The sequence below is a fragment of the Aristolochia californica genome, unplaced genomic scaffold (assembly GCF_029961685.1).
Source record: "Aristolochia californica isolate CCGP_79_NKW_82.1479 unplaced genomic scaffold, dmAriCali1.0.hap1 SCAF_3, whole genome shotgun sequence".
In the NCBI taxonomy this organism is placed as follows: Eukaryota; Viridiplantae; Streptophyta; class Magnoliopsida; order Piperales; family Aristolochiaceae; genus Aristolochia; species Aristolochia californica.
This window is the reverse complement of record NW_027181992.1, coordinates 5,910,978-6,049,081: the sequence shown is the minus strand read 5'-3', so window position 1 is coordinate 6,049,081 and position 138,104 is coordinate 5,910,978. Positions and strand designations below refer to the sequence as shown.

Below are 138,104 nucleotides of genomic sequence, written 5' to 3'. Positions count from 1 at the left end.
AAATTTGGATCAGATTGTCTCTCCTTCTCCACGGCAGTCACCTACTCAAAGCCTGTTTCAACATCTATAAAATGATTATCATCCATCAACATTTCTGAATTATCAAACCCACTGACAACTTTCCTGCCTGCTTTCTTCGTTGACCTTTTCTTCAAAAGACCATTGTTACAGTCAATAAAGTCATCCTCTTCCAAATTGGAGCCTGTTTTGCTAGTGGAATTTCTCCTCCTTTTTATAGTATCAGTATTTTCATTGCTAATGCTGTCATTCATACCACTCTGTAGGTAGTACTCCCTTAGTGTGGACTCAATGGTCTCCAGTACCCGATCTCCATATTTGGTTATCTTTGCTCTGAAATTATGAGAAAAATGAGAACTAACAGAACAGCGTTTCAAACAAAATGAATATGCAATAGACTGCTAATGCATTTGGGGAAAAGAGTGAATTATATATAGTTGGTGAGAAAACGGAAGGGAGATGGCTCGAGCCCAAAAAATGACAAAACAACCATGATGAATTTGTCCAAATGAAACAGCAGCAAATGATCTTACTTGCCGATGCCATTGATCTCAAGGAGCTCATCTTTTGTTCTGGGAATTTTCTTGCTAATCTGCTGCAAGGTTGCATTTCTAAAGTAAAGAAAGCCAAACATCAATATAAAACTAGACTTAGGTCAAGGATAGAAAATCAAGCAGAGAAATACAAATAGAATAAATTTTCATAATCTTGTAGGTCCTACAGCCCCACAAGCACGTCTAATTTACACAGAAAATACAAACTAGTCACTAGACAATCTTTATGTCATATAAGACTGAAGATGTCTTAAAAAAAAACTGGTGATCTGTTTCTTTATCAAAATAAAGTGTCTGATGGTTTTCCTTCCATAATGACATCTGTACATTGGATCACTGAAATTTGGTTACTTTACTCATTCCCACATCCGATGCAAGAGCATTCTTGGCCAACCACAGAACTAGATCACCACATGCATTTGCATGTTCAAGAAGCTAAAGACTGTAGGACCTAAGATCGAGATAAAAAGCACCTTGATTTTTCTGTATAAGAGAAAGACTGACCCAAAGATGTGATATGCCATCACCCCTTCACCAGCTTCTTTAACAAGCAATGTTCTCAGCATACGTAGAGCAGTATAGAGTTTTGCCGACAAATTCTAACACAATTGAAAATGCAAATAAGAGAATAATCTAAACAAACACATTATTAGAAAGAGAAACAGATAACATTATGAACCCAAACTTTACCAAGTCTACTTCGTATTGAGGTTGTGCAGAATTTTCATTTGGTGGGGGGCTTATCTTTCCATTGATCTGTTGATTCTTTGCAGGTATTGCTGTAGATGTGCTAAGTTTAGCTTTTGTAGCAGGGAACCTGCAACAAAGTAACAACACACAATAAGCAAGGTCGCCAGATATTGGCCTTTTGTTAATTTTATCTTCAAAGAGCAAAGTGAGACATTGCACCTCAGACTAATTCTCTTTTGACCAAAGAAAAGTTCACTTGCTTTAGATTCATTCAACTGCAGAATAACATTTCAGACAAAGGGACACAAGCATTAGACAATTCATAGGATCATAAAGAATAACAAGGCAAGCTTTCATACCTTTAATACTGATGAAACTGATCCATAAAGGTCACTTTTCTTAACATCCTCAACAAGAATATCCTCAACAACTAAATGATGCAATATTCGAGAAGCTTCAATCTTCGCTAGATGTTTTCCAGCTCCATGAAGGCTCAAAGTATCATGTTTGTATTTCTTAACCTACATATTGAAAAGTATTATGAGTTTACACAATACATGTGCTTATGTACCGACATACACACATACATACATACATACATATATATCTATATATACATACATACATACATATATATCTATATATACATACATACATACACATATATATATATATATATATATATATATATTATATTTTTAGAGAGAGAAGACGAGAAGATATACCCCAAGAACATACATTTTGGCTCATGGAGCCCCTGAAGACTTCCAAGATATGTACTGATGAATGTTTCTGCCATGTGGATTTCACTAATTCAACCTAAAAAAGAAAATAGTGAAGAAACTCAACCAAGGAATCAAAAGCTTAAGTCTAGAAAAATAAAAACATAAACATATACAGAGATTTGTTTCAAACCAGTTGTTTTGCAATTTCAGTGACATCCTTTTGAACTGTGCTGAATGATTTACAGCAGTTATCACAGGTTTTTCCACAGTTTGCAGGATCAAACTTTTCACCAAAATGATCAAGCTGTAAGAGCCTACGGCAATCTACATCATTTTCACAGTAGCCAACCTGCACTGAATCATACATCAGATATTTTTGTATTCATAAAGATCTATTAAAAAACATATGTATTAAAAAAAAAACAGTACCATGCACAAGAGATTTTCGATGTTTGTGTGCAACACCCTCTCCGAATTCCCTGTAGTAGCAATCCTTGATCCAGATGCAAAGGGGCTTTGTTCTGTAACTCCTTGGGTAAGCATATGCTTGACCCTAATCTGCACAAACCAGGGACAGAAATTCTGAAAGTAGTCCAACAGCCAGTTCAACAAAAAAGCACAGCCATGATTTAATAAGGATAAGTCTCCTTTGAGTTGTAACTCACATAATCACCATAACTGTAATATAAAACACAAGATGAACGCAATCCATCTCTACCAGCACGCCCACACTCCTACACAATTCAGAATGAAACATAGTCAATTGCTTGACCAATTAAAAGGATGTTTCGAAGGAAATTAGCAGAAGTAGATATCGACTTAAACCTGATGGTAACCTTCAATTGATTTTGGAAGAGAATGATGGATGACAAACCTCACATCGGGCTTATTAATACCTGGAAAAATGCATCAGTAGTGATAAATTTTAAAACTATTCAAACTTATGTAAACAGATACAGTTGATGGCCTCTCCAAATCAATCATGCCAGACAAGTTGAAAAAGGTCTGTTTTCAGACAAGGTTTAGATTTCATGTCACCAAATGGGATTTGCAAGTTTAATCACCAAGTTAAAACAATAAAACAAGGCTTAACTTTAGATGTTAAGAATAAGAAGTTTAAAAAATGAAGTACCCATTCCAAACGCCACAGTAGCACATATTATATTGAGTTCATCTTTGCTCCACTGCCTCTGCACAAACGCCCTCTGCTGGGGGTCCATGCTGCCATGATAGAATGCTGCTTTATGACCACATTGCTGAAGAACAGAAAGCAAATTTCTGCAAGTTGTCACCATCTTATTGTTTAAAGCAAAAAGGAACAACATCCAATTTCTTAACCACATAGCTTTGAGCAAGCAAAATATACCAAACACAGATAATAGTGGCCACCCTTTGTTTTGTTCATCAAATTGATGCCACAAACTAATAAGAATAAAGGAAACAGAATGAGAGAGAAAAGATGGACCTGTAACTTTTCAGCTACTTTCTCACAGTCCATTCGTGAGAGACAATAAATTATGCCGCACTCATCAAAATGGTTCTCTCTTATAAATTTGTCAATATCTTCCAAACAACTTTTGGTCTTGGGCATTATGGAATACCTGGAGAGAGTGAATGGTGTAAGCCATTTTTCTATCCTTATCAGAAGAATGCTTTGTTTACAGCAGTTACCATAAATTTTGGCGGTTGAAACTCTGCCGGAAAACAATGCAATTTACAAGACCAAGAGCTCGTACAACATCTTCCTTTACACTTGCTGTCGCAGTAGCAGTTAACGCCAGAACTGGAACACTTGGGAATTTTTGCTTCAATATTCCAAGGCCCTAAAAGAACAAAGGATAAAGACGGCTACATGAAAAAAGAAGTGCTTCTAATAAGAAAATTTAAACAAGTTACATCAAGTTGGAAAATATTCAAAAAACTCAGGATATAACGTTTTGGAAATCAAACCTGATAGTCTGGGCGAAAATCATGGCCCCATTGGCTTACACAGTGAGCTTCATCAATTACAAGCCTAGCAAGTGAATGACGTGCATGCAATCTCTCCAGGTTTCTCAATAAAACGTCACTTCTACACTCAAAAGTACATCAAATCATCAAATATATATCTTTTGCACCAAACAGTAAATTTAATATTTTCTTTCATACATTTTCCTAGACAAATAATCTTTTGTCAACATATTCAAAAGTATCTTTTACCTCAAGCAACAAAGAGAAAATTTAGCAAAAAAGATATTGAACACCAACAGGATTGAAAGTTTTTCTAGGTTCCAAAAGATATTTTCACCCACTCAAAATTTTTGTTGACGGTTGCAAACAAAAAATAAATAAATTATTCAGGCACGCATACAAACATAGAAACTAAAGAACCTTCCACCCTTGAAAGTTAGTTTAGGCTAGGGAGAGATCAGAAGAAAATAGAGAGTGACAATGTTGAGACAAAGAGTAGAAAGCAAAAGCAAAGAAATTGTTAAAGAATATAAAAGAAGTAGACAACTGCTACAACCAGAAGTGTTGACCCACTTCATTATAAACTTATAATAGGAATAAATAGTATCAGACACCATTTTTATTATAATAAGAAAAACTGAACTAGGAAAAGCAGTTAGTACCCTGTCACGCATGCTAGAATTACCTAGAAGCATAAAAAGGTAAAGTTCCAGTAGACTTGTTGGTGACCTCGTGCCAAAAGGATCAATTTTCCTGTTCCTAACTTTTCTTGATTGTGAAATCTATCAAAAGGCCAATAAAACTGCTCCTAAGTGGAAATGAAAAGAAAAACTTTGTTTTTCATTCTTTCTGGAATGGCCAATAGAGATAAAATTACGATAGCAGCTGAACATTAGCTGAACATAGAAATTGTTAGGACAATTCTCAATACTCTGTTCCATCTCAAAGAAAATTAATTTTTGGCTTATATGGCAAAAACCAAACAAATTGTGAAACCGACAACTAATTACTGCTATGAAATATGATTGCTCCAAAAGTCCTGAATCGAATGACAAACACTCACTTGGCAACCTTCTCTGGAGTTACATATAATAACTTGTATCTGCAATCATCTGATGTCAGCTCTCTAAAAATCTCCTGTTGCTCACTCCACTCCAAGTTGGCACTTAAGTAAGTTGCAGCAATATTAGCCTGCATAAACATTCAAGCAGAAGGATAAATTGTGTTAGTTAGCATCAAATAACAAGTTCTAGACAGTGTGACACTATGAACATAATTTAATTCTTTTGGTGGTACAACTGGTGATGTTCAGAATCCATTCAAATGATGCTAAGACTCTAGGGCAAATAAAGTGTGCTCACGATTTAAGGTAAAGTCAATTGTGCTTCTTGAATCAATACACAGACACATGTATGCATGTCCATAGGCCTGCATTCATGGATACTTATATGCATACATGGACACTATATATGCATACATATGCACTAAGGGCAAAAAGTACCTGAGATAAATGCATAATCTGGTCTTGGATAAGCGAGACAAGAGGGGAAACCACCAAAGTTATTCCTTGACAAATATAAGCAGGAAGCTGGGACAGAAAAAAAAAAAGGAAAAGGGTAGGTTATTGCAGAGAAGTATAAGAGTAAATTAATAATAATTTTCTATAAGAATCAAAACTGGTTTCCACAATTGGAGGTAAGTACATTAAAATACCAATCAAAGTAAGAATCATAACGTGTCCAGAGTATTTACTGATATTTAGGACAGCCAACCAAAGAAGAGAGGATCACATTGATTTTGTATAGGGGAAATGGTGAGAATTTTATTATAAAGACAATTCTTACAGAATAGGAGGAGAATCTGCATAGGCTCAGAGTTTGTTGAGCCCTCTTTAATGTTTAAATTAAATAAGTACTAATCTTTCATTTTTATTGATAAAGAAGTCCAAAGAAACAAATAAATAAATGATTACGAGTTGTACCTGGTATGTCAAGCTCTTACCCCCACCAGTAGGCATCAATACAAAAACATCATTCCCACTCATAGTCGCATTGATGATTTCTCTTTGATTTGGACGAAAGGAATGGTTTCCAAAGATCTTTTTGTTATTAGCCTGAAAAAACAATGCCTATTTTTTAAGTAAGAGTTGAAGAGAAATGTCATGTTGTTAAGATGGCATCAAGCAATCAATGTTAGTAGAGCACCTCCAGTTCTCTTGTCCATGGAAAATCCCTACTGCTCCACTTCTTATCTTTAGATCCTTCGACATAAGTTATTTCATCAAAACTCGGAGTAAATATTTCTCTTTCCACAGGACATGATGAAGTACCCGATCTATCAACTGGGGAGAATGATACTGATGAAGAGAACCACTTCTCAGAGCTGAGCAAGTTATTAGGTACATAGCTCTGAGCATCAGATTCATGCAGATCTCTCCTAATTGTCCTGACAGAGGGATTATCCGATTGGAAATAGTTAGCAGTGGGTGTGGAAGCCATATAATGTGATCTCTGCCTTTCTTCATCTCTAGTGGGACTTCGAAGGTATTTATCAAGCTGCTGAATCTGCTTATTAAGCTCCAACCTGGCTATCAAGACAATCACCACATAAGAATGGATTGATATGTATTCCAAAAACTTATTCCCAGTATAATGACATGCATACAACTCACTCATTCAAAGTAGAATGACAAACAACTAAGTCACTCAATATTTTAATATTCAACCCAGTGATCAACCCGGTCAAGACAGTGGATCCAGTTTAACAGGTTCAATTAGTTGACCTACTATGTCACCAGGTCACAATGTTATAAGTATGTATTATTTAATTAAATATTTAGAAATAAAACTTTGAAGTTAGCATTATCATAATAAACACAAATAAAATAAACAATTCAACTAAAAAACATAAAAATATATCATAGTTATACGAATAAAAAAGTACATTTTGAATAAGTTCAATATAAAAAGTGTTAAAAGCATAAAGTGTAATTAGAAATTACATAAGACAAAAACGTAAAGGTATAAAAACCTCTGTAGAAAAATGGAGAGAATCACATTCATGTTAAGAACAAACCTTGGCTTTTACTATTTTTATCTTGGGCTTTATATCAAATGCTTGGAATTTGACAAGGTGGCTGGGATCACTTCTTTTCTTAGTTTGGTCATAGTATTAAACCGCCATGTCTATATTGGTTGTCCACTGAAATGCCCATTTTAGTTTTGGAAACCTTGGTCCAGTTGGGTCAGTCAGGTCTCACTCCAACCAATTGACCTGGTCGGGTTTTCCAAAAATTGTGTCCAAATTAACCAGGGATTTCTAACCCAGTCAAGCTCCTAGGTTCCAGTTCAGCCAGCAGGCTTGACAAGGTTTTAAAACACTGATATCATTCACAAAGAGTAGGTTGAATCAAACATTATGCATGGCCCACCCATTCCTTTTTCTACTCTCTCCTTTTTTAATCATGGTTGTCAGCATCATGGGAGATCTGATGTAATTCTTTAGTTTGTTTAACAAACCACTCAGAGAAAGAAAAAGAAAAAAAAAAGAAGAAAGAAGAAGGGAACATGGAGAGAGAGAAAGAGCAACCAACCTCTCCTGGTGAAGCTTCTGCAACTTTTCCACACTAAGTTCGGAAGCATTGTCAAGAAGCTCATTTGACACAGTGATCAATCTCTCTTTCATATCCTGCAAATGAATCATTGCCTCAGGGCAAAGGGCCACCTGAATAATTTCAAAAATCAGTTTTTGATGATTACTGAAGATGATTAGTGCCACCACCCACATCAAAGTAAGGTTCAACATGGAAGTAAATGACCTTGAAGCCATGATTGCACATTAATGAAAGTTCCACAGGCAAGCTATCATCGGCATATCTTTTGATATTACCATTATTCACAACTGGAGTGAAAGGTGAAGACTTCTGATCAGAAGATTGAGGTGTACCAGTTGCTCGGTAGTGATCCATAACTATCTGGTCCACATCAATATCCTGGAAAGAATAAAGGAAATAAACATATAATGGCTGGGTTTAACTGAAAGTGGTATAATTGAAGCGAAAAGAAGGGCAAGAGTTAACCTTCAATATTTCATCATCATCCAAAGCATCAGCAAACTCTTCTTCAAGGCATCGTCCTCCAGCATTTAGAGTCCCAGATTTGGTACCAATAGTAAATTTCGAAGGAGCTACTGTGCTACTATACAAAGAAGTGTTTGCATCATGTGAAGATTCATGATCAGTCAGATGTGATTTATAACTTTTGGTTTGTAAATGGATATTCATCGGGCCACCAACATATTTCTTAGTTTGGTCAGATGAAGCCCAGATTACTTTCCCAACTTCTTTAGAAGTAGGTAAGTTACTTGAAGAACTGTAGTTTGTAGCATTCAGAGCTACTGGTGCAGTTATCCCAGGCCTTAAATACTCCTTCTGCATCAGAGAAAAACTAGAAAGTGCTTTCCATGCCTGCCAAAAAAATCAGTGCCAAAGATTAAGTGAATCTCCAAAAGAAAACGAAAACAAAAACAAAAACAAAAACAAAAACAAAATATGACAATGAGTGCATTGTATAAATGAGAAAAATGGCTGACATATTAAATACACATACAGAAAATCTCAGCAATTGCAATTATGGCACGTTTTAAAGCTTACCAGTTTCACTGAGCATGTCATGCTTTCTAAAGCGAGAAAGTGATAGAGCATCAAATTCTAATTTCATTTTTTCTTCTGATAACAAACTACTAAATGAATTTAGCAACTATATTATCAATATTTATTTTTTTAAATAATACTGAATTTAATTAAGAGAAAGCTCAAATGAGTAGATTACAAGGAGGGGAAGCCTTCCCAAACAATGAACTATATTATCAATATTACTGTTAGGCGAATAATCCCACAAGGAATAATATCCATAAAAGGTAGTCATCAATCGGGAAGAAAGGCCTCCTAATTCAGCTAGTCCTTTTGGGATGGAGCAAGACATCCGTCTTGTTGGACTTAATTTGTGCCTTGGTTAGTTTGAAGCCATTTGTGTTCTTCAGGTCTCAAACTCACTATTTATCGATTAAACCTAAACTTGAGGGGGAGTGCTAGTGGGAATAATTCTACATGGTTTAATATCAAGAAAAGTCTTATGGCTATTAGTTGGAAAAAGACCTAATTAGCTAGTCATTTCAGGATGCACCTAGACCAACTTAGTTGTTTTAATTCTAGGAAAGACTTTGTTGAAGATCAAGTACGGAAGAGTCTTACATGACTTTTACAGCAAAAAGTCTCATTGAAGAGTCTCAGTAAAAGTTGTTTTATTTATATTAGTCTTCTATTTATGTTCAGTTGTTTAATTAAGTTAAGGCTTATCTTTAAGTGTTAGACTTTGGGTGTAATTGGGACAAGGGTAGTTTAATGGTAAGCAGATTCTACTTATGTCCTTTATTATAGATAGAAGCTCATTGTACTCAAATTATAATCAAGTCAATGAAGTATTTCTCTTTTCCATAAATTCAACAGACTTCATTGATGTTATCCACTCTTGCATCACCCACCAAAAGAGTAAAACCCTTGTAGGTCTATGATTGTACTCCAGTTTTCAACAAGTCCTTATACAAGTAGGTTATCTTCTCATTGTTGATGAGGTTCTCATTGCTTCACATTTGTTAGTTTGCACCTTGTTTATGTTGTTAATGTCTCAAGCCCATTATTTGTTTGGGTAAGCATGAATGTAAGGGAGAGTGTTAGTGGAAATAATCCCACAAGGATTAATATCATGAAAAGTCTTTTTTTTTTTTTTATAAAAGTGACAATATATTAACCGACAAAAGATTACAAAACAAGAGGGCCTCCCATAACAACCATCACGGGGGGGGGGGGGGGGGGGGGGGGGGAGGTCCCTTGTTTAGCAAGCCCGTCGGCCAAAGAATTAGCGGAGCAGGGAACATAAGACCATGCACAAGTAAGGTTGGCAGCAAGGTCAGACACACAGTGGTAAATATGCCAATGTCTCCAAGGAGTAGTAGTAACAGCAGAGCACCGGTGTATGATCACTCTAGAATATTCTTTAGCAATGAGGGAGCTGTGAAGATGATCTATGAAGGTGGATAGCCCATGGTATAAGGCCAGGAGTAGTAGAATCTAAATCACTCATCGGGTCAACATATGAGAGAAGAATATTACCAGAGGCATCCATGATAACCCCACCAAACCCAAGTTACCACGGACAGTACCATTAAAATTCAGTTTATAAACTCCGGGGGGAGGGGGGGAGGGGGAGGGATCGTACCACCCAAATTGGGCATGGGAAGGTGCTAGAGGAACAGACAGACTTCCGATAAATGTTGAGGCATACAAAATGTGATGCCAATCTGATGAAGGATCCTGGTCCAGATTTGCCATGAGAAGTGGCACTGACCCTCTTCTTCTAAGAATGTTTGCCTTGAATATCCTACCATGGAGGGCACTCCACAAGAAGAATTGAATCTTTGGAGGAGCCAAAGTCTTCCAGGCGATAGAACTGATGTGAGGAAGTCAGGGTTCAAGTCTGCCGGTGATGAACAAATAGGCAGAGGAGATAGGGAAAATTTCATTGGGATTGGGCGCCTAGATAAGCTTATCCAGAGTAGTGGGCTGAATGTCAATATCTTCCAGGACCAATAAAAGCTAAGAGGCAAGTATAGCCTCCGAATCAGTAAGGGCCTGTCGGAAAAGGAAATTCTAGCACCTAGGAGAGGTCCATAATTAGCAACCATGACATTCTGGGAGAAAGCGGGTCCCCCTCATTTGGCTACTCATTTAGGATAGACCTCAACCCAAATTGAGTATGGGTTTTTGGAGTTAGCTTACCCTCGCAGGATCACAACCATTTGTCCCAACCATTGTAACACATGTGTCACCTAGGGCATAAGGGGCATGATGACTTGACATCACCCTCACCTTCTTTCGGCTTATCACAAGCAATTTGTTCAAGGTTTCAAACCCAATGGTGGCAACCAAACGCAAGAGTTGCACTTGTTGCAGGACTTAACCCAACACCTTAGGCACGAGCTGACGACAACCATGCACCACCTGTGTTCATGTTCCCAAAGGCACCCCTCACTTTCAAGAGGATTCGCGGCACATCAAGCCCTAGTAATGTTCTTTGCTTGTGCGGACCCCCATCAATTCCTTTGAGTTTCATTCTTGCCAACGTACTCCCCAAGCGGGATACTTAACGCATTAGCTAAAGTACCATAAGGGTCGATACGCACAACGCCTAATATCCATCGTTTACGACTAGGACTATTGGGATATCTAATCCCATTCGCTACCTTGGCTTTCGTCTCTCAATGTCAGTATCGACCCATCAAAGTGCTTTCATTGTTGGTATTCTTTCCAATCTCTACACATTTCACCGCTCCACCGGAAATTCCTTCAACCCTTACCGTACTTCAACTTGTTAGTTTCCATTGCCTGCCCAGGGTTGAGCCTTGGGTTTGACAACAGACTTGAAAAACCACCTACAAACACTTTACGCCCAATCATTTCGGATAAGACTCGATTAGATCTATGCTAGCAATCGCGGTAAGACAAAGGATGCAAGTGTTATCCGGAATGATTAGGTGTAAAGCATTTGTAGATGGTTTTTCAAGTCCATCGACAAATCCCAAGGCTCAACCTTGGCCAAGCAATGGAAACTACCTAGCTGAAGTAAGGTAGGGGCAGAAGGAATTTCCGATGGAGTGGTGAAATATGTAGAGATCGAAAAGAATGCCAACGGCAAAAGCACTTTGTTGGGTCGATACTGATGCTAAGAGATAAAAGCTAGGGGAGCGAATGGGGTAAGATACTCCATAATCCTAGCTAAAAACGATGGATATTAGGCGTTGTGCCTATTGACCCGTGTAGTGTTGTAGCTAACGCAGTTCGTAAAAATGAAATTCAAAGGAATTGACAGGGGCCCACACAAGCGGTGGAGCATGTGGTTTAATTCAATGCAAATCAAAGAACCTTACCAAGGCTTGACATGCCACAAATCCTCTTGAAAGAGAGGGCTGCCTTCGATGCATGGTTGTCGTCAGCTCATGCCCAAGGTGTTAGGTTAAGTCCCGTAATAAGAGCAACCCTCATGTTTTTTTTTTTTTTTAATGAAACTGTGTATATTGATAAACAGGGGGGGGGATACAAACCTAGCTTTGGGCGCCCGACTCTACAACAAAGTGTTGGAGAGACATACCCGCCTTAGCCTGAGAGTCTGCTAAGTGATTAGCAGAGCGTGGAATGTGGTTTCAAATACAATTTAAACCATAAAGTAAATTACAAATTTCATTGAACATATCCCAATGACGCCATGGGGGTGACCATGGTTAGCACACCAATTGATGATTACTTTTGAATCGCCTTTAATAAAAATGGGGCCAGAGAGATGGCTAGTGAAGACCTTGAGCCCGTGCAGAAGGCCAGAGAGTTCTGCAGTAGTAGAATCTGAGTTGCTAAGGGGACCTGCATATGAGAAGAGGAGATCGCTATTTCCATTGTGGATAACACCACCGAATCTTGCAGGACCTGGATAGCCTAGAGCACTGCCATCAAAGTTGAGTTTTGTGTACCCAAGTGGAAGGGGGGTCCATGTAGCCATAGTAGGGGGCCGAGAGGACAGGGACATCCCAGCAATAGATTGCCAGTTTCCTCTAAAGTTGGAGTCATTGAATTTTTTGAATTATTTTTTGTTTAAGAGCTAAACAAAGACTTGACTAGATATTTGCTCAGTCAAAATCTCAATAGGACAAAATTTGAGTTTGAATTTCCTTCTGTTTCGCTCTTTCCAAAGAGCCCAAATGATATGGCCAATACACCAAGACACGATCATTTTTCCTAGTTTTGGGAGATTTGTACTGACTAGGGAAAGGATAGTGTCAGCAATATTTCCTGAGGCACAAAATTGAAGACCAATTTTGTTTAAAAGGGATGTCCAGACTTGATAGGCAAACTGACATGAGAGGAGGACATGTGATGTTGTTTCTGGGGTATTTGTACAAAAGGGGCAGTGGGGGTCCAAGATAGAGGTGCCCCGACGAATTAAAGCATCAGAGGTTAAAATTTTGTTTCTATAGGCAGACCAAATGAAAAGTTTAGCACGTGGGGGGGCGAGCAAATCCCAGGCATATGCAGCAAGGTGCTTTGGGTGGGCTGAAATATTATTTAAGTACGTATTGGCAGAAGATGTGGAGAAAGTTCCCTTTGAACAAGGAGTCCAGATCAGAGTATCATTGGAGGGATTTGGCTGTCTGGGTGGGAGAGTGAGAAGGAGTTGGGATGCAAGGAGGGCTTCAGTATCAGTGAGATGTCTTCTAAGGTTTAGATTCCAATCCCCATTTTTTGACTAGCTATCCGAGATAGTGATCTTTGAGTTACTTGAGAAGCCAAAGACTTCCGGAAAGCTATTTCTGAGGGGTGATTGGCCAACCCACCAATCATTCCAGAACTTTGAAGTATTTTCATTTCCTATGTAACATTTTGTAGCCAATTTGAATTTGAGGAGGAGCAGAGCTATTTTTCTCCAGGCGAGTGAGAGAGAGCGAATTCGCCCTCCTTCTGTCCACCAGCCAGAGGGGAGATTTACCTTCTCACTAACAAAAGCTCTCCAAATCAAATGATGATTCATATTAAATTTCCAAATCCATTTACGCAACAAAGCAGAGTTTGTTATGGATGTGTCTCAGATTCCCAATCCACCTAATACTTTTGGCTTGCAAACCTCCTCCCATTTAACCAGATGATATTTTTTTTTCACCGTTTAGACCTCCCCATAGGAAACGTCTCTTAAGGAGCTCAATTCTGTTTTTGATTGATGTTGGGCAATGGAACATAGACAAATAATAGTTAGGGATTCCTTCCAAACATGATTTGATGAGAGTTCACTTGCCTGCTTTAGAAAGAAATTTTCCCCGCCAGGTGGCAAGTCTCCCTTCCAAACGCTCAATGACAGGGTGCCAGGAACCCTTAGAGGGAAGACGTGGGTCAGAGGAAGCCCCAAATAAGTTCCAGATGATGATTCAATGCAGCAACCAAGATAACAGGCCATAGAGTTGAGAAGGCCTAGCTCAATATTGTAACCAGATACAAAGGATTTCTCCCAACTGATTTTTTGTCTAAACGAGATTTCAAATAAGCTCAGCAACCTTCGTGTTTAGTTGCCGCCATTGAGTTTGGAACCCTCAACAGACTGCCGATGATAAGCCTAGGAAGGTGAAGATGACATTAAGTCATCATGCCCCTTATGCCATGGGCAAGACATGTGCTACAATGGCCTGGACAAGGGGTTGCAATCTTGTGAGGGTGAGCTAACTCTGAAAATCCATCCTCAGTTCTGATTGCAAGCTGCAGCTCGCATGCATAAAGCCAAAATCGCTAGTAATCATCAATCAGCCATACATCGATGAATTCGTTCTCGGGCCTTGTACACATTGCCCATCACATATGGGAGTTAGCCGTGCCCAAAGTCATTACCTTAACCTCAAGGAGGGAAATGCATAAGGCAAGGCTAGTGACTAGAGTGAAGTTGTTCCAAAGTAGCCATATTGGAAGGTGCAATAGGATCACCTCCTTTGAGGAAGAGCTAATGCTTGTTGGTTTAGCACTGCTTCACACCTAAAAAGAAGCAAGTTATGCTTGATCTGAGCTTAGAGATGAAAATCTCCTTTTGTTTCCTGACGATGAAGTAAGACCAAGCTAATGAGCTTATTATCCTAGGTCAGAACAAGTTGATAGGATCCCCTTTTTTACGTCCCCATGCCCAATCTACTTTGTTTTTAGTTCTAGAAAAATGTTTTGATGAAATACAAACTTAAAAGGAACATCTGCAAACTCCAACATCAGGGACTCAATTACCAACAAGCAGTATCATAATAGTATAAAAAAACAGAAACTTCTTAAGTAGATTCTTATTTATATGAGTTTCAAAAATACCTTCTCCATCACTGGACTCTGCATCCTGTGAGCACTTGGAACTATGGAAGCCATTGACCTGATATAAACAATATCAGAGAGTGCTGATTAAGTATTACCTCGATGCATGTCATTAGTAGACATCGTGTTCTTATCAACGTAAACCACATATCACCTTGCATTCACCGATCCTTCAGCAGACGGTTTTTGGGTTGACAAAGAGAAGAGGAAATTTGAGCTCAGAAACTTATCTTGAGAAGAGAAGTTCTCAAGTGCATCGGCATGAGCAGACCAGTTGACTTTGGGTAAATTGTCCTTGCATTTAATCTTCTCGGTGAAACTATTTTTGCTGTACACACAAGTTCAATACCACATGAGTACATAATTGAGAAAGAAGTGGAAAAGAGGAACTAAAGAAAAATAAAATGCAGCATTATATGGTCCAAGATAAGTAAAAGTGGTGCAAACGTTATTCTTACGGAGCAACTTCTCTCGTAGTCATCTAGCAACATATTGAGACGTTCACTTCGTGGATGCCTATCTTAACCTGAAACAAGGAAGTTTTCTCCGAACAAACAAAAACATGATTAAAACGAAAAGCTTCAAACACCACCTGTGAAAAAATGTGATGGAAATATGACAATAAATTAGGGAAAGTAATGATTCTTTAAAATACATAACGATCGAGGAACTAGTATGCAAGAGCCTATGAATGTCAAAGCCCCAGTGATTAAAGGGCGAATACTTCACAGATCGAGCTGAATACAAAAATCGTTAAAAAAAAAAAAAAAAGACAAATCAGTCATGGGAGATCCAACACCTGCCGCGCGTGGAAAATACAATCAAAATCCAAAATTTTCAGGACAGGGATAGGAAGAAGGGAAAAAAGTAGCAACTAAACTAAAAAATGCGGTACCCTATAAACAGGCAAGAAATATTTGCATGCACTTTCGACTTTCGAACAACTTGATTTGAATGAGATTGGCAGCGGAAGAGAACCTGATAGACGTTTGATTTTGACCGGTAAATGCATTTGGAAGGAAACCGATTAGAGTTCGTTCTGATAAGGGATAATGAAGGATGGCCAGGCGCGAACTCGGGGATTATTTAAATGGTGAGCGGAGTCGAAATTCTTCAAATTCGCGCGGGATGAAAATCACAACCTCGCGGTCTTGCGTAACCCGCGAAATGAGGCAGCGAAATCCATCAACTAGCAACCCGTTTAGCCCAGTGGCTTGGCCAAAGAAGGCACTCCGGTAGCGGAAGCTGTGGTTATCAGTTTGAATACATAATTTTCAATAATTATATAAATATATATTTATATAAGTTATTTTTTTAATTGTACTACATATACATAATATCAATAAAATAATAAAAATATATTTTAGCAATAATTTATTTAAATTTGAATTAAAAGGGGCAAATGTTCCCTCTCCCTCTTGAAGTTTTAAGACTAGAGATGGCACTGGATGGGTTTTAGAAAACTCAGCCTCACTCGAAACCTTTGTTTGAAGGGGTGTAAAGTAGTCAAAACTTCAGTTTTTTTTTGCTAGAAATAAAAGAAAAAACATCGTAATCAAATAGAAGAGACCCCGCAAGATTTGCCGCCATTATTTGGGACTTCGACGTTCCCACTGCGAGCTTGAGAGGGGAAGGACGAGCTCTCTCTTTCTTGTCCCACTTCATTTGCTGCATCAACAGAGTAAATTACCTTTACATACAAAACATTTCTGCGTCATCTCTTTCGATTCGCCAGTTGAATCCACGTCGTCTGTTTACTTTGCAATGCCAACATCTGGCCCTCTAGACGACGATGTAAGTACCCCTATTCTTTGCACTTGACTCAAAACCAATCAAATCTCGGAACAACCAAACATTCCTATAAAACCCTATCATTTTTATTTACTGTTTTTCTTTCCATGTTTATTTTAAATTTTCATAGGAATTTGACTGGGACGCAGCCGTCAGAGAGATCGACGTCGCGTGTGGAGGCATTGCGTTAAACTCCAATCAAGTAGAACCCAGTGGTGTGATTCCTGGTAACGCCACAAAAACTGATGTCGTTTGCCCTAAGACAAAAAATGGTGTGGGTGGTCGGCAAACGACTCTTGATAAGTTTATTGGGTCTAAGGCATTAAGAGAAAAATTCCATTCGAACGAGTCTAATGCATGTAAAGGGGATGCCAATCTTGAACCAAACGATGGTCCATATGCTAAAATTGATCTCGAGGCAGCAAAAACGTGGATATATCCTGGTAATTTTTTGCGAACTTATAATATTTGTAATCTATTTTCAAAATCCCCCAAATACGAAGTATGAGTGATTTTTATAGTTCTTTTATCTTGCAGTTAACGTTCCACTCAGAGACTATCAATTTAATATAGCTAAGACGGCTTTATTTTCAAACACTTTGGTTGCGTTGCCAACAGGACTTGGGAAGACATTGATTGCTGCCGTTGTAATGTACAATTTCTTTAGATGGTTTCCAGAAGGTAATTACGTTGACACGTTTATGAGTTATCTGTAATTTATTAGTTGAGAAACGTTTTTTTTACAGGCTGGAATTGCCACTGCGCCATAGAAAGTAGTATGTGAACATTTTTTTTTTTTTTATGTTTTATTTTTTTTTCTAGCCACAGGAGAATTGCTTAGATGTTTGCTATGCATACTTCGATGTGGCCGTAATAGTCTAGCATTGGTACCTTCCAAAGAGGATTTGGAGACACTGCAAAAGCGACAGATACTGTAAAAAAAAGTGTTTGTAGAAGTGATATTTAATTTACCAAAGAATGTTTTTTCTTGAAAAAACCAAAAGGAAGGAAATAATGTAACAGACACAATCTTTCTAAAGTTTTAAACAAATGTGATAGTCAGCTGTATCATATTATTTCTTTATGACACTAAGTTTATGTTAAATTTAAGCTTTGTTACATCCCAAAATGACTCGATAATTAAGAGGCCTATTGTCTAACCTTATAAATTGAAAGAATCCCAAGCTATTTTCAGACGTGGGACTTTTTACCCATGCTAACACCCCTTCACATCCTGTTCTAATAAAAAAGTCAGACAGATGGGCTCGGTGGGGCACAAAATAGATAAATTAACTGTAATGCCGATTTGTCTGAAAATGACTAGCTACTTAGGAGAATTCTTGCCTAAGAAAATCCCAAACTATTTTCAGATGTGGTACTTTCTGTCCATGCTAACTTATCGATATTGAACTAATTGAAGTACCATTTAAAGAGAGTGAGAAATAAATATTATTTAACTTATTTTTTTTTCACTAGAGAGTATATTTATTACTTGTTTTTTCTTTAGTGAGTGTTTTATCTCATATGCATTTTTCAATAGTTTAATTGATTGGTTGTTGGGGTGAAATGTTAGGAAAAATTGTGTTTGCAGCTCCTTCACGACCTCTTGTTCTACAGCAAATTGAGGCATGCCATAATATTGTGGGGATACCTCAAGTAAGGGGATTTTTTTATTTAATCTTTGTTCTTCCTCACTCTGTTATTTAGTTGATATTGGATGATTAACAACGAATCTTCTACATCTTTTGAAATATTGGAGTCAAACTGATTGCAGGAATGGACAATGGATATGACAGGTCAGATGAGTCCTTCAAAACGCTCAAAGTTTTGGATAGTCAAAAGAGTATTTTTTGTAACTCCGCAAGTACTTGAAAAGGATATCCAGGCTGGTGAGTTTTATTTACTACAGAAAATGGCTTATGTTTTCTCATGTATTTTGCTAAGGATTAATCATGTAAAAGTGAGCATATTTTAAATTGGGTGAAGACTTCCAATGTGATTCCTCTTTCTAAAAATTTATTTCTGATCAAAGAGTTTTAATTTTAACAAACAATCTCAAATCTATGCCAGGTGTTTGCATACGGGGGGGGCTCTTGTGTTTATAATTGCATTACTGGAGTATATTCTTGGGACTCTGTTGATAGATTATAGTTTTTTAGAATAAATAGATTTAGAATTTTCAGAGCTAGTGTAATCCTTGGAATAATTGCTCATTTGTTCCACTTAAGAAAATTCCACTGTTAGCTGGTTAATTGGAATTGCTGATGCAATAGAGGATGTAAATGTGGTCTAGTTGGAACCAGTTGATATTGAATTTAATGATATAAAGTTTTGAAAAAGAGTATTTTTATCGTTATCTTTGAGCACTCATTTGACAGAATTTGTACTTCCATCTTGTGACATGACAAGATAGAAATGAAGCTAGAAATGAAATTTTTGCCATTTTATCTGACAAGACTGAAAAATTAGCTTAGAAGGATACTGTTGTGAGTGCATATCATCGATATTGAAAAGCTACGGTGTTTTACAGGGAAACAACGAAAGATACCTAAGAGAATATTTTTTTGTTTTCTATGAAGACATGTAAAAAGTGGGTTGAAGGGGTATTTTTAACTATTTATCCTTTTACATTAATATATGTTTGAAAAAGGGATAAAACGGCATTTAGTAAATTTATAACAAGAATGAAGTAGGTCAAAAGGGTTTTTTCCGTTATTGTTAATAAAAAAAATGACGAGGATATTTTTATTTATTTTCCATGATGTGTATGAGAAAACAGGTGATGCAGTATTTCAATTATTTGCTATGATAAGTGTAAAATTGGTGAAAAGATTTATGTTTTTCATTTTTAGTAAGTATAAAAAGGAACATAACAAGGATATCTACGTTATTTTTATAATAAGATGAAATAGGTCTGTACAACTTGTTAACAATAAATGTTTTTTCGGTATTTTTTGTTTCAAAGTGCTTCTGCTATCTATATCGCTTTGCACTTTTTTGTTCTTTGGTGGACGCTGCACTTTTGTTGTACTAGTTGAAAAAAGTATCAAAAGAATTAGCTTTGTCAGATTATGTTTTTGTTGGTGCCTAGTCCTACATTTACATGTCTAAGTCACATGAAAGTTAAGTTAAACATCTCAGTCAACTTGTAATGTGTTAAAATACAAGTTCGGGGGTATTTTGGTCATTTCTTATATTTTCAATATTACATTTTTCTCTTATAGCATGACTATTAGATAGAGAAGGCCCTATCCCTGAATGACTAGCCAATTTAGGAAACCTCTTTCCCAACTAATAAACTCAAGATCTTTATACGCACTAATCCATGTGGGACTATTCCTTAATACTCCCCCCAAACTTTTCCCATTATCGAAAAAATGATTAGTTTTCCCACAGTAGGAGTATCAAACTTTGCCAGATCTGTTTTTGCCTTTTCTTCCCCCTGAATCTCTAGCTCTTCCTCTCATATTACTCCTTTGGCGCATAGAAGTAATGATTCTATTGTTTTTGGCAGCTAGAGTAGAATTCTCCCCCTTGATCCCAAAACTTGGGAACTGCAGGTTCAACCCTCATAGGACTAGCTACTACGTCTTTAAACGTGGGTTTATCAGTCCTGGCTAAAATCTGAATTCTGATGGCTTCATAATGAGGTTGTATATAGCATCTAACAATCTTGTCACTTTTTATCTCTTCTAATTTTCTTTCAAGCACCTCCCAACTTAATTCAATGGGATGGAACTTACTAATTTGCTACCAAACTCCTGGTTCACCAATGAACTGCATGAGAGGTATGTCTCCCCTCTCCATGGTATAAAATTTTGTGTACAAGTCATAGATCCTTGAGAGATTTTTCTCCTAAGAAAACCACTTCTTTAGGGCTATTGCAAGAAAATAACTTGATTATTGGTATGTGATTCCATGTAACCATGACATTACCTTTAAGTTCACGACTCTTCACTCTGAGGATCTAATAGCATAACATTACCTTTAAGTTTACGACTCTTCACTCTGAGGATGTAATAGCTGGAGGATCTTCATATATAAATCTGTTCTTGTTCCAAGCACCTTAAAATTTTCAGCTGTTCTATCCCATAAAATGTAATTGTCCCCATTTTGTTTCTCTGTGGTAATCTTTCCAAAGTGTTACTCCTTTTAGAAAGAACTCTCAGAAGCAGTCCATGATTTGATAACATCCTCCTCTTCTGCCATAATTTACAGCTTGTTTCCAACTAAATGCAACATTCAAAAACTCAAAATAAAACAATACTTCATGTAACGTAAGTTACCTGGATTGCTAAATTCTTGCATGTACACCAGAAGTAATAAATTCTCATGTAAGGGTGGCAAAGAGTTTTTAAGTCAAAATAACTCCTATACGCATGCACTCTCTTTGCAAATAGAATCCTCCATTCAGATTACACCTTATTTCAGTACTCCAAAGACTACAACTCCAACTAATCTCAATCACAATTCATCATTCGATCAAACACCAGAAATGCTGCTTTCGAGAACCAGAGATAAGCATAGCAGAACTACATCCATACATTTAAGAACTCACACTTCTTCTAGCTTGCTACCTGCAGCAAGCTTCTAAACCAGATTAAGTAATTCCAAGTTTCTCTCCACGAGAACTCCAAACTCATATGGAATTGTAGAGCCACGAATAGTAGTGCTTTACACCTTATCTAAGTCATGAACTCTGCGAGTCACAATGAAGGAAAGGAAAAAGAAAACCGAAGAGTTCTTCCTATTCAATTTCCTGAGTTCTCTTCTTAACTTCTCATTCTTCTACACTGCTCCTCTTCTGATACCCTTTGGCGCCACTCAGATGTTTTTTATGTGATTATTGATATTGTATTTTTATTTTTATGTAGTTGGTCTCATGTTCATAGATCAATAAATTCCTTTGCTGACATGTGTGCTAAGCAAGGAGCCTCCCTCCAATCTCTTGTTGTAAAGGGATTGTTCTCTTGATTGTGCTTTGTCTTGTTTGCTGAAATAAAATCACATCCTTTTTTTTGAAAAAAACTTGTCACTTTTCTCTGATCAAGATTTGATTCGATTTTAAGCTTGAGAATAGATCTAAGTGCGTCTTCTAAGCCACCTGCTTTGATACCAACATATCTGGATTAGTTTCAAATAGATTAAGTTTGTGATGAGTTAAACAAAGAAGAGAATTGAGAAGAAGCAAGTGAGCAAGAATGAGAGAAGAAAAAGATAAAAAAGGAAGAAAGAATTTTTTAAGAGAAAAGGATCCCTTTAAATTAGGTCTCATGTCTCATGTGCTCGTCTCTATCACTTATAGAAAGTTTGGTATACAAATTACAAAAATGCCATTGAGGCTATAAAAAAAACTCTCCTCAAGTATGAGGATACAAACTAAGTAGAATAAAGACATAATCTTAAATGTTCTAACATTGCTCAATTAGAAACCTGGTGATTTTACTGCAGGCACATGCTTGATGAGACAACTTGTCCTTTTGGTGATTGATGAAGCTCATCGAGCAATGGGAAATTATGCCTATTGTGTTGCTGTTCGTGAGGTGGGTTCTGCCATTTTTCTCTCTTGTCTAGTTGGTTCAATCTTGTGGTCTTGTTTTACTATGCTTGACAGTAGCTGTGTTCTTCATTAGTTGATGGCTGTACCAGTGCATTTGAGGATATTAGCTTTAACAGCCACACCTGGATGTGAGTTTGTCTTTCTGAAACATATCTATATCCTTTATTTACTTACCACCTGGTTTTGGTTTCTATTTCCATTGATAAGAGGATTGCATTTGCTTTTTCAGCGAAGCAGAGTACAATACAGAATGTCATTGATAACTTATATATTTCTACTCTTGAGTACCGGAATGAAGATGACCATGATGTTAGCCCATATGTACATAACAGGAAACTCGAGTTAATGGAGGTATTCCTCTTTCAGAACTACTGTTTTACTGTCTATAGATTTGTGTCTTTATTTTAATTATGCTATGGGCAAATTCTCCAGGTTCCTATGGGTAATGATGCTGTGAAAATAAGTATTATGCTGTTGGAAATTGTACAGCCATTTGCATCTAGGCTTTGTGCACTTGGCGTGCTTGGTAAAAGAGACTATGCCACAGTAAGACTATCTTTCTACAACTAAATGCCATTTATGGCACAATTAGATTTTATTATTTATATGGTAATAAAAAATGATCTCAATATTCATCTAGTTATTTATAGATTCATTTGTGTTTAGTGAAATTTTGATACTGCCAGTTGAGCCCATGCGAATTACTTAACTCAAGGGATAAGTTCCGTCAAGCTCCTCCAATGAGCCTTCCCCATGCAAAACATGGAGAAATAGAAGCATATTTTGGAGTTCTCATAACCCTTTATCATATCCGTAAATTACTCTCAAGCCATGGCATAAGGCCAGCATACGAGATGCTTGAAGAAAAGATGCAACAGGGGTAAATTCTCTTTCATTAAATCTCCATTAATGTCAAAAATATTTTTTAATATTTCATTATCATGTTTATATGCATTTTGATGTACCTTAAGTTTCCGTCTTTTTTTTTTCTGGAAATATGGAGATTTATTGATAGAAGAGAGAATGCAATGATGGCACCCCACTAATGCTTACAATGAGGAAGATCTAACTGAGGAATATCTAAGGACGAGAGATCTCCTCAAAGTAATTCTTGTTTATAGGTGAAGAAGGAAGAAAAAAGATTCAATTAAACAGGCCTGGATTTCCTATTTTTAGCTCAAGTTTCAAGAATAAAAAGCCTTTCTAAATTGCACTTTCCTATTTCAAGCTTGCTGAGATTAGAAGTTTTATTGGATAAACAACTAGTGGATTTAATGGGAAGCATCACTTAATAGCGACTTGCTATTTTGGTAAGTGCTTCAATTAGCTTTCCTGTCTGAAGTTATAAACTCTTTTCCTAACTAATAACCATAAGATTTTTCGTGATCAACCATATGTGGGATTATTCCCACTAACACTTTCCTTGCCGTATAGATCTAAACAAACAGAAAATGGTCCTGGGATGTGGAAAACATAAGTAAGAGACAAACTAAATGAGGCATGGATTAAGCCCCAAGTAGCAAAGTCCTTGCTTTGATAGTATGCCATAGTTGGTTCAGGTCTATGTCAGATGACTAGCTGAAGCTAAGAGGCCTTTTTGCAAGTAATAGTCTCAGTTTCACCATTAGAAATGTGAAGTTGGGTCCAAGGCCCATCCCAAAATGACTAGCTAACTTAGGAAGCCTCTTTCCCAACTAATAAACTCAAGATCTTTGTACTCACTAATCCATGTGGGATTATTCCTTAGCAAGAAAGCCTAAAGTTTTGTGTCAAATATTCTTTCTCCTTCAATTGAGTTGTTTAAAATTAACCATGAAATTAGTTTGTGAGTCTTATTTGAATTTTTCTCACCTATTCATTGATAAGTTTAACATCTTTCTAAAAATTCAATGGGTTCATAAAGTTATTTTATTCCTTATATTACATACTTTTAGCTGGGTATAATTTTGGTATTTTGGGAAATAATGTAATTTTTTGTGCTCTGCTGGTTTTTCTTAGACCAGGGTGGATTGATGGTAGGCTGTTTCTTAAGGACTGCTCTGTGTTTCAGGTCTTTTGCAAGAGTCATGGCTAGAAATGAGAGAATTTGGAAAGCCAAACTTCTAATGCAGCAAAGCCTGTCTCATGGTGCTCCAAATCCTAAACTGTTGAAAATGATAGATGTACTACTTGATCATTTCAGTATGTGACTTACATTTTTAGTTTCTTGTTATTTGGTATGCATTACACTTGGAAAAATCATGATCAATGTTATCTTCATTATTGTGATCAGAGCCTTGTCATAAGTATGTTGTATCTACTGCATCATTTGTATATCCTTCTTTGATCTACTCTATTATTTGCTTAAAAATCAAATCAAGGGAAGCCATTCAAGAAATGAAAAAAAAAAAAACCACATCAGGGAGAAAGCTCTATTAAGTACGCAGGTATTAGTGGTGAATGATTGGGTAGATGGTTAATGTTTGTTTACTCTGTTTTCTGTTTTTTTTTTCCCGAAATTAATTTGTTAATGTTTAGCTGCCTCTTGCAATGGTGTTACTTTTACATGGATTTGGTGTATAACTTATTTCATGAACATGCAAAACCATACCCTGATCCACAAGCTCATTCCTTCTTGGTGTTTGTCTTCGAACTTGAAGATAACAGATAAATTGATATACAAATCCTTAACCTGTAGTTGATCTAGTATTTAACCTGTCCAGCCAAACTATGGACAGTAGGGAAAAATCAGTGGCTAAATGGTGCTGGGAGGGTCTATTCTCACTAGGATCTTGTTCGGTGAACTCCGAATTGGGACTTGTTGATCTCAAGTGGTAGCTGGGAGAAGGCTTGAGTTGTCAGTTCTCTCCCCTGTGGAGATCCATTTTCCGTCTCTTTCCTAAGTTTGCATGGGAGTTTGGCTTTATGTGGGAATGGTGAGTTAACCAGGTTTTGGTATGATTGATAGCTTAGCTTCGAACCCCTTAAGAATCAGTACCCAAGCATGTTTACCCCTGGGAGAAGACTGAAGTGCTGGTTGCTGATGCCATGGTCCTTGAGGAAGAGAATATCTTTGGCTGGAATCTTGACTTAAGAAGTGGTTTGAATGATCCAGAAGCTGTTGAGGTTGGGGCTTTGCTAGAGCAGCTTGTTCTGCTGGAGAAGATCCTCTTGTTACAAGTGTGGAAGAACTCTTGTTGTGAGGCTTTACTGTGGCTTCCGTTAGTGAGGTTCTCAAACATCTGGGTACTGGTAGCAGTCACGTTGCCTCTTCAGCTTGGCCTCTTTAATCCCATGTAAAGTCAGATTTTTCATTTGGAGTGCGCTGCATGGTAAGATCCTCAACTTGACAACATAAGAAGAGAGGCATGATTGTTGCTTGCTCCGTTTGCAAACTTTGTTGCCTTGCTGATGAGGTGGTCAACCACTTGGTTGTTCGTTGCCCTTTCACTTGGAAAATTTGGACCATACTCTTTAAGGAAATTTGGCTTCAGCTTTTGTGTTCCAGCCAGTTTCAGCAATCTGGTTTCTCAAGGTTTAGGTCTGGCATTATCTAAGTTGGAAGATTTTGCTTCAGGTCTTGTCTTGCCTACTTTCCTTGGCATATTTGGCTAGACTGAAATCAAAGGCACTTCAATGGGAAGCACAATGCGGTTGAAGTTACTGCTGAACTCTGAGGAATACGATCACCTGGGTCAGTGCACTCAATGACCTCATTGAGCTGACTGGAGGAGCAATCGTAGACAATTGGAGGTTACTTGCTGTCCTTTCAGTTACAAAGAGGTGTCTGATTCAATAATTGGATCTTCCTCCCCATGGTTGCATCAAGTTAAACTTCGATGGGTGCTCCTTGTTTGTGGAGGAATTTTCAAATTGACTGGTGGGGATGTCCTAGCCTCTTGGGGTTGTTGATTCAAGTTTGGTGGAATTACAGGCACTGAAGCACAGGCTCAAAATCTTCAAGGATGCTTCAGTGGCCCTCTTCATGTTGAAGGAAATCTCATGTTGTGATTAGCTGATGCAAGAAGAAAAAAGGCACCGTGGAAACAGTTGTTCACTTTTTCTGAAATTGTTGATTTGCTAATAATTGTGCTTGTAGCTGGAATCTAGTTGCATGATTAGTTAATGGCTTAGCTAACTCTCTTGCTAAGAGGGGGTTTCCCTCCAATCCCTCATTGTAGGGGAACACCCCATTAATTGTTTTGTTTCTGCCTTTGAGTTTGAAATAAAATAGGGTATAAATAACTGGAGCACCAAATTATTATGATTTTTTTGTTCATTCGTTAGGAAAAGAATGATAAAAACCATGCTAAGATGCAATGAAGAAAGCAGAGTCAGGTACCGATCTTATGAACTTTTCATTTTGATCCTGCATCAATTTTGACATAGCAGCTCCAGTGTGACATAATGAATGTATTTCTCTCTGGAACTGCACCAAATTTGATATAAAAAATGATGTTGGTTCAAGGCACTTATCTATAGGCCAGATATGACTTGAAAAGGCTACATTCTACATGGTGGAACAACAGAGAGCTTGACAATTTGAATACTGCAGTTTAAAAGCCTTGTTTTCTTTGCCCTATAGATAACATGCATTCTAGGCCTTCTTTAGTTTTGATGATCTCCACACCATGGAAATGACGACATTCAGTATCCTCTAAACAACCTCCATCTGGAGTTTCCAGGTTTAGGGCAGATGTCAAACATGCTACTGCTCTCACTCTTTTTTTAGTCTTTTGGACTTCCTAAACTTTTTTGGTGAAAGTAAATTTTGATGGCAGTTCTGGAGGAGCTCAAGGCTCCAGAAATGGAGGAGGCGTCTTTCGAGATCATTCTGGTATGGTTCGTGTAGTTTCTTCGTTACCTTTGGAGTGTGTGACTCTATAAAAGCGGAGTTTCGGGTTCTTCTCCTTGGTTTACTGCTTTATGGTGCTGTACATCATAATATGGAAGAGCTAGCTGAAAAAGTACTCAAGGGAATGAGATCACCCCAAAGTCACTCATATTTATAAAAAAAGGAATTGGATTCAGCAGTGGTGATTAGTTGGCTTACATCTTCAGCAAGGCTTCCTTGGTGATTACTTCATTATTATGATCAAATTTGTTATCTTTCCTGGGGGGTTTCTTTTGTTGGAAATCATATTGTTTCGAAGTGCTAATTGTATTGTTGATTCATTTAGTGTGGTTGGGATTTCTTTGCCCTGTATGGTTGCCATTAATATGGGTTGAGTTTAGTATTTTAATGATGCTTATTTTTTTGTATTTTATTCCTTGTTTATTCTTTCTCTTAATGAGTTTCTCACTTTACTCAAAAAGGTTGTTACGACACCCCATAGAGCTTCCAAACTTCACATGCAAAACATCCATTAGGTCCCTAGGCCTTTTACCTAGCTTCCGGATCCTTTGCATGTAAGTGGAGTGGTAACAAAAGAATAGTTCCATACCAGTAGTCAAGAGATTCACAATCTTGTATAAGACATATGATTGACCTTTTCCACTCTAAGCTTGCATTTTTGAGTTGGATACCTTTCTTCTTAGTATCAGAACTTCAGGTGTGATTTAACGTTTTGCTTTCTGTTTTTCCTTCTTTGTCCCTAGAGACGGGAAGAAAGAAAGAAAAACAGGGCATTAGAGGAAGAGCCCCGTAGAAAAAGTGTAGCTTTCTGTTTTTCCTTCTGTCTCTAGAGGCAGGAAGAAAGAAAGAAAGAAAAAAAAGGCATTAGAGGAAGAGCCCCATAGAAAAAGTGTGTGACCCGTACGCTTCCATTCTCAATTTCTTTCCTTCCCTCTTCCTCTTCATTTCCTGTTGTCTTTCTTTTCTTCTCCAGGTATTTTTTTTCTATTACAGACGATGAAAGGAGAATAGTAGGAGCCTTGTATGGCAACAGAGTCTCTCTTTAATTTCTTGCATTTCTCATCTTCTCCCTCTTCCTGTCTTCCTCTTATTTTTTCATTGCTGTTCAGTAGATGTATGTCAGAAAGGTTTTAAATCTGCATTAGTAAAGAAGTAATTACTGTGTCATCCTTATTCCTTTGATCATTATATACACCATGTGACAAATAACAAAGCAAAAGAAACATAAGAAACAACAAAGACTAACCTCTAAAATCAACTGTACTCAAAACACTCTGCTAGTGAGATTATGCTCGGCAACAAGCGTTTGCCAGGAAACTCCACTCATAGCTAATGAGTCAGCCAAGCTGTTGACACTTCTCAAAGCATGGATCCTGGTGATGCTGAGCGATTTACATGTCCTGTTTTTGACACTCCATACTGTACTGAAACTTCTTCTAGATAGTGGTGTATTTAAGGAGGTGTGCTGGTATCTAAGAGTCAATCACACAACATTTTCCTTTTTCTCACTTTCTCCTTTCTCTCTTAATGTTCTTTTTCTTTGCACTGTATTTTTTTCTTTTTTTTGAAATAGCACTGTAATTGTTTCTTAGAAACTGAAAACTTCAATGAGAAGATTAATCCAAAAAACTGAGTTTTCAGTGACTAATGGTATCTTAACTATAGTCTATGGGATCTATACTGATGCAGAAACAAATGACCCGAAGGACTCGAGAGTAATCATCTTCTCAAATTTTAGGGGAAGTGTGAAGTAAGTTATCTTTCAATTAACCCATGAACATGCATGATTCATTATCCTTGAAAAATCTTAATTTGTGGTACTATCTAGTCTCCCTATGTTTCATGAAGGTCTCTTCTGTAATGTGCTGATAATTTCATAATTTTTTGTTCCCCTTTCATGAAGGTCTCCTCTGAAATGTTCTGATACAGTTTCAACGATTTTGTTTTACTATCATATGACATGAAAGTGTTATTCTAGTTTCTATATTGGTTTTGAAGAACTTTTTTTTTGAAATGTGGCTTTGAAGAAATTGTAAACATCTGAGAACAAATTTCCATACTGGATGCCAAAGTGAACCTGCGCATAGTGAACCATAGTATAAAGAGTTAAGAAAGAATTAGGTGTTCAACTATAGAGATGGACATGAAAAATAGGATTAGCCAAACAAAATAATTTTTTTTCATAATTTTTTGTTCCCTTTCATGTAGGTCTCTGGAATTTTCTGATACAGTTTTGATGATTTTGTTTTACTATCATACTGACATGAATAAGGCTAGTGTCATTCTAGTTTCTATATTGGCTTTGAAGAACTTTTTTTTGAAATGTGACTTTGAAGAACTTGTAAACATCTGAGAAAGAATTTCCATACTGGATGCCAAAGTGAACCTGCGCATAGTGAACCATAGTATAAAGAGTTAAGAAAGAATTAGGTGTTCAACAATAGAGATGGACATGAAAAATAGGATTAGCCAAACAATAGAGATGGTCATTTATTTCTATTTGAAAGATTTTGATAAGCAAAGTACTGATGAATTCTTAAATTCAGGGATATAATGGATTCTTTAGCGAATATTGGAGAGCTAGTTAAGGCTACACAATTTATCGGACAGAGCTCAGGTTGATTGCATGCTCTGCTTGTTTATAAATCATTTCTTAAAGATTGCTAAAATAAAATAAAAAAGTTTGGAATTTACCTTGGCAGGGAAGACTTTAAAAGGGCAGAGCCAGAAGATGCAACAGGAAGTTTTGCAGGTTTGTAGTCTCTTGCTATTGAGACTTTTTGTTTTTTTGGTTATTTCTTCTAAATAGTGCAAAGCTCTTGATAAGAAAGATTTTCCAAGGTATGGTTAACTTCTTAGGAAAGACATTCCAAGATATTGGTTGGTTTAACCACTTTTTTTTTTGAATGAGATGATGAATTAGTTAAAGAAACAGATTACAAGCTATAGGAGAACTCCCCTTACAACAAGAGATCGAAGGGAGACTCCTTATTTAGCCAAAGAATCAAAAACATCATTTGCTGATCTAGGCACATGAGAAAGTATAATTAAAATAATAAACATTTTTAAGAATCTGTCCAATGTTGCCAAGGAGGATCGGTAGCATTTGAACACCAACTAATGCCAATCGTTGAATCTCCTTCAATAATAAGAGAAACATTCATTTCAAAAAAAAAAAAAGAGAAATATTAAAATGATCCCAAAAACGAGTAAACCTTGAAAAAGTGCAAACAACTCAGTTGAAGTAGAGTCCCAATTCCAGCTTGACCAGGATTCCCAATAGCACTACCAACAAAATTGGGGGGTGTGTCCAAATATTCATGATAGGAGGGCGAGAGGGAATTGTCATATGGACAAGGATTTTCTAGTTTTGGCATAGGGAAGTATCCCTCTTACTAGCAAATTCAGCTTGAGCATGAATCCATGAAGAGATGTGACCAATGATAATAGAAGCAACTTCATTGCAGATCTGAACTTACAATTAAACCTTCTATCATTCCTTTCATTCCTTTACAATGTGTCCTCGGTTACTTACTGGAAAGGACTTTCATCACCTTCAGGACACGATCCTCCACCACAATTGGTGTCTTGTGGTTCAGATGTTGCAGGCACTGTCAAATTAAATTTTGATGCTAGTGCCATCGGTAACCTGGATCTGGTTGGATTTGCAGGCATCATCCGCAATTCCTAGGGAACTCCACTTATAACCTATGCTAGTCCATTGTGGATTTCTGACTCCACTTCTTTCGAGCTATTCGCCAATCTTCAAGGACTCATCATATTTTGAGACTACTTCTCAAGACCAAAGGTGGTGATTAATTGGTGTGCAAAGCTCAAGGAGCTGCCTTGGAGGTATTGGATTGTTTATTATGACATTGTAACTTTATTTCCAACTTAATTTGTACTTGGACTCATATTTCCCGTTCAACAAACTCGTTTGTTGATTCCCGAGCCAAATGGGAACCTCCCTTCAGCCCCTTGTTGTCTCAGGAGAGTCTCCCTTTTTTTTTTTTTTATAAAGATGTATTTATGTTAACAAAAGAAAAATTACAAAAGAGGAGGGAGCAGATCCTTGACAACAAGCGATTGTAGGGTAGCTCCCCGCTTAGCAAGCACATTTGTTGCCTAATTTGCGGATATCAGAATGTGAGACCAAATACAAGATAAAATTGAGGTAATTTCTAGAATCTCCCGAAAGATGTCCCAATGGTGCCACAGGGGAGGGGATGCACACTCACACCAACCAATGACCACCTTCGAGTCCCCTTCAATGTTAAAGGGACCGCTGCACTTGTCTTTGAAAATACGGAGCCCGTTAAGGAGGCCATGAAGTTCAGTTGACGTAGAATCGGATCTGTCTAAAGGGCCGGCATATGAGAAAATATTATCGGAAGGATCCGAAATAATACCTCCGAAGCCAAAAATCCCGGGATTACCAAGAGAAGAGCCATCAAACTTCATCTTAAGGTAACTGGGTTCGGGAGGGGTCCATTCCTGCATGACTTAGACCTTTGTCCCAGAGTGCATCATTGCCAAATTGCTCCAGTTTTCACGGATAGGGGTACCTACAAAGGAGGAAAAAGACTTCTTAGTCAGAAGCCAAGAAGTAATATGTCCCACCACTCGGTCCATGACACGAACCATTGACTCACTTTTTGCATTGAACCGCCTTCGGTTGCGTTCATTCCAAAGCCCCCACAGAATGAAACTAGCACCAGCGGAGAGCATCACTTTTTCAAGACCAAGAAGGGGAGTACCAATGAGCGATTTGCTGAAAGAGATCAGATCAGCCGTCATGCAGAATTGTAACCCCAACATACTAAGAATGGAAGTCCACACCTTCCACGAGAAGATGCATTGTAGCAGAATGTGACTTGTGGTTTCAGCTTCAGTGTTGCAAAAAGGGCACAGGGGGTCGATTGAGGGGTATCCTCTTCTTCTAAACACAACTGAGAGAATCTTGCTTTGACAGGCGCTCCACATGAAGAATTTTATCTTAGGAGGTGTAGAGAGACGCCATGCAAAGTAGACCTCATGCTCCCTTTGAGACGGATTCCAGCCATTAATGTATCCAAATGCAGATGAAAGAGTCTCCCTAATATGTTGTTGCTTTTTTCCTTAATAATATTCACACCATCTTAAAAAAAAAAAACTGAAAAGACCAAAATTCCCCTTTAATAGTGACATTATGACTAGTATGTCTATAAGACTTTTTATGAAGGTCCACATAAATGATATGGAACTGACCTGAAAACCTAATTTAAGATGGTTCTAAGTGTTCTAATACATTGCTTTTTAGGTGGATTCCACAGCTTTAGAGTGGGGGACATTGAACGAGTAATGTTCAGATCTACAAGTAATAATATCATTATTCTAGGAGTATGTAGGTATTAATCTGAAACCTAAGGGAATATGTGATACTTCAGGGATTTATAGTTGACTAATTTTAAAATAAAGAGAACTGCTATGTTGATGTCGAGATGGAAAGCTGATAAAAATCAAGAAAATAGAGAAATTTAGAGTAAGAAGAGAAGTAAAAGGGGGAAAGAAGTTTGAGAGAAGCAGAAAAGGGAGGCTACGTGATTAGTCTCAGAAATTGAGACTATTCCCAAATGAAAACATAACAAAAGGACTAAAATGCCCCTCGAGTACAATCCTCCATATCTCTCTCTGTACAACTCAGATTTTCACACAAATTGAAATATAGGCATATCACATGAAAGACTACCCATCTGATACATTATGACACTTATCAGATATAAGGAAATGACCAAAATACCCTTGCTTATGTAATTTTAACAAAAGCAAGGTACTGTATTATAACAATAAAAATGGTCTAGTCTGGGTGCAATTGGAAAACCTATCAGGTGAAATAAGAGAGCTATTTGGTGCTGCTTTAAGGCTTAGAGAAGATGATTAGAAAGCTGAAAAGGACATGGTAAGGAGTGAGAAAGAATTTGTGGATGCACATTCTAAAGGTGTAAAAAGCTTAAATTAGATTGAAAGAATATTTCAAGATTCTTGCTTAATCCTGCTAGTTTACTGAATGTATTTTAAGTTTGCAATTATATTACTGCTATTCTTTCTTTTCCTCACAGAAATTCCGTTCTGGTGGATATAATGTGATTGTTGCCACTTCAATTGGAGAAGAGGGCCTTGATATAATGGAGGTTGACCTTGTAATTTGTTTTGATGCCAATATCTCACCCTTGAGAATGATCCAAAGAATGGGAAGAACTGGAAGGAAACATGATGGACGAGTTGATATCCTTTTACAAGTTTTTCTATATTCTTTTTGTAGTTCTTCTCTTCAACTTCTCCCTTTCTGTGTTCCTTGAGTTCTTATTTATTTCCTTGACAAAACCCACTTGTTTTAGCTTGTGAAGGGTCTGAAATGAAGGGTTACTTGCGAAAGCAAGCTAATAGTAAAGCAGTGCGGAAACACATGCATAATGGTGGAACCAACAGTTTCAATTTCCATCTTAGTCCAAGGATGGTAATGACATGACTATATATTTAAGTTTCTTGAGTGAATTGTGTAAGATCTGATAAACAATGATAATGTTAGTCTTCTGGAATCTTTTGTCCATCAATACTATCAATGGGGGCGCCTCTAGATGGGTAGTGCCATCTAATTGTTTTGACGAAGCATCTGAACCATCTCATCCATAATCAAGAACATGAAGCACAATCTTATAGCTCTTTAAGTTCATAGATATGTTCATAGTTTGGCTGAACTTGTCTACATACATGTCTTTTATGAAGTTTTGTTCTGCTGTGTAGATGATGATATCATCGGTAGGTTGTTCCTACTTTTAAAACACCTTGTTTGGAAAAAACATTATCTACCCAGTTCCATTTGGATCATTTGATTCCCTTTTAGTTCAATTGAAATTCTTTTATTGTTTCTCGGACAGGTCCCACATGTTTGCAAACCGGAAGTTCAGATTGTTGAGCTGTCAATTGAGCAATTTGTTCCGCGTGGGAAAAAAATGAAGGATGATTTCAGCAGCACACCAGCATTAGTGAAGAAAATATCAGAAGTGGAGGCAGATACTATTTCAAAATATTTTGGTCATTCTCAAGAAGAAGACATATGGAGACCATCTCTTATTGCATTCCCCCATTTTCAGGCTTTCCCTTCAAAAGTACACTCAGTACGGCATTCCCATAGAACTACAGGAATGCTGATTGATACCATGGAGCGACTTCAAGGGTTGTCTTCTTGTCAAGCGAATTTGCATGTTAAGGTTTCTTACTGTTTCACTTTTTCCAATACTTGGGAACTACTAAAATTTCAATTATACATTGCCTGGTTTGTTTGGTGGAATAATGTGGCCTGCCAATCTTCTTGATTTAGGTTAATACTTCTTCTGATCAGTGTTTGCAAGTGATAATTAGAGCACCAGTTGACGGCAATGAGGGAGGTAATATAATGACTTCTACATGGTTAAGATCATCTGAATATAATGACTTTTGGCTGCTTCATCTATGTCATCTGCCATGGAGTATATACTTTCTGTTAGAATGCTAAATCAGGGTGAAAATAGGAACATATGGGAGAGAAGAGAATGGTTGAAGGTGATTCGTTCGGCCTTTAACACTTTGTTTGTAGTTGCATATTTCCCAATTTGAATAGAACTATTGTTGTAGGCAAAAGTTTCAGCGCTCTATGGTTGTACATGTGCTTCTTATCTCATACTAGTTGTCTAAAAGTGAGAGTAGTTGTGTGGGAGAGAATAGTTCCATATTAGTTTGAGTTTGAAAAGATCTTATGCTTATTTGTTGGGAAGGGACTTCATAAATTTGGCTAGTCATTGTGGGGAAAGGACCCAACTTCAACATGGTACTAGTGCCAAATCCAAGCGTTTTTTTAGTTCTATATAGCCTTCATGTGTGTTGTTGATGGACTGAGTGTGTATGTTTTCCATGTCTTCAGCCCAATTGTTTGCTGAGACCTACAAATGGGGTTGGTGGGTAAAAAAATCCAACAATCTGCACTTGTGCATGTGTTTTCGATGGTATGGTTATGTATTTCTTTGGCATCTTCTGCCCGGTTGTTTATTTTTTTGGGCCTAGACATGAGGGTGAGTGTTGGTGGGTAAAAAAATTCTATACTATATTGTTGTGCATGTGCTCTATGTCTCAAACTAGTTGCTACAGAGTGATACTTGTTGATTATAGAAGAGTAGACTCACATTGGAAATGAAAAGACCCTATCCTTATTAGTTGGGAAGAAACCTCCTTACTTCGGCTATTAATTTTGGGGGGATTGACCCAACTTTGACAACTCTAATTGAGAAACAAATTAGGACTCCTAAATGGAGTCTTTCCTTGCTATACTTGAACACTATGATGATATTCCTTTTTTATTTTTTATAATATTGGAAAGTTAAAGATTGAAAAAGAAAAGAGTGCAAAAAGAAGAGATAAGAAGAGGATAGAAGAAGAGGTCTGTAATGCGCAGTCTGGTCACCAGGGTTAGAATTCGACCCCTGATTCACTATTAAACTCACATAAGTGAAATGATATGAAAGGACAAAACTGCCCTCCATAAGTGAACTCATAAATCAACTTATAAAAGGGCATAAAACAAATGAAAAGTTACAACTTTGATCACTCCAAACATAAACTAATCTCTGGATAACCTTAACTTCATACTTACGGAATTAACCACCTGTTAAATGACTGACATCCCCCTAACTTTTAATAAATATACTCTCTCCCACTCTAGCTGGCATGTAGGTATAGATGCCCAGCTTGTCGTAGACACATGACTGTTCATGCTGAAGCTTTTCTTCTCCCCTCTTTCACTCTTTTCTCTCTCCAAATCATATCAAGTTGGATTCCTACATAAACCCAAACAACTTTTCAGAGTTTCCTAGGTTGCTGGTCATGAGTTTTTTCTGCAATTTCTGAAAATTTTATTTATTTTTGAAATTTCAGGGAATTTTCTGGGACATTCTAGAAATTCTATGAAACTTTAAATTTTTTAAAAATTTCCCCAATTTGGTTTTTCTTTTTTTTCAGAGTTTTTGTTTTTTTTTAATTTTTTTAGAATTTCAGGAATTTTTATGAATTTTCTAGAAACTTTATGATAAAGAAAAATTCTAGAAATTGAGTTAATTTTTCCCCTTTTTCAAAATACATAGTGGCCAAAGTTTTCTCATAAACTAACTTAAAGGCATTCATAAGAAGTAGATTCTGGGAAAAATTGTAGTGAACTGGACCTAGAAAACACAATTAGAAAATAGTCCCCAATCTGGTTCGAATGGGAAAAGTCCTGTAATATGCAGATTTACAAAGATGTCTCTTTTAATATTTAGAAAACAATCCCTAAATTCTTCAGAATGGGAATAATGATTTTTTAAAAAATGATTAAAAAATGCTCCTCATTTATGTGAAATTTATTAAAAAGTTCCTTTCTTCAGCCCCGGGTCTTGAGAAAGAAATTTTCAGAATGAGCTTGGATGGTTTTGCATTAGTGTTGAAAAGAATAACCTGGTGTTTCCAACTATTTTAACTAAAAAGCAGAGCCTAAAAATTGATCCATTCAAGTTTGAACTTCCTGAAACATATTGAAATTAGATGAAAAAGTAGGTAAAAAAAAGTTGATCTGCAGCAACTATGAAGGATGACTTTCAACTATTTAAAGACACATACCAACAAGATAAGATTTGAGATCAACCTGGTGGAGGAAAAACAGAAATAGACAAAAACTCACCTTGACTGATGTAGAAAGGCATGGGAAGGAGCTGAACCCTTCTTCCTTTTGATACTCAAACACTAAAATGAGATTCACTCTGAGAAGTTTCATGAACTTACAAGAAAAAAGACAGACAACGTGGGAGAAGAGAGCTGGAAAAAGAAGTGATTCACTTTGAATTGGAAGAGAGTTAATTAAGGTTCCCTCTTCTCTTCTATTTATAACATAAAACAATGATAAAAGGACATTAATGTCCTTGTTCCCTTTACACCGTTAGGAATAAGATTCTATTAGAAAATACTTTTCTAGAAACCTAAGTAAATAGAAATTACATCTTCTAACATTCTCCCTTAAACTGGAGTTTCTGATTTCAGCTTGTTACATAGCATATCAAAATAAAAAATCATAAATTTTTCTATACTTATCAATGTCTTCAACGAAGCAATGATCTCTCAAATTTTCAACTTCAACTTGACCCCTTCAGCTTGCACTTGGCCACTTCTCAAAATCTGCATCTTCCATTCTCCAACTTACTTGGATGTCTTGAAAACATTTGACTCTGGTCACCAACTTTGATCAAAACTTCACCACCTGTTGGAGTACTTCATTATAGACTCCTTTGAAGACCTCCTTTGGACAGCATCAAAATTTATCTTGTATTGGATAGCAGCACCTCTTCTTGCTCAAAGACCAGAAGGAAAAACACTTTTGACACAAAATCTAAGTAAATAGATGTTAAGGAATAGTCCCACATTGATTAGTGAGATCAAAGATCTTGAGTTTATTAGTTGGAAAAGAGGTTTCCTAAGGTAGCTAGTCATTTTGGGATAGGCCTTGGATCTAATTTAACATGGTACTAGAGCAAGTACTCGTATGTAGGCCTCCACCTAAATTATCCATGTGCTTACACGTGAGGGGGAGTGTCAAGGAATAGTCCCACATGGATTAGTGAGATCAAAGATCTTGAGTTTATTAGTTGGAAAAGAGGTTTCCTAAGGTGGCTAGTCATTTTAGAATAGGCCTTGGACCCAATTTAACAATAGAATTACATCTCCTAAAATACTCTTTTTATGTAATATACTTTAACACTTCTTATGACTTTGCTTAGAATGTGAGGATTATAGTAACTGAATCCATTTGGACTTCTATCATTTAAAATATCTATTTGGACTACTCTTTTAACATTGGGGACTATGGTTTTTGATGTTTCTATTCGGTTTAACTTTAAACAAATCATGAGAGCAACTAACTAAGGCTAATTAAAAGAATTAACTGTGATTTTGTTCGGTTGGGTCAGAAGTATAATTTTGAAAAACCTCCATTTCCTGTATGATCTGCTCATAAAGTTCTCGAACTTTGCTTGCATGTTTCACTAACCTTCTTACTAATGAGTTTTGCAGCTTGTTTCCAATTTGTTACTTGTTACTTATCATGCTCATATGTTTTATTCTCAATATATAACCATTATTTAAGTTGGTCATAGCAATCATGCTGAAAAGGGCTATAAACCATTTGTAGATGCAAGGTCTGGTGTTGTAGAAGCATTCTCCCCCAGTAAAATGGAATTCAAAGAGCCATCTACACCTAGCTCGAAGGATGACAATGAACCTTTTATACCAGATATCTCAAACCATAATCTACCATTCCATTGCTTCCTGTTTGGGACAAATTTTGTTTCTGTGGAGCCCTATGGGAGGGTCTTAATTTCATCTGTTCCAAACCTTCCTACACGAGACACTCATGACCATAGATGTATAGCAGCGAACAGTTTAATATTGACTTCTCACGTTAGCAACTCCGGACCTCCTGCAGAGAAGGTACTGCATACAGATGAAAAAACTGCCTACCAAGTGCTGGTTTCTGATTGGGTGCCAACAAAAATGAAGCTTACTTTTCCTGACTCTCCTGTTGATGTGGAGATGGAAGCAAAAGATCCAGCAGAGCATGAGCCAATACGTGATTTGGAGGACTTGGAACTCAGTCCTCGGCTAACAAACTTTATTGAGAAAGGCGTTGTACCTGAGTCTCCCATTGTTCAGTGTCAAGAAGGTAATGAAGGGTCCGGTGATTTGTCCCACTCTTTGCTTGACAGTCACGTTGTCAAGAACTTGAATTTTGAGATGAACGAGAAGGTTGAGGTAGGAAAAAATTGGCATGAGAAGATTATAGAAAATGATGGGTATTTGGAATCTCCTGTTGTTAAGGAGGCCATTCCATTGGTTCATAACACTATTGATAGCTCGGGTGAAAACTGGCGTATGAGTTCTGGGGAAGCATCAACATCTGTTAAGCAAGAACAGAAGTTCAAGAGGCTGCGTAAGTATGGAGAAATCATGAAGAGACTGCCTTGCAAGGTTTTGAATGAAGAATTTTGCACTGTGAGGTCAAAACTTGGCAGATCCTTGACCAGAACTAGTTTTGGTTTGAACGTGCCTGTCAAAGGTATTCTGGCTATTGTTTCTTCATAAGTGGTTCCTAATATAGAGCTTCAGACTGTTAAATTTTCATTTTCACTTATTTCTTGTTTTCCCTGTGAATCTTCAGAAATGCAGAAGGCAAAGGTTGACATCAAAGACTTTATTGAAGAGGAAGCTGAGTAAGTTTGTTTGGAGGATCTTTTCAGCATGTGTGCTGTCAACATGTTTTCTTAAGTTGCTTTTTAGGACTGAATTCATTAGTTCAGGAAAAAGAAAAATTTAAAGGTATTTCAATAGAAATTGGTGAAAAGATAAAGGGTGACTGAAACATTTACACCATTGGTTCCGCTCAGGGTGTCTGCAGATGCAGAGGTGTCAGGCGATGAGCAAGAAGACAAGCCAGAAGACCAAGAGGATAGTTTCATTGATGATAGAGTAGATCCAAGTGCAGTAAATGGGGCAGCAGAAGTAGAGGAAGTTGACATGATGGCTATTTACAGGTCAGAATCACTCTTTTAACCTGTATTGGTGGTGTCTGTGGAACTAGGATTAGACCTAAGACACTGGTCTTTTTCGATAGAAACTGAGGGTAGGATGGGTGCATTGAGATGGCTTGCTGTTCAGTAGTCTGCATGAGATTGTAGGTTGATGATTTGATCCGACGTAGATATGGTTATTGTAAGAATCAATTGGATGCTCTTGCTATGTGATGGATAGTCTCCTTATGGTCGAAAAAGTGAGATTAGTTTTTAAGTCTGATAATCCATTGATTAGATGCTTGGATTGACCCTTTTTTTTCAATATTTTTATTCTTAAAGCTTGATCTATCCCCTTTGAATGGTTAAGCAAAGTTACTTTGTCATTGATTCTGATTTCACTCAATTGCACATTTATTTTTCCAGGCGTTCTTTGCTCACTCAGTCTCCTGTAGAGTGTCTTGCAAGCACGAGTGATTCCCAAAAGGCTGCTGAATGTGGAAGTTGTTCATCAGAAGGGACAAATAAATGTCCAACTCCCACTGCCTCATATTCTACCAAGATACCTTCTGCTAGGAACTCGGTGTCCTATCAAGTAAATGTGATGAGGGCATCATCATTGGCCAGTGTGGGTGAAACTAGAGGATCTCCATGTGAAGAAGAGAGCAAGATTAGGAAGAGGAAAAGAAAACTTTTTGTTGAATTGGGCTCTGTCCATGCATCAACCTGCCGAGAAGAGCATTTGATTCAGTCAGAAGGCACAGGAGAAGCACCTTTGCACTTACAACGTGAGACTGAGCTAACACACAATGAATTTTTTGATGATCAATTTTACGAGGGCCTTGATCTTGATGCGGTGGAGGAACAAGCTTCTAAGATTCTGAGGTCCAAGGTGTCAGTGACAGAAAAACGGGGGGAATCTTCAACATTTTCTCTTGAAACTGAGGAAGCGGTAGGGCAAATTCGTGTGGGTTCTCCTTCATTTGATCTTGGAATTTGAAAAGTTACTGACTTCCTGGGCAATCTTAACAACATAGCTGAACGGGAAAGAAGGGTAAATGTTGTTGACAGGCCAACTGGAAGTGAAGCAGGTTCTATTATAGGAACAAGCTACGGCGCTTCCGAGGTCAATGCTCAAAATGCAGGGGCAAATTTCAGAGGGTTCTTCATTTGATTTTCAGGACAATACAATGGCATTTAAGAGTTAAATCTGGGCCTTGAACACTAATTTGGTTGCACCGCGGTGAGATTTTGTTGACTGGCAAGTCACTACAGGAGCAAAGTGGTGGCGTATTTATGAAGTTAAAAGTCAATTACTAGGGAAACCTGTAATCCTGGAGCCCAATTATGGTTTATACTTTTTTACTGTATAGTATGCATGAGATAAAAAGCATGTTGTAATTAGCATTCTTTTCGTCTAAAAACCCAATAAAATACAGTCTCTCTCTCTCTCTCTCTCTAGACATTTTAACTTTATTCTATTCTACTGTTTTTAGTACCTAGGTAGCAATCAATCCTATGCTTTATCCAAGGGGTGCTATGTGGTTGTAAATATTGTTAATTGTTTCTTGATAGATTATTGTTTTTTAACATCAAATAAATTTGATAGGGTTTGACAAACATGGACATATCATTACAATCTGATAACAAAAATTACTTTGAAGGTGAATTTTCAGATGATATAGACGAGAATTTATGCTCGAATAAGAGGCAAACACCAACATGCTTACTAGGCTTCAACATTATACTTCATAATGGCTATCAAGAAATATGACAAAAGGCAAAAATAATATATGAAAAAAGTTGTAGAGGAGACCCAAATGCATGTTTTAGATGAAACTCAGGACATTAAAAATGAAGAGCCAAAACTTGGAATAAAGTTCAATTCTGAAGAAAGAAGAAAAGGATATAGTATTCAAAAGGGTCACTAATAAGGTCTTAAGCTTTTGAAAAATGGATTAAAAGTTGAAATAATCAGTAATAAGACTTCAACAAATGTTAGCCAATTTTTGTTATTCCTAAACAAAGAATTTTTGTTATTTTATCAAGAAAAATGCATCTTAGCCATCATCCATAAACGAGAGATTCCCACATACTTCCCTTGCATTTTGGGAGTGCTTGCTGGGAACAGAAGCCTCAGGCCCCTAGCCTCGTTCATAGAAAAATGGGGTAAAAAACTTACATCAGCAATGAAAGATCTGACAAAAACAAGAAACAGCTATACATTTGAAGGGAAACAAAATAATTACACCGAAGTAAAATAACAATAACAACATCGAATATCTTGAGGAAACTCAATAGTGGCTAGTGGGTAGCAACGCAAGTAACATCAAGATCATTTTAAAGTAGAGGCATCATATTCGATTAACACCTTGAAAGTGGCACCAACTAGCCGAGGCTTAACACAAATGACCCGATGAACAAAACACCTGCGCTACACAGCTATAAAATTTGTACATACTAAATCAGTCGCAAACCGAAGTATGTGATACTTAGCATACAGAACCCACCGCCTGCAACTAAAGACTTGGGCTGGGGTTAACCTGGCAGGTACGACATGGCGCGCGTAAATTCCAGAGATTTCAGAGCTGATTCAGGGAAATGATTCTTGTCAGGTACCCACAAACCACTTCTACTGGGCATCACTATCTGTTGGTTTCCATTTTTCTTTCCATCATCAGTCAAATCAGTAGAATCTTTCTTTTTCTTCACAAACTCGAAGAACTTTGCAACTTGACGAGCATACCTTCAATTGAAAGCAACAAATGAATGTTATTCCCTTCGACCAAAAAACAAAAAAAAAGGCAACAAATAACCACTAGTTTAAACACATTTCAGCAAGAAGAACACTAAAAAGATTGGAGATTGAAAGTAACCAATCTCAAATCCTGGTTGAGGTGACTGCTGCTTTAGACATGATTTATCTGGTAACTCTTTGTTAAAGATTTACTTTGACAAATTTTATACTGAAGGTCTTCAGTTGGTTTTGTACAAAGTGGATATCTGAAACTGAAAGATTTACATTTGACAGTTAGTTTCTGATCTTGCAGATTCAAGTAATTTACAAATGTAACATACATGGTATTAACAGACATTTCACAGGGCAGTCCACCTGGAACTAATGCCAAACTTTGTCAATCAGAAGACACAGAGCTCTAACAGTTGTAATTAGAAACTGATGATATTAACTGACTGCTTAAAACAAACTACTTTGGTTATCTTTGAACCACAAACTCCTCCAATGTAAGCACTAAATATATTTGAAAACTTGTACACATTCTTTTTTTTTTTAAATGATGCAAAACTTGTACACATTCTTAGAAGCATGAGATTTGCACGCAACAAACACATCCCTAAAGTGGCATAATGTCATATAACACATGGCAATTTGATGTTTCCTGAAATCACATCTTCACATAATTGTCAAAAGATGTACAAAAAAAAATAGTACAAAGATACATCTTACGATAAAAAAAATTTCACAAACAAGAGAAATAATATATATCTTGATTAAGTGTTATCCAAAGAGAGTTAATCTTACTGTCGCTTGGCTTCCACATCTTTGCTGAAATCAATGTTAGGCTCACAGTCCAAAACTAAGGCAGGAACCTGGTGACAAGCAAAATCAATCACATCAGCTGAGGAAACCAGACTCATTAATAGGAAGACGACCTAAAGTTTTGAAATACAAGTCACAGGCAAAGTATTGGCGGACATCCTACAGCCACTGAGGATCAATTGTGGATTATTGGAAGACCAAAGAACCAAAAGTAGCATTCCATCTACTTACAATGTAATGTCACTTTTCTCTCAAATTGTCCACTGCAGAATTAGGATGATCCATTGTGAAGATCAAGCCCACGCAAAGCTACTAAAACCCTGCTGTCTATGACACAATCCCTTGTGCACAGCAGGCTTCATGCTAGGACAATCAGACACTACGCAATCGTTGTGTGTGAAAAAGAACAAAGAACATTGAAGAACAATAACAAAAAATAACTAGTGGAAAGGGGGAACCTTTTGAATGCTTGAATGCAAATGGTTGCCTTCCAAATAGAATACACGGTCTCTTATATCCGGGTGCAAAGAACTATCCATATCAAGGGGCAACTGACTGACAGATAATACACCATGACTTCCTTGCTCAAAGGGAAACAACCAATTCTCATGTTTTTCATGTAAATCACGCAAATAATCCAAGCTAACTCCACCTTCCTCAGCTCTTTTACGAAGCTTCAATCTTTGGTGACAAGTGTCAGGAGTAGCTCTCAGATAAATGAATCCATCAGGGACAAGCCCTGGGAGAACTGAAACAACTGGATCAAACCATGAGTCATATATGCTGATCTCCATCTCATTCATCCATTTAGCTTCATGAACAGCTCTCACAAATACCTGTACCACAAGTAACAAGATAAGGAGATTCAAAAATTTGGTAAGTCCAAAACTATGTACTGATTTAGTCACTTATGCATGCGCAGAGGTATCAAGGTTTGAGGTTGTTGATTGAAAGGATTTTTCACAACAGACAGATCAAATTTCTGCAACTACAGATATTCAAGTTTTTAGAAATCAAATAGCAAATCAAAAACCAAGAACAGATTGTAAGGCACTCTTTTAGTTAAACAAGTAAACTGTAAAAACAAACTCACCATTCTATCACTGAAGACACTTCTCTCCATGAGCCTGAGAGGCTTAACTCCACCAGCAGATTCTCTTTCCTGCATGACCCGTGTCACAAACACATAGTTTTGGAAGGTATAAGCATACCTCTGGGGCTCAGCATAGAAAGCATCCAATATGTTGAAGTGGTCGGGTCCCACATCCTGCCACTTGGCAATAGGCTCTGGGACAATCTCAACAAGATCACATAACTCAAGAGTTTCATTAGCTATTCTTTGAAGGAAAGTGGTTTTCCCTACACTAATATTCCCCTCAACACAGAAAGTCAGCCTTTTCTTTGGAGTTGGCTTCCCATCAGACTTAGAGCTCTCCTCTTTTAGTTCCTCATGGACACTTTCTTTAATAAAAGAAGTTATACTCTCAGCATGATTTCTGTGAATGATTCCAACTTTACTTTGTAAGAACTCGACCATCTTCAGGCTACCCTCTCCCAAAAACTGCAGAAGATCAAGTGAATAACTTGTTAGGAAAGAATCACATACAGCAGAAATACCACCCTAGCATGTAAACAGTATTAAATAATAATGTTGCCTAATGGTCACGTTTTAGATTAACAACAGAAAAAGGCAGGATCAACACAGAGGGGCCATCTGGTGCCTGAATGTATTTCCTTTCAAAAATCAAATTCACAGCTTGGGGCTGACCAGTTTCCATACAATGCCTGCAATTGGAGGCAAAGAGTACTAAGCAATAAGAAACTAATATTGGTCATTGATCAAATCGATGATCAAATCGAGTTCAGAGAACTAAATGCATTTCAATGTAATTATGTTTGTTATGCTTTCCACAGATGCACATAATACAGTTTAAGCATTTCCATGTATACGAGAGACACAAGACAAACAAAGAAACAACAGCCAGTAAAAAGTCCTTGCCCTACAAGATACCAAGGGAAACTCATTGGTCAAATCAAGATATTATTGTCCTGGACAAGTAATGTTCTTCCTGAGACCATAAGGTCTGTCATTGATCATCTGCAACCTCCAATGAGCATCTGTGGCAGACGATTACCAAGAATGTAGTCTAATGGCCACAACGACTATTAGCAACTCGAGAAACATAGTTGAGTGTAACCATCCCATCATATACACTTATACAGCAGAAAGCTTCAGACAAATAAAAAAAAACAGCTAATAAAAATGAAGAGTCTTTTCGGGCAAATAGCCTAGACTACGAGTCAAAAAATACTCGCCTTATCTTTGTACAATTGTTTGAGCTGCGCGACTTCTTCGATTCCCTTATCCACCAGCTTCCTCAAATTCCTCGGACCTACTCCCGGTATCGTCAACAGATCCGGATTCCCTGACAAGGGCGCCGGTGTTACCGCTCCATTTGGACTTCTCTGCCTCCTGCTCAACCGATGCCTTACTTCGGAACCACCAGAAACCACAGACCCCTCCTTACTCGGAGCACCCGGTCCTCCACAACCCCCATTATCCGAATTCTTCACCCCCTCCACAACAAAAGAGTCCCCATCCGCTCGGCCGTGCAACCAAGCAGACCGCAGACTCAAAGACCCGGGGGAGGAGTCCTTAAAAAGAGCCCAGGCGCGAGAGGGCCGCGCCTCAAGCGAGCAGCGGCAGGAGTCGGAGTACAAGAACTGGCCTCTACGCGGCAAGGACGGAACTTGGGTCGTGGGCGGCGGGAGACGGAAAGCCGGCATAGGAATAGACAGTGAAGAAGAGCTGTTCTGCTTAGACCAAGGCGAGCCGGCCTGGTGAAGAACAGTCCCTGGAGTACGGCGCCAAAATTTTTGCATCCCTTAGCATCTCAGTACCTATTCTACTCTACCATAAAGAGCCGCATCACCACTATCTTACCCTCATTTTTCTCTGCCAAAAAACACACAAACAAGCAAAGCAATCCAAGAAAAGAGTTACGTGTTAGAGGAGCTTCGCCTTCCTGCTCAGTTTGAGAACGAAACCAGAGCAGAGGTGTTTTTTGAAAGCGGGAGAAGAGGGAAGAGAAAAGATAAAAAGGGTTTTTGCTTCAATTGCGGCTTTAGGGTTTTTGGGGCCTTGAGTGGGGGAAACCCAAAAATCCGGCATGTCATTTTCTAAACCTGGCAAAGCAAAACTATGGTCGCAACGCGTAAATATCCACCACTGCCTGCCTCCTCATCTGCTTCCGTTACTGTTCTTCTTTCTTTTCTTATTAGAATAAAACACAAATATTGCAGAGAATGTGACAAAGATAATTAATGATATTCGAAACCCACATCCCTGCCGTCAGAACAATCCATTTCTGCGTTAATTACGCCTCTCAGGAACTTTAAAATGGCAGCATGTACAAGAAAAATTAAGATAATGGAAAAGATGAAGGGATTAGATAAACAAACTCATATAAATTAAAAAAAAAAAGGTGCAAAGTGAACGAATTAGATAAACAAACTCGATAACCAAACATCACTTACAGCTTCTAATTTCTTGAGCATTTTCAGAAAGTCGAAAAGAAAAGATACAAAGTCAAACAAATGAAAATAGGATTAAGAGAACCTCTCCTAAATGTAGGAGCACTAAGCTTCGAGTTAAACCCCTGAAATCACTATATTATCATGGGATCCTAAATTCAACATGATATCTGGATTTAAAATCCTAACGTCAAGATGATGATTAAGAGTTTTTATTTATCAAGTTTCACATGGAGCTTTCTTTGTTGATGAAAAAGACTTGAGTTGCACCAAGATAAGTTATTTTTGTTGCTCTTTTCTTTAATGAGATTGTTGTTGATGTTTTTTTTTTTTTAATCTCTGAAAGATGATTAATGGATGAGTTTTTCGTCCAATCTAGATAATTAAGGACCCGAAAACTTCGGGTTTGGATTTTACCCGTGTAAAGCCAGAGAAAAAAAAACTTTGGAATAAAACAGAAGGAAGAAGAGGTAATGGATTTGTTGTCCTAAAGCTTCCAAAGATCAATTTATAAATTAAGGATCATAAAATTTTACAATAATGTCCCTACAACTTTAACCTAATTACATCAATATCATCTCTATGAAATGACTATTTATTTATTATCCTACCATCATTGGGCCTTGAGCCCATTTTTACATTTATTGGATGTATGGGTCTTCCTTACGGACTATTTGTGCTGCCATAGAAAAATAAAACAAAGATAAAATCATATCCATTTGACTAATTTTCTCATTGAAAAATTTTGTATTGAAAAAAATATATTTGACCGGTTTTCGTGTTTTTGTACCGTCATAGGAAATAATAGGAAAATTAGTGTAGTGTTTGTATTTACACTAGAAATAAATTAATTTTGATACATAAAAATGATTAAAAGTAAGAGGTAAATCATTAAAAACCACTTGATTTATTTTTCCTATAGTTTCCTATTTAAGCAATAAGAAACTCATTTTCCTATCTTTTTTAACATTTCTTAGGCCCTGTAGTGCCGCTAGTTAGAAATTTATATATCAGAAAAATCTAGAAATGTTTTTCCTAGAATACACATTTCCAAGAAACTTTTAGATAAAATTCTCTTTATGCCTAACTAGGAAATTACATGGAAAATTTTAAAAAATTCCAAGAAAAATAAAACAAACCTATTAGCCTTTTTGTAGGAAAATAAATAAAAATTAATATTTTTAGTAAAATAAAATATTTTTTTAGTAAAAATTTTGAGGAAACATGAAACACTAATGATCCATAGAAACATATTTCTACTAGAAATATATTTTCAACGTCATCCAAGCCCCCGACAGTGGACCCATCCTATTGGTAGGTTTTGATCCTTTGACGGTCTCTCTTTTTATCCGTTTTGGTCAAAAGATCCGTATGAGTGATGCCTATCCCCAAGTAGGCCCCACAGGTGTGGGCCATGACCTAAAAAAGGCCCTTACCAAGTGGCATTCATTATCTCATGTAAGGGGTTAACAAAATCATGTCAAGAGGTTTGAGGGGGGGGGACGAGAATGAAGAGTGGTTGAGCCACCAAAGAGGAGACACTTAGTACCCTATTAGGGTGATAATTCGCCTAATTAGATTAGTGTTAAATGTGGTTTTAGTGGTCAAAGGAATCTGCCATTTCCATGGACTTTCAATGGAAGAGCCAAAAGAGAATGAGAATCGTCCGGAGGAAAAGAACCTGAAAAAGAAAGGCGGCCCACTTGCTCCACGGGAAGAGGGGGTGGCTCACCAAACAGGTAATATTGATTCTCTCTCTCTCTCTCTCTCTCTCTCTAACCCTTCTAGAAACCTGAAAAGGATTGGAGTTAGTGCGGCGTGGAAAGTGTCGGTCGTGAAACAAATTTAAGTTAACCGTGGGCCCTCACCTTTAGGTGATCTCCGCCGTCGGTCTTTGCCGAACCCGCTATAGTCGCTTTTTCAGTGCCACATGTGTTTATGGTTTATTTAAAATTTAAAATAACAAAAAAGAATATAATTGTTTTTTGGAAAGTAATTAAAAAAAAGTGGAAAAGGGCTGAAATGTAAAAGCAGAGCTAACTACCCTATCCAGGTAAAGGCTTCACGGTGTTTGTAACAACTCGCGCTCACCAACTCGGTCAAACCCCCATACGGATCGAGTCAATCGCAACCCCATTTTCTCTCTCCCTCTCTCCCTCTCTTTACGTATAAATCTTCTTCTTCTGTCCACTCTTTCAATTTTAACTCCGCATAGCCATACAACCACAACCCACCTTTCTCTGCTTCTCTCTCTCTCTCTCTTTCTGAATCTCTCAGCCACGCCATGGGTCGTTCTCCTTGCTGCGAAAAAGCCCACACCAACAAGGGTGCATGGACCAAGGAGGAAGACGAGCGCCTCATCTCCTACATCAGAACTCATGGGGAAGGTTGCTGGAGATCTCTCCCTAAGGCTGCAGGTTGGAGTTCTTGCCTCTTTCAAATCTTTCTTCCCGTTTTTTTCTTCTTCTTTTTGCTCTGTGTTTTCGGATTCGTCTTCGATGTGGAGTTCAGTCAATCTGAAGGTTTTCTTTCTTGGGTGTTTTTGTTTTTGAAGGACTGCTTCGGTGTGGGAAGAGTTGCAGACTGAGATGGATAAATTACCTCAGACCTGATCTTAAGCGAGGCAACTTCACCGAAGAAGAAGATGAGGTTATAATCAAACTTCATAGCTTGTTAGGAAACAAGTACGCCCTTCAACCCGAAGTCTTCATTGTACAACTCCTCCTTTTTTAATTGTTGGCCGGGCCTAATTCTTCTACTGATTCTCTCAGATGGTCTCTCATTGCCGGAAGATTGCCGGGAAGAACCGATAACGAGATCAAGAACTACTGGAACACCCACATCAAACGGAAGCTTTTTAACCGAGGATTAGACCCTCAAACGCATCGTCCCATTGGGGAAACTTACTCTGACACATCGAATTCTCCGCAGAGAATCCCCAAGCTGCCAGCGGAACTTGTTTTCTCGTTTTCTGATACTAACAAGACCACCATCAAACCTGTTGATTCTGCGGAGGAGCCTAATACTAGTGGTACTACTGAAGAAGAAAATCTTTACCCAGATATCAATCTGGAGCTATCTATTAGTCTCCCGGTACAGTCGCGGAAAACTTCAGCCAACGCTGCAGATTTCGGCCAACAATTGTCGTGTGGTGCAACTGTGAGAGCAACCACAAGCACCTCCACCACAGCCTCCACCCCTCTCTTCACTAGGGCTATCTGTTTGTGTTGCCAATTGGGGTTTCGAAGCAGCGAAGCTTGTACGTGCCAGAGGATCCCCAATCCGGATGCTTTAAGATATTACACTCCTGTCGATTCTTCTTCCCTCTCTTTGTAGTTCAAAGATATGGGAAAAATTCCCCATCAAATACAAATCAATATAATTGAGTTAAACAAGAGCTTTTCGTCTACCTTTAGATGAGTTTCGTCCCTCTTTTAATTCCTTTTTCTTTCCCCCTCGTAATCTCATAAGATTCAAAAACAGCTTTCAAGAACAGCAGCTTGAACAAATGGGTAGAGAACCAGTTGTTCTTTTGAGAAAGTCAAATGGGTGAGGATAAGATTCTCCAAATCATGGGTTTTAAGCACCTCTCTGATTCTCAATGTACAGAATGAAACTCTCAACCATATTTTTTACCAACACTTTTGCAATGTCATTAGAATGTACGAAACTACAACCATTAAGACAAGGGAGCATCAGATCATGAACTTTTATATATTTTATCTGATAAGATTACCAGAGAGGTCACTCCCTCTTTCTCCCTCCATTTGCGTAATCGATACAGAAAGAGTTAAAGAAAGAGAGTTTACATTAGCAGAGCTCCGGTGTCTTTTACTATGGAATTCTGAACAGTTAAACCCAAGTTCTCATTCTACTAAAGTAGATATCGACCCAGATCTCATATGATAGCAGTCATAAACAATTAGATATGAACAGAAACATATTCCAGGTGTTGGGTAGAGAAACAAGCAATCGACAGTAACATTCTTTTAAAGATTTAAAAGTTGTAAACCTGGAAGGTAACAGTAAACCGGATACTACCGATCGAGGAAAAGACCAGCTTGTTTCTGATACGTAATGGGTACGATAATGTGTAGACTAAAAATCCATGTTTTGCTGCATCTGAATTTCCTATATGATTATTGGGGTATTTTATATTGTTTCGTGGAACTTGGGCAACTTAGTTCAATGTTGGATGATTGTGACGAACATGTGAGATGTTTGGGTAGGTAACCAAATTTTGAGTAAAATAAGAGATAAGAAGAGTTCGTTAGGTCCAAGTAACGACAGTCGGAGACTCCATGTGCCTCCGACGTACATATTTGAGTCCTGTGAAATCGATTCAAGATTTCAAATGAGAGAGAGAGAGAGAGAGAGAGAGGACGGAAGGGAAGGAAATATAAAGAAAGAAGAAGAAGAAAAGAAATAATTGCAGAAAAGAAGGAAAGCTATCCTTACCTACCTCTTTCATTCTCTCTCTCTCTCTTCACTAAAATCCCATGCTAGTTAGTTAGTACATGTGAGTGTAGCTGGACGAAAGGAGGAAGAGGTGTGCGTATTACGCACCACTCACGTGTTCAAGGACCCACCAGAGTTATCCTACACCACCGGCCTTACCAAACCTTTCCTTCCCCTTTCTATCGCATCTCAAATCGATGCTCCCTTTGTTTTTTGGGTTTTTTCCCCTGTTTCGCCTTTCATTCCGTTTCTCGTTGACACCATGAGAAGTAAAAGCTCTTTCTTCTTATCCACGTCGTTGTTGTTGTTGGAAGACATCTCGAAGTGGCATCAAAGTAAATACCTTCCCTACGTCAAGGAGGTGGCAACTAAAATTTTTTTTAATAAGGATGACATCATAGTGTAATTAAATAAGATGATGTATATCTACTAATTTTTATTGTTTTTTACAAAGCTTTTGTTGTCTTTGTTGTCTTCTCCTTGGTTAAATTAATCAAGGCCATTAAAGATTAAAACCCTCTTGTCCAAGTCGAGCATATTACCAAAAGGGAAGTTTCTTTTTTTATCTTTGGAAATGGCTGATTTAAAAGAAGATCTTCCATAATTTGATTGATAGATGTCCCTTCTTGTTTAAGAACGATATGTGGTGTATGTAATTAATAATTGACAGCATAAGAAATTCTTATTTGAAGCATTATTGAATGATTTATGCCAAGAGTATGCCTGAGTTGGTTTTTCTCAATTTTGCCAAGATTATGTTCGGGTTGATATTTTTGTTCATCTTGATGATTTAAGGTAGAACTAATTCATCCTTTGGTTCGGATTGTTGCCTTGGCTTAGATTGACTTAATCAATTGAGTGTTAGGAATTAGATACCCTAATTCCAAACTAAAGAGAACAATAATAGAATCACGGATTAAAAGGAAAAACAAGAACGAAAAAACACACAAGATTTATACAGGTTCGCCAAAAGGTGAGACTTCGTCCTGACTTCCGTCGTTGTAGTAATCTACTATGAAGATGAAATAACTTACAAGAGAAATCGTACACATTCACAAATGTTTTTCACTACCTCTCTCGGGCCATAACAGATGATTCTCATCAATGATGATAAAACCCTAATAGCGGAGAAAACTATAAAGGAAAAACTAGGGCAACCGCAATACAAAAGTGAAATCCCCAAACTGCCATTAATGAAACAACAATCAATATACCGTGCACCTTTCTGCGTCCTCAAACCTTTGGGATGGGGGCTCCCCGTCCCCTTCCAACCTCCACGGTGACCTTACCACGAAGGTCGATCTGTGTACCGACTTAGTGTAAGTCGTTGATTAGGCTCTTCAACTTAACATTAAAAAGTGAATTAATATATGGCTAAGAATTACTAAGGCTCAATCTCCCATCTTAAGACTCAATTATTAAGCCTTGATTGAGCTTCCTGCTCTATGTTGCATAAGGGTATTGCTAGTTCAATATTTGATGGAAGAAGACAATATGAGAAGTAAAAGTGACATCCTCAAGATTACTACTATACCCTTGATAGGGTTGTCCAATTACTTCAGTTAGTCACAATCGGTTAGGAGGTTTTTCGTTACTAGAGACCTCTTAGGTCACCTGACCAAAACAACTCCACCTATTGATGAAGAAGATAGTTCTTATGTGAAATGGCCCAAGAATGATATTGGCTAATTAATAGCATGGAGGAGTATGTGGTCAACAATGTTGTTGACCTTGAAACTACAAAACAAATTTGGGACACGTGTTAGTTGTACTCTAGTACGGAAAACTTATAAAAATTATATGATATGTTCCAAAACATGTTCAATACAAAGTAAGGAGACAATCTATATGACTACTTGGCTTAGTTTAGAAAACTGATTCAAGAATGGAAGTTTGCTCAACCCTACTCCACTGACATCTCAGTTCAAAAAAAGTAGTGGGAGGCTTTAGTAGTTGTTATTTGTCTGTCAAACATCAAGCCATATCTTGAAGTGGCTAAAACTCAACTTCTTAGCTCCTCCGCACTTCCATCATTCCATGACATAAGTGTAACATTACTTAGGATACCAAATCCGTCCTCCACCTCTCATACTGAAGTGTCACTCAGGTAATAGGGGTACTTCTACCACTCGAGGGCTTGATAGAAATTATAGAGGAAGCAAAGCAAGAGGTGGTAGAACTAGCTCTGGTTCTTCAAGGTCAGATAATCGGGTCTGCACACATTGTGGTGGATTAAACCATCTGGTGGATACTTGTTGGAAGCTTCATGGTAAACCAGACTAGGTCACTACCAATCAAACCTCGATTAATGATGAGAAAAAATTAAGACAAATCTGAGTCACTAAAAGGCAAGAAGACTATAATAGATGATGATTATGAATTATTGTAGAGGATGAAATTCTTATGGTATCCTCTCCATCTTCTCTTGGATCTTCAACCACTGTTGCAGCTACCATCGATTTAGGTATGATTTCTACCTACTTCATCCTCTTCATCCTGGATTATCAACTTAGAGGTCTTCAAGCATCTTACATGTAATAAGAGTCAGTTACATTCCATGTCTCCATGTTTAGTAGACAAATTTGTTACATAGCCTACTGATCACAAACCAAAGTTCTAGAGTGTTAAAATGTGGGACTCACCATGGTGCTCGAGCTGGGTGAGACCCACCATGAGGACGTGGGACACCAAGAAGAGTCCTCACCCAAGCAAGCACGAGTTAAGGAATTAAGAAGCACAAGCTAAAATGAGCTAGAAGCCTTGAAGATCAAGTGGGACCCACTTGGCAACCTTATCTAGATGAGCTGGCTTCCTCCCTTATATTCATGTGAATAAAGAAAGAGTTCTAGTTCAACTCATATTAGTCTTCTAGTAGATTGGTTTGAATAGACTTATCTTAGAGAGTTAGAGTTGGAATGCAATTAAGATTGAAAGGCTAATTGAATAAGGGCTCTACCTCTTCCTCTACTATAAATAGAGGTATTGTAATTCAGAATTAATCAAGTTATACATCTCCTTCTTGAGTTAATTTCTCTCTCTCTCTTTGCTCGGCGCCACCTCTCTTTTATCTTTTATTTTTTCTTCTCTCTACCCGAGAGCTCTTCTTCCATTTTCTTGTTTTTCCTTTCTTCTTTCTCTTGTTCAAAATTATGGAAAAGGGATCCTAAATTCAGCATTGGGAAGAAATCCTCCTCTATTACACCATTACTTCCGCTTAATAATATCTTATTTGTCCCTCAATTCCCCTTAAATTTGTTGTCTGTTAGCCAATTAACAAAACAGTTTAATTTCTCCATCACCTTATCATCTTCTTCTTGTGTTTTCCAGAATCTAACAACGAAGTTGGTGATTGGTGGAGGCCATGAACATGGGGGGCTTTATTACTTAGACTTGCCTCCTGTGGTTTCCACTTCTCAAACAAAGGCAAGATTAAAGCTCAATCGGTTTAGACATCCATTAGCAACATCACTTCAGCACTTATTTTCATCTTTAGAAACTTTATCAATTTTAAATTGTGCAGTCTGTTCATTGAGCAAACACCAAAGAACAACATATTCTCCTTAAGCTAAACTTAAAGGTGTTGCTCAATTTTCATTAATTTATTCAAATGTATGGGGACCCATAAGTGTTTCAAACATATCCCAAGTTAAATATTTTGTTATTGTTGTTGATGACTTCACTCAAGTCACATGGCTATTTCTGTTCAAAGAATGGTCTGAAATTTTTTCCATATTTAAGTCCTTTCTTGCCATGGTGTTCCCAGTTTGAAAAAAAAAATACAAATGCTTCGGCAAATAATGCCAAAGAGTACCTATCTGGTGAATTTCAATCCATTTGTCAGGATACATTATCCATCAAACATCATGTGCCTACACACCTCAACAAAATGGTGTAACCGAAAGAAAAAATCAACATGTCCTCAAGATAGATTGTGACCTACTCTACTCTATGAAGGTGCCCTACTTTTACTAACCTCATGTCATACTTACAACCTATTTTCTTATTAATAGACTACCATTTTCAGTACTTAGCCATAAATCCACATACTCATTGTTATTTCTGGATAAAGATCTCTGCTTCCTTCCGTTGAAGGACTTTGGTTGCACATATTTTGTTCATGTCACAACCCTTCTCTCTTAAGTGTATTTTTTTTGTTTACTCTCGTATTGTATTATCTTGGAAGAAAGATGTTTTGGATTTACTAGAAGAGACATGGATGATGGGGTGTCAACTAGCAAACACTCATATGGATGACAATACAAAGCTATGTGTAAACTCTGGAGAAAATATTGATAAAGGTAAAATATCAAAGGTTTGTGGAAAAATTATTTACCTCACAATAACCAGACCGGATATATCATATGTAGTAAGTTTGGTGAGTTTGTATATGTACAAACCACAACTTACCCATTGGCAAGCCTTGGAGAGGATACTGAGATATTTAGAAGGAGCTCCGATGAACAAGCTTCTCTAGAAGAATAATGGCCACTTCCACATAGAAGATTTTTTGGATGCAGATTGGGCTGGATCACTTGAAGACAAGAAGTCCACTTCAGCGTATTGTACCTTAGTTGGAGGTAACTTGGTTGCATGTAGAAGCAAAAAGCAGAATATTGTTGTGAGGTCTAATGCAGAAGCAAAATATAGAGCTATGACCCACACAGTTAGTGAGCTTCTATGGATCAGATCTCTTCTTACTAAATTGTGATTCTATAAAGGAGCTTTTATGGATTATATTACAACAATTAGACGGTTATTCATATCACTTCAAATCTTGTCTTCCACGAGAGGATAAAACACATTGAGGTCGACTATCACTTTATACGGGAGAAATTTCAAGATGGTATCTTATCTCTCAGACATGTTTTATCACAAGGATAAGTAGCAAACATTCTCACAAAACCAGTCACATTCAAGATTTTAACCACTATATGCGGCAAGTTAGCTATCTACGATGTTTTCTCTCCCCCAACTTGAGGGGGAGCATTGGAAGACATCTCAAAGTGGTATCAAAGTAAATACCTCCCCCACGTCAAGGAGGTGACAAAAAAGGTAAACAAAAGGTTTTTTTCACAAGGATGTCATAAGGGTGTAATTAAAGAATATGGTATATGTCTACTTATGTCTTTTTTTACAAAACTTGTAGCCCTAAGGTCATTCTAGTTATTGTAAACCTTCATCCACAATTATAAATAGAGGCTCAAGGCATGGGATAGATCATTAAGTTTCCCCTCTTCTCTCTCAAATCCATCCCTAGAATTTTCTCCTCTCCCAAGCTCTCTCTCTCCATCTCTCTACCCAAGTTCTCTCTTCTCCTTTCTTTCTATCCTTTTTCATTACTTTGGTCGAGGACCTTGTTATGGGAGCCTAAATTCAATAGTGGTTCACCATCCAAATGCCCGGAGGAGCACAGGTAGGTGAGGGGGACTACAACCTTTGCCTCTTCTCATTCATGGAAGTCCGGACTTGTGAATCAACTCCCATTTTTTGTTCAATAATTTCGTTGAACAGCATAAACAAATACAATTTTTTTTTTCAAATATTCAACAAAGTGGATTCCTTCTAGGAGGGCCACCACCTAATTCGAATGGCTTTTGCTTCTTCAGCCGGAAACTATCAGTGTCAACCGTTAAAGATTTTTGTTTGATCCGTTTCTTTTCAGAAAGCCAAAACAAAATGTTTAATCTGTCCTTATCTCCCATATCCACAAAATAATCATCTCTTGGAACTGTGGCTGTCTTCTACTTGTATGGAGGAGGTGTGATGTGGGAGAGCTTCGTCTTTGACTGCCATATAATTGCATCTAACAGTCCATCCCAGTCTCTACTTTGTAAACCCCAATATTAACTAGATCTTGTCCTTTCATTCTTTTCAACAGTTCTTTTGTCTAGTATCTCAGAGGACTTGGGAGAAAAGGAAGGGTCTGGTTTCACAAGTTATACCTTCATCCAGGCCAATTTTAAGTCAACTTTTCCTGCTTAAGTTTATCAGCAAACAGACTCAGCTTTCAACAGCCAGCAGTGAGAGTGACAGAGGTGTCTCAGAAGTTTTGTTGTGGGCTAGTTGGGTTTGGATTTTTACTGTTTTTTGCTAGTTTAACCGTTTCAAAGATCAGCAATCAACACCAAAAGCTTACATCAGCTATGTTGAGGTCAAGCTCAAGCACATGACTCGTAAATTCATTCAGTAGTTTACTAATTCTATCCCTGGTTTTCCTTTTCAGTCTCTTCTTCATTGTCTCCATTCACATCACTTTCAGCCTTCTTGCTCATAATTTTATCGGAAAATAGCGTTGGCTCAAGAGGAATTTCACCTTAAAAGTAGTAAAGCAGCACGGAATAACTTACTTTTCCGGCTTTCATGCACGAGCAATACTATACGTGTGCTTTCGTCCATTCCTGTTTTTAATTTAGGTTGTTAACCCACCCAGAAGCTGTATTTGATGTCACGTCTCGCAACAAGAAACTCGGCCTTTGTTGTTCCGTGTCAAATTTAGCTCTCTGGTTTACGTAATACCTCACAAGAGAGCACATTATTCAAGTCAGCTCTATCCAAAACCATCATGAAAATCGGATTAACCTGGTTTATCCACAAAAGAAGCTCTGTGTGGGACGTGGGTTCCATTGTTCGTCCTGGACCATAGCTATCTTTCTTGTCAAGAGAAAAGAAAGAAGAAGAAGGCGTGGGAGTGGACATAGGCAAATCACAAAGGACCAAGTATATTCGTCTTTTCAGCTTTTGTTGTTTACTTTTCTTTACTGTCTTCTTCTCTGTAAGGCATCAAACGGAAGCTTTAAGTTTTATATTTTACACAGAAAGATTACGTTCTATGTTTGACAAATTTGCCTGCTAGCTGCATCTTTTTCAGCAAATTCCATTTCTGGTGTAATCTCAATCTATCACAATTGAAGTTAACAACTATAATCTATTTATAGGATGCACATATGACCCTTTTAGTTTGGGTCGTCACTAAGACACTATTGCCTTAGTATGGATTGAAGCTTGTAGACTAACAAACGTTAAAAAAATATGGTTACCAGCAAAAAGGAAGATCAAAAGAAAAAGAAAAGCAGATAATGATGAGGAGCTTCATGTGGAACTGGGACATTATCAGTCTTCTTTGTCTCCAGGTTGGTATTCACTTTCTGGTGCTGAGCTGCCCTCATCCATAGCCTCTTGTGTTTGTTTTCTTGGAGGAATCTCTTCATCTTCGGTACGAGTCATATACTGAACAAGCATAATCAATGCCACTACGAATACTATCAGATACAGAGTGTTGATGCTTATTAGTGAATTGATGAAACCAATGAATGAAGGACCCTTAAAACTTTTGCGTAGTACTTTCCTTCTCTATATCCCTGAAGGAATCTACTAACTTGAGATGCTTGATCCTCTTCATCAAAATTTTCTGAGCCTGTAACCTAATATGCAAAATAATCTAATTAGAATAAGCAGAAACCTTCCTTTAAATCATAATGTATCAATATATACATGGAAACTCCACATGCTCAAGACCTTTCAACTCACACACTCTTCATGAGAAAGAGAGAGAGAGAGAGCTCAGCTGAGAGGAGATCGGAGCTCTCAAGGATTTCCAAGAAATATGTATTGGAATATTGGTTAAATTTGTTTTGCACATCTAACTTCTATATAAATTGCAAAATATCATGACTTTTTGAATAGGAATAGTTGTGAAAAGTTCATCTCACTATCTTATATGAAAAAAGAAATAACCCACACTCAACAGTTAGATCATCTTGTACTGTGAAGAAAGCAGGCCCACATTGTACTAGTTTCATGCACTCAGGGAGTGCAATGGATCTCCGCCATAGACTACCATAAACCTAAGCAATGATCTTTCAGAAAAAAACATAAATCTTAACTTATTTCAGTAAAATAAAGAATTAAAAATGAGAGCATTTTCAGCAGAAGACTCATTTTACAAAGAACATGATAAAATTACTCAGAGAAGTTACTGTCACCCTGTTCATGATGCATATGACCAAAAGCATTCACATCTTCGTCTCACTTAAAGAGATTAGCACCAGCAAACGTAAGGAAAACAAAAACTGAACTATGAATACTGAATTAAGCTAAATTCTAGTCAAAGGATTTGACTTACCATATAATATTCTTGACCTTTCTCCCAGATGAGCATTCTTGGCAGTTTCGTTTTATAATCAATATCAAAGGGATCAACAAAGTCTTCAAATTGCTTGAGACCAACATACACAAATATCAAATCATGATTTGCAGATGCAGCAGCTCTCAAAATCTTGATCAATTCAAAAGAGTTCTGATCTGTTTCATCCTTCAAAACTGTTACAACTAACTTCCTTTCATCATCCCTCAGTAACTTCAAGGTATCATAGTTGATAGACATAGTTAGAGGCAATAAGTTTTGTTTAACAAAATCCTTCAAGAATACCTCTGCAGAATATCAAAATAAGCAGGTTAAAGGCAAAGTACAACTAGCTATTGTGTCAAAACAAATCTGAAGCTGTTTCTGTTTTTTTTTTTTTCAACAGTCAAAGCTACCTTTAAACTTCTGTACTAGAGACCACCAATGAAATAGCACAAATTTTAAGTGTTTTGCTAAAAAAACAAAGACAAAATGACCATAAAAGCACAACGGGAGTCTAAATGCACAGCCTAGGTCTCCTAGGTACTGCACTAAACCAGGGTCTTCTATAGTTGTTCATGTTAAGAAATAGTCCCACATGGATTAGTGAATACAAAGATCTTGAGTTTATTAATTGGGAAAGAGGTTTCCTAAGTTGGCTAGTCATTTTGGTATAGGGCCTTGGACCTAATTTAACATGGTATCAGAGCAGGCACTCATATGTGGGTTTGCACCTAAAAACTATCTACTTGTAGAGCCACAAAAAGAGGGCCTACACCTAAACTATCCACTTGTAGAGCCACAAAAAAGAGGGCCTACACCTAAACTGCCTACTCCTAAATTATCCACTTGTAGAACTACAAAAAAGGGTCTACACGTGAGGGGGAGTGTTAAGGAATAGTCCCACATGGATTAGTGAGTACAAAGATCTTGAGATTATTAGTTGGGAAAGAGGTTTCCTACGTTGGCTAATCATTTTGGGATAGGGCATTGGACCCAATTTAGCAGTTCAACTAGATGCTTCACCTTTGAAGAACTGCCAGAAAAGGACATCTTGGAAGCAAAGATCCAAACAAACACATCCTGATGCTCTTTGGACCAAAAAGGTAATATAAACTTGGAACAGTCCAATAAAACATTGATGGATACTCAAAGGCAAGTCATTTCATAATTCATCAAATTTTTAAAGAGCACATCATTTGATGACTAGGGGTAACAATAATTATCATATGCCTTTAAACATCACTCATTTTGCATTTGTTTTAAAACTAAATCAATTTACCAGATAGGCATCTACTTGATTGACAGGGACCTACTACTTAACAAGCATAGTAACTACTATAATCAGATGAGACCTCAAGTTAAAAGAGAAAAAAGAGAATGATAAAAGTTATATTGCTGGATTTCAGCTCACCTTCAAAAGGACCATAAAAGACACTTCTCTCATTGCACTTAGGATGAAGAACAATCAATGCAGGAACCTTGTCAAAATCCTACCTGACCATAGCTTCCTCAGAGAAATCTTTTGCTATGAAAAACCATACATTTTTCTTGTATCTCTTTGCAAATCCTACAACTGAGGTTTCGTCCAAGCCAAAGCCAATGAAGATGGGATATTCTGTACCAGCTGTTTCAATGAAGTCAATAATTGCAGAGTCTGATTCAAGAAGAGAAATATCTGGCACAGCAAACTTTTTTAAGTATCGAACAATTGATTCAGCTTTACGCGAGCCTGAATAGTCAGTTGGCACCCCATGCATAAAGAGCTTCAAGGTAGGAAACCCACTACACCACATGTGAAGGAGATCAGATCAGAACGACCACAAGATCACTATCCAGATACAAAAATCTAGAGCCAAAGACATGCTTTTTTTTTTTTTCCATGTACATGTCCTCTGCTTCTGGTCCAGAAATATGTGAAATTCAAAGCAGGCCCAACTTCATAAAACCATGAAGGGAAAAATAATAAAAGTTTAACAAAAATCAGAGACAAAAGATAATCAGAATCTTAGACATTGAGGACAGAACTTCAATGATGCTTCCAAGACATCAAGTGAAACCCAATTGCAGAAAATGTCAGTGCTTTTCATTCTTCCTTTTCCCCTGAGAAGAATCATTTTCCATGCAGATAAAGTTAGCTAAGAGTTGGGACATAGATTGCCCTTTCAGACTACGGACAACATAATCAACAAGTATTTAATCAATTCTTCGTTCTTAAACCACTGATTTTTCAGATTATAGAGGTAAGGAAATGCTGAAAATCTGCAATTCCATGACCGGGAGAACATTTTGAATCATTGATTTTATTATTAACTCTTCGGACATCACTTTCCTCAAATCTTCCCAAAATTCAAATATTTCTTCTACCTGAAACATCTAAACCAAATAAGCTATGATAAGGAATCGTATCCCTTTGTATTCGAATAGGAACCAAAAGACGGAGAATGCCGCCTGTAAAACACAAACTAATCCTCAACTTTTACAGCCATTTTTCCTGTTATACAACTGAAAAAGAGCATGCTACCAGATTACTCAAAACCCAACAATAACAGAGGCCCCCAGTACCGAAATCCAAGAACAAAAATAAGAAAATGGAGAATAAAAATCGAAAAAGAAAAAAAAATCAATCGCTGGAAGAGAAAAGAAGAAAATGAGGGCCTCGGGAGACAGCCTCTTGCAGTTCCCGCACAAGGGTGCGTAGAAATCGACAAAGACATAGTCGAAAGTGGAGATGCTGCATCGAAGTTGGATTCGTCGAGCTCCAAGACCGAGCCGTTCAATTCGAAATCATGGGAAGAGACGAATGGGGGTGAGACTATCGCAGCCGCAGCGAGATAGACACACAAGTACGGAAAACGCGGTTGGCTGCATCAGGACTCCGTGGCGTGTCACTGATCCGCCAACGCTCTACTCAGTACTACAGAAACAAGCTTGGGAAACAGCAATCACGAAACGGGATGCAGGTACAGTAACTCAACTAGTCCCACCGTTGGATCTCCTCTCCTATTAGGATCGCTGTTGAAAGAGCTGTCAAATGCCAAAGGAGAAAAAGACGGTCCTGGCCCTCCGTACATTATATCACTTGCTGTGAGGGAGACGGTGACGGTAGTAGGGCCTACTTTCCCCTCACATTTTAATTTTTTATTTTATTTAATAATAAAATAAGATTAAAATGAAATTTACAAGGCGTATAACATTTACATGGAAACAACATTTACCTACCAGACTTCAGCTAAAAATGTATACAAGTGTCCATAAATTCATAATTAGGAAACACAAAATGTATACACCGTGGCGTGTCACTGATCCTCTGAAAATGTTTCAACACTATGTGAAAGAACTCAGCAAGTTCTACTCTTAGTCATAATAAAATTGTGAAACCATATGAAAGAGTCCAAAGAATAATCAAATTCAAAACTTATACATTAATCCTGCATATCTCAATCTACTATTAACCAACGTATACATATCCTTATGCATATCCCGTTCCATGAGATATCACGAAGAATGTCTAATAATAATGACATTGATTTAACATAGAAGCTTATAAAGACATTTAACATAAACATGGATCTATTTCAACTTCCAATCCTCAATAGTATGAATTCACACATTAGTTAATTACACTATATAGATATTCCTTATATATAACACTACATAAGGATGTCCTAGTTAAACACATTAATTAAGTCTTTACCCACGGATACTAGTGAAACACAAACTTTTCAAACTTCACATTGTTCACTTTATTCACACATCCACACCCTTACTGACTTCCCAATTAGGGTCCTTAGTTATCGTGTAGGAGTTATTCTACTCATACTCATATACCCCTATCGGTTTCCCAACAAGGTCCTTATTTCTTATTTAGTTGTCATTTTACTCACACACATCAACTTACTAATTTCCAAGTAATGTTCTTATTCCTCAAATAGAGGTTGCTTTACACACACGTACCCATATTGGTCTCCCAAATAAAGTTGTTATTTCTCATGTAATAGTAGTTCCACTTACATACACATACCCATATCGATTTTTCAATATGGTCTTTATTCCTCATGCAGTGATTTTTTTACACATACTATTATTGGTTTTTCCAATAAAGTCCTTATTTCTTGTGTAATAGTAGTTCCACTTACACACATACCCATATCGATTTTCCAATATTGTCACTATTTTTCATGTAGTGATTGTTCTACACACATATACCCTTATTGGTTTTCCCATTAAGGTTTTTATTCATCCCTACAGATGTTCCTAAACTGGACTCAATAAGTGCATAAACAAAATATTAGTCAGTCCACAACCCTCAATTAGCATCCCAAAAGAGATTATGATTCCCCACTTGGTGTCCCAAGCGACGTCCACATCATTTTGTCAGTATCCTAACAAGGTCCATATAATTCTCCTGAACAACCAGGTGAGGGCCAAACTCCCCACTATAATTGAAGCACACTTATTTTTCCTCTCCTAGTTACCCAATTGAGGCTCAGACTCCTCTATGCAGATAGGGCACAATATTTTTCCTCCCTAGTTATCCAACTAAGGCCCAGATTTCCCACTGCAATTGGAGCACACAATCACTTGGTAAGCATATGCTTAACTCTATATGCCAAGGGTCCAAATCTTAAGGTTTGTTGTATTTATTTATTTATTTTAATTTTGAAGGAATCCATTGTCCCTCACTCTTGTAACTAAGGTCAATTATGACAATTCACTTGAGCCTATTATGAGACTCTAAATCCAAATCTCAAATATTTTATCCACCATTACTACTTACAATTCACTAATTAGTCCATAACTATACTTCAATATGACTAATGGACCTTTCTAGTTATCCAAAAAGACTTATAGACTAACTCATTAGGATTTCAATCCCAATTTCCTAGAACATTGTATTCTTCCTTTTAACTTTAGTCAAGATTTATCAATAAGGGAAGAACCTCTAGAATGTTGTCGATGTCTTTGTATAACACTGCGAGGAAACTAAGGGCAAGACTCAATTGGGATGTAAGTTGACTTTTTAGGCTTCTCCAAGTTAAACAACACAAAAATCTAAAAATACTCCTACACTATTGTTCACTCAAATCCCATAATCTTGTACTTGGTACTTATTTAAGAAAATATCTTCGCCCTAAGATTTTTCAACATTCACTTAGATTTGTTCAATCAATGGATGGCCAACTTTCTGGTTGTCAATAAGATAGTCCATAACAAGACTTGGTTGGTTATCATTGTGGTTGAGACATCACCTTTTAAGTTGAGAGACTCTCTAGTAAGTTCCCTTGAGAGATTCTGGAACCAAAAAAGGAACCCTTGCACCCTAACATCTTACTACCTAAGTTGATGAACTTTTCTGGATTCATTCGAGGAGACTTTCTCATAATAAGTAAACTTGCAACATACTACTTTAGTACGACATCAAGCCCTCAGAAACTCTCTAGTAAGTTCTCCGACTCATTACCCTATAAGATAACAATTTCAAAACCTTGAACCCACGGCACTACCACTCATGTTTACCTAAACAAAACACAGATTCATAGAGTTCAACTCTTTCTTAGTTTAAATCAAAACTATAAATTTCAGAAATCTAATTCAATAAGTTTTTTATCTAGTTAAAACATAAGAAGTATAATCTTCAGAATCAATCCCCTAACTTTAGAGATTCACTTTGGATATTCACCTATTTATGTCTGAAATGGACAAACCTAAAAATTTAGACTCCAAACAATTTCAATCTATTTCAGTCCCTTAATTCAATACTTTCCTCATATCCCACTAATTATAAACTAGTCAATAGAAACATGAAATTTTAGAAGTTCAACCAATGGTTAATCTACTCAACCTTTCAATTTCAGCAACTCCTCCCCTATATCCAACTAACCACACACTGGATCAAACAAAACATAAAATCATAGAATTCTAAACAACATTTAATCTACTCAATTCTCTCCATTTCATCACTTCTTCCTCTATGTTCAAATATTCATGCATATAAACCCAACACACGTATGACATTCCAGGAATTAACTACTATAATCTAACACAGATCACTAATTTTTGTAACCCACACTCTATATTCAGGTAGTTATATCTAAATTGAACAGAATCATGAAATTTCCAAATACTAAATAACTTAAATCCAGTTTACACCTTCAATTTCAACAATCCATATCCCCTACTCAACTAATCATGCTTAAGTTGAACAACGACCTGCAATTCCAGAAATTAAAAACAACACCTATCTTTCCCATACCATCAACTTCAGTGATTCATACTCCATATTCAACTCATTAAACCAAAATCGAATAGTGATATGAAATCCCAGAATCAATGAATAAAACATCCAACTCAGACCTTCAATCCAGGAATCTATATTCAACATTCAACTAACTATGCTTAAATTGATCAAAATATGAAATTTCAGCAATTAAATGTACACCCATCTATCCTTTTTTTTAAATGGTGATGATTTTTGTTAAGGAATAGTCCCACATGGATTAGTGAGTACAAAAATTTTGAGTTTATTAGTTGAGAAAGAGGTTTCCTAAGTTGTCTAATCATTTTGGGATGGGACTTGGACCCAACTTAACATGGTATCAGAGCGGGTACTCATATAAGGGCATACACCTAAATTATCCACTTAGAGAGCCATAAAAGAGGCCCTACACCTAAATTATCTACTTGTAAAGCCACAAAATAGGGCCTACACCTAAAATTATTTCAAAAGAGAGGCATCCCCTGACAACAAGAGATTGAACAAACCCATCTATCGTAGATCTTCAATTTCAATGCTTCTTACTCCTTACTCAATTAACTATGCGAAAATCAAGTAAAGATATTAATTTCTAGAAATCAAGCCAATTAAATATACAACTCAGTCCTTCAATTCTAGAAATCTATTCTCAACATTCAACTAACTATGCTTACATTGCTCAAAAATATGAAATTCCAATAATTAAATCCACACCCATCTATCCTAGATTTCCAATTTCAATGCTTCTTACTCCTTACTCAATTAACTATGCCAAAATCAAGTAAATATATCAAATTCGAGAAATCAAATCGATTAAATATCCAACTCAGACCTTCAATTCCAGAAATCTATACTCAACATTCAACTAACTATGTTTACATTGCTCAAAAATATGAAATTTCAGCAATTAAATCCACACCCATCTATCCTTGATCTCCAATTTCAAAGCTTCATGCTCTATAGTCAAATAATTATACCAAAATCGAATAGAGATGTCAAATTTCAGAAATCAAATGAATTAAAAATCAAACTAAGACCTCCATTCCAGAAATCCATACTCAGCACTCAACTAGCTATACTTAAATTGATCAAAAGTGTGAAATTTCAGTAAGTAAAAACCACACAGATCTGTCCCAGGCCTTCAATTTCAATGCTTCACACCCCTTACTCCATTAATTATACCAAAATTGAATAGAGGTGTCAAATTTCAGAAGTCAAATGAATTTAAAACAAATCCAACTACTCAATTCCAGAAATCCATACTGAGTACACTTCATGCACAAATCTAGTCATACAAAATATCCGAAACTTAAACAACCCTCATCTAAATCAGAAACCTTGATTTAAAAAAATTCAGGCTCGATTCATGACCATTCATGTATGAATTGAACTAAACATAAATTTTTTGAAACCTAACAATCCTAACCTAAACCCAAAATCACCAATTTCGGAAATCAGAATCCAATACACAATCAATTATGCATAAATCAAACAGGGCATAAAATTTTTAAACTCCAGAGTTTAAATCTGAACTCAAACACCTCAGTTCAAACAAAAGATCAATGCTTTCTTTAAAAAAACGAATTAAAAGAAGAAGAAGACGAATTAAAGACGCAAAATCAACGAAAAAACAGACAGTGACTTCAGATTCGTACTTATCCTTCCTCTTTTCCTCCCTTTTGTCCTTCCTCTTTTCCTCCTCTTCCTTTCCTTCTCTCTCACTCTCACTCTCGTTCTCGCTCTCTCTCTCCTTCCTCTTCCTCCTCTTCCTTTCTCCCTCGCGCCCTTCCTCTTTTTATCCCTTTCTCCTTCCTCATCGCCTCCTCTTCCTTTTCCTCTCTCTCGCTCTCGTTCTCTCTCTTCCCCCTTTTTCTTCCTCCTCTTTTCTTCCTCCTCACCGTCTCTCTCTGCTTTTTTTCCTCTTTATTTTTTTCTAAAATGCCCCTAACGATTTTATCAATTCCCGTTGTATCCTATAAGTAACACCAACTGGCTGACAAAATGAAACCATCCCAGTGGTGTTTACCTTAAACCATGGTCGTGAATTGGTTCTGCCACGATTCAGCCTGATTGGCCCAGATTTTGTGGGAGAGGGGAAGGGGGACTCCTCCCTCCTATTTTCCAGCAAGTCTCCTCAAACCACCCTGAGTCCAGAGGGATGATCTGCCCTACCCTGGATTTCATCAGGTCCAAGCCAGTCCTGAGTCGGGATTGCATGGATGCATAACCATGCTTTACAATGCTTTATGCAACAAACTATTAGAACAAGAGGAAATGTTCAGATGGAGGCAAAATTAGTTTAACTCACAAATAGAGCAAATATATTGTAGAGAAACAGGCTATCATTTTCCACATTCAGCACTATATTTTTCTTTTCTACCAAACCAAGAAGTCGAGACAACACCAAAAGGATTACCATTCACAACCGAGCTTTGTCTTCGCAATAATCAGAAACCATGTTATCCTATTTCCTTCTGCTACACATAAAGAATCACAAGACCATTGCTCAGAACCATAATTGCTTTTGATGGTTGGGGCGTTAATAGACCAACCAGCTCTCTGATTGATATGTTACAGATAATGGACACAGGTAGGAGGAGAAAAGTGCTTGATCCTGCAATAAACGAAACTGATTTCCATTGTTGGAGACTATATTACACCTCTGATGGTTGGACGCTGAAATTTTAGATATGCTCAGGTCTTTGATGGAACTCAGCGGAGCATCTGTTGAAGTCGAAGCACTTGCTGCCGTTGCTCCGGTGGCAGTGAATTCAATTGTTCTGATGTGAGGCTCATGACTTGCTGAAGCAGAGCTGACTCTACCCCGGGTAGCAGAACCAGCTGTGCAGAAAAAGGTGGATGGAAATATTAATAAACATGCAACTAGCACCTCATTAAAATAACACAGCGACAAGAAAATCAGCCCAAAAACAAATATCAAAGCAATGTACTAAGGTTGCTCATGAGTAATCCTTGACTTGCATAAACATATTGCACAAATAACAATCATAAAAATAAAATAAAATAGAATTCAATATTCAAATATAATTTTCCTGACTATTTTTAACTGGGAAGTCAAGATAGATTAGTGAATGTGGAATGAAGATGAAACAGCAGTTAGCGGAAAAAAAAAATTAAACAAAAGAAAAATGAAGCTCTAAGATACATGAACATATAAACAAAATTAAATGGAATACAGAGGGGATGCTTCACAAAGTGGGGAAGACCCAATACTAGATTTGTTTGGACACATTCATTGCAGTGTCCCAAACTCTTTTTAAGAACCACTCTTCTGCATCAGGTGAAAACAACCCTTGCCTTAATATTCTATATTCACCAATAAAACAACAATCAGCTAGTAAATGATTACAGACAATTTGATGGTGCATTATCACCTGAGGAGCTTGTTGCTCGGATTGCTGAGCCCCATCAATTGGGCCTTTTAGGTTTGCAGATAGCGAGCTGGTTCTAAAACCTTGCACAGACTCACTCGCATTGGCATTGCTGCCCATTATGCTTGACCCATTGTTCCCATCATCCAACCTCATTAGCTTGGACGGACGAGTTGTTGGGTCCAAAATGTCAATTCGACCCCAACTTGTATCTTGGCCTAATTGAGCATTTGAACTGCCTTCCCTGGAAGCTGTCTCCACTCCATCCAGAAAGATTGAGGAACTTGATGGACCAGGCTGTCACCACAAAAGAGAAACAAAAAGAAAGATTTTTTGAAACATATTAGAGATGATAAGAGTTGTCTTTGTATACAAAGTTATTGATACATATTTGACATTTTTTTTATCAAATTATAAATATCTATGGTTGGTCCGGAAGCTTGTACAGACAAAAAAAGTAACTAAGTCTCAGGATTTAGACTTTATTTCAATCATTGGCAATATCTAGAAGGTAATGATTTCATGAAATTACTACCTGAATGTAATAGGTTTATATTTGATGCAAAAAAAAATTACAGTGGATTTGAATTTTTTTACTTTCTAATTTTTTTCTAGTGATAAGATATGACTCTTTCTAAATTGCAGTGTTATTATTACGTGCCAAATATCTGAAACTTGTGCAAAAACAAGTAGCAGCAAACTCCCAATATATGCTTTTATTTTATGCTGTCTGGGAGCAAAAAATTTCATGTAAATACCATATTTTTCTTCAAAAAAGTTACTACCGGTAAATATAGAAGACTATCTTATTAAACATTTTCTTTACAGTTCGACTGAGATCATCGAATTCGCATTACTCCTTTTATGTGTATAGGTCTGCAGGGGGTGTGAGAGAGAGATCATACCTGAAAATTTGTCTGAGCTGGTAGAGGTCGAGGAATAGAATTTGAAAGAGACATCTGTGAATTGTTTACTACAGTGAGTGCTCCAACTCTTGCCTTGTGCTGAAGCAAAGGCTGTTGAACTTGTTGCTTCTGACTTCCTTTCGGAACCACTACAGAGGGAGTAGATTGTGGCCTAACAGCGGAACCTGTGAGTGGCTGCTGGGGACTTATTGATGGAGCTGATTGAACTCCAGTAATAATTTGAGTTTGTGCATGCTGAGAGTACTGAGAAAGCATAGGCTGCATGAGAGATTGTCGTTGGAGTGGGAGGGAGGATGAACTCTGGCCTATCAAAGCTTTGATTGGTGAGCCAGAGGGGGGCACCAATTGACCTTCTGGTATTCTGGGAAGCAGCCCAAGCTGTGCACTGCTAGCACTCTGCAAAGGAAGTGTTTGACTAATCTGAGATGGATGAGTTAACTGATTATCCTCTTGTATTGATGACTGTTGAATTGAGCTGGACGACTGCCGAATATTGGGCATCTGCAACTGCACATTGAAAATTAACATAAGAACTTTATTTTGGAGTGAATCCTCAAATTGCAGACGTATAATAGATTTTTAAGCAGATATACAAGACCCACCACTTGTGGAGTCACCATACCAAGCATTATCTGTGCCTGCAGAGATCCACAACAAGCAGAGTCCAAGTTAAGTTTAATCCAAAGAAATCACACCTAGAACTGTTCACAATAGCCCAGGGTAGGTGGTTGCCTAGTAGCTGACACCTAATTTTTTTGCTGCAGCTGAATTAGTTTTTGCTGCAACTAAAAATAGGAGGTTTGCTTGCCGGTCTATGTAAAGCAGTCAACAAATCATGTAAGTGATGCTTTAGCAAAGAGGTGGTTGGGCTTCAATCTCTTATTGTTAAACCCTCCCCCTTCCTAATCTGGTTTTCTTTCTTTTTTCAGCTTTTCAGTTCTAGTTCAATCATCACCATTTCAAAGGCTTTTCACGAACAAGGCCAATTCTCTATTTCAGAAAGGTTGCTTATAGCTTCAGCTGAAAGAATACAGGCTTGCTTCCTCAATTATCACATGTGTTGGAAATTCACAGTTAACAAGCATTATGAGCAAACATAGGTATCTAGAGTTGCCAAATCAGGGGGTTTCTAGAGTGTGGTTTTGGGTTTAAGTCTTAGCAAGAGTACTGGGTGTAGTGTTTGTAAAATCAACATCCAAAAAAATCATTAGATTATCATGATGCTATTGGATCAATTTTTCCTCTGTACCCATTTTTTAAGAGCACAAATTGGGGTAGTTTCTGCAACTAGTAGTATTTTTAAAGTATTGCATGTCAATAAAACAATCCTTAAATTGATTGCCCCAAATAGTAGCCACCAATTCCTCTTACAATGGTTTGAGAGTCCTTCTCAGAGGGTAAGTTTGATCAGTAACCTACTAACCTGAAAGAAAGCTTTCAATAGAGTAGGACTTGATAGCAATAGTTGGCGAGCCAATGCTTTATTCTGTTTAGCCATTGTCTGCAATAAGAATATCACATATTTTAAAGCCCCTTCATGTATGAACACTTAAAAGACACAATGACAAGTGAAAGTATATACTACCTTCAATTCAGACATGACTTCATACAATTGGGAGCGAGACATTTTTGCCAAATAGTGAGTTAGTGGATCATTTCCTAAACTAGATTGACTCTGAAACCCCATTTGGTTTGACTGACCAATAGTGATTTGTCTATCACCCAAGGTCCCGGCCATTACAGATGCTGCAGTCAAAGCTAATTGAATGCCAATCGACTGATGGAGAGAAGGATCTGCATGTACTGCAACACCACTACCTGAAGGTTTCTGAGCATCTGAAATGATAACAAATATTATCATACAGAGATCAGAACTTCAAGGCAGTATTAGCAGAAGAGACAGCAATACAAAAACAAAATCATGTTGGAATAAGAAGCAGACTAACCAGTGGTTGATGCCAACCCTGGTCCACCTCGACCCTGCACCATAAAACTTCCCATTAATATGTAAACAAGTAGCTGAGAAAGTAACAATCCTTCCAAGAAACAACTAAAATCTATCTTAATATTGAATTGCTTTCCATTACTTGGCATGGGATGTCAAATATATCATACACAAACAAGATAATGCCAGTTATTTATATTATACCTGTTCTCGATTTCTGTCAGATCCTTTATCATTTTCAGCAAAATCAACTCGCAATTGCCGACCATTGATCTCATATCCCTGGAGATTGCGGCGAGCACTGAGAGCCGTCTCTTCATCCTTGTACTCACAGAACCCATAACCTTTTGGCTTCCTAGTTTCTCTATCAAGAACTAATCTGAAATAAAAAGAATTAATTTGTCCATAACCATACAACCATTAGAGAAATAAAAATACAGTACAAATATGAAGTTATCTTGTTACTTCATAGAATGCAAAAAGATCTCAGTTCTTAAACATATAGCTAGCAGAAAACCCATCACAAAAACAGAATCCAACAGTGATGTCCATCCTGGTAATAATTTAATAAGTAGAACGTGTTCATTGAGGACATTTTTTGCTATTATTTGCATAAATAACTTGCTCAACTCTAAAACATAAATCACTTGATATAGGAAAGAAGCAAGTTTGCACTCGCCTGTAATGACTTTTCTGTTATCATAAAGTTCCTGTTGCTGATCTCCTCTTCCAACTTCCAAATTATCTCCATAAAATGCAAGCATTGAATTGTGCCATCAGAGAACTTTCTTTTTCTTAAAAAAAAATGGTGCCTTATCCATGTCCTCTCTGAGCACTATAGCTTGGACATCAAGAACAGTAACAAGCCATCAGTTTATTTAGGCTTCAAGATACTCTTGATTGGAAAGCCTAAAATTCTCATTCTATGATTCCAAAGGACCTAATCGCTCCAAAAGCACGATCTTGAATTTTTCTATCAAGAAAACATCTCAATGAGAAAGAACACTAAGGACATTTCCCTTTCCTTTGACTATGCCAATCCAGATCTTAGTATCTAGTTGACCTAATAAAAATGTAGTTCATTTTCAACCACAATCTCCAAATGTACAGCTCTTCCTTCATGCACTGAGCAAAGGATGATTAATTCTTTTATCTATTTTTCTTTTAATGAGAAGGTTCAAAGTTTCTTGTTCATCACTCGCTGACATTAATTACCTTCAACGAAACCATCCTTATTCCAAATACGGGTCTCAATTCTAATATTTTTTTAGCTCACCTAATTGAAGCACCTACATGTTCAACCACATATTTCACTTAAATACATTTTTTTCTTTTTCTGAAAGCACTCTACATATTCACTTTCATGGAAACCATATAAATAGAGGATGTATTCCTCAGTAGTTGGTCTAGAAAAAAACTGCTAGCCCAGTGAATTGGCCTTCTTAGTACAAGTCCATGCAGAGAAGAACAACTCCAGAGGAAGCTAACCAGCAAATGATAATCTTTCGCTTCTAAATATTTACTCACATTAGGTCAGTAATAACTAAATATTAATTAAAAACTATATCGAGAAAAGACATCATTAATCTCTAAGAGGTCAACGGTTTTACACACCCTGATACTATAGAACTCAGCCAACATGACGCATCAAAGTTCAAAACTTAGGCCAAAAGAGAATCCGTGTTCAACATCACTAACAGTTCTTAAGGCCACTTGAATTACTTTGGATCCACGTTCATTTAATAGAATTTTTTTTACCTCCACAAGCTTTTAGACATTCGGTTGGTAATCACCGATATTGTTTGTCAAAGTAGAAAGGAAAGGCTCAGTGTCAAATTCATAGAAAAAAACTAGCCAAGACGGTGTTTTCCCGCTGCTAAACCATGGAAACAAAATGACAGGACGGAACCGGAACCGGGAAACTCAACGGAAACGGAAGAATTCAAATATTAGGGTTTTCACGACGAACCTGAACGAGACGACGGGTCCTACCTCCTCGCAGATTTGTATCAACTGCTCCTCCGTGGCATCGTACGGTATGTTCCCAACTGCCACCAATCAGATAAAGAAAGATGTTAAAAAAGTTGAAGAAAGATGTTCAAAAAGTTGATACTTGGAAACAAAATTTATACTAGGAGAGAAGGGAAGAAGGAGATCTACTGTCATCACTGACCAAAGACGCAACGGTGTTGAGAGGTGGCCATTGCAAGAGCTTATCATGCTTCTTTCTCATTGTGCTGTTTCCGTAGGCTTAGCAGCGGGAGCCGGGAGGACATGATTTAAGGCTCTGTACGGATTGAATCTTGTATGAGGACGGATGGGACCAGGGACTCGGTCTCGGGTGCCTGAAAGGCTCAAATGCAACTCCCGCCCTGGAGGTTAGGTTTTTCAATTTTCCCGTTCGGTTTTCCGGTAAAAGATGAAGTGAGACCACACTTGTGGGTCACCGACAGCACGAGATCGTTGGATGTGAATCAATGAAACATGAAATCTATAATTGAACGGTAATTTACTGGTTCATATCCTCTGCATCCCCATTTTTTCTTAGAAAGAACTTCTGAAAATTGATAATTTATTTTTTATGTGAGATGTGAAATTAAAATGTGGATCCACCCACTACGATGGCATAGCTTCCTCCTGTTTTTTTTTATTATATAACATATATATATAATAATAATCATCACTTCTACCAAAATATTATATACTAAAGAAGAAGAACAGTCCCCTGAGTCCTGGAGGCAGATCTGAAGAAGAAGCAAACCACATGAATCGAATACAATTGCAAGGTACTTTGCAGTTACAAGCATAAGCAGCACTGTTTCATGGCAAAAAGGTTCAATGAATGAATGAAAACTCCAAGAACAAAACATACAATAAAACTACTTCTGCAAAAATCTAAGGAGATAAACAATAACGAAGGCAATGAATCATCAAAAATAACGAATCATGTATTTCGTCGTTGATCTAATCAAGAAGGGTAAATTTGGTAGCGTAGGAAAAAGGATTTCAAAAGTTTCCAGACCACAAGACTTTCTTGCACACAAAGAACCTAATGTATTCTTACCCGCGCGCTCACAGACACGCACACGCCAAGGAAACAAAGGCAATTACAGGCTAGCATATTTCAAGTTTAGGATTCCGACTCGGTTGATTGTTTTTACTGCTACAGTTTCTCTGAGTCATCACCATCGAACCTATTCGCCTGCTGCCGCTCGGACTGTGACCCACACTAGCGCTGGGGCTGAGACTCTGATCTTGTCGCTTCTTGGTTCACAGGCTCAGTCTGTCCAATCCATGGCTGGGGCTGGGACTCGGTCTGATCACTAGCCTGCTGCAGTGGCTTCTCCTGAGGTTGGTACTCGGGATCTGATACTGGAGGCACATACTGGGGATCCCCTTCGAACGCCCAGGGGTTCTTCGTCCTTATCTCAATCTCCTCTTCCGGGGTAGAATCGTTGACAATGTTGAACATATCACGGATCTCCTGGGGATACTTGCCACTGATCATGCTTGCGGTCTTGTCGAGCGCGAGATCCAGAAGGCCCTGAATGTTTAAAAAGTTGGCAGCGAGAAGGAGATCGCGTAGGGTGACATGATCCACATCTATGAATTCCTTTTCCCACTCCTCAATCTCCATCTTGCTCTTCGCCGGACCCTTCACCTGCGATGCTCTCTGGTTACAGTACTCCACAACCTTCCCCAGGATTTCACTTTTCACACTGGGAATCGGAATGGCGACATTGTCATGCTCACATTCCAGGAAATGCTTGACCGTCTTCAACATGGCTACAACATTCTCATCAACTTCAAAAACCTCCCTATCGCCGCTTTCTAGAGTCACCCTCTTCTGTTTGGAAGAAGACATGTTGCATTATAGCTGAACAAGCGCCAGCTTCACAGAGGGATGCACTTATAGTTAATACCCACCTGACAGTCGCGCAACTCGAGGTCCGTACAGCACTTTTAAACTGTCGTACGTTAAAATTAAAAATAATAATTTTAAGGGTTTTTGTTTATAAATTAATAAATAATGACTCCTGTTAACTTAATAAATTATTTAATTTTAAGGGCTTTTAAAACCCTAAATCCTCACAATCAATAATATTAAGTTTTCAAAAATTTTGGAGAATTTATAACTAAATAATTAATAAATCCAATTAATTGACTTTAATATTTTTTATTAAATAACTATTAAGTTATTATTAATAATTCATTATTGCTAAATTATCAATTACAAGTAATTTAATAATATATTTTTTACAACTTTATTATTAATATTAATTAGTGCTAGTTGTTATATTTCAAAACAATTATTACTCTATCAGAAGTTAGTACTTAATTATCATTAGTTATTATTTCTATTATTTAAAGATATATCAAAGCAGTAGTTATTATTATATTTTATTGGCATTAATTAATTAATAATAATACTAAACTAATAATTTTTAACTACTTTCGAAATCTATATTACTGGTATTATTATTATTATTATATATTAAAGTATTAAATAATAATTATAGTTTTATTTTAATTATTAGTTATTTTTATTATTATCCATAATTATTGGTCCGTGTTAACACCAACTCATTAAATGGGTCAATCGGTTGTAGTCAAATCATTTTTCAGCTCTCCGGACATGCACCTGGAGGACGCGGCGACTGGCCATTGGCTCAATTCGAGGCGGTTAAACGCGGGATGTAGACCTGATGGTTTGGGGATCTTCTTTGCTTGCTCATAGCTGGAATTGAAGCAAGCCCAGTGCACACTGTCAGCATTTCAGCAATCCTTGCTCCTATCAGCCGAAACCTGAAGGGGATCATGGTTCCTCCGCCCGACGACGTTTGTCCCATCTGCCATGATCGATTCGCTGTCGCTTCAGCTTGCCAAGCCAACTGTTCTCACTGGTTCTGTGGTTTGTTTATCCTTTGATCTTTGCTTCTCTATCAACCAAATCCATAGGGACATCATGTCAAATTATGCTTCCTCTTCTCAATTTTGAGAATAATGGGTGTTAAGACTGTGGGTTGTGAGGTCAAATTAGGGAGTAGACTGTTAAAAATTGAGATTTCTTGGTTCAGAGTTTCTGCCATTTATTAAATTTTTTACGTTTTTTGTGACCAAGGTGTTATTGAAGATGATCGCCTAGCTCTGTTGCTTCTACGGAACTATTGAATTGATATTTTACCTGTTTAAACTTTGCCCTTCTTGAATTTGGTTATGAATTCCGATGGTTTATTGACTAAATGGCAGGGAAGGAGGTAGGACACAAGACTTCATTGTTATTTAGTTGAACATACACGGTCGACTCTTGTTTACGTAGTTTAGGCTTGTCGACCTTGTTTCTTTTCTTTTCTTTTTAAAATTTCTTTATTTACTATTTTGAAAGGCATGGAAGCATGCACTTCCGGTCTCTTCAAAAATATATACTCAAATTTTGATGTTGAACTGTTCAGATTCTTAGACTGGGAAATGCTAGGTACCTACGTATCGTCGAGTTTAATGGCCAAATTTTAGGTTGTTAACTCAATCTATTTGGGCTGTGGCAGAACTATTTTTTTTCCTTTGGCCATCGTGATAGCTCACTTGGATTATGTCGGATTCATATGAAATCATTCAAAGAAAGTATAAGAATGTATTATTTCCAAAAAACAAAGTATAAAAATGCATTAGGTTTTCTTGGCGTAGTTTAAGCTCTATCATTTGCTCAATTTTTCTGGACCTACCCTTGTTTTATCTCTAATGTGTATGTTGGTTTACTGGATGCCATTCTCTTGGGTAATGTTCTGAGCTTAATGCCTCCTTAGGAAGGCCGTTCTGCTTATGAACATGTGGATGTATTCTGCTTATGAACATGTGGATGTATTCTGTTTTTTGTTACACATGTTCATGTGGTTTCAACAAGAAATTTCGTCAAACTCCTTTGATCTACAGTGAGTCATCTGCTTATTATCTTTTTTGTCTGTCATGAAAAAACAAAAGGGAGCTGTGGACCAGTTGTTATTATTCTATTGCATAATTAACTGGGTGACTGACATGTTTAAACTCATTACTCCAGAATCCAGACTTTAGAATTTGCAAGTGGGACAGGAAGTGCAAATCTTTTCCTGAAGTTATCTTTGTTTTTCTGAATTTTGTGATGGCACAGCTCATTGTATAATGCGGGTGTGGCAACACGGATCTACACTTCAGCCATGTAAATGCCCTATATGTCGCCGTCAGATAACGTTGTTAATACCCTCAGATTCCAGAGTTCACCGCAATAACTCGGAGGCGGGACATGCTATGGAAATGATTGAAAAATACAACCGTCTATTTGGCGGAGGATCACACAGTCTTGTGCAGGTATACACATCTATAAATATAAAATTTTTGTAGATTTAGACTTTTTAGTTGGGAGCAAAACGGTGACATTCCAAAGAGTTTTATGTTTATGACTTTATTGGTGTATGTTGCTTCGACAATTTAGGAGGGTGCTACTCTTTGGGGTTACATAGATATCAAGTTTTTGAGTTTGGTTGTTCCTTACATTTTCTTTGAATACATCATGGTAGAGGCAGTAGAATATTAAAGAAGGTCTACATGGTTTCTTTATTGTTGGCTTTAATCATTTATGTTCAGGAACAAAAAAATTCCATTTGAATCTTTACATGAGAAAATTTTCATGGCAAGCTTCTTTGAAGAGCTCTCACTGATTTATTTTACCTTTCATAAAATTTTTCTTGTTTATTCTTTGCCATTTTGATAGATATTAGCATTATGGGTGCATTTCTGATGGGTTCAGCTTGCTGTACCAAGGTGGATTTCTTACTTGTATCTTATGGAGGTTCTTAGCTTGTTTATTGGTTCTACATTTGTACTTCTTTGAATCTACATAGTTCGCAAGCTCAAAACTTCAATCAAAACTATCTAGAAGCTCCCAAGTGGAGTGGTTTATTATTGGTTATTTATTTACTTATTTATTTATTTATTGTTGAGCCTGCACCTGAGAAAATTTTAGCCATTTCTATTGATCTGTTCTTTGATTACCACAGGAAGGGACCTCACAAATGAATTAGAAAGGTTGAACCATGTTTTGTATATGTAATTCTAGCGTCATAATCAGAAGCATGTAGTTGATATATATTGGTTTAGGTTCATCAAGAGTTAAGTCATCCATTGAGAAACTTGTCCAGGCCTTTTGGCTTGTTTTTATGTTTAAATTATTAATGTTGACTTAAGTAGAGTTTTGAATTCAATGTCTGGCTGGTTTTGATGATCTTTGGATTCTTAAATGAAAAATGCTGAACTGACGATAAATTCTAATTGCTTTTCCTTTGCAAAAACTTCTTATTTTAAGTCATTGTAGTGCTGTTTTCTTTTAATGCTAATGGTGTGTTCCTTTCCCATTTTCTTCAACAGAGGCTACAAGACCTGCCATTTCTAATCCGAAGGTTGTTAGGGGAATTGATGAATCCTCAACGGTCTCTGCCTCTTGTACTCAGAGTTCGTGCTGTTCTGGCAGTTAAGTGCCTACCTCAAGTCGCTTTTATGCCCTGTTGAGATATGTCTATTTATGTATTTGTTCCTGTGTTTCTTTATGCAACGTCAGATTTTATTTTCATTGAGTTGCTCTGCTTGTTATTTCTCCAATGTTTTCACGTAGGATGGTAGTACTAGCATGAGATTCTTAGTGAAACATAATTTTTTTTTCTAAGCCCTCTATTAATTCAGAGTTTCTTATTCTCTTAATTTTAGTATTCTCTTCCTGATGACAATGTAATCTTTTCAGATGCTACTAAGTGCAGCCTATGTGATCAGCCCTGTGGATATTATTCCTGAAGGTATCTATGTACTAAATTGATTTATGTGATGTGCAATGTTTACCTGGATTTGTGTGCCCGAAGACAGAAAAGAAGTTCACTAGTTTCTTGTTGCTGCACTTCTTTTCAGGTTTACTCTCATTCCCCTAAAAAATGCTAAAATTACTCTAAACCCTTCAAAAATCACAAACTATTATCAACCTTCAACTCTTTTTTTTTTTTTTTTATGCCTGTAATGGTAAAAATGCATTCATTTTTATTAAATTCTAAGAGTTAAATACACGTAAATTTTTAAAAGAGGGACCTACCTTTTTGTTTGCGTTCTTTGGGGGGTGTTGTTTGGTGGTTTGTTGGATGGAGGGTTTCGAAAATATGTAGGTCTTGGATGCCTTATCCTCTTAAAGTGAGACATGAATACGTGCTTTTCAAGCCTCTTAGTCGACCATGTTTTGTCAATCTAATTCTTGGATTTGTATTTCACGCTTGTTGGTGGAATTTTTAGGGAAGCAAGAGAAAGGAAGGAGAGAGGTCTAAAGGTAAAGCCAAAAAAGAAAAAGAAAGGGAAAAATAATAAGGAATTTTTGTTCTTGTTTAAATGAAGCTAATGGTAGGGAATGTAATTCTGTGTAGGTGGACTGTTATCCAGACTGGTAATGTAAGTAATTACATTTGAGAAAGCATATGAAAGTATAATAAAAAATATGGAGTGTGTCTTGTAATGTAGTTTTTTTTTTTTTTTTTTTTTGGAAAAGCTTATTTGTTAACTTTTTATATCTACTTTAGATACTGACGATTTCCATATGTGAACAGCGCTGTTTGGAATAGTGGGTTTTATGGATGATCTTCTGATCGTGTTAGTTGTTTTCCTCCATCTTAGTGCTCTATACAGATCAGCACTGGTTTATCGGCATGGAGGAACATAAGGGTTACCTCTTGTCAGTACTAGGATTCTTAAATTTGAAATAACTTTTACTGATCATTTCTTGTTGATTCTGTATACTGACGATGAGTGTAACTTTGGCAGGATTGTTCCCATAATACCGTTGGAACTTACTATTGTGTTATCATAGCATGTCTATGGATCCATTTGAATATATATCTGTAAAGGTTTGCATGAGGTTGAAGTCCGACATCAAGTTTATTGTCCGACTTCAGATTCTAGATGGAGTCTAGTGTCAGTAGAATTGGAAGAGTGTCTAAATTGTTTTATGGTTCTGACCATTCTTTGTGTGCCATAAATTGATCGCCATGGGGAAGCAGTTTTATACGAAAAGATCAAAACGGATTTTAAATTGCAGTATGCTAGATGTTTTGAAAACCAAATTCAGCTAGTTAAATTGGGCAGGTCAGTGACTTGGAATTTGGGGGATCAGAGTGGGGGGGGTGCCGATGAGTTCTTCAATTCTCGGCGGTTCTTGATAGAAAGGTAAAAAGAGTCACCCTGTTGGGAGGTGCTAAATATGATTGGGAGTATGGTGTAACAAGAGCATCAAGAAATAAATTATCCTTTACATACAAGAAGATAAGGCAATTTACTCCGTCCACGTGAATAAAAAACCCTTGGCTTCATAACCAGGAAAAACGCTGCTTCAGCATTAACCTCCTTGTTTTTGACGAGATGGTCCATGGTAGCATGAAAAGAGAAAATATACTTCAAGTTGGTTTTATTGTTTCCACTTTTACCTTTCTGGTTTTGTTCAAACCAGCGAGGTGAGTTAGCTTGGAAAGGCTTCTGAATTGCAAGAGATGCTTTTAGTAAAAAGCAACGATATGTCTGTACCGTTGTAGACTGTTGAATCCCTTATGCTTCAGAAAAATTAGTTGAAAAATAAGTGCATAAGGAAGCAAGAGAAAAATACAGAAAATGCTCAACAACAGAAGTGAATTCCAAACATGACCCTAATTGAAGACAAAAGGAAAGAATAAAAAGAGTTGTAGAATATATTTGTCAAGGGAGGTGGTATCACCCAGCGCATACATCTTGAACAACTTTTCATGTCAGTGGTTTTGAGTGTAACGCACAAGCAAACAGTATCGAGAACAAGAACATGTTTTGTAACTATCATGTTCAATTATCTCACTTGTGCATTTGCAGAAGAAAATTATTTAAAGAGAGAGATATGTGCCATGAGAACTTACTTATCAATGCCCGTGGACTTCTCCATGTTTTTTCTTTGACAACTCCATTGTCCTCGATGTGTCTATGGATGCAAAGGCATGCTTAGCAATGTCATTTACACCTGAATAATTCAGTAGAAGTTCCATAAAATTATTCGAAAATGAATGGTGTAAAATCTAAGTGAATAAGCAACATATCAATACCAGATAGTGCTTAAGCACAAGCTGAAAACATATAGTGGATCAAAACCACAATATCTGTCAACAAATAATGGTTAGAACACAAGCTAAAATAATGAAAAACAGCAAGAATCGGCAAAAACAGATCAGACCGTTTAACAGAAAGCATTGGCCGCTACGTATCGAAAGCATTCTCTACCTGCAGCAGAAACAGATAATAGGGGGAATTTTCAGAAGACAATCGAAACTCAAAACATGAAATTTGCAGAGGAAAAGCCAAAAAAGGAAACCTTCTACAGAAGAAAACCACCCGATGAAGACAACAAGCTTCTTTGAATCCTGCAAACCAAAGAATCCCCGCGTGCTTTACAAGTTCTCTCATTTCCTCCATGGATGAGAAAGAAAGATCGATCAGACTTTTTTCACAATTCGCTTTTGCGATGTCCAGCGAGACCAAAAATGACAAATACACTCTCCCAGTCTTCTTCATCGTTTTATTCATTTCGATATAAACAAAAGGGTAAAAGAGTCAAGCTGGTCTTTTTATCCAATTAGATGAGACTCGTACGATTGCCATCTTATGCTGAGATGCGGTTCGAAGTCGAAGGCTTGATGTTTTGATATGATGACAGTAGCTGCCGCAGTTTTTCGCTCACGCGAATCGCATGGGCAGTGGCGGAGACAATTATATTGGATCTTCTTTATTGTGATTTCTGTGTCATGGACGGCAGCCCAACTTCAGCTCTTCTGGAGAAAGATACTGTCGATGGCGTCGTCGTCGATTACAGAGGCCGCCCGGTCTCAATACGCAAAGCTGGAGGATGGAGATCAGCACTTTTCATCATGGGTGAACACATTTCTGCCATATTTCTTTACATCTGTTGATCTAATGCTCTGCTCTTTCTCACTCTTGTACATTTTTTTTTTTTTTTGAATTTACAGGAGGGGAAGTGGCGGAGAGGTTTGCGTATTATGGGGTAGAGTCAAATTTGATCAACTATCTGACGGGTGTCTTTGGTAAATCGCTTCCGCAGGCTGCGGCAAGTGTAAATATATGGTATGGATGTGCTTGCGTGTTTTCTCTTTGTGGAGCTTTTTTGGGCGATTCCTTTCTCGGACGATACCGGATGGTCCTTGTTGCCTCTTACATTTATATGCTGGTTAGCTTTTCCTTCTATTATCTCGCTCCAAATCTTCCTCTGTTATCCAACTTTTCAAATTTTCATACGAATGCAGTAATCTATTTTGGCTTGAATTTGGACATCATGACGGTGAGCAGATTTCCTAAAAACTTCTTTGAATGCGATTGGTACAATTGGGTGGGAGGATCCATTCATGAACCAAGTAGAGAACTTGGTTTGGGTTGGGGGGCGGTGGGGGCGAGCGGAGGCTAATCCCCCTAAAATGAAAGTTGGAGGGATCTTCCTCCCCTTCCGTCTACTAGTTGGGGAGGAACCGGGCTGGGGTCTCTCCCAGGCTGAGTATGCAAGTCCCTTCCCAGTGCAAACTTTGGACAGGTTCTCGGGTTTTTAGACTCGGTGAAGAAGATTAGATGGCCGGAACCTCACACTTGGCTTTGATAGAGAGGAGGTGTTTGATGTGGAAGGGCTACTGTTGATTTGGGGGGTGTGGAACCAGCTATTGCTTGATCCGGCGTGTGGTCTTCGTAAATTCAGCGAAGGAACTGATTCCAGTTGAACTGAGTTCAAATCAACCGGCCAGTTTGGTTATAAGTTTGATAATTAGCAGCAATACACAGAAAAAAGTTGTCGAAGTTTTTGTTATTTGAAAAGAGAAACTAATTTTTTTACTTCAAATTCATGATACAGGGCACCGGCATGTTAACTCTCTCGGCTCTATTTCCTTCTCTTCATCCACCGCAGTGTCCAGAGCAAGGAGCTTGTCCACCGCCAACTCAGTTCCAAACCTTTTTCTTATTCACTTCTCTATATTTGGTGGCAATTGCACAGGGGAGCCATAAGCCAAGCTTGCAAGCCTTTGGGGCAGATCAATTTGATCCCCAAGACCCAAAAGAAAGCAAGTCGAAGAGCTCCTTTTTCAACTGGTTGAACTTTTCTGTCTGTCTCGGCAGCGGCACCTCCATTATAATTGTCAGTTACATTCAAGACAATAAGAGCTGGGGCATGGGTTTCAGCCTTCCTTGCATTTCCATGGTTGTTTCCTCTGCACTTTTCCTGCTCGGCACTCCCACTTACCGTTACATTCCCAGTAATATCAATAAAAGCCGAGCAGTCGAACAAAGGTTCCAACAAGTCCCTGTGCCTGCCGGTGATGAACGGTATGACAATTCTTCTATTTCCTTGAGAACAGGTCGCCATTCTTTAAAGAGCTCTTTTGGCCTTCTATAAATACAGATCATGGTCGTGTTTTTAGGCTTGTAATTCAAATTTCATCCGAGGAAGCCCCTGATGTCAGAAAATCAGCCTGGAGCAGATTCATGGAGACAACGCAAGTTTGGCAGTTGATGCCGATCTGGGCTACATGCATATTTTATGGAATAGTTGATGCACAACCCACGAGTCTCTTCACCAAGCAAGGGGTTACCATGGATAGACGGGCAGGTAATCACTTCCAGATACCCGCTGCCGCTTTACAATCATCTATCGCCATTACGACGGTCCTCCTTGTGCCGGTCTACGATCGTGTATTCGTTCCCATCATGAGGCTTTTCACAAAGCTCCCCTCTGGCGTAACAACGCTCCAAAGAATTGGCATCGGGTTGCTCCTGTCCATCGCAACCATGGTAGTGGCGGCCGTGGTGGAGTCACGGCGGCTCGCGATGGCCAGAGAGTTGGGTCTAGCTGATGAGCCCCAGGCAACGGTGCCGATGAGCGTGTGGTGGTTGTTACCTCAGTATGTCTTGTATGGAGCTTCGAATGTGTTTGTGTACATTGGCTCGTCAGAGTTCTTCTACGATCAAATGCCGGAGGGACTGAGGAGTGTTGGGATTGCCTTCTGTCTGACCACCTTTGGCATTGGAAGCTTCCTGAGCGGGATTTTGATATCGGCCATTGATATGGCAAGTGGAGCTCACGGCGAAAGCTGGTTCAACACCAACCTCAACCGTGCTCACCTTGATTACTTTTACTGGTTTGTTGCTGCAATGAGTGCCATGGGTCTTATATTATTTATTTATTTCGCCAAATCTTACGTCTACAAGAAGAAATAATGAGAGATGACGGCTCTACAGTGTTTAATACCGTTGAACATTCAGGCTGGTAATTAATTAGCAGATCCAAGGATCTCTGGTGTGATGTAACTGATAATGAAATACTGAGAAAGAAGGTGAGCTTGTCAATTAAAAAGTTAAAGAAGATTACTGAGAAAAAAAATTTCTAAACATTTTTGTTTCAAATCTGATGGATAGCAAACTGGTCAATTAAAACTTGGTGTAGGGGCCAGATGACGGGCCTCGATTCCACGAAACGCGAGTCTGTAGAGTCTGTGATTTGGTGTAGAGGCCAGATGGGAATTGTAAACTCTTTAATGGAGTTTTCAAGCTTTTTGGGTAGCGAAGCAAACCTACAAATTAAAGATGGTTGGAGGGTTGCACATTAAGATACTTGTCTTGTCATAGCAGAAAGTGGGAGATTTATTTTACATTGTCACCGATGGTAGCGGTAAGATACAGAGATGTTAGTTTTAGTTGGGAGATCGCCATTCTGGACTCCATCTAGACACGTTTGCGTTGTCTTCTCCCATTAGTTAATCGTCTTCCCTGGTAATCCGCCGGAGTAGGTGCTGTATTCTCTCTGAAAAAAAATATGACAACCATTAAAATATAAACATCAGTGTCCGTGTAAAGTTCAGTCGATTAAATTACGTTGAATTCGACTGACATCGAGTCATTTATGCGAGAAGAATCAACCAGATGCTCTTAAACTTCATGTCAATCGACTCTTTTTTTTTCATTTTTTATTCCGAGCAGCACGGCTGTGCATGTTATGTGGCGTTTGCCTTGAAGTGTGAAGACCGCAGACAAGTTGAGAGGGCTAAAAGCCCTTAATTTGACGAGAGGGGAGATGGACCTCTCTCCTACCACTTCTCTTCTCGGTGACGACACGGTCGAAGGCGCCGTAGATTACAGAGGGCGGCCAGTTCTGAGGTCCAGAACCGGAAGATGGAGATCCGCGATCCTCATTATAGGTAAACACTTGCTTCGATGTGCTTCTCAGTGGCTCATATGTGTGCTCCGATCTTATCTTTGTTTTTTTTTTTTTTTTTTTTTTCCTGATCTGAATGCGTCGTGTTGTGGTTCGGACACCAAATAATTGAAGGCGTGGAGATAGCGGAGAGGTTCGCATTTTACGGCATCGAGAGCAATCTGATCAGCTACTTGACAGGGCCGCTCCATCAATCCACCGCGAGAGCTGCTACGAATGTGAATGTCTGGTACGGGACTTCCACGGTGCTGCCGCTGTTGGGGGCCTTCGTGGCCGATTCCTACCTCGGCCGCTACCGAATGATCATCGCCTCCACGCTCCTCTACCTTGTGGTTAGAGTTTTTCTCCCTCGGTTTTTTTCTGCAGCTATTCGATCAGCGAAAGCCGCCAATACATTTTTTTCGAGGTTTCTTCGGGTGTAAGTCTGCAATGGCGCGCAAGGTCAAAATTAACATAGATACAGTAGACTCTGGTATTTAATTTAAGGAAATAAAAATCTGAATTTCCCAAAACCTTATCTGGTGCCTCCGTCTATAGTGCGTCTTCCCTTCATCTTCCAAATATCTCAAAAGTTAGGCGGGTGGAAGGCGAATCCTCATTTAAGAAGCCAAAATTTTGTTTATTCTCCCGAGTGTTCTTAAACTAAGATCTGGTTGAAACAATCGGATTGAATTTCCGTTTTCAGGCGGGTGGAAGGCGAATCCTCATTTTCAATTAAGAACAGCCTCTTCACTGACTTGACATTTGTCTCTGCAGGGCCTGGCCTTCCTCACTCTGTCTGCTACGCTTCCTCCCCTTCGCCCGCCGGACTGCATCAACCCGAAATCCTGCCCTTCTCCCACTCCATTTCAGGTTCTCTTCTTCTTCACCTCGTTGTACATTGTGGCACTCGCACAGGGAGGCCACAGGCCGTGTGTGCAAGCATTTGGAGCTGACCAGTTTGACCCACGCGACCCGAAAGAAAGTAAATCCAGGAGCTCCTTCTTCAATTGGTGGTACTTTGCACTCCAGTCAGGTATCCTCGTTTCCCTCTGGATTGTGACCTATATTCAAGATAATGTCAGCTGGGGGCTCGGATTTGGAATTCCTTGCATCGCCATGGCCGCTGCTCTGTTTATCTTCCTTGTTGGGACCTTCTCGTATCGTCATCTAATCGTGGAGGATGAGAACTCGTTCGGTCGCATTGCGTTTGTAATTGCTTCTGCAGCTCGACAAAGATTTCGGCGAGCCATGATAACGAACAAGGACGATGGAGATCAAGCCAGGAGTGATCTCACCGCAGAGGAAAAGAAGGCGAGAGGATTGGTGCCATTGGCACCAATTTGGGCTACATGTTTGATATTTGCAGTGGTTTTTGCACAAACATCCACCCTTTTCACCAAGCAAGCCGCAACCATGATCAGAAAAGTCGGGCCCAACTTCGAAATCCCAGCTGCATCCCTTCAAATGTTTATCTGCTTCGCGGTCATGCTGGTATTGCCCTTGTACGACCGCGTGCTCGTCCCTGTTATGAGATCTTTCACCAATATACAGTCTGGCATATCAATGCTCCAAAGAATCGGCGTAGGGATCTTCATCTCCTCTGTAGCAATGGTGGTGGCTGCCGTGGTGGAGACACAAAGACTTGAAGTTGCCCAAGATACCGGGTCAGTGGACGCGCCCGGCGGGAGAGTTCCAATGAGCGTGGGGTGGTTGATCCCACAGTACATATTGTGTGGCGTTGCGGACGCATTGACAATGGTGGGTTTACAGGAATTTTTCTATGGTCAAGTGCCAGATAGGTTGAGAAGTGTAGGACTTGCCTTGTACCTTAGCATCTTCGGTATAGGAAACTTTCTTAGTGGGTTCTTGATATCGGCCATTGACAAGGTAAGTGGAGCTCACGGAGAAAGCTGGTTTGCCACAGATATCAATCGCGCACATCTTGATTACTTTTACTGGCTTCTCGCTGCTCTCAATACTCTCGGACTGGGCATCTTCGTCTACTTTTCCAGGTCCTATATCTACAAAACGAAAGCTGAAGATGAATAATCCATGTTCCAATATGTTTACTACAGGCTACAGTTACTTTTGGATACCTTTAGATTACAGTTGTTTCTTATGTATGTTCTTAAAAAACAATTCTGGAGTGATGGTTCATAAATGGATAATCCATAAATGGATCGGATTATAGTATCACCAAATTTTGGAGGCAGCTAATGGTTCCCTAAATGTAAGCAGAATCTAGTGAATCGGTTCGCTATGCTTTTTTGTATCAGCAGACCATAATCCATTAATGGAGCCCTCTTAGATGTCACTTTTACCTTTTATTGGACTCGCTGAAGATGATACGAGTGATTGAACACAGCTCAAAGCCTGCCTAGAGAAGTCGAAGGGAACAGTTGATCGGCAACGACACAGCCGAAGTTGCCGTTGATTGCAGAGGCCGACAATGGTGGTGACAGCCAATTGATCAAATTTGGATTTGATATGTGAAATAATCTATTGTAAAATGAAATTGAATGATTAAAAAATAAAAGATACAAAGAAATTTTATGTGGTTCAGCCCTATGAGTCTAATTCACTTATACATTGGATGTAGCCAAGTTCCTGGGGATAAACTGGGCTAAGACGGGCCTCCAGTAGCACCCTTTTTACCCAGCCATTTTGAGGTTCGACTTGACTTCTCTGACTCTTGTTCCAACTCTTCCTACTCCCTCTCCTTGTTTACCATGATTGAACTTCAAGAAAACCCTTAAGCGGCTTCTGCTGCGGGGGCAGCACAGCCAGTTACTAGCTTTCCGCTCAAAAATTGAGTTTTTGTCTCGGGAGTACTTCTCTAGCTCTTTATTCATCTTTAGCAGGGCATTCCGCTCATATCAGGATGGCCCATTCTTGGAAGTTCGGAAGAAGGTCTGTGCTCGGTTTGGTTTACTCGCTTTTATCAGAGAGCAAATCATCAGAGGCTGCATTGCTCTATCAAACTGCAGGAACTATCTGTGCTACAGAAAACTCACATCTTTACGCTGCTAGACATTCATTTTCTGTAAAAGTATCTTGTTTGAATTTATCGGAAAGCCTCTTGTCAGAAGGTAACAGACCCAATCAGCGTGCTCCTGTTAAGGAAGCCCAAGCCGCCCTTTTGGATTACCTCCACTCCACGCGAAGCCTACAGTTTACTGATGCCGAACATATGAGCAAGCACTCACCGAATTTCCTTGGCAGGCTTCTACGCAGAATTGGAAACGAAGAAGACATTGGGCGGTCAGTTACCCGCTTTCTCCGCTACCACCCCATCAACGAGTTCGAACCTTTCTTTGAAAGCTTAGGTCTGAAGCCCTCAGAATTTGCTCGATTTCTTCCTCGTGAGCTAATGTTTCTTTCTGATGACGAGCTCTTACTTGAGAATTATCATGTTTTGTGTAATTATGGGATTGCCCGAAGTAAGATCGGAAAAATATATAAAGAAGCTACCCAGGCCTTTCACTATGATTATGGCGTGTTGGACTCTAAACTCCGAGCCCTTGAAAATTTGGGTCTGAGTAAAACGAGCGTTATTAAGCTTGCTGCAGCCAGTCCTTCTCTTTTAATTGGTGATTTTGTAAATGATGACTTCGTTAAGGTGTTAGAGAAATTGAAAAACTTTGGATTTCAGTCTGATTGGATCTGTGGATTGTTATCTGAAAAGAACTCCTATCGCTGGTGCAGAATTCTTGACTTAATACATCTTTTCAGTGGAATGGGGTACTCTTTTGAAGAATTAAGGATAATGATCACCAAGCATCCTGATTTTTTATTGGATGGATCAGGGAAGATTGTCAATACACTTGTTGGACTATATTTGAAATTTGGAAATGGAATTGACCTGATCAAAGGGTGCCTTTTGCAGTTCCCTCCAGTTCAATGTGGAAACTTCTTGAGAACTTTAAGACGAGGCTTGATGTTTTTTTGTGAGATAGAAATGGAGCCTGAAGATGTTGGAGAAGTCATGCGGACGCACCCTCTCATTTTAGGGATTTGCCCTTTGAAGAAAACCACCAGTATTCTTTCAACATTAAATGTTGGGAAGAAACGATTGTGTGGAATCATAAAGCATGACCCAGAACAGTTGAAATTTTTTGTCTTGGGAACTAGGTTAACCCCTCTACCATCTTTAGAAAAAGATATCCCCATAATGCAGAAGATGGAGTTCTTGGTGAGCATCGGATTTGTTGAGAACTCTGATGAGATGAAGCGAGCACTGAAGAGATTTCGAGGACGAGGTGGTGAACTTCAGGAGAGATTTGATAGTCTTGTGAAATCTGGGCTGAATAAGGAAGATGTTTTCAAGATAGTTAAAAAATCTCCTCAGATTTTGAACCAGACGAGTGAAATGATTGAGAAAAAAATTAGTTTCCTTGTGAACAATTTGGGTTACCCCATTGAGTCCATGGTGTCATTTCCATCATATATCTCATATACGACTGAGAGAGTTAAGTTAAGGATCGCCATGTATACTTGGCTCAAGGAAAGAGGTGCAGCGAGCCCTAGCTTGGCCTTAAGCACTATCCTAGCTACTTCAGATATAATTTTTGTAAAGCAAATTGTGGAACAACATCCAGAAGGCCCCAAAGTTTGGGAAAAGTACAAGAAACATTTCTCATCAGATTAAAAACTGTTTATTAACTTCTTTAAAGTTGACATTTTCTTCTTTTTGGCTGCTGAACTTCTCTGGTTTTGTTGATTCTCTTAAATCTTTCTAGTAAATATCCGAAATTGTTTTCAGTCACTGGTAGTGAGTTACAATTTCCAAACTTCTGAAATTAGATGTCCACTTACATATCAAATGTACTTTCCTTGGTCTCTACTAAGCTGACTCTAGAAATCTGTTTAGCATATATGTTCTAATAAATTGAACCAGTTAAAATCCCATCTTCCTTAGCTTCACTTTTGGACTCTTTAGCTTCTCACATTTTATTGATTCTTACCTGATGGTGATTACCAAATTTGTTTGTGGTCTTATGGTTTTTTTGGTCCTTAGGAGATCCCAACTCCTCTGTTGTGTTGGAATGTGAAAGAACCCACGGTTTACCTTTGCCAAATAGCCCAACCTGAGCTTTGTAAAATATTTGCTATTGTAAGTCATACCATTTTTTTTTATGTGAAATTTCATTAAAGGCAAAGCCAGAGTAACAAACAGTAACCCTGAACAACGAGGGACTGGAGGGCGACCCTGTGCCTAGCAAAAGAGTCAGCCACAGGGTTGGTTGATCGAGGTACATGAAACCAGGAAATATCAATACAAAAGGAGAGATTAAGGATATCATGAAAAGTGTCTCCATGGAGGATGTAAGGGTGTTGAGCACCATCCAATACAAACCTTGAAACCCCCTCAATCTAGAGTCATCCATCATGATGCTTGCTAAGATGCTTAATGAAGATGAGGAGGCCATGTTTGATCGCCACCATCAGCTCAGCAGTAGTCGAATCAGAAAGCCCAATGGGACCAGAGAAGGAAGCAAGAACCATCCCCTCATGGTTTGTAAACACACCCCCAATGCCGGCTGGCCTAGAACACTCCAAAGTACTTCCATCAAAATTTAACATGATGACATCAAGAGGGGGGGTGGAGATTCTTGTATTGCAGTGGATTGGGTCACAGACATCTGGGCGAGAAGGCATCAATTACCATGGAGAGGGGAAACTAGCAAGCTCTCAAATTTTCTACCAGTGCAAGCCAAGTAGCAACAGATCCAATAATTCTGCAAATGACTTCATCTCCCGAGGCTTCTTTGTTACTGAATCAGCGTCTATTGTGTTCAAGCCATAAGCCCCAAAGGACGTGGACTAAGACAGTTGACAGGAGAATCTTGCCAATCTTTAGGATGCTGGTCCCTTTACCGAGATGACAGAGCTGGATTAGGCTCTTAGGGACACAAAGTGGAAGCCCAACTTTGCCAAGAAAGTGAGTCCAGGTGCGCCAAGCAAACGGCAGTTAACAAGAATACAGTCAACACTTTCCTCTGCAAGCTTAGATTCACAATGGAGGATGTTAAAAAAAAAAAAAAATCAGTAGTGCAGATGGTAATCTTCTCCTAACTTACCATCTTAATGTATCGGTACCACTCTTAGTGTCCCTATATGAGTTTGTATCTAATTTTGTCTTTCCTAATTTTTCTGTTTCCATCACTACATTCTTATCTGATTGATACTCATGGTCTTCAAATTTCTTCACTGTTCTACATTTTGCTTTAGTTGATGAAAATAAAAACTATTTTAACTTCTCTTTCACTTTGATGGGTGTTCTTCTTTGGTTGCTAAGCTGGGAATGGAACCTATTATGAGTATCGAGAAGAGATTTCTTGACAAGCTATACTGCCCTTTCAGCAAAGTAATGGATAAGTCAACTGCACTAACGTGTGAAAGACCAATAGTTTTGAAGAAGCCTTACATCTAGGATTAAGAGTATCATCCTTATCAACTCTGTGTGCAGCAGGGTCTAGCAATTTAAAAGGTAAGACAAAACTTAAAGAGAGACAAAATATATTCCTTGTTCAGCTATTTGGTTAGAAGGGTCTACTTCTTATGCCAATCAATTTATTTTAGCAATTATTTTGAATTTTCAGAATATATGTTAACAATATTTGATTGCTCCAGGCCAATATAAATCTCCTTCCCAATCCGCTGTCGCCTGACTCTTCCTGCACAGAAAAACAAACTCAGGGTAAGCATGTTCTTACTCTTATATAGTTATTTGTTTTAAGTCTTACAGGTATCTTACTGGTATGTTTTCCTTCAGTAATTTTGTGTGATCATATGATCTTTGCCATATTCAGAAACTGAGTTCTGCCAACTGTTCCATTGACCCCAGAGTGGTTGCAAACACCCAAATTCTCTATATTATGCTCTTTTCTTCCTTCTCATATATCATTCAACTTCATTTTTTAAAACTTTCTCATATATTTGAATTACTTTTTTATTTTAAAAAGAAGATGCTATTCTGGGTATTCTAGTGCCAATTGCTGTTTTATTTGTGGTAGAGTTGTTTGTAAAGGATTTCATCGTTATTCATTGTTCTATTCTGTTGGATATTCTTTGAGATAGAAGTAAAATGTCTTTTTATTTGGAGTTTTGGTCCAAGAGCTTAAGCCACAGGATTCTCTCATTGATCTGCTCTGGGAAGGTGTTATAAAACATGCATCGCAAGTATCATTTTAACTTTTTTTCTGTTTTAGCTAATCCAGCGATTTTGCTTATTAAACTACATTTGATTCAGATATTATGGGATCACCTCTAGATAAAACTTTCATCTGTTGTACCGAAAGAGAAGTATTATTTGGCATCACTTAAAAATGTTTCCTATTGCATTAGAATTTTTTTAATTGACACTGTAAATTTATATAGTGCTCTTATATATGGAATTCATGAGAAGCCCACTTATTCAGCAGAGAATCACTATCCTCTTTCAGTAGTACTCTTCATCATTGCATTTTCCCATAAAATGCCGATTTCCTCAAGAAACCCAAAAAACTTAAAATTATCGACTATATCTAATTCCCAATTTTGCTTCTGTAGTGAGGGAAACCGCTAGGTGAAGCATCAAAGTTGAGAATGTGGGTAGAGAAGACCTCTCCACTGGACAATTATCATACCTGGAACCCAGCTTCTTCTCTGAATATATGACGACTTGCTACAGGCATCTGTATCTCGTATGAATTACATGTTGATGCTGGATTCTAATACAAAATTTTGGGATTCTACCAAGTTATTAGCATTTGAAATGGGAACTGGAAACCGGTCAATTCTGTACATGTATCTAATAAAACTACTAAAAGTAAGAACCTGCGATCAATGGAAGTTCCACTGCTTAAGCAGCTGATGGATTGTTCTTTGTGCTCCATCTGCCCAAAACGATAGCCAGGCAGCGAAAGAATTTTGCCAGTTTTCATCTTTTGCAGTGGGGTAGATGAATCTCTGCTGTAAGCTTTGTGATACTCACTATGTTGCAACATCCTAAATTTGGATTTTCAAGCTGAAATCACAGGCACAATTTTTTTCATTAACTCAAAAAGAACAAAAAATTAGTAAAAAAGTGAAATTTTTCTATTACAAGCGTGGCTGATACAAAGAAAAAAATTTCCATTCCGGGTGGCACAATAAGTAAAAGAAACGAAACCAAAAGAAATGGAAAAAAAAATTGCCTTCTCATTAACCCCGAACAAATGCAACGCAGAGATTCAATGTCCAGTCCCACTATTACGCAGCTCCAAAGAATGAGTACTGGATCTTTTATCAGCACCATCAATCTCCCTCGCAACGAATTTAATCCTTCAAAGGATCATTTCATCAGCCCAACAGCAACCTCCCAGAAAATGAAACAAGCTGGTAATAAAGCCAACTGGAATCATCGATTTTGAAGACCCTCGATGGCCTTTTTCCATTGCCATGCTCTCTGTTTGGCATCATCAAATGTAATGACCTTCTTAGGCTGAAACAACAAAAAACTTGCGTTAGGAAATCCAGTGATTGAATATCAGAACAAAACGTGGAAAAAATGAAGCATATAAACTGTGCATAGGTTAACTCTTAAGTACCGTTACAATCTTGAACAATGAGGAGCTCGTTACTTGAATGCTGAGGTCGTTGGGATTATCAGACCAGATTATGTTTCCTTTAAGAATCAATTTTGAAGGGTCCACATATATCAACTTGGGTTTGTCAGTGAGGATGAGTTGCACTTTCTTGTTTGTTAGCTTTTGTATCTTCTTCACCATAGAAATCATCACTACAGCCTCCCCGGGTTCTAGAAATTCTTGCCTACGAAGTGCAAGAGAGCTCGTCAGTGTACTAGATAAAATCTGGAAGGCCATTTAAACTACTACCTCAAAATCCCAAAAGTAATAATGACCCAGTATCCATTATGTACGTTCAAGATGTTCTGTAACATTCCACTGGCTTTCTAAAATGAAACCAATGCAATGGCAGAATTCTGAACATACCACCTAGAATCAAATGAATCGATTGAAGCAATCCTGGATAGCGAAGATGATTCAGATGATGTTGTCCCCCCACTACTAACATCAGCCCCAGGAATGTTCTGGGACCCATCGCCAGTATGTGCAAGGCTCCATGGAACATCTTGGTCATCATCACCCTCAGTAGCCTGAAATGAAAAAAAATCAATATCAGTTTCATGCAGAAAATAAAAACGCATGATAAAGGTTATTGACAGTAGAAACTAATACAAAGTAAAAGCAAAGAAGAAAATCATACATTTGGATTCATAGCGAGTTTCGGTGCCAGTTGTTCCCTTAAATTTTCCCAATCAATTCCTTTAAAAAAAGGATGCATCTTAAGAGCAGCATAACCATCAGGCCCAGTCCCTAACCTTTTGCCTGGCTCTGTGTCCTGCATATGTTGAAGTAAAAAAATGAATAAGACATGTTCAGTTATATCATGAAAGATTCTGTCCACTGCATTCTTAAAGTGAATTCAATCTTTTAGAACATGTGGCAGATTCCAAAGGGGCCGTTCAAAAGAAGTTGCCGCAGTTCAGACATTCTGGCAAATATTTCTCTCTTTCAGAAAGCACTCAGCAAGTAAACTTCATAAAGCATGGGCCCTAGTCCATGCTGTCCATCATTAATCACAGCCATCACTGGCAATCATGTTTCTACAAAAAAAGACCTAGAAACAGCAAGACAATATAGACCTAAAAATTAAATCAAAAGCCATAAAAACAAACATGTACACTCATCTTGGAACGGATCACCAGTATTTGCATTGAAACATACAAAAGAGTTGTCTTTAAATCCTCGACTGTTGAGAACTTTATACAGGTACTAAAGTTGAACTCTCAGTAGGACGGACTAGATTAAAACCTTTTTCTTAATTAAAAAATATGCAGAAAAGAAAAGATAATAGCTGCTAACTTTTTATCAAAAAAAACTTGACCATTCCCAGCCAACAGCAAAAAAATGAACTTTCAGTGTTTTCAGTTTAACCCATGCCTTTTCGAATATATAGGAAAAAAAAGGAGACACCAGAAATGTTGCTTCATCAGAAGCGTTAAAGGAAATAACACAAAAGATAATATCTGGCCAGCAAAATAGAAGGAGAAAAAGCAAAGGAAACATTAAAACATGGCTTTGTAGAAAAGAAATAATGGTGAAAAGGATATCATGAATTGCAGGTGACAGCTCTTACTAGTAATTTATCAATAAGATCTGTTGCTTCATCAGAAAAGTAGTCTGGGAATTTAAGGTCCCTAGCTATAATCCTCTGAAAAATCAACCATTCACTTGCATCTTTAAAGGGAGAAGTTCCAGATAGCATTTGATATAAGGTGCAGCCAAGTGCCCAAAGGTCATTTCTGTCTCAAAAACCATAAAACTGCATGAGATACATACAAATATGATAGAACTTTATTACTCACAAGTCAAGAAAGTAAAGTATAATGAACTAATGGACCATTTTTAAGTAGGGTTAGGTTCATCTGAAAATGACTACCAAGAGTTAGAAGGGACTTTCTTTTCCAACTAATAATTCAAGATCTTCCAAATTTGTTTTCAAAACACACACACAGAATGTTAAACTATTTCTGCACAACAACCTTTATCACACCCAAAAAACCAACTTGAGACAAGGAATGCATCAATGGATACTAGAACGGTAAGATTTATATCCAAAAACACTTCACTCACATCTACGCCTATCAGAAAACTTGATTCAAGACGTGGAGAACCTTAACATGGGCCAAAGTGAATAAGACAAGGACCACATTACAAAAGTGGACAATGGGCTTGGTTTTTGTTCCAATACAATGCTCCAGGTTGGCTCATCCCAAAATGAATAACTAATGTTAGAGGTTTTTTCCCTAACTGATAACCTCAAGATTTCCTAATCAAAATCGATATGGATGTTTCCCCTCAAAAACACCTCTGACACCCAGCAAACAAACCCGAGACATTGACCACATGTATAAGGCACAGACTGATGGAAATTTTATGCACCAACACACTAGAAGGGAATAATGAGGTGGTGTTTAGGTTGGCCAAATAATCCATTTAGTTGGAGAAGAATCATAGATGGCAAGGCCTACCTAAATTTGCATTAAAAAGATGCTCCAATGGACCTATTACCAATCAGGCCCGTTTCTATGTTGGTGATGACCCAAAGACCATCACTTACACATATTTAGTTCCCTGTGAATGATAAAGATATACGGCTTGTGTTAAGACAAGGGCAAGGTATGTAATTAGATCACTAACTATCTCATATATCAGTTTTGAAGCCTAAAATGATGGTCTTTCGTCTGCCATGACTGATAAAGTATCCATGATTATAGTGTCACTTGGATGGACATGTATCATTGCCTTATCCACACAATACTATGCAATTATGAATGAAAAAATAATCATCATAACTCCAATAATAGATATAATGGTTATTAGCACAACAGTTAGTGGTGAGGAGAGCATTTCACTCATACATTCTTTCATTATATGGCCAAATAATTGTCTATGGATGAGAGACTTTTGAGATTTCTTACCCAAATGTAGCAGGAGAAGAATTGAGTACTTCTGGAGGGACATATGCCGCAGCTCCCACAAAGGTGCAGGCCTTTTCATCTGCTATAGTTCGTCAAAAGCAAGTAAATAACCAAATATCCAATCAACCTAGAAAAAAGACAACTCAGACAAGATTTTAGTTTTCACTTACTGGAAGACGTTGGTAGTAATTTAATTTGGCTATCCTTCATTGGCTTTACACTACCAAAATCAGCAATTTTAATATGCCCATCTGAAGTAAGTAGCAAATTCTCTGGCTGGCATTGGAAAAGTATCAGCATGCAAAATAACTTAGTAATTTCATCTTTCATTATGCATATAATCAAATATTAAAGTCAAAATTAGACCTCGGAGAAAACTACCCCAATCTCAAACTATATGATATTACAGCTAAGAAAACAAAACATAATTGGACATTATAGGAGACATATATGAAAAAAAAGATACTCTGCAGACGCCAGATGAAATAAATCATAAAATGCCACAATTACCTTAATATCTCGATGAACTAACCCTACACCATGTATATATTCTAGTGCATCAATGACTTCAGCTGCATAGAATCTTGCATCAGCCTCTGAAAGACTCCCTTTCTGCAGTCAAAGAAATAAAAATAAATGATGATCATGATGGATGCCACCTGGAGAAAGGAAATGTAAGTGCATTTGCATGCAAATATTACCCTGGTTATTTGACCAAAAAGCTCTCCACCTTCACAAGATTCCAGGGCCATATCTTCATGAAATAGTCAGCAAGACAAGCAAGCCAATCAATTCATCTGAGAAAATAGTCAGCAATCATTAAAGAATTACATCATTGATTCTTCCCAAAATTAGAAATACTGACAAAGGGAATAGTTGTCTTGAAATGTGAAAAGCAGTCGAACAATGCCAGGGTGATCCAATTGGTCTAGCACAATTCGCTCCAACTTAACATATGATGTCTTTTTCTCTTTGGTGATAAACTTTTTATCCATGATCTTCAAGGCATACACCTTCCCTGTATCCTTTTTCTTTGCCCTCACAACCTGAAAACAATAGTACATTTGATCAGATTAAACAAGGGAGAAAAGGAAAACCAAGAACTTGAATGACATCAATTTTATTGTTTTACAACCTTTTTAATTTAGATTGCCAAATCAAGTAAGGCTTTTTCAATTTAATCAACATTCATGATGAAAATGAAAATAAAAATTCTTTGAATCTTTTATGTTCTTGAAAGAGATGCTTTTAGGAACTTAAAACATTCCACTACTTTTGAAGCTGGTCATCTTTCCTTGAAGTTCCCCATGAAGAACTATGTATCAGCCTATGCACTAGAAACATGGAAAAATAATAATTTTCCTTTTGAATGTTAAACCCATATACCTTGGTTAAGTTGAAACCAAGACCGCACACAAGAGAACCCCCCTCCAATCAACAATGCAATAATTTTTTTATCCCGTAGGTTTTTTTGCATGGTAGAAAATAAAGTTTGCAGTTAATGCATGTCAATTTTCTTATATGACCAATCAAACTATTCACAGGTAAAGCTCAAGAGATAAACCGATAATAGGATGTTGGACTGCAAATGGCAATAACAAAGCTTGGTTGGACCAAGGTTCCTCAGCAAGAGAAGTATAATTTACAGCTTCCAGAAATCAAGTAAAGTATACCTATGATTTTGTCAGTTATGGACCAAATTCTCCAAGATCACAGGAAAAATTCTATCGTCCATTCAATGGCATAAAAGGAGGTGAAACCCTCCAGTTTCTTGACTTCTGACAGATAGTTGGGACATTCATCCTGAACACTAAAAATTTGGACACAAAGGGAAAGTTAGAGGTTAATCCCTCTCCTGACTCCACCCTAATTACCGCAGATAAATAAAAGAAAACGCATTTTCATTGTCAACAAGCTTTACAGAAGAATTAAGAGTGAAAAATTTAGTCAGAGAAGATAGTGAGTCCTCTTTAAAACGTGGGAGAACTGTTTAAATGCTTCTTGGACATTGCTTCAATTAGGAAAGTAGACCCGTAAACTTTCTTCTTTTGGTTATTTGTCATCTGGCTATTGCACCGTATCAGGTGGTCTTTTGAGTGCCTCTAGGCTATCAGTCAGAGCACAGCAATCCACTAGTGTACACTATAACCACATTACAGCATTAGAATAAACATGATGAGATGAAGTAACAGCTCTCCAAACAGACCTTATAGCTAAACTCTAATTACTACATCCTTACACCTACTCCACTAGCACAAAAGGAGAGTACCTTATTGTACTCCAAATTTGAAAATCAGCAAAGCCCAAAATTGTTAATCTTCCATCATATTAGTTATTTTCAGGTTTATATATATATGAGTTCATTTACTAAAATAAATGAACTTCAATCAGCTACTTACTAAACGCAGTCCAGGTTTCACTTAAGATGAAATACAGGCGAGATTCATCCAGCAGCAAGAACGTCATAGTAATCCGTGCAATGTTTCTATAGATTGGCATTTTTATGCACCATCCTACATGCATTTTATAATCAAATGCGACAAAATTTCGTCCCGCATAGCTCCTGATACAAAAAGACTTGACAAAAAACAATCCCAAATGCCATCAACAGTCTCTGGTTTCTCCGCTTTTTCCCATAGCAGAAAAAGGTATTGGCATTGTGCATCTCCAGTGAAGCTCCAAAGATAAAACACGTCACACTCATAAACCCCCTTAACTAAGAGAAAAAAGAGATAGAAGAAGAGAATTACCTTGGAATAGGATCCCACGCCGTAGATCTTCCCCAACTCAAAGTCCTGAATGGTGAACTGCTCCTGCGGAGCTCGAAACGTAAAAGTCCTAGATCGCTCAACGCCACCGCCACTAACTCCACTGGCAGTTTGATTCGGCAAACGCATCTTCGACTCGAAATCTTTCTCCATTTCGACGCCACCAATCAACATCATCTCTCTCCTCAACCTTCCGACGCCACCATTCTCTCTCTTTCTCTCTCTCTCTCCTTTTCCCCTGGATGACACGTCACGGCCTCCAACGAAGGGTTAGTGGTCAACGAAGACAAAAGAATAATCAGATTCCCCCTTGGGACGTCTGGTAAAGCGCGAAAAAGAGACGGGTTTATCTGCCATTCTTCGACAACCTTTTGCACTGAACGAGAAAGAAGGCCAAATGAAGAACCAATGTAGACGATGATGATTATAATGAATAAATGATCTCTTTCTTTTTTCTCCCAGCGACTTTGTTGCCTTTCTCTTTTACGAGAAGAAGGAGACCGGGGAGGCCGTTGCAGAGCAAATGGAGAAGGAACGATCGATTGATGGTGCAGCAGTTTTTGTGCAAAATATTAACACTCTCCCGTAAAAGCAGTTGCTTTCATGCGAACGAATGGGAAGGGCGTCGGACGAAAGCAAGATGATGGTCTCCATGCCTGTGGGACCGCCTCGTCAAGGACGCCTAAGATGATGATCTCACCGTGGGGCCGCGGGGGTCGGGACAACTGAGAAGTAACGGTTCGTTGGTCAGGTGGTCCACTTAGGACTACAAATACGGGTGGTACGCGCACCAAGCAAAGTCGCATTTAACCGGCTCTTAGGGCATCGGCAATTCGATCGTCTCTTGAGAAAGATAGAAGGGGTGACGAGAGGAAGAAAGCACAAGCCATGGCTGCGTTGAGGTCGAGCTTCAAGTTGCTGAAATTCTCTGAAACGGCTATTACGAAATCAGGCAAGTCTTTTCTTCCTGTTTTTTATGTGTAGGGAATTTAAATCCGATAACTCTTAAATGCCCTCTTCTTGCCCATCGTTCAGATTTTAGCTTGTGATGACCGGATTTCTTAGATCCCAATCAAGAATTGGTCTCGCATTTGTATTCTGTCGTGAAATGAAAAGCTAAATTCTAATTGTATTATGGAGTAGGGATATGTATCGTTTCAGAGTGAGTACGTTGATTATCAATGATGGGAATGAAATATAATTGCGGTGGTGCGTGGTTTTGGGAAATATGTGATTTTGGTGTTGGGGAGGTATTTGCTTAGACGTTGTCTGAAATTCTTGCAAATGTACTCCGCCATCATCCTGTTATTTGGAGTCGTTTTAAGGCAGAGGGACTTCTTTTAGTCATTTCTTTTAATGACTAACTTTAAATTTTGAGATGTCGAATAGGCTTAAATTGATCACTGTTTTGATCTAATTCAAATATCTGTTTCATTCTTAATAAAGGGAGCGTTGGTGCAGATTCTTGTCAATTTGACTCTGTATGTTTTTTTTTTTTTTTTATTCTTAACAATTCAAATTCTGCTGGTAGATGGATCTGTAATTGCTGTTACGCACTCCCCTTTGAGTTCCATCAGCATGTCACATATTCTTGTGGTTATGTATATGTGGAATTTTCTGATTCCCTAACTGGTGCCCCATGATATCGTAGATAGTTGGGGTGTCTCTGGATGGAACTTTCTGTTAGGAGTCTCTTCCACTTCATAAGTTTTATCCCTGTCTTAACTACATATATATTCCCGCCTTTATGGACAGCGGAACCAAAACAAGATATTTCTGTTGAGGAAGTCATGCTGAGAATGACATGTACCTATTGTGTAATCGAGATCACTTAACAGTCAAAATTTGCAACCTTTGGCCATATTGCCTATTATATATATATGGTTGTAATGAGCTTCTGACCCTGAGATTTGGAAAAAGAGAACTTTGTCAACTGAAAGGACAAAAAAACGTTCATACCCTTTTAGCAGTATTAATGTAAATTTCAAGTCTTCATTGTCATTTGGGTGCTGAACTAGTGAACTACTGTTTGTGTTGAATGGTGATTAAGAAGTTGTTAGAAAATGATAAGTACAGGGAGGAAACCAATTGAAATAATATGCAATAAGTAGAGTGCTAATGCATGATCAACCAATAGAATCTAAATTTGGGCAACACTACAACTACAAGTTCAGAAAAAAGAAAAAAAAACTTCATTGAATGTTGTCCCTTAGCAATGATGGTCCTATTTCAGTGGTTATTGTTCTTGTTTAGAACATCCTCTCACTTCTACAACCCTGTTACCCTCTTAACAATACTGAGAATGTGCTTAATGAGAAAAGTTAATATAAATCACAGGTAACTGTACACTTTGTTTTGGATGGTGTCTGCTCTCTGCATCAAATGCGTGCTCCATACTTTTATCTAGTGGATGTAGATTTAATGTAGACTCTATTTTTTCTGCATAATTAGGTTGCCCAGTCACTTGATACAATCGATGCATGTCTAAATAATGTGTCATCCATGAGTGTTCAATATATATATGTGAATTTGATATGGCTTGTGCTCTGTATCTGTTTATGTGAAGTCTTAATGAAATGCTCCTTTGGTTTCCATTCACTAAAAACTATAAACATTGTCATTGGTGTTCTTGGCTCATTGAACTCCAAGAAATGAAACATTCATATGACTGTGTCTACCGATAGTCCTTCATTTACAGTGTGAAGGAATAATATGTATCAATAGGCCAATTGCTTTGAAAAAAATAGCTGGTCGTGTGATTTCCTTTGATAGTAAACATCAACACTGCAGTTTCTTTGAGACCCAGATAAAAAGATTACACCAACTGTGTGACTAGGATCTGGTCATGTCTGAGCAGTTACAAGTCTTAGATAAGAAGCTCTTTATGTAGATGGCATTGCTGAGGTCCTCTTGAAAGAAGCTTCAATTTAAATGGCCATCGAGCCACTCTCCTGCCTTAGATGAGCCATGTTGTTAGGCATTGTCCTTTGGAGGTTTCTATATAGCCAATTTACCATTTGCCTGTCACTTCCTGTGGCCTACCAATTACTATGATGAGTTCTTAGGGACTTTGCGCCGTGTGGTACTGTCTTTCATATTCGCACCTCTGTAGCAATTTTCATGGTTCAGTAGCTTGTTTATTTGCATTATTCATTGAAGTCTCGAGATCTCCTTTGTAACAGTGTCAAGAGGTTTTCACTCGACTGGGGTGAAGAGAATGGGTGGAGGACACGGCCATGGGCATGATGAGCCTTATTACCTTCATGCGAAGCACATGTACAATTTGGACCGGATGAAGTACCAGGCCCTGAAGATGTCTCTTGGAGTCTTCACTGCTTTCAGCATCGGTGTTGGTGTCCCTGTCTATGCCGTCATATTCCAGCAAAAGAAGACGGCCTCTTCTTGATTCGTCTTTGGACAATAAAATTAGCTACTTTTTTGTAATTGTTTCTCCCATCGGCTCTCTGGATCTTGTAAGCAAAGAATTAAAAGTTATGTGGTTTGACTTGATTAGGGAGGTGGGAACTGAGTGTTATCTTCCTTGCTTTTTGGAGTGGAAACTCTTCCTAATAGTGGGATTTTAATAAAATCAAGCCTTGTGGCAATGTCAGAAGGAATTATTAGTTTGTGAATTACATCATTAGGACTGTTATGGAGCATTTGGTGACCTCTTCAACTACTGGATATACACGTTTAGGACCAAAGCTGAATAAAGCTTTTCACTCTTTACACAAAGCTCTGGTTGAAACACAAGTCAGACAACCGTTTGCCAGCATCCAGAAGGCTTCAAAACTAGAACAAAAAAAGTTCAAAAAAGGAACATCTCAGAATTATTAAAGGAGAGAGAAAGAAAATGAAGATTACCCAATCAATAGAAGAATTGAACTCTGAAAAATCCTGCAAAAGATGGAAGTTCTGACAAAATGAGATCTGCGGACCGGACTAAACCGTTTTTGGAATCAAAGCCTCCGTTATTCTGATTCCTCCGATTCAGAGCTGGATGCTGAAATTGTTTGCTAGTTCAAGCAGAGAATAGTTGGCTATGATTATTCTTCTTCCGTTGACTTCATTTTCAGGAAATGAGAAGGTTATAACACCTGCCCACCGCTGGAATTGACGTTCTGAATCGATTTTTTTTTTTGGTTTTTCCATAAACAGATTTTTATTTTTTGAAATTAAAAGTTAAGAGAAAAAACAAAACCAAGACATTCGGAAACAAATTATCTCAGAATAAAAGAGGGGTCAGTTTGATCGTCATTTAAACTTTAAAAACATGAATTTTATAACCAATCAACACAATTATAGAATCATCAAACAGAATTACTGAATCATCAAACGGAATCCAGTTCAACATACACTAGTCTGCTAGATTCTCTTCCATAATTGGCCACCCGCATTTGGTGGCAAAATGCTTGCAAATATAAAATTCAATGAAGACTCTTATAATGATGAAGACGAGGTTGAAGATAATACTATCTTTCAACACGGAGAACGGAATCTGTACTTTAAATGCAAGAAAATGCTAAAATTTCTGTAAACGAATGATATCGCGATACCTGTGTCGCCGTCGATTGAAAACCGAAAAGCTGCACAGAGATGAGGAGGGTAAGAGAGGAAGTGATATTGGTTCGACTCGGCCTATAAACTATTAACCAAAACGTGTATAAACCACAAACATCAGGCTTGGGCTGAGTCGATCCAACATCATGCCCTCTCTTCTCCCACAATTTCAATGAAACTGAGAAACCCTCGGGTTGGAGACTGCAGGTGGAAGCTCCTCCAAGCAAAACCCTCTCCAGAATGCAACGAAACTGGGTTATATAACACCAAACGGATCTATAATTCGATATTCCCTCTTGGTCACCGACACGCCTGAGAATGAGAGAGTTGAAGGAGACGGACAAGGTTAGATTTATTTTTGCTATGACAAGGTAAGCACTGTAGTTGAGCTTCTGAGCGGTACGCGGGAATTTTTAAAGCAGGCGCAGCTGCTCGTACGATTCGAACTTAAAAATTGCGGGTCTGCAACTTTGAGTCTTGTCCTGATCAGCGACTTCACCTTCAATGGCGTCACCTTGTTCGTCCTGGGCAAATAGCGCGAGGTTTTCTACGTGGGTTTCTTCCTTCTTTCTAGCTCATCATTCAGCCTTCGTTCGGCTTTGGCCCTTTGTGGTTAATTTTAGCGAAAGGTGAGAACTCATCACCTTGTCCGCTCAGAGGTCGGATTAAGCTCAGAGGTGACAAAAATCGTAATTCATAAATATTAATGGGTTAAAATTATTGGGTTCGAATTCGACTCTAATTTTTAGACATAATTTACACCTCGGAGCTGATTTACCACCCGTTTTGGGTCGATCTGAGCTCAAGCCTTTGAAGAGGACGCTTCGTATGCAATGGTGGAAGCAGTACGTAGAGTAGCTTATTCTGTTCCGTTACAGACCAATTACACTCGTAGAGGCTTTCCCTCGATTTTCTGATTGGGCGGGTGGACTTTCCCTGGATTCGTAGGCTGCTGAGTCAGTCTTGGGAAGACAATTATCCACGGCTTTGGGCGATTTCCACTAATGGCCATGTCCTGCCGAGACTCGGGCTATCTAATCTAACTCGGATTTCCGTGTGATCGAATCAGTTCCGGAGTGTGAGTCAGAAACCATGCTTTAGTCGGGTCAATGTCCATTTCCGTGTTATTGGCTTTCAGATTTCTGTGAAAGTGATTAGCAATCCAGAAGAACAGACGGCTCACCAAATCCATAGACCCGAAGGAACTTTGGGTTGAATATTAATTGAAAGTAGGATGAGCAACTCATTCCAGATCAAACCATTATCAAGCGATCTTCCAATATCAATTCTCTTTAATTTTTGCTTATTCCATTTTCTTCCTTGATGATAAAAAGAAGTTCAAAAAACTAAAAATCATACCTCAAAAAATCGTTTTTTATAAATAGAAAAACAGAGAAGTAACATTGAAATGTCAATTCCTACTCTTTCCTTTCGTGGCCTTGATTAGATACAACATGGAAAACTACAGTCAATGGTGACTTCACAATGTTCTTGCATTCTTCCCACCTTTCATACTAACAAGCTCACACACCCTGCATGGCAAAGTGTCAAGACTCAGGGCTCGCGCTTTACCATAGTTGCCCAAAACTCCACACCTCCGCCATGCGTGGTACTCTGCATAAGCAACAGGATCACTGGCCACAGCCTTCACATGTGAAGCCAATTCTTCCAAAGACTTGAATTTACTCCCATCTATAATAGAATTTGGAGGGACAAAATCCCACACGTTTGGTGCTCCGAAATAAATTGGCACAGAGCCGGCATCGAGAGCATAAAAGAGCTTCTCTGTTACGTAGCTCTCTGTCGCAGTGTTCTCTATGGCAAGAACGAATTTGTAATGTGACATGGCACAGTGGAGGTGATCCCACCAGTTTGGTGCAGAGTTTATGTCATTCGCACATTCCGGATAGAAAGCAATGGCCATATCTGGGCCACCCACATTATTTAAGCACTTGCCGAAAGAGTGGTGTGGTAACATGGAAAGGAGTTCCTTGGCTAGCTTGTTTCTGTGAGCAAGGCATCTTGATGAAGACCAGTAAATAAGAGTGTCCTGAAAAGAAAGCAGAGTAGAATGAGGACATCAATGGAACGGAATAAGAATGCAAATGAAATAAAAGGATATGTTCACAGATTGAAATGATGACAGTAGGGCAGAACACTGTCCAATAGATGCTCAAGAGGGCAGAGGAGGTCCAGGAAATTCATGAAGCTGATGTTCCTCAGTTCCGGAATTGCGTCTTTGCACAGTTGAGCATGAAGCCACTGATTTAAATTCTAGTTAAAAACCTAATGAAAGTAGGACCTTCCAATTGACAAACCCAAGCTGCCCATACATAAGTCAGATGTACAAGTTCAGCATGTCACTGAGTCTGAAAAGATGTGCCCTAGCTCAAAAATCCGATCTCATGAGCAAAAGGTCTTGGTTAACAAACATAAGAACAGCAGGCAACATGGGTTGTCGTATTCACCCTACAAGAAAGATTACACACACTAAACTAGGTTAATCCTGGTTTTGTGAATTCCAATGGGCTGATTTCCTGACTCACATTATTCTTGTAAGACGATACATGATAATTCCGGTTGTTGTGAAAGAGAGCACCAGCATAAGTTGATTGGACATCATCATCAGCGTGATAACTGATAAAAATATCCTCAAAGCCTGACTTTCTCCTTCCAGCCTCGAGATCCATGTACAGACGGAGTGGATCTCCACTTCTTCTCTGGCAAACAAAAGGGATATCTTTAAGAATGCTGTAGCACTAAAAATGAATGAAAGCAAGAAAACCTAAAAAATTTGTTCAAAATGATCTTGTAGCTATAATCAATTTGCCAAGAACAACTGACTAATAGTGTTTAACAGAATAGGTTGAGTTAAAAATTAAGATCGCCAACGAAAAATAAATGCAACTATATCAGCAATCCAAAAGAAACTAGTGGATAAACTTGCTTGCAGTCAGAAACATGAGGTTGATTTCTCTAACAAGGATAATAAAAAAATTAACATATAGAAAAATCATAAAGAATAAAGGAAAGAGAAAAGTGCTACTTCAAAAAAATTCCTCACCCCCACCCCGCACCACCCCCCGCTTGTTCCAACAGATTTAGTACATAAGCTACAAGAAAATGCTATAGCATGCCAAACATCAAAACACCATATAAGTAATAGTTTGCATTTGTTCAACTTTCTTTGCTCTGCTAAAATGAAATAAACCAAATGAGTGCCATTAATATAGAGATATGAGAGAGAATAACTTCTTTTTCTGAAATACTCAAGCACCTTTTGATCTAACGAGACATGGAAAAATAATAACTTGACTGCAGTGCCACAAGGATTTTTCAGTTTATAAGCGGCACAAATCAAGTTAAAAGATGAAGATGAATTATAACAACAGACTATCTCAATAGCCTAAAGACAAGTTGAAAATAGCTGGACAGATAGAATCATATGGAATTGTCTCCGTTTGGTAATCCAGGTCGTGCAGGATTGGGGAGCTTAAGAGGAGACCCAAAGGCTTTGTTGTGTGTCCACTTTCAAGGCCAGAAGCACTAGTAGCTTGAATGTAAGGAGGCAGTGAGGAAGCATCATCATCCAATGTGTTAGAGGTGAAATAGGGCACTACTTGATTGAAATAAATATGATTATTAGATTATATTAGAAGCTCCAGATATTTTATATAGAGAAATAAATTTGGTGCATCGGCTGACTAATGCCCTGTAGCTAGACAAAAATTGAGTTGGGGCCATTTTATTGTATCCCTTGTTGTGGCAGATAGATAACTCTCTGGTTGTAATCTTTCTTCTTTACTTTCATAGAGTTCTCCCTGCTGATGTAATAGCACAAATAAACAGCGAATTAATAGAAGGCATTGTCTGATGATTCTAGTGAAAATTAGCAAAGACATGATGATACTGAAGAACTCATGGGTCATGGTAACTCTATGGGGCTCTAGATGTGTTTAACAAGATGTAAAGAAAAAGACAATAAACAATTGAAGTTGGAGGAGTACTAATTGCCAAACAAATGGGACTCAAAACAGCACACTGCTAATATAAAGCACAATACTTTGAAATGCAGAGAGAGTATTTTAACCGCAACAACAGCTCATTGTCCTCTCTTTTGATTGCAATGCTCATGAAAGGAGCTAAATGATACATAAGTTGTGATTTTTTGCTTGCTACTGGCCATATATGACCAACACAAATAGATCACTTCCTATGTTTGTTCAAGGTGATAGAGTCATTTTATTAAGAGAGCTGTTCCTCTTTACCACTGATACATGAGCATGTCAAGATTAGTTTAGTTGCCCAAAGCCAGTGTGAAATCTTCTCCTCACAAAAATGAAGAAAAGTTTGACAACTAAATCTCTTCGAAACAGAAAAGAATGACTAATTTTTTTTAATAAATTTGAGTAATTTAACATCTAAATAAAAATATAAAGAGTTTCAGGACTTGATCCGCAAGTCATAACATACAGAACCCAATGTTCGATCTGGCTCAAGACTTCGAACCAAAGCTAGCATGATACCTAAATGCGACAAAGTGTCCCTTAAAACATGAAATTGCTTGCAACCAGAATCACGGTTTGAATTATCTCTCCTAAATCATCCATCAGACAATAGCCAATGCCCAAGAAAAAGACGGATACAGATAAAATAAAACAGTCTAATATGAAATCACCTGCAATGGAGGCCTAGAAGTCTCGTAGAATAAGGCATCAGGCTTATCAGCAAGAACATCTGACTTGGTCCAGAGGCAACTCAATCCGCATCGACAAGAATACAAATTGTCCAAATTATCAGGAATCCAGGTCCACCCTTTAACCAACACACTCACATGCGCCGTCTTCATCCTCCTGCAATCGCCTCTATCGATCTTTTGCAATGCAGAGACATCCGCAGTCCAATTTTTGTATTTTTCCTTAAAATTCAGGCAGCCCACTTTAGCATCCCATTTCTTAAACGCCAGCAACAAGTCTTTAAATGGATCATTCTGCCCAAAATCTGAAATAGGCGACAACCCAGATGAAGAACTCGCAGTTCGTATAGATGGGGAGGAAGAGGCCGGAAGCGGGAGTTCGAGAAAGTGAGAAAGCAAGAGGAGTAGAAAAGCGACACCCAGCATCGGAATCAAGTAATTGAGGGATTTCAACTGCATGGTGAGTTCAGACCAGAGCCTCCGTGACTCTATTGTGGTTCCTTCCCTCCTCTGCGGGAAGAAGAAGATGGACACATTTGCAGAGATGGAAAAACTGGGTGCTTGGAAAGGTCGTCGACGTGTTGAAGCAAAATATAGAAGGAAATCCTGTGTACTTTCCGGTTACCGGTCAGGACAGGAGTCTGTGAGCAAATAAGAACTCAGAAGCGCATATCTAGCGAGTCGACCATAGTTTGACTGACTCGCGTAAATGGCGTGTTACTGAGTGATATGACTCGGCTGAGCCACGCCTACGCATCAAAAGAAATCAAGATTGAAGAACACCGAGTCAAAAATTAATGGCGAAGGTGGTTTGAGTCCACCAACCTTGGTTTAATCAAACTTTTTCTCCTTTAGATAATTATTTTATTTAATACTACTAATTTTATTGAAAATTATTAAAATTAAAATAAATATTAATATAAATGTTATGAGATAATAAATGAATGAAGAATAAAATAATTTAGGGCTATGGTTCAAATTCCACAACTATCAATATATTTACACAAACATACCCTTATAATATAATCGATTAGAGTATGCAAATCCTATTCATATTTATTATACTTTATTAGTATTAATATGTAATTTGATATTAACTTCTTTCTCTTAAATTGATTTAATTATATTCAAACATTGTTGATAATCCGATTGGCCTTCATTATGAATCGGAATTACATATCGATTTGTATTTAATTATGGAGAATGGGATTGACACTCTATATTTAGTTTTAACCCTTGACCTAGCTAGGTCTTGAACCGATGGATCTGATTGGGTTTTGACCCTAAGCCGAATCTTTTGTATATCTAACTCGAAAGAGGGATTGGGTTTAGTTAAACCAAATTTAAATCAATCAATTAAGTCCAAGTTTACAATATCGATATGGGGGTTAGTCAATTTAACGCAGGAGATGAACATCAGTCGCATTATTCAGTTCATTTCCTGATGAATCATCTAAATGACTAAGATGAATCCAAAAATCATCTCCACGGTTTAAGTTATGGAATCTGGTTTAAATTATGCCAAGGCTCTTGATTCGGTGCTTGCTTCTCGCTAACAAATGACTTTCCTAACTGCAAATATTTGAGGATCATCATAAAGGAGCACAATAAATGAGAATTGATATGCATAGACCTCTTTCTTGCCATCCTATTGTACATCGCATAAGGATCCAACTTTTGTAAATTCATCCTTCTTTTTTATTCTCTCTTTTACTCTCACATAAAAACATATAGATGTGGTTCCAACTTTGTTGCAGTGTTTCTTCCCTGAAAATTTGGTGGCTAATATTAAGACCCCACTTTTTCTTCTGAATGTTGCATATGATGTTTGGCAGGTAAACTTTTGTAGATTTTGAATGATCCTTTATTGAATATGGCTGCTTATGTTTTGAATGGTTTCTTATTCGGTTTTTCTTTCCAGGTACAAGCTAGTTTGTGTCCACCATCAGTTGATCCGCATGGTGAATGACATGCTTGTAAGTTAAATTATGAAAAGTGCACACCAGGACAAATCAGATTCTTCCTGAGTACTTCTCTTTCACTGTTATTCACCTTAGTACTTTAGTGTCATTTATGTCAATAATTGGCCTCGAAAAGCCTTTGAAGCTTTGGTGTTATCTTCTAAAACAGATTTTAGGAATAAAATGCTTTCAGTTATTAAAGGGTTCTCAATGTCCAAGCAAAATGGGTTATTCATAAATTCATGTTTCGCCCATTGCCAATCAGAGAGGTATTGGGTATACAACTAAAGTCTCATATTGATTAAAAGTGGGGAGGATCATGGATATATAAGTGTGGACACTATCTCTATTGGTATGAGGCCTTTTGAGGTAAAACCCAAGAACAAATCCAGGAGGACTTAGGCCCAAAGTGAACAATATCATACCAATGTGAAGATAGGTAGTGTCCATAGTCCTTACAAATGGTATCAAAGTTATGCCCCAAAGTTAGTCATAGTGGATGAATCCTCTAACTACCGGACAAAGGTGGTGGGCCTCGAATTAGATCGCAAAGGGATCTGTGGATGTGGTCTATTGGACAGGTGGTGTGCTCTGAATTCTTCATGGACGTGTCCAGGTCCCAACACGGTGAAGAGGAGTTGATCTGGATAGAGCACGCTCTCGAGACAGGTGGTACTCCATGTAAGGCATGTGCTTCCAACGCATTGGAGTGAAAAATCTTGGTTGGTAGAGAGTGAACGGATGGATGATTATTTGAGGGGAGGCACAGTAGTCCTTTGTTCAAGGGGAGGATTGTTGGGTATACAACTAAAGTCCCACATTGACTAAAAGTAGGGAGGATCATAGATATATAAGTGTGGACACTATCTCTATTGGTATGAGGCCTTTTTTACCTAATAACAAATCCAGGAGGAGTTAGGCCCAAAGCGGACAATATCATACCAATGTGGAGATAGGTAGTGTTCATAGTCCTTACAAGAGGTAGGACACATGATTTGCCAACAATCCTCCTGTCATCAAGAACAAGGTATTAGGATTGTCTCTCCCTCCCTCTATCAAACTTAGAGCTGATACGTCAAGTGGCAGCCATGGCCAAACTGTTCAATTTATGGGTGTGGTTTCAATATACTCTATCTATTTTAATTTTCATTCACCAAGTCTGGGAAGAAAAGAATGGAAGAGTGCTTTGGTTCAAAACTCTGTCACTATCTTGCTCTCAGATTCTCATTGAAAAACAAACATCTGAAATTTGTTGACTGCAGAGAATCGTTGTAGCTGTCGGTGATTTGACCAAGCTGAAGTGAATATGATAGACTGTGCATACCCTTGTGACCAGAGTTGTCACAACCTCGTCTTTCATTGAAGAAGTCAGCATTGGATCTCTTCACTATTATTTGCACTCGATTCAGGTGCATATTCATATCAAGAAGATTTGAAGCAAAAAGGTGTAGAATATGAGACCCAGTAAGCATCTGGTCGTTACTGTTGTGTCTGGCATGTTGTAATTTTCATGTCAATTCTTGTGCCCTTCATAGGAATCTGCTTCCCCCATGCAAGCAATATAAAAGAGGGAAGTTATTGTTTCTGGTTTTCCAATGAAAAGGGTAAATAATAAGACATGTATTAATGACCTGATTAGTATGGGAAATAGATTAATAAGAATCTTCTTGAATATATGTATGCAAGCTCTTTTGTTCTTTTGTCGGATTTAGAGTGATTCATGACCGAGTATAAGAATATGGCTATTTATCACTGTAGAAAAACATATATGACAGAAAAATTGTTTTATTTTTATCAAAATTTTCTTTCTATTGATAGATAAATTCCCTTTAATCGGTAATTAGTCCAGTCGCTTACTATTGAAGTATTAAGAAATTTATTTACTTGAAATTATTTTTTTCCCTTTTGTGGGATAAATGCTATAAAATCTTAGTTGAACAGAGAAGTTTCTTTTCTACACAACTTAAGGGACTATTGGTGCAATCAAAGAAAAAAAATGATTTTTCTATAATCCTTTTGACTTTTTTTTCTTATTAAAAAGATATCTATTGATTTGTTTTATTGTTTTATTGAATTTATATGTAGCCATAAGAATTGTGAAGGAAGAAGGTGAAAAAACGGCCTCTCATCAACAATTTCAGACCTGAGCTTTTTAGTTAGTTTTTCTTTTTCTTAAAAATTTAAACCTCTCATTCTCATATTCATCTGGAATCACATTAGAGGAAAGAAAAACATCCATTACAAGTTACTAATTCTCTTATTTTTCATATTTTTCTCATTTTGGGGCATTAACACTTGAAACTGCTTTCTAGTGCACATGAACTCGTCCACACTAAGTTCGAAGATGAAGTTCATACAGATGAATGAAATGAATTTAAATCAGGAGATGAAGATGAACTTCAAATTTTATGTTTGTTGACTAACCCCCCCATTATCAAATAATTAACAGATTTTATTACTCGTATTTATGATTCTATCATATTTATTAATATGGTAGATGGCTATCCTCCTCCATTTGAGGGGGAAAGTGAAAGTGAAAAGGAATTACTTGGGGGTTAGTGCACTTTACCTACTAGTGTAAGTAAAAGTAAAAGTGTTAAAATGGAAGTGAATGAACTAGTGTAAGTGTTGGCGTGGTAGATGTAAAGTGCACTGGATATCACTTAAGATAAATAGATTAATAAAAAGTAGGAAGTGAATGAACTAATATAAGTGTTGGCGTGGTAGATGTAAAGTGCACTGGATATCACTTAAGGGGTATTAAAATAGATTAATATATTAATTAATAATTAATAAATTAAGATATTTCATTAATAAATTAAGATAAATTGCATTTAGTCTAAATTAATATAATAATTAAGTGTGACAATTAACTGCTGAACTAATTATTTATAAAATAGATAAATAAAAAGTAAAATATAATAACAGTAATGAATATAATTAAAATATATATATAATATTTTTTTAGTAACATAAGATATATTTTATGAAGTATAAATTAATAATATATTTATATAAATTTAAATATTATTAGTTTAATTAATGATAAAAATATAATAATTTTTTTTTATCAATTGCTTACTTTAACAATATTTTAATTACCACTATTAAATCACTAATTTAATGTAGTAATAAAATTAATAAACATAATAAATAAATAAATAAAATGTTTTATTAATGACATAAGATAGATTTTTACGTAGTATAAATTAATAATTTATTTAAAAAAAATAAAAATCATTAGTTTAATTAATTAAAAAATAGAATAATTCAATCTTGTTCTCCCCCTGTATTAAAGACTTTGGAGTAGAATAATACATGTTATCTTCGTGAAATACCACATCAAGAGTGACATACAATTTGTGAGATGGAGGATGATAACAACGATAACCTTTCTGATGTTGAGCATAACCAACAAAAACACACTTGAGAGCTCGGGGTTCCAATTTATGTCTCAATGACTTATGAAGGTGAACAAAGGCTACACACCCAAAAACTTTAAGTGGCAGATTCGGCACAACAGGTGAACTTATGGTTTTATAAAGAACACTCAAGGGAGTCTGAAATTGTAACATACTCGAGGGTATTCAATTAAAAAAGTAAGTTGCAGTTGTGATGGCTTCACCCCAGTAACTAGCCAACATATGAGCTTCAAACAAGGAAGCACGAACAACCTCAAGAAGGTGGCAGTTCTTTCGCTCTGCAACCCCATTTTGCTGAGGGTTGTATGGACAAGTAATTTGATGAGTAATACCATGATCATCTAGATATTCTTTGAAACTTCGATTCACAAATTCTCCACCATTGTCACTTCAAAGAATTCGCATTGTAGAATGATACTGAATGACTATCATTCTGTGAAATTGTTTGAACAACGAACTAACTTCACTTTTTTTACTTCATTAAACAAATCCAAGTCATATGGGTGTGATCATCAATAAAAGAAACAAACCACCGTTTATCACTAAAAGAGACTATATTTGTTGGACCCCACACATCAGAGTGAATAATCATAAAGGGTGTTGGACTCCTATTCATGCTTATTTGGAATGGAACACGATGGTTTTTCACCAATTCACATACATCACACTTAAAATCTGAAATAGATAATTTTTCAAAAAGTGTAGGAAACAATTTCTTTAAATAACCAAAAGATGAATAACCCAACCGTTTATGCCATAACCAAATGTTAGAATCTGCAGATTTATTCTTCATGGAGAACGTTTGGGCTAACTGATGAAAACTCTCTGGCTACATATCAAGGTAATAGAGTTTCCCCCTTCTAATACCATACCCAATTGTCTTCTGAGTTCGGATGTCCTTAAAAACACAAAGGTTAGGCCAAAAAACAACAATACAATGCAAAGTACGAATTATTTGAGCAACTGATAATAGATTATGATTGAGGGTTGAAATAACTAATACAGAATCAAGACTTAGATTTTCAGTGAGAGTGATTGAACTTTCTCCAATAACATGAGATGGAGTACAATTTGTTGTAGATACGATATGTTGTTTAGATGGTTTCATACTTTTAACATGATGATTGTCAAAGGTCATATGATCAGTAGCACCAGAATCAATTATTCATTCACTATTTCTACTAGGAGCAGAAGTATTAAGAACATTACCATATATAGCGATTAAGACTGATGCATCCTCAGTTGTGTGAGAGGTGGAAGGTTCTGCTACTACAACAGAAGCATGATTATTTGATTTGGAGTTTCGTTTGCGAGGCGCTTTGGTAGGATCCCACTATTTTGGATACCCGATAAGTTCACAACATCGTGACTCTGTATACCCAGTCTCACCACAATGAGTACAAATGCGCCCTAGTTTGGTTGTTCCAACCTCATAACTATGATTCTGAGATCCTGATGTTCGATTTTGATCACTGTTAGGACCAGTTGGTACCATTGCAGATGTCTCAACACGATCAACTTCACTATTTAAAGTGGTTCTACGAACAGAGTCACAACATACATAAGCATAGGCTTTTTCAAGATCCAATTTTGGGTCATTTCTGAGAATTTTGCCACGTACTTTTTCGAATTATGCATCCAATCCATTTAAGAAAATATGAACACGCAATCTTTCAACGGATTTTCTATAAGCGATAACATTATCAGAATCTTTCATTATAATCCTATCACGATGATCAAGTTCTTGAAAATTTTTCACAAGATCACCATAATACATTGATAAAGGGCGACCAGTCTGTTTGGTGGAGAAAGCTCTCTGATTCAATGAAAATAATTGTGATTTATCTGACCCATCATAGAAAGCTTTTTCCAGAGCATTTCATATTTCACGTGTGGTATGCAGTCGAATCTAGCGCTTCATAATATCTGGTGACATAGAAGTTAACAACCACCCCTTGACTTTTTTATTTTCAGCATACCATTTCGCATAAGAGGCATCCGTTTCTTGTGGGATGGTGTTTTCCCCATAATATATTCGAGTTTTTCAAATCCTGCAATTTGCATCTCCATGATCTGGGACCATACATCATAGTTGACTTCTGTAAGAGTGACGCTGGTTGTAAAACCAGAGTTTTCGGATTGCACATGAATAATTAGTATTGATTCCTTTGACATGACGAAAAGAAGATTGGTGGGGATACCCAAAAAATCACCCAAAAAAAATATTGGTCCGGTCTGATTCGGTTCATAAATTGATTCGGTCTGGTCTGGTTCGCATTCTTTTGCTGGGCTGATCTTGGTCCGTCTGAGACGGGGTCACTCGGCAAAATAATAACAATCACGGACCTAAGTTACGCGGAAAAAATAAAATTTCATGTACCTCTTTTTCGTCGAGATGCAACTTATTCTTCATCGAGACAGTGCGTCTCTTCCCCTTCGCCGGAAACCGATTGGGCTGACAATTTGCTGGAAGGCCGAGCGGTAACTCGACTGCCGTCGTCTGTGCGTCCAGAAGGTCTGTTGAGGTCCGTCTCCGTCGAGACGCACGTTGGTGAGGCTTTTCGTTTGTTGGTTGGCGGCGCTTTCAGATGGAAGACCGACCGGTGCAGAATATTTACATGATTTCTCCTTAAGGGAAAAAATCTCAGAGTAAATCTTAAGACAAGGAAATCTATTGCCTCATTTGTAGCATATCATAGTCTTCACCTATAGAAACAAATAGTAGAATGTGGTATTATGGGGAATGGATATATTGGGTGCATGCTTATGAAGCAGTCAAGCCAGAAGCATGGAGAAATTCAGGAACTTGATAGTGATGAGGATCAAAAGTCATTCAGAAAACACACTTCACGTTTAAAACTAAAGAAAGGAGAGATCATGATGTTGGAGGATGCAGACGGACAGGAGAAAGGATTTCAAATACAGGGAGATACTGAACGAAGGAAACTGCTTGTTGTATAGTGCAGTTTATCATGACCATCGTAATGAGCTACTAACCGTCAACGTGGGGGCACATCCATCTAGGCTTGAACCGTCTTGGGAGGATATGAGTATGTTGTATCAAATACAGAGGCAAACAAAGGTATTAAATGTCATGAAAGTGCTGGGAGTACTTACCTGAAATAATTGGCTCAGGTAGGATTTTGCGTTCAGATCCTTGTAAGAAACAAAGCCCAGGTGGTCGATGTGACCACCCCTGGTGTGGTACCCCGATTATCCTCCATTGTTGCTCGTTCAGGCCCATTTTCCTCCGAACAGGCTCTAAGACGCTGCAGGAACTGCTTATCAGCACTCAGAAATGCATCCTTGGCCAATATCCAGCACGGAGTCATCTGTCCAGAAAATATCGTTCGAGTTGAATCAACAGGCACCTCTGGTAAATTCCTGTACATGCTCGTCTCTTGGGTCCGTGCAGTATTAGAATATAAGGACAGTCCAGAAATAAATTTACAATTTTCATCTACATACGCTCTCCAACAGTCCTGTTTCAGATGCTGAGAGTCTTATTTATCTTCTGTATTTTGTCTGTGGGGATTCAATGCAACAGCAAGACTCCATCGAGTCCGCACTGCAGTGGTGAGAGAGATGTTGGGCCCGTCGTTTGATTCAGCAGCATCTAGGAGAAGTTTCTGCTCTCTCGAAGGCTTTTGCAGATTATGTCGATAGTTTATGCCGAACACGAGGGGACTTACTGTATATGGCAGAAGAGATTAAACTTAGTCATAGATGGTATGGAATTTAGAATGTAGAATAATATAAAATTACGAACAGCGATCGTAGAGATTGTAGATGATTACAACTCTTCATAGTTTGAGTCAAGAAAGGGGTGGTAAACTTCCATACGCACTTGTCGGCTCGTGGACCCACTAATATCTCTTTTTGTAGACAAAATTAGTTCATCATTGGAACAGTGAGGCTCGTGACTCTATCAATGTCGGCTGCCTCATTTAAATTTCTCTGGTCTAAGAACCCAACGTCGTCTTCAATTTTGGTCGGTTTGAACGGACGAAGTCACACACACATCATTCTCATACTTGAACGCAGTCCTAAAAGATTAATAAGAAGACAAAAGTAAATTCAAAGTTTGGTTCTTCTCCGGCATGTCAAAGTGGAGTTTGCAATTAGTTTCCGTTCTATAGTTTACTTGAATAGACCCAAATTCTGCGTAAGATTCTTAACCGACCACATTTCTATCTGGATTCGTTCATGTTGGGCAATTTATCAAGCCACTTAGTTTCTCCTTCCATACATTGTAGGAGTAACTGAAAGAGATGACCAATCACCCAGAAAGGAAAAAATAATGATAAAAGACGAGATGGCGAGAAAGATCAGAATCACATGCCTCATTTCACGCATTAATGAGGGTCAGAACAAGGACGAAGTATATATGGCACGTTAAGAGTCCAGATGGTTCTTCCTCTTCAATCTCTGACTCTGCAGCTAAGACCGCCTGTAGCAGTCTTTAAAAGAAGAGGAGGTAGGTGATGAACTACTCGACTATGTGGAAGGCCAAGTGGAGACAGTGGTTCATGTTCAGGCTATCTCGACCCTAGGTATTTCTGATCTTCCGGAAGTTTTTGGCTTCTGATTTGATCGTTTTCACTGTTCCATTAGCGTTCTTTCTGTCTATACTCTGTTACCTCCAGTGAAACTGATCTCTTCGTAAGCTCAAAGGAACCAAGTTGAAGAGTAAATCTTATGTAGAGTGAGGAATACTGGGTTCTGTTCACATATTGAGATGCAGCAACGTATAGAAGTAGAACCGATCTGATAAACTGATAGACTCGCTTATCATTTTGATGCGTGTTATGCTTAGTTTAGTGATTCGGTAAGGATTTCTGGAATAATAGTGAAGAATCTCTGGATCTGCTTCTAGTTCTCTTTTTTTTTTCCCTAGAAAAAGAAAGGAATTGTGATAACTAATGTTCTATAGAATTACTTATGGAAACGAAGATTCAATGCAGTACTGCAAGAGTCATTTACAGACTACAACGGCAACCAAAACAGAGAAGATCATATACATACTACCATAAGTTACATGATGGTTAGAAGAGAAGGCAATGCGAGATGCCACCAGAACCTCCCTGGGAACGGACAAAGATGTCCTCAAATCTACTTCTCAGGCGTTACAAGCTCTTATCCAAGAAGGAAGTAAGCCGCCGGAAGGAGGATTCATCACAGAGCAGAACAATCCCATTCTGGTAGTCGAACTTATATTCTTCGGCAGATTTCTCCAACAGTTGCTGAAAGAGTGGAATCTTCAGGAACGCCATGGGAACCACAAATCTCCTCAGTTCAGTCCCCACGTAGACTGCGAAGTGCCCCTTGGGCGTCTTCCTCCTGTCGTTCTCCTGCTTGGTAGGCATTTAAGCAGTAATATCATCAACAACGATCACGAGAGACGCCGCCTTTGGACTGTATCAGACTTGCTCCGCCAGACGTACGTCCTGACGATTGGGTTTCACGTTTGAATACTTATATATATATATATATATATATATATGTGTGTGTGTGCAGAGAAAAGAGATGATCAGTGATGCATGTAAGGGAAAGAAAGAGAGAGAGGGGAGGAGGGGAGGATAAGGGTATGGAGTTCGAGAGGAACGTGGATTTGTCGTGTCCTCAGAGGAGGGGTTTTGACAGTGCGTAGCCATTAATGGCTGAGATAGAAGGAGAGAAGTTACGTGATGGAAATGGATTAGCTGGTTAGGGTTTTGCAGTAGCACATGGCAGCGAGGAATCAATGACAGTTCACACAAGGTGCTATTGAATGCGGGAGACGGTGGCTTCGGCTGTCAAAACTCAAAAAGTAAATAAAGCTGGGAAAAATGGGCTCCCTTTGCTTTTCATTCCTTCCTCCGATCTCCAAGCGGCGCCTGCTTTCTCTCCCTCTCTTTGGTTTTCTTTCGATCTCAAACAGTAAGCTTTTTATTACCATTCGCTTCTCTCTCCCCGTATGATCTTCAACAAGAACAAGAACACAGTACTGGGTAAATTTTGTAGACGACCTTTCCGAGTTTTTCTGGGGCTGTCAACTCCGGGGAAGCCATTAAATCCGTGTAAATCAGTTGGGTAAATCCAAATCTGAGAAGAATCAAACATGTCCAGAAAAAAAGCAAGCAGTTTTTCCAAGAAAGACGTGAGAGGATTCAGAGACCGACCGGAGCAAAAGTGTCAAAAAAAGCTGCTGAATCAAAAGTCCAAATCGTTCATCATTGATAAAGGATTAAGGACGGAGCCATTTCAAGAGATGCCGCCATTCTATGCAAAGAAATTTTTGTTTCTTGCATGTGGTGGTTGTGAGGGATACAAAGCAACCACCATCAATTAGTTCACATGTGATCAATATGCGAATTTTTTAGAGTAAAAGATAGCTGGGTTTAGTACCATGAATGGAAGAAGAGTGGGGAGCAGCTGCAAATCGTTGAATGGCAGAATTGGCCAACTCGCAAGCCAGTAAGAAAAATAAGAGCAGATGGGGAATTTGAACCCGACGTGAATCGAACACGCAACCTTCTGATCTGGAGTCAGACGCGCTACCATTGCGCCACGGATCCACTCTGTCATAGGTTCCTTAACATTAGTAATACATATATCTAATCTGTTGTGGGCCAAAGAATTTGAAGAGGTATTGAAGGGAAAAATGGTAATTTAGTCAGAGCTAGTGTGTGAGGATGCCACTGAAGCGGCTTTGGAGGCATTTGAAATCCCAATTACATATACGTGTTTTGTTAACCTTCTTAAGCCGTTTCAGTGTGAAATGTTAATAGATAAGGACACTGTTTAATGTAAGGTGGAATGGTTTGAGAATTTGGCCACTAGCAGAATCACCACCTCCGAACAGGTGGTCTCTCTTCCTACAATCCCTTTTCCACTTCCACTGCTAATACGTAAGATTTAAGGATATGGGAGAAACAAAAATACAGGACTAGTCATCTGGAAGTCAACAGAGCGATGGTCAAATGTTCCGTTTTTATTAGAAAAGCGAAATGCCTCTCATAAAAGTACACCTTTTCTTCTTCTTTTTTCCTGCAAACGACAAGATACTATAAACAACAGGGGGGAAATTAAACGCAAAACTATAAATTTCACCGATGGATTGCTTTCTGTCTTAGCAAGTCCATGAGCTTGATCTCTTGAGAAGGGGCTTCATCTGCTTGTCTTCTTCCAATGAAATCATACCCAGATGCGATGGGTCTTCCAACATCATTTTGGCCACAAGATAGCCTGCAATTGACCATGTCTGGAATTTTCTTGCTTGTTTTCCAATGTACCTTCCCAGTTTTCCGTCGTAGTATTCTGGCCAATTGTCTTTTAAAAGACGGCTCTCAGCAAGTTCAATTGCTCTTCGGGCGATCTGTGGCCGCCCAACCTTGATGCACGCAGCAGTGAGCAACCACAAGAGTACTGTAAGGAAATCCAGGCAGAATAGATTTGCTTAATCAATTGTCATTATAATGTACATAAGAGGCCATCAAGCATGCAAACGAAAGACAATTACATGGACACATCATTAGCTCTTTGTTGTTCAAAATGCACATAACCATCGGATTTTCCTTTTTCATTCAGCTTTCAAGTACCCAGGGACACAAAACCCACTAAAATATTGCCAAATGCAACACATGAAAAACATGTATGCAAGCATACTTTTTCCACTCTTACAAAGAGCCTTTAGTCGTTCAATGAATTTAATCAAAAGAATGCACCACATAAATCAAAAGGGTACGCTTTTGCTGATGCAAATGGAAAGCCATACGAAAAAAGTGTGTAGAAACTTTTCTATTTGACCAAAACTTTTGGGGGACTATTTTTTCCCTCAATTCCCCTCGACCACAAAAAGTTATTAGTAGGATAATGAATTTTCTATTACCCCTATTATCCCAATAGTAAAAATACAAAAAATAAACTAAGAAGGCACAAATGCAAGAAAAATTGTCATTATTTTCCAATAGAAGATTGATTAAAGAGAAAATAATTTCCCACCGTTTATGTTTTTCAACAATGGCAATAAACGGTCAGTACCAATTACCCACAAGCATAACAGCTACAGGTGTCTGCACGAATTTTTGTGCATCCAGATACTTTTCAACATTCAAAATTAAGTTATACTATGTTATAACACTGCAAAATTCCCCAATGGGTCATTAAGCAGAAACATCTCATGGAATTAAACACCAGCAAAATTTTCAAAATAATTATGAGCATAGGCTGTTCAATGTGGAACCTAAATAGACTATCCCAGTGATGCATTATGAGAAACCATGAAAGATTCATAAAATAGGTGAAATTGTTGCAACTTCTGATTAGCTGCCAACAAGCATCTGACAACCAAGGTAGAAGCAAGACTCACAAAATTTTAACTTCATCACATTTTTCTGAAAAAGCACAGAACCTACTTTAATTGTGTTTTCTTTAAAATTAAATCCTGTTAACGGGAATAGGTAATAGTACTCAGAAAGATGTCATTCAGATGAAAAAAGTTAAAAGGTCAAGACAGGACCTAAGTACAGGAAAAATTGAAGAAGAAAGGAGAGCACTCAAATTGACGAACCTGGCCAAGATCCTCCATTATGGTAGCTCCATCTAGTGTTTTTAGGATCACAACCAGTCACAATCCGCCATTCATGACTCTCTATTGCTGGATAACAAATTTTCAATGGCATTTCTCCAACCAGCTCCTCCCATCGGGATTCAATAAGATCCATAATTGCTATAGATTGTTCAGGTGTGGCAAGTGAAGACAAAATTGCAACACAGTTCCCTAAACAAAACCATCGGAAGTCCATCCTTGCAGGACTCACATTACTAATGAAGTAGCCACCTCGAGTTGGCATGAAATCAAACACCCAATCTGGGATTGAATCGGGAATAACGTTAAACTTGTTAACTGCCGTGTGAGAATATTCCTCAGTTTTATACCGATAGATATCATTTAGCTGTTGGAAGTCAAGCCAGAAGTAACTCCGCATGTGGTAACTTAAGGCATGGAGGCGCTTCACAATTCTCTCTATAAATTCTTTCCCCTCTGCATCATGCTTAAGCATTGCCAGAGCACACCTCAAGGCCATAAAGAAGAGAGCCTGAATTTCAATAGGATATCCATATATGCCCTGCAAAATTTAGTGCATAATATAAATGAAGTTGAGAAATTCAAAACACAGTTAAATGCATTTTACTTCAAGTATCCAATATACAGGATTAAAAGGAGCATAAATTCACTTGCATGCATGAATTACCATTTTTATTTTTTTTGAAGAAGTGTGTAAGAAAGACTTTTTAAAACATGTGACATAGCAGAGAGAACTGGCAGACAAATGTCAAAATATATACAAATCATTGCAACTTGTTCGCTTTCAGAAATCAAAGACATGCTCCCAGACAAGAATATAAAAAGTACATCTAATACTAGAGGTCACCAGTCTCCTTGTAAAGTTTATCTGCAAGTTGTACAAATCTAAAGTACGTCAGCTCATGCTTTAAGATAACACAACTTGGGAATACCTAAGCTCATCTGCAAATGTACCTGGATTTGCTAATGTATTTTACTCAGTTTCTGGGTCCTGCCTGAAGCTAGACAGTAGCATAGTAAACCTAAAGGTTTAAAATGGAAGACTGCATTCAAAGTCTTCAACAAGAAGCATCTCATGGAATCTGTGCTTAAAGGGTTTGAGAGGTAAACACGTCCATAAGCAATGATATCAAATTAAAGAGTCACCAATGACAAGTACAAAATAATGGGGAAGAATAACATACAAGGATGCACCCATCATATAGTCACTAGAAACGTTTCCTTTCATTTATTTATTTTTTTCATTCATTTTTATTGCTTGTCACTGCATACTAAAAATCTCAAATCATGATGTCCCCACACACATCTTGAGCAGTCATTTAGATTCTTCTAATTAGTTTAGAATGATTTATTAAGAATCAGGATTCCAAACATCCAGGTATGAAACTATATAACAAAGAAATTCTACTTATTTAAACTAAGAAATTCTTTCGCGCACTCAAAGTACTAAAAGAGAAAATGACTGAGAAGAAGAGGTCATAGAAAAATGTTGAAATTAATAGTTTCCAATAGGTAAAAGCATGAAATATGTTTTCCCTGTCCTTTTCTGGAGATGTTAATGAGAACAGTATGCAGCTGCTAAGCATGGTAGTAATGTATGACAGATATTCTCTCTGTAAAGATTATTCTGAAGAACAGATCAGAAGAATTTGTCAATATAAACCACTTGATTGATAATGTTCAGGTTTATGAGTGTTTTCATTATCATTAATCAATTCTAATGCCCTCAGAAAAATAAAAAAAAATTGGAAGAACAAGTTGCCAACACTTTGCATGTCTCGTCATGCCTCAAATAAATTAATAACAGTAATATTTTTCTCACACAAGCAAAAAATAAATAAATAAAACTGCATGCACCAGCCCTGTCAATGGCAAAGATCCACCATCAGCATGTAGTATTACCCATTTCAGATATACATGTAAAAGTTGATGTAGTGCAGGAAAAAAAAAATCATAAAAAAAGAACATCTCCAGTCCCTAAACAAGTCTAGGAGCAGCCGCTGGAATTAATTTCATGATACAAGATTTGCAAGGAAAACGAATTAACTGATAGACAGAGAGACAGATAGAAAGTTATATAGAAGAACAATTACAAACCCCAGTTCTGAGTATTTTTATACTCCAAAAGAGTACGGTAAAAAGAAGTCCATAGTTCCACAAACAAGTTGAGTAAGGAATCACAAAAAAAATAAAACAGACTCAAGAACCACAACTGCTCCATAAAAATTACTTGTCAGGTAACAACAGTATTACTGAACAAGCTTACCATTCTTCGATCGATCATGGAGCACCCATCAGCACAGAGAAGGGTTGGAAATGTGTCAAATCCTTCTGAGAGGCATAAACTAAGGACAAGCCTCATCCCTTTTTGACACTCAGGTGTTTCAGAAAGAGACAAATCCCCAGTCGATTTTGTATATGCACGGAGCAGAATAATCCACCAAAACCCAGAATCGACAGGAGCAACTCTTCCAATTGCACTCTCTCCAAAATCTGCAATTAAGGTATCAGACTTCCGAACAGGGTCATGAAGAACTTTAAAACTGGCTGGCATAGCTCCTTCTCCGAGCTTGAAACGGTCTATTCTTTTCTCCCATCCTTGCAAGAGGAGAGTCTTCAAAAGAAAATGTTTAACTATCTCTGGCTCCCCATTCATTAGAAAAGCAAGAGCACTAGGTACAAAATCTCGAACAAACACCTGCACTTCACAGAGTGAAATGGATTACGAGCAAAGAATGTGTTATAAAACTGATAAAGAATTTTTTTGAAATATAATATAAATAAAACCAGTACAATCACCATAAACAAATTAAATTCCTATACGAAAGAATCTTAGCCACAACAAGAAGACAAAGCAAATTTATCATACCCCAACATTGAGGAAAGATGACTAAGAGGGGCCTCATTAAGATACCGAACAAATGAAACCTACAATTGTTGCTCATAATAAAAGTGAAAGCAACAGTCCAGAGGCAGAACCAATACCATCCAAATGCTAGGAAACTTGGTCGGCTTCAAATAAATAGAAATAAATAACTCAGTTGTGCTCTTAACTCGGGTAAACTATGCACTGCTCAATGAAGCACATAGTCAGAAAAACTTGCAAACACAAAGACGAGGGGAAAGTAAGACGAACGAAGCATAAATATCCAAATATCAGTACCTTCGGAGGAAGAAGTCAGAAAAGAGCCACCGCTTATGCTTATGACGCATAAAGCAAAAGGCAACGAGATAAAATGAAGAAGAAAGGATTTTCTTGCACATACCTGGTCATAATTTAGAACTTCTTCAGACGCATGATCATAAGCTGCAATTGTCCCAACCGGCTGATCCCTGAAAAACACCAGTGATCGCCTAAGAGCCTCCCATGCCTCGGCCACCATAGGGTGTGGCTCAAACGAGTTGCGAACGGAAGAAGCCGGGGTGTTTAAACCAGACCGTCCCCCGGGAGAGTACATGCTCTCATAGGCATCCACTCGGTGAACACCAATTGACAACTCGCTGAGGGACCTCTCGTCGAATGACCTCTGCCGTTCAATGTTGAGCCTCGGCCTGTCGAGAAGCCGTGAGAGGTCATAGTCGTCCGCATCCGAGATGGAGCACTGGGAAGGCACGTTCCGGAGCCCAGGCTCACGAGTGCTATCCATAACTTCAGTTTTCAAGGGAGAATATTTATGATAATAATTTATAAAGGGTTTCGAGGATCTGAAAAAAAAAACAGAGAGCAAGTAAAAAGAAGAAGGAAATTAGGACCGTGACCCGCAAACATAAGCACGATAACAGATCCACGAAATAAAGAGTTTCTGATTTGTCAACAAGACCAAACAGCTTGACACGACACCATAAGATTCGCAGCAACCAAGCTACATTATCAGATCACCATTTTCCATTCTAGACAATAAACAAGATGACCACTACAGAGCAAAATAATGCAGTGGAGAACAAGAACAAGTTAGAAGTGCATCGAGACCAGAGCATTGCATTTAAAGATAACAAATTCTTTCAGAACAGCAGCTCAAAGCCTTTCACACTTTCTCCAAACAATGGACCAAATCGAGATAAAGTTGGAAACATAACCGGATCTATAGACAACTCACACAAAAGAATAAAGCAGGAGCTAGGGCGATCTCCTTCGACGGCTTCCGCGTCCGCACTCCGGCTACTGGCCGCCGGGAAGGGTAAGAAGATATGACCTGCCGCGTCGGGGAGAGGAGGGAAGGAAAATGGAGAAATAATAAGAAGGTTGAATTTATAGGGATGGAAGACGTAAGGTCCATGAGTGCGCCCTGTTAGAGAGTCACGGTTGGTAGCCGGTAAGAAGTCACCGGATACGGGGACTCTCAAGCGGACAAAAACGCGTCGGCCGTTGATCTCATTGTGAGGATTTTCCCGTGGCAGGTTTTATTCTCTCTCTCTCTCTCTTCGGACTTCCCCGTTTAATCAACGGCAGTAATTAATTAAATTCTAATTAACCCTCCTCATTATGCATTTCAACTACTAATTGGCATTTTCTCAATTGTGGAAATGCATTTCCCGGAATTAGTTTTTCCAGAATCCTAATGTGGACGGATTCTGATGAAGGAACAAGCGCAGGTTTTCTTACATCCTGGATCCTTGGAGCAGAATTTTGTGGCATGAAACCTGGACACAAATTTGGGTCACACGTGTGCACAAACCCCCAGATTGAAGCGACAGGGACGGGGGAACCTGTACTCATCGTCCCCAACGCGTCGACGCACCTGCCAAATATCTTCACCGTTCATTATCAGCCAGATCGAATCGGGTGCGGGGTCCAGCAAAGCATGTGGCTCACGTGAAAAGTATGACGCGCGAGCGCACACTCTAAATGCCGAGACTTGGCCGTTTTCTCGTATCGTGAGAAATCGATATTCCGGAGTCAATTATCTCAACCGCACGTTTAAATAAATCGCTCTAAGAGGTGGGCCCACTTAATCCTAGATCAAATTCAGGGGGCCGTAATTTCGGTGACTGTAGACCAATTGGGGCCCATCATGTTAATTAATTATTAATTCAAAAAATCTCCTTTAGAACCTGCCTTGTGGGACCCGCCGAGAAGTGGATTAAAAAGTTGACCAGGGATTAATTTATAAAAATATCCGGGTTGGCGTGAGCATGAGGCACGTTTCTTGAGAACCGTTTCTTAAGCAAGTGGCGATTACTTTAAAAATCGAAAGCGTCACTGGTCAGTCGTCACCCTCACAGATCCTATTAAAATAGGGCTAAATTGTAATTGTCTAATCGATGATTAATTTATTATTGACTAATTAAGTTAATATAACGAGAACAGGTCGATTTTTACAAGAATGCCACCGAGTTGACACCGGAGGATTTATTCCGTCGGAAAATTACAAATGCGGGACAACTTTGTAAGTCTAGGAAATGGATTTCTTCCTCCGTGGGGAATCTGATTTCCTTGTGATGGTGAACGGGCTATGGGGAGGAATACGAAAGGTGGGGCCTACGTGTGCATCACGTGGTTCAGTGAATTCCATCCGTTAATGTTGGAGTCATTGGATAGCTTACGATCTCATGGGGCCATTCGGTTCGAGAATGCTCTTCGTTCATTAAATTGTCTTCCAACCCTGGCCACATCTACCAAAAATTGTTCTTCACTCGGGATCTTCCCCCGAAGAGGAGACGTAACATCCATAGTAATATAAGAGCGCTTATTGACAAAGTTGTAACATCGGTAGTCCTTTTTATGTGTGTCATACTTTAGAAAAATACAACGCACTGTGCATGGATCAAGTTTAGTGCGTTGAGTTTTATGAAGATGAATAAAGACTACACATCCAAAAGTTCATGAAGGAATTACTAAAATGGTTGGAAAGAACCTGTAAAGGAGACATAAAATTCAACCCTTTCAATGATATTTGATTTAATAAGTGAATACTTGATTGGCATATGCACTTCGATTAATAGGACATGAGCTATTTCTAAGATATGTATATTATTTGTTCAACAACTTCATTTTGTTGTGACGTATGAGAGTAAAATTATCTTTCAATTCATGATTGACATATTCACCTCCATTGTTAGATAAGAAAACCTGAATTTTAGATGAAAATTATGTCTAAGCCAATAAATGAAATGATTGAAAAACACCAAAAATATCATCTTTATGTTTCAATAGGTACAACCATGTTATTCGAGTACAATTATCTGTAACTAAAAAAACCATGGAACACCAAAAGGGGTGGTAGTAAGAGAACAACCCGAAACATCATAGTAAACTAAGTCAAAATGAATCGTGATTTTAGGGGGGTTAGTCTATAATGAACTTGTTAAATTTATGGAAAAAATAAATACTTCATAGACTTATTATAATTAGAATACATGAACCTCTATTTATAATAAAGGAAGGTAGTATAGTCCAATTACAATAAAACTACCTTTGTCCCAATTACACTTAAAGATAAGTCCTAATATAATAATTAAATAACTCAATATAGATAAAAGATAAACCTAATACAAACTAAAACTCTTCTAAGACGTGACCATTAGATAAATATACTTTCTTGAGTCCTTGATCTTCCAACTGATGTGATATGGATGTCAACCCATGGTAATCATTATGGGTCTTATTTCTTATATGCTTAGGCCCATCTTGTAGGCCTTCTTTCGTCGTTTGGCCCATCTTATAATACTCTTAGATATGTAGGTCTTCCTTGGTCATGTGGGTTTAAGCCCTATATTTCAATAAAACTTGAAATGAAGTAAATAATTCAATTCATCTTAAATGAATTTATTCAACTTCATCTCGTCATTGGGTGTTAGTGTAGACAAGTTCAAGTGCACTAGAAAACAAATTCCAGTGTTAGTGCCCCAAATGAAAAGTATAATATCAATAAGAGAATGAGTAACCTTTTATAATATATTTAAATAGAACATTTACCTAAATAGATAATTAACCAAAATAAACATGGTTACTACACTTATAAGTGATTTAACGTGTAGTATTAAAATATATTAATATCCTAATTACTGAAAACTATATTATATTACTTAATGATTATAATTTATTATAAATTAATACAATAATTACGTGTGACTAGAATAAAGTACTAAAAATAAATAAATAAAAGTAAAAAATAACATAAGTGAATATAATAAATAAATATATTATTTTTTAATAACATTAGATATTTTTAAACATTAAAAATACTAATTTAATACAATAATAAAATAATTAATATAATAAATATATATATTTATCAATAACATAATATATATTTTTATGTATTATTAATTAATAATATATTGTCACAAAATTTAAAACCTTTGGTTTAATTAATTATTGCAATGGGATAATTAAACCAAAATAATTTATCAAATATTTATTTCAATAATATTTTAATTATGAATATTAAATCACTAATTTAATACAGTAATTATAAAATGAATATATTGAATAAATAAAATTTATTATTTTTATGATGCTGGTTTAATTTTTCCTAACTTAGGAAAAATTAAACTTCGTCTTCCTTACGGCGACGGAGGTGGCGATCCAACGGTACACCGAGAGGGAGAAGAGAGGCTCAGCCTCTCGTGCTTTGCGACAGAGGTTGAGAGGGAGAGGAAGGCCGAGCAGGAGGAATTTTTCGGGGGGGGGGGGGGGGGGGATGTGAATGATTCAAAAAAAAGGTTTGAATTAACTTTCAACATTTTTTTGCTAGTTAATGAACTAACAAGATTCACAAGAAGTGTAATTTATTTTACACTAACAACTTAATCTAATGAACTAAGTAATACGGGAGTAATTAATTCTGGTTCATTTTGGACTAACCTCCCCTTATGCAAACTTATTGGATAAGATATACAATGACTTTTGGCCAAAATGCATGTATAACATTTAAAATACGATTCATGTAACTTTGGAAACAAGTACTTCAAATACCCGAATGATAGATGCCCTAGACGCCAATGCCATAGCCAGATCTATCGGTCTTTGACATCAGAGTTGTTTGGATCGATCTATTGAAGGGAAGGACGCTAATGTTTAACACTCCCTCTAAGACCATGACAAAAGATAGAACAAAAAAAGGAATTTTATTATATTACAAAATTTTTAAAAAATAATATCACAAAGAACCAACTTTTCAATTTAATTTTACAAATACCCAATTTTGGCTAGTCATCTACACTTGTACAATAAAAGGTGAAACATAAACTTTGACTGCTAAGGTTGTGCCACATCATCACACCACATCAACACCCTAATAGCCTAAATAACCAGCCACCCACCACATCATCACCCACGTAAGATGACACGCCATCATAACACGTCATCGAAAGCTCCACATAAGCTTATCTTTTTCCTCCCATTTTCTTCTAATGATTGATTTAAGTTATTTTGTAATTAAAAAATATTTGAAAACATTAATTTCTGGTTTTAAAAATCTTACACATTTCATTTCATTACCTTAACTTTAATATAATTAAACAAACAAAATTTAATTATTAATTATTTAAAATATTTTTTAATGTAATTAATACCTTACATTATCGTTTTAAAATATTATTTAATTTAATACAATATTTAAAAAATAATTATTTAGTTAAAAAAAAATTTGGTACATATTTTACTACATTTTTTTACAATAACAAAATATAAAATTCGTATATTAATTAATTAAAAAATATTCTTACCTATTTAACACCTTTCATTATCCATTTAAATTAATTTTTAATTGAAAATTTTATTTAAATTTAAAAATCTAATTTTTTGGTACACGCTTTATTATTTTATATTTACTATAATAAAATACAAAATAAGTATACTAACTAATTAAAAAAAACTTCTTCTAATATTTTTAACATATTTTATTATCGATTTAAGATATTTTTTAATTTAAAAAATAATAATTAATTTTTTAAAAAACTTTTCAAAATTTTCAAAAAGCTTAAGTGGTGCATGATGACATGGCATTCAACATGGATAATGACTAGGCTATTCCATGATGTGTTATGATGACAGGGCATGTAGATGGATGATTGGTATGATAAAGCAAGAAAACATTGGCTGTAGCATCGCTCGCTGAGGGTCCCTTCAGCGCATAGTCCCGTACTCTCTTCCCCATATCCCATGTGAAGTGATGTCGATATTCTTCAGAAAGCTAGCTAAGGTGAGGTCCACCTCTGTCGTCTGTTTCCTGCCCATCCCACGGCCTGTAGCGCTTGCAACAGTTCCTGCCAGACTACTGCAACTCTTCTTCCCATTTCACTGCTCCTGTAAATGGTATGCCTGTAAATGGTATGGAGGAGGAGAGGCCTGGAAAAAGTTTGAATTCACTATTTTTTTCTTCCTTCTTCGAGATTGACTAATCACTGTAGAAACGAGGAATAATTACTCTTGGCTGCTCTTTTGTAGATTTGAAAGGGATCATAATGATACCCTTCACGTTTTTCCATTTAGATCATGAGTGGCTAGTAAGGAAAAATCTTCACGAGCATGCAAAAGCATGTACAGAGATGTAGAAATGGCAGAGCCCTCTTATGAATCGAATAAACCATATTGGAAATGAGAAATTCTTGGGTCTTCAATCCACATGGAGCTGAGCAGCTTTAACAAAATTCTTGCTTGGGTCTTCGCCCTTTCACTACACTGGCTCTGGAGCAGCAGCAGCAGCTGAATCACCACTCCGGCTCTGATAATTTCTTCTCGGAACCTCAACGAACCGCAAGAGATTATGAGAAGAGAACCCACTGCGCTTTCACTCCCTTTAGGATCCGACCTTCGGAAAATCATCCTCACCAAGACTTGAGCAGCATTGGGAGTGCTCAGCAGAGCCTGTTTACCACTCTCTAGTCCCAAGAGTACTTCCAGGGAGGACAGAGCCCTTGAAACACTACTCCTCTCCGACTTTGAGAGGTACATTATGAGACCACGGATCGCACCTTCCTTGACGATGCTCTCGCGATTCAAATCTAACCCACACAGGCCTGATATTGCTTTGACAGCAGCTTCGGAAGCTGTGGGGTGAACAGATGTTTGTTCTATGAGGGACATGAGGCCTTGTAAAATAGGTCGAGTCTGCCCTAGAATGGAAACCAGTTCTCGGGTCTCTGGAGATGATGAGATTTCTTCTATCAAATAGCATAAACTCGTCTTAATCTTTATACCTCCCCGATGGAATAAATTGCTCAGAGATGCCAAATTTTGCTCTTCCTTGAGCATGTTGAGACTGCTCAGCCTCGTGCAAAGTGTTAAGTTGAGAATACATTTCAGTGCTTTTTCAACAAGCAGGGCGTTTTCCGGTAAGAGTTCACCGACGATAAGCGTCTTGCCAAATAAAAATTCCACCAGTAACGGGTAGAATCCATGCTTGATCAAGCATGCTCTAGTGGAATCCGAGTCTTCGGATAGAGTTATGATTTTATCAAGTGTTTGAAGCCTTACAGCAACAGTGGTCTGTTCTGGTGTTCCAAGCATCGCTTTCAAGGAGGCAAGCGAAGGTTCCTCATCAGTGGTGGTCATGCGACTGGAGCTCAGCTGCGTACCCATGAGCATCCATTGATTGATGAGATGCCGAAGTGTATGGTTGGGAACCATTGAGAGATCTTGGAGCTTCTGCATTGTGACTGGACATGTTAAATTGCCATCGGCTAGCCATTTTTCGATGCTGGATCTGTCGTAAGTTTGGCCGGTACTGAGAGTCACAGGATCAGTGAAGATATCCAGACTTATCGGGCATCTGAAGAGGTAAGGAATGGTCATTTGGCTTTGATCCTCCTCGAATCAAACCATTCAAAACCAGCAAAGATTCGCGGCGAAAAGAAACGATGACTCCGAAAGAAAGTAGAAATTCAAACAAGCTATCCACTCCTCCAAAAAACAAAAAAGAGAAAAAAACTGATAAAACCAGCAAGAGCTGGAGAAGATGCAGTGGACTCTCAATCACGAACCTTCGCTGACACCAAACAACACCAAAATTGAAGCCCAGAAGCCGGAAGGGCAGGCTGTTTGCGCAGAAGCTCCAGTTGAGGAAATGAGCTGAAAAGCGGGAGCTGGGTTTGTCAATCAAAAGCTCAACTGACACAGAAATAGAGAAGTAAAAAACTAGAGCGGTGCTAGAACTGCAGTAAGCTAAAAGAGACTGAAGACCAGAGACGGGTTCTTAGTGTACCTCATTTACTATCATCGCAGGGACGTCGGCCACACAATAAATTTTTAAAAAGTGGGTAGAAAGGATCACCATTCATGGTAGGGGAAAAGATAAGGAGATTTGACTGAGTGGGTGAGGAAGATGCCAAAAAAACAATAAGAAAAGAGGAAAGAAAGTGAAATACATCTTGGTTGGAGGAATCGGAGAAAGAACATCTCCATACAAACACGAGAGTGGGCAATGATTGTCCTTTTATCTTGCCGAGACACCAGCAGAGTTAACAAGTGATAGAATAATAATGGGAATTTTACCAAAATACCAGTTTGAAACAAATTATTTATAAAAATAACAAACATCTCAAATTATTTACAAAACTACCGAACTTTGACCGGTCCACTGTATATGTGGACAGTCAAAGGCGACATGTAAGCTTTGACTGTTTACGTGTCGCCCCGTCATCACAGCGATGTTGTAGATGAACACATATACTGCCACATTATTAATTTTGACACGTCATCTACCACGTAATTTACCACATCAATATAAATTATTTTCTTTTTTCCATCTGGGCCAGCTCCCGCCAGGTCAGCCTTCACATATGTTTTTAATTCTAATCTCTTCCACGATTTTCTCCTCTCCTCTCGTCTTGGCTGCTCTCCTCTCGTCGCTCCCCTGCTGCCGCTCGCCTCCCCTGCTACCGCCGCCCCTCGGCCTCTGCCGCTTACCTGTTGCCGCTGCTCTGCCTCGGCCTCGCCCCTGCCGCGGCCGCTCGCCTGCTGCCGCTGCTCTGCCTCGGCCTCGCCCCTGCCTCTGTCTCGGCCTTGCCCCTGCCCCTGCCCCTGCCTCTGCCTCGGCCTCGCCCTCGACGCCCCCTCTCAACCACTCTCTCTTCGTCTCAGCCTTTTATCTCTCTTCTATTCATCCTCTCGCCGCCAACGTTCTTCCTCTCTGTTCCCCTTTGTTCGTCCTCTCGCCGCCCCTTCCCTCGAAAATTAGGGGGGTGATTTTTTAGGATTTTTGTTAATTGAATCGAATTATTGTATTTAATTATAATATTGATTTGAATTTAGGTGTTTAATTACTGTATTGATTTTTTTGTGATTTACTATTTAATTTCTGATTTTATGTTAATGAAAATTTTGCCAAATTAAAATTATTATAAAGTTTTGTAAGATTTTTAAATAAATAATATATATTTTTAATAATTTATTATTTTGTAAATAAGGTGATAAAAAGTATACAAATAAAATATATTTTTAAACACTAAAACAACTTTTTTGTATATATTTTTTAATTTATAAATATTTTAAATGGATAATATATGGGTAAGACTTAAGAGTAAATTTTTTTCTATTTATAAATATTTTAAATAGATAATATATGGGTAAGACATAAAAAAAATATTATTTATAAATATTTTAAATCCATAGTAAATGGGTAAGAGTTAGATTATTTTTATTTATAAATATTTTAAATTTATAAATATTATTATTTTGTAAATAAGGTGATAAAAATATACAAATAAATTATATTTTAAAACTCTAAAATAGTTTTTTTGTATATTTTTTTAAAATTTTAAATATTTTAAATCGATAATATATGGGTAATACTTAAGAGTAAAATTTTTTAAATTTATAAATATTTTAAATTCATAATAAATGGGTAAGAGTTAGATTTTTTCTATTTATAAATATTTAAAATTTTTAAATATTATTATTTCGTAAATAAGGTGATAAAAATATACAAATAAATTGTAATTTTAAACTCTAAAATAATGTTTTTGTATTTTTTTAATTTATAAATATTTTAAATCTAATTAATTTACTTATTTTATTTTATTTTTTAAAATATGAACAAATAAAAAGTGTAACGATAATTTTTATTAATTAATAAATATTTTAATTGTTATTAAATGGTGTTAAATAAGTAAGAGTTAATTTTTTAATTATTTATTAAAATTTTTAAATAATTTTTTATTTTAGATATATGGTAATAAAAAGTATATTTGATTTTTTAATTTTTTTAATTTTTTTTAAAAATTTTATCATGTAATGATGTGGCAGATGATGTGTCAATAATAATGACGTGACAGCCTATGTGTTCATCCACAACATCGCTCTGATGATGGAGCGACACATAAGCAGTCAAAGCTTACGTGTCGCCTTTGACTGTCCACATATACAGTGGACCGGTCAAAGTTCGATAGTTTTGTAAATATTTTGTGGTCTTCGTTATTATTATAAATAAGTTATTTTTAATCGATATTTTGGTAAAATTCCCAATAATAATTCTCTCTTCCCTCTCTTTCTAAAGCTTGGCAGTCAAAGGGACCATCCGGACAGCTTAAAAATAGCTTTGAATGTATATAAAAGAAAGATAAAGAAAAGGGAAGAAAGCTGTGAAGAGTTATGGCACTCATTTTTAGAAGACTCTTGAGAATGACAATTAATGTGAACCACTCCCAATCTAGAAGAATGGAAGGCAATTGAGTTGGTTAAATTGACCCGGTGAAGTAAGAACCAGTTCCCATTAGCTAAATCGTGTTATTTGATAGATTAATCAGGAGTCTCCCTCCCCATGAGTGGAATCATGTCGAGTATGGAGTCAAAGACCAGGGGAAGAGAGAGAAAAGCACAGCAGAACAGAGCCAGAGAAATATTCGTTTCAAAGGGAAATTTTTTGTGGGATTTGAACTCGTATCTTGTCTGCATATTTGAATTTTAAAAGTTCGACATAGATACCAGATAAAAATACTGCATCGATCGATCATCCACAGTTCGACACTTCCAGAAGCAAATTTTCTACCAGCCCATGAGCTGATTGATCCCCTGATTGGTCAAGCCACTTCACTGGGTCATCACTCGTTCAAATTGAACAGTTATAGAATTTACTTCATGGCTGCAGCTCTGGGGCTTTCAACCTCAATGAAGCTGACAGTCATTTTACCTCATTAAAGATGCATTTTTTTTTTAATGAAGGGTAGGGAACCTGGTTTGGGACGACGAAACACCCGTCTTTACGCTCAAGTGGGTGACCAAACAAGAATTGGATGTTGCAGTTTGGAGTAGAGGTCGACAAGCAGTAATGGAGACGGGCCAGGGCCTGTCAGCACCGTAAAGGGAATACGAGTTCTAAGGGAACATAACTGAACCTTTGCTCGGACGTCTTTTCTGATTTGCCATTTGCCGGTGAAAGAATGGAAGCTGGGGCTTGGAACCCTCGATGTTAAATCGCGGGCCATTTGCTCCTACCTGACCACCAAGTTTCAAGTTTCCTCACGGTCAGCAGTGGCCTCTGATGGATCTAGCTGGTGCCCTCTGGTCCACTGCCTCAACTGGCAATGGGTAGTGACAAAAACACCCC

General features: G+C 37.8%; 15 protein-coding genes, 1 long non-coding RNA gene, 1 other non-coding gene and 1 pseudogene across 27 annotated transcripts in view; 7 read left to right on the top strand and 11 right to left on the bottom strand.

Moving 5' to 3' along the window:
- Window positions 1-16,095, bottom strand: part of LOC137958821 (ATP-dependent DNA helicase Q-like 4A) — a 16,511-nt gene extending 416 nt beyond the window's left edge. The window contains exons 1-27 of one of the 3 annotated variants that reach the window (XM_068805976.1): window positions 15,852-16,095; window positions 15,332-15,399; window positions 15,028-15,201; window positions 14,874-14,931; window positions 8,016-8,402; window positions 7,755-7,928; window positions 7,530-7,660; window positions 6,142-6,520; window positions 5,919-6,050; window positions 5,439-5,525; window positions 5,001-5,128; window positions 3,938-4,058; window positions 3,659-3,810; window positions 3,453-3,588; window positions 3,120-3,243; window positions 2,813-2,883; window positions 2,653-2,721; window positions 2,417-2,545; window positions 2,178-2,336; window positions 2,001-2,081; window positions 1,622-1,783; window positions 1,482-1,537; window positions 1,263-1,389; window positions 1,077-1,171; window positions 552-629; window positions 128-351; window positions 1-52 (exon numbers count right to left, since the gene is read on the bottom strand). The exon at window positions 1-52 is cut by the window's left edge and continues 416 nt beyond it. In XM_068805976.1, coding sequence (XP_068662077.1) covers window positions 42-52; window positions 128-351; window positions 552-629; window positions 1,077-1,171; window positions 1,263-1,389; window positions 1,482-1,537; window positions 1,622-1,783; window positions 2,001-2,081; window positions 2,178-2,336; window positions 2,417-2,545; window positions 2,653-2,721; window positions 2,813-2,883; window positions 3,120-3,243; window positions 3,453-3,588; window positions 3,659-3,810; window positions 3,938-4,058; window positions 5,001-5,128; window positions 5,439-5,525; window positions 5,919-6,050; window positions 6,142-6,520; window positions 7,530-7,660; window positions 7,755-7,928; window positions 8,016-8,402; window positions 14,874-14,931; window positions 15,028-15,201; window positions 15,332-15,354 — 3,468 coding nt within the window. In that variant the 5' untranslated portion in view covers window positions 15,355-15,399; window positions 15,852-16,095 and the 3' untranslated portion in view covers window positions 1-41. Of the gene's footprint in view, window positions 352-551; window positions 630-1,076; window positions 1,172-1,262; window positions 1,390-1,481; window positions 1,538-1,621; window positions 1,784-2,000; window positions 2,082-2,177; window positions 2,337-2,416; window positions 2,546-2,652; window positions 2,722-2,812; window positions 2,884-3,119; window positions 3,244-3,452; window positions 3,589-3,658; window positions 3,811-3,937; window positions 4,059-5,000; window positions 5,129-5,438; window positions 5,526-5,918; window positions 6,051-6,141; window positions 6,521-7,529; window positions 7,661-7,754; window positions 7,929-8,015; window positions 8,403-14,873; window positions 14,932-15,027; window positions 15,202-15,331; window positions 15,695-15,851 lie in introns of those variants that run through there. The other 2 variants (XM_068805974.1, XM_068805975.1) reach the window with 2 other exon arrangements.
- Window positions 16,096-16,594: 499 nt separating this feature from the next.
- LOC137958944 (DEAD-box ATP-dependent RNA helicase FANCM) lies at window positions 16,595-41,153 on the top strand. Of its 4 annotated transcripts, none has more exons than XM_068806166.1 (22): window positions 16,595-16,667; window positions 16,795-17,107; window positions 17,202-17,345; window positions 18,238-18,320; window positions 18,439-18,553; window positions 22,116-22,207; window positions 22,298-22,352; window positions 22,454-22,575; window positions 22,657-22,770; window positions 22,911-23,104; window positions 24,275-24,405; window positions 28,748-28,808; window positions 29,605-29,675; window positions 29,761-29,810; window positions 33,157-33,322; window positions 33,427-33,554; window positions 33,976-34,302; window positions 34,419-34,485; window positions 38,577-39,206; window positions 39,309-39,360; window positions 39,535-39,681; window positions 40,084-41,153. In XM_068806166.1, exons 1-22 carry the CDS (start codon window positions 16,638-16,640, stop codon window positions 40,655-40,657), a joined length of 3,666 nt encoding a protein of 1,221 aa, XP_068662267.1. In that variant the 5' UTR covers window positions 16,595-16,637; the 3' UTR covers window positions 40,658-41,153. The 4 variants fall into 4 exon arrangements, with proteins under 4 accessions (XP_068662267.1, XP_068662265.1, XP_068662266.1 ...); XM_068806164.1 differs by having other exon boundaries at window positions 38,283-39,206; XM_068806165.1 differs by having other exon boundaries at window positions 33,976-34,308.
- A 760-nt stretch (window positions 41,154-41,913) lies between these two features.
- LOC137960310 (uncharacterized) lies at window positions 41,914-46,415 on the bottom strand. The gene is made up of 5 exons (XM_068807899.1): window positions 45,533-46,415; window positions 44,310-44,777; window positions 43,675-44,052; window positions 43,199-43,266; window positions 41,914-42,403 (listed from the first exon to the last, which is right to left on the bottom strand). Exons 1-5 carry the CDS (start codon window positions 46,097-46,099, stop codon window positions 42,196-42,198), a joined length of 1,689 nt encoding a protein of 562 aa, XP_068664000.1. The 5' UTR covers window positions 46,100-46,415; the 3' UTR covers window positions 41,914-42,195.
- Window positions 46,416-48,975: 2,560 nt separating this feature from the next.
- On the top strand, window positions 48,976-50,141 carry LOC137958369 (myb-related protein 308-like). The gene is made up of 3 exons (XM_068805341.1): window positions 48,976-49,167; window positions 49,305-49,434; window positions 49,522-50,141. Exons 1-3 carry the CDS (start codon window positions 49,035-49,037, stop codon window positions 50,084-50,086), a joined length of 828 nt encoding a protein of 275 aa, XP_068661442.1. The 5' UTR covers window positions 48,976-49,034; the 3' UTR covers window positions 50,087-50,141.
- A 7,937-nt stretch (window positions 50,142-58,078) lies between these two features.
- LOC137958368 (protein disulfide isomerase-like 5-2) lies at window positions 58,079-62,223 on the bottom strand (annotated as a pseudogene).
- A 5,652-nt stretch (window positions 62,224-67,875) lies between these two features.
- Window positions 67,876-74,261, bottom strand: LOC137958367 (cleavage stimulating factor 64-like). Of its 2 annotated transcripts, XM_068805338.1 has the most exons (10): window positions 74,023-74,261; window positions 73,819-73,897; window positions 72,054-72,228; window positions 71,851-71,884; window positions 71,490-71,740; window positions 71,328-71,405; window positions 70,507-70,542; window positions 69,884-70,411; window positions 68,982-69,275; window positions 67,876-68,427 (listed from the first exon to the last, which is right to left on the bottom strand). In XM_068805338.1, exons 1-10 carry the CDS (start codon window positions 74,051-74,053, stop codon window positions 68,299-68,301), a joined length of 1,635 nt encoding a protein of 544 aa, XP_068661439.1. In that variant the 5' UTR covers window positions 74,054-74,261; the 3' UTR covers window positions 67,876-68,298. The 2 variants fall into 2 exon arrangements, with proteins under 2 accessions (XP_068661439.1, XP_068661440.1); XM_068805339.1 differs by lacking the exon at window positions 70,507-70,542.
- Window positions 74,262-75,038: 777 nt separating this feature from the next.
- LOC137958689 (SKP1-like protein 1A) lies at window positions 75,039-75,714 on the bottom strand. The gene has a single exon (XM_068805780.1). The coding sequence runs from the start codon at window positions 75,712-75,714 to the stop codon at window positions 75,079-75,081; it is 636 nt and encodes a 211-aa protein (XP_068661881.1). The 3' UTR covers window positions 75,039-75,078.
- Window positions 75,715-76,510: 796 nt separating this feature from the next.
- On the top strand, window positions 76,511-80,841 carry LOC137959246 (uncharacterized). 2 transcript variants are annotated; one of them, XM_068806630.1, is made up of 6 exons: window positions 76,511-76,761; window positions 77,995-78,191; window positions 79,248-79,349; window positions 79,618-79,669; window positions 80,459-80,583; window positions 80,673-80,841. In XM_068806630.1, exons 1-5 carry the CDS (start codon window positions 76,668-76,670, stop codon window positions 80,569-80,571), a joined length of 558 nt encoding a protein of 185 aa, XP_068662731.1. In that variant the 5' UTR covers window positions 76,511-76,667; the 3' UTR covers window positions 80,572-80,583; window positions 80,673-80,841. The 2 variants fall into 2 exon arrangements, with proteins under 2 accessions (XP_068662731.1, XP_068662730.1); XM_068806629.1 differs by having other exon boundaries at window positions 80,459-80,841.
- A 353-nt stretch (window positions 80,842-81,194) lies between these two features.
- LOC137958336 (uncharacterized) lies at window positions 81,195-82,323 on the bottom strand. The gene is made up of 5 exons (XR_011113970.1): window positions 82,237-82,323; window positions 82,099-82,145; window positions 81,971-82,024; window positions 81,788-81,888; window positions 81,195-81,454 (listed from the first exon to the last, which is right to left on the bottom strand). It is a non-coding gene; the product is annotated as an uncharacterized lncRNA (long non-coding RNA).
- Window positions 82,324-82,625: 302 nt separating this feature from the next.
- LOC137960052 (protein NRT1/ PTR FAMILY 5.10-like) lies at window positions 82,626-85,282 on the top strand. The gene is made up of 4 exons (XM_068807518.1): window positions 82,626-82,793; window positions 82,889-83,106; window positions 83,776-84,245; window positions 84,341-85,282. The coding sequence occupies exons 1-4, from the start codon at window positions 82,667-82,669 to the stop codon at window positions 85,134-85,136; spliced, it is 1,611 nt and encodes a 536-aa protein (XP_068663619.1). The 5' UTR covers window positions 82,626-82,666; the 3' UTR covers window positions 85,137-85,282.
- A 311-nt stretch (window positions 85,283-85,593) lies between these two features.
- LOC137959086 (protein NRT1/ PTR FAMILY 5.10-like) lies at window positions 85,594-88,566 on the top strand. The gene is made up of 3 exons (XM_068806384.1): window positions 85,594-86,113; window positions 86,245-86,462; window positions 86,887-88,566. The coding sequence occupies exons 1-3, from the start codon at window positions 85,990-85,992 to the stop codon at window positions 88,159-88,161; spliced, it is 1,617 nt and encodes a 538-aa protein (XP_068662485.1). The 5' UTR covers window positions 85,594-85,989; the 3' UTR covers window positions 88,162-88,566.
- Window positions 88,567-88,780: 214 nt separating this feature from the next.
- LOC137958763 (transcription termination factor MTEF18, mitochondrial-like) lies at window positions 88,781-94,005 on the top strand. Of its 2 annotated transcripts, XM_068805888.1 has the most exons (4): window positions 88,781-92,172; window positions 92,476-92,602; window positions 92,746-92,812; window positions 93,664-94,005. In XM_068805888.1, exon 1 carries the CDS (start codon window positions 88,994-88,996, stop codon window positions 90,758-90,760), a length of 1,767 nt encoding a protein of 588 aa, XP_068661989.1. In that variant the 5' UTR covers window positions 88,781-88,993; the 3' UTR covers window positions 90,761-92,172; window positions 92,476-92,602; window positions 92,746-92,812; window positions 93,664-94,005. The 2 variants fall into 2 exon arrangements, with proteins under 2 accessions (XP_068661989.1, XP_068661990.1); XM_068805889.1 differs by lacking the exons at window positions 92,476-92,602; window positions 92,746-92,812; window positions 93,664-94,005 and adding an exon at window positions 92,411-92,433.
- Window positions 94,006-94,173: 168 nt separating this feature from the next.
- LOC137958765 (3-phosphoinositide-dependent protein kinase 1-like) lies at window positions 94,174-100,978 on the bottom strand. Of its 3 annotated transcripts, none has more exons than XM_068805890.1 (11): window positions 100,390-100,978; window positions 98,505-98,685; window positions 98,341-98,393; window positions 98,150-98,251; window positions 97,810-97,915; window positions 97,640-97,721; window positions 96,295-96,460; window positions 95,362-95,496; window positions 95,088-95,251; window positions 94,683-94,905; window positions 94,174-94,576 (listed from the first exon to the last, which is right to left on the bottom strand). In XM_068805890.1, the coding sequence occupies exons 1-11, from the start codon at window positions 100,582-100,584 to the stop codon at window positions 94,493-94,495; spliced, it is 1,491 nt and encodes a 496-aa protein (XP_068661991.1). In that variant the 5' UTR covers window positions 100,585-100,978; the 3' UTR covers window positions 94,174-94,492. The 3 variants fall into 3 exon arrangements, with proteins under 3 accessions (XP_068661991.1, XP_068661992.1, XP_068661993.1); XM_068805891.1 differs by having other exon boundaries at window positions 97,640-97,718; XM_068805892.1 differs by lacking the exon at window positions 100,390-100,978 and adding an exon at window positions 99,313-99,392.
- Window positions 100,979-101,225: 247 nt separating this feature from the next.
- LOC137959985 (uncharacterized) lies at window positions 101,226-104,042 on the top strand. The gene is made up of 2 exons (XM_068807421.1): window positions 101,226-101,359; window positions 103,590-104,042. Exons 1-2 carry the CDS (start codon window positions 101,296-101,298, stop codon window positions 103,811-103,813), a joined length of 288 nt encoding a protein of 95 aa, XP_068663522.1. The 5' UTR covers window positions 101,226-101,295; the 3' UTR covers window positions 103,814-104,042.
- Window positions 104,043-106,322: 2,280 nt separating this feature from the next.
- LOC137959976 (alpha-(1,4)-fucosyltransferase) lies at window positions 106,323-110,287 on the bottom strand. The gene is made up of 3 exons (XM_068807414.1): window positions 109,646-110,287; window positions 107,514-107,687; window positions 106,323-107,017 (listed from the first exon to the last, which is right to left on the bottom strand). The coding sequence occupies exons 1-3, from the start codon at window positions 110,120-110,122 to the stop codon at window positions 106,448-106,450; spliced, it is 1,221 nt and encodes a 406-aa protein (XP_068663515.1). The 5' UTR covers window positions 110,123-110,287; the 3' UTR covers window positions 106,323-106,447.
- Window positions 110,288-121,531: 11,244 nt separating this feature from the next.
- On the bottom strand, window positions 121,532-121,603 carry TRNAW-CCA (transfer RNA tryptophan (anticodon CCA)). The gene has a single exon. It is a non-coding gene; the product is annotated as a tRNA-Trp (tRNA).
- Window positions 121,604-121,988: 385 nt separating this feature from the next.
- Window positions 121,989-127,808, bottom strand: LOC137959211 (probable alkaline/neutral invertase D). The gene is made up of 5 exons (XM_068806576.1): window positions 127,713-127,808; window positions 126,882-127,320; window positions 125,882-126,313; window positions 123,598-124,156; window positions 121,989-122,453 (listed from the first exon to the last, which is right to left on the bottom strand). Exons 2-5 carry the CDS (start codon window positions 127,260-127,262, stop codon window positions 122,158-122,160), a joined length of 1,668 nt encoding a protein of 555 aa, XP_068662677.1. The 5' UTR covers window positions 127,263-127,320; window positions 127,713-127,808; the 3' UTR covers window positions 121,989-122,157.
- Window positions 127,809-132,559: 4,751 nt separating this feature from the next.
- On the bottom strand, window positions 132,560-134,700 carry LOC137960060 (U-box domain-containing protein 26-like). The gene has a single exon (XM_068807532.1). It carries the CDS (start codon window positions 134,351-134,353, stop codon window positions 133,130-133,132), a length of 1,224 nt encoding a protein of 407 aa, XP_068663633.1. The 5' UTR covers window positions 134,354-134,700; the 3' UTR covers window positions 132,560-133,129.
- Between the last annotated feature and the right edge of the window lie 3,404 nt (window positions 134,701-138,104).

Excerpts from the sequence above, each read along its gene's own strand:
- LOC137958944 (XM_068806162.1), top strand. The coding sequence starts at position 16,638 with ATGCCAACATCTGGCCCTCTAGACGACGAT. Across the intron at positions 17,346-18,237 it reads CTTTAGATGGTTTCCAGAAG|GAAAAATTGTGTTTGCAGCT; the intron begins GTAATTACGTTG and ends GTGAAATGTTAG. Across the intron at positions 29,676-29,760 it reads ATTTATCGGACAGAGCTCAG|GGAAGACTTTAAAAGGGCAG; the intron begins GTTGATTGCATG and ends TTACCTTGGCAG.
- LOC137960310 (XM_068807899.1), bottom strand. The coding sequence starts at position 46,099 with ATGCAAAAATTTTGGCGCCGTACTCCAGGGACTGTTCTTCACCAGGCC. Across the intron at positions 44,778-45,532 it reads AACAATTGTACAAAGATAAG|TTTTTGGGAGAGGGTAGCCT; the intron begins GCGAGTATTTTT and ends GATCTTCTGCAG. Across the intron at positions 43,267-43,674 it reads TGCATTCAAGCATTCAAAAG|GTTCCTGCCTTAGTTTTGGA; the intron begins GTTCCCCCTTTC and ends GCTTGTCACCAG.
- LOC137958369 (XM_068805341.1), top strand. The coding sequence starts at position 49,035 with ATGGGTCGTTCTCCTTGCTGCGAAAAAGCCCACACCAACAAGGGTGCA. Across the intron at positions 49,168-49,304 it reads ATCTCTCCCTAAGGCTGCAG|GACTGCTTCGGTGTGGGAAG; the intron begins GTTGGAGTTCTT and ends TTGTTTTTGAAG. Across the intron at positions 49,435-49,521 it reads CATAGCTTGTTAGGAAACAA|ATGGTCTCTCATTGCCGGAA; the intron begins GTACGCCCTTCA and ends TGATTCTCTCAG.
- LOC137958367 (XM_068805338.1), bottom strand. The coding sequence starts at position 74,053 with ATGGCCACCTCTCAACACCGTTGCGTCTTTG. Across the intron at positions 70,543-71,327 it reads TATTGAAAGCTTTCTTTCAG|GCACAGATAATGCTTGGTAT; the intron begins GTTAGTAGGTTA and ends GGATCTCTGCAG. Across the intron at positions 70,412-70,506 it reads GTATGGTGACTCCACAAGTG|TTGCAGATGCCCAATATTCG; the intron begins GTGGGTCTTGTA and ends TTCAATGTGCAG.
- LOC137958689 (XM_068805780.1), bottom strand. The coding sequence starts at position 75,714 with ATGTCTTCTTCCAAACAGAAGAGGGTGACTCTAGAAAGCGGCGATAGG.
- LOC137959246 (XM_068806630.1), top strand. The coding sequence starts at position 76,668 with ATGGTTCCTCCGCCCGACGACGTTTGTCCCATCTGCCATGATCGATTC. Across the intron at positions 76,762-77,994 it reads CTGTTCTCACTGGTTCTGTG|CTCATTGTATAATGCGGGTG; the intron begins GTTTGTTTATCC and ends GTGATGGCACAG. Across the intron at positions 79,670-80,458 it reads TGTGGATATTATTCCTGAAG|CGCTGTTTGGAATAGTGGGT; the intron begins GTATCTATGTAC and ends ATATGTGAACAG.
- LOC137960052 (XM_068807518.1), top strand. The coding sequence starts at position 82,667 with ATGGACGGCAGCCCAACTTCAGCTCTTCTGGAGAAAGATACTGTCGAT. Across the intron at positions 82,794-82,888 it reads ATCAGCACTTTTCATCATGG|GAGGGGAAGTGGCGGAGAGG; the intron begins GTGAACACATTT and ends TTGAATTTACAG. Across the intron at positions 83,107-83,775 it reads CCTCTTACATTTATATGCTG|GGCACCGGCATGTTAACTCT; the intron begins GTTAGCTTTTCC and ends TTCATGATACAG.
- LOC137959086 (XM_068806384.1), top strand. The coding sequence starts at position 85,990 with ATGGACCTCTCTCCTACCACTTCTCTTCTCGGTGACGACACGGTCGAA. Across the intron at positions 86,114-86,244 it reads ATCCGCGATCCTCATTATAG|GCGTGGAGATAGCGGAGAGG; the intron begins GTAAACACTTGC and ends AAATAATTGAAG. Across the intron at positions 86,463-86,886 it reads CCACGCTCCTCTACCTTGTG|GGCCTGGCCTTCCTCACTCT; the intron begins GTTAGAGTTTTT and ends TTGTCTCTGCAG.
- LOC137958763 (XM_068805888.1), top strand. The coding sequence starts at position 88,994 with ATGGCCCATTCTTGGAAGTTCGGAAGAAGGTCTGTGCTCGGTTTGGTT.
- LOC137958765 (XM_068805890.1), bottom strand. The coding sequence starts at position 100,584 with ATGATGTTGATTGGTGGCGTCGAAATGGAGAAAGATTTCGAGTCGAAG. Across the intron at positions 98,252-98,340 it reads TTTTTGGTCAAATAACCAGG|AAAGGGAGTCTTTCAGAGGC; the intron begins GTAATATTTGCA and ends CTTTGACTGCAG. Across the intron at positions 97,916-98,149 it reads TAGTTCATCGAGATATTAAG|CCAGAGAATTTGCTACTTAC; the intron begins GTAATTGTGGCA and ends TTCCAATGCCAG.
- LOC137959985 (XM_068807421.1), top strand. The coding sequence starts at position 101,296 with ATGGCTGCGTTGAGGTCGAGCTTCAAGTTGCTGAAATTCTCTGAAACG. Across the intron at positions 101,360-103,589 it reads AACGGCTATTACGAAATCAG|TGTCAAGAGGTTTTCACTCG; the intron begins GCAAGTCTTTTC and ends CCTTTGTAACAG.
- LOC137959976 (XM_068807414.1), bottom strand. The coding sequence starts at position 110,122 with ATGCAGTTGAAATCCCTCAATTACTTGATTCCGATGCTGGGTGTCGCT. Across the intron at positions 107,688-109,645 it reads CTTCTAGGCCTCCATTGCAG|AGAAGAAGTGGAGATCCACT; the intron begins GTGATTTCATAT and ends TTTGTTTGCCAG. Across the intron at positions 107,018-107,513 it reads TATCGTCTTACAAGAATAAT|GACACTCTTATTTACTGGTC; the intron begins GTGAGTCAGGAA and ends CTTTCTTTTCAG.
- LOC137959211 (XM_068806576.1), bottom strand. The coding sequence starts at position 127,262 with ATGGATAGCACTCGTGAGCCTGGGCTCCGGAACGTGCCTTCCCAGTGC. Across the intron at positions 126,314-126,881 it reads AAGTTCTAAATTATGACCAG|GTGTTTGTTCGAGATTTTGT; the intron begins GTATGTGCAAGA and ends TGTGAAGTGCAG. Across the intron at positions 122,454-123,597 it reads TAATGGAGGATCTTGGCCAG|TACTCTTGTGGTTGCTCACT; the intron begins GTTCGTCAATTT and ends ATTTCCTTACAG.
- LOC137960060 (XM_068807532.1), bottom strand. The coding sequence starts at position 134,353 with ATGACCATTCCTTACCTCTTCAGATGCCCGATAAGTCTGGATATCTTC.